Source organism: Rhyacophila brunnea, unplaced genomic scaffold (assembly GCF_057557595.1).
Source record: "Rhyacophila brunnea isolate RB1 unplaced genomic scaffold, BYU_Rbru_1.0 scaffold_9, whole genome shotgun sequence".
Lineage (NCBI taxonomy): Eukaryota > Metazoa > Arthropoda > Insecta > Trichoptera > Rhyacophilidae > Rhyacophila > Rhyacophila brunnea.
In genome coordinates, this window is record NW_028233361.1 from 1628317 (window position 1) to 1765154 (window position 136838).

A 136838-nucleotide genomic window follows, 5' to 3' on the forward strand; every position below is an offset into this window, starting at 1 on the left:
TTTCATCCCATAATCGCACTATGAAGTACCTACGTCATATTATTATCCACTATTTGCATCCATGTGGTTACTATATAGAAGAATCAATGTGTGTCACTATGCTTATTAGGATTCCACTGCTGGATGAAGGTTATTCCAAAGAAAAATCCATATTTTATAGCCAAATAAAAAAGTCAATTATGATCATTTCATCCCATAATCACACTATGAAGTACCTACATCATAATATGATGTAGGTACTTACTGCAAATAGTGGATAATATTATTAGTCATTATTTGCATTCATGTGATTACTATATAGAAGAATTAATATGTGTCACTATGCTTATTAGGATTCCATGCTGGGTGAAGGTTATTCCAATAATCCTCTTGGTCATATGAATTGCTATTTCTATCAAAATTGATGTACCTACCCATTTATATCCTCATTATCATCATGAACCAGGATCAATCCACTACTCGATGAAGCCGTCTCCAAACAAATTCCATTACTCCATTACTCTTACTCTCAAATATACATTGCTGCATTTATCAAATATTTTTATAAAATAATAATATACCTATTCATTTCATCGATATCATAATTAGACCGGATCAATACACTGCTGGGTGAAGGCTTCTCTAAGCTGATTCCACTATTTTTTGTTCTATGAATTGAACTGAACCGAATTTGTGAAATTGCGTATTACATGAAATCGGAAAAAAATTTGTCAAATTCATGAAAAATGCAAGCCCGTTGCTTTATTCATGGATTAGGAAAATTATCTGCCGAGTGCGTGAATTCAGCAGGGTATAGGATTCTTAAACTATCAACATGACAGTAGAAAAAGTAAATTTAATACGGATGGTTTTATTAGTTATAATTGGACATAATATTTATTATAATATTATTATTATTAGGTTAGGTTATGTTTGGTTTTATAATTCTGAATTCAACTAAATGTCCATTTTAAGGTTAGCTAACAACTGTCAACAAACTATCAAATTTAATCATACTATCACAAAAAACAATCGACCATTGCCTGATACCCAAGCACGAATCAAATCGCGCACACATTAGGCGTAATACATATATCTACCTACATATTTATAATGCCATTATCATAATCAGTTTGGATCAATACACTGATAGACGAAGACCTTTCCAACCTAATTACTTCCTCTCAGATCTATGAGTTTCATCTTTAATCAACATTTGTTTCGATGTGAACGCCTCGCACCGGGAAACATTATATAAAATGTTAATTCAAGATTTGATTTTTTAAATATTATTCTATACCTGCAAGCATTTTTTTAGACAATGAAACAAAATAATTTATAGTTAAAATTATTTTTTTATACGGCTAATCTTCTTCTATTACCTCAAAGGGATACGCGTGATATTAATATTAACATTAAATAATTGAATCGCAATCAAATTTCCTGCTATTCTGCTAGGTCTAACAGCATGGGATGGTGAATCCAGAATAGACTCTGCATACGACGCCAAATTTATATCGAAAGTAAGGACTTGCAAATTGTAAAAGTGAAAAATCAGCGAAATGTCAAACGGCGCCTCTCTGCATACTTCACAATTTTATTAAAATCCAATACCATACATTAGGACGCCAAGCTGTCTGCAAGACCTAGCGAGACAGACTGGCGAGAGCCAGCTGGCTCAGCTAGTATGTATTATTAGTCCAACGAAATCCAAATAATTTGCACATTTTCATCGTATCGCCCAAAGTATACCAAAACCATTATATTTTTGTTTAGATAGGGTTTAATTGATTTTTAAAAACTAACACCATCTGTAAATTGTTGTCTTAGTTCAATAAAAACAAATACGTATGACTAACAAAGTTTAATGTGGACTGATTATGGCTGATCTTAACGGTAGGCTGTTAACTACGCTACTGGTAAGCACAGCATCGTGTTAGTTGCATTGGAGTGAAACAACAATATGCAAGTATGAAAATTACTATTTACTTACAGTAGCTATTTAAATATTAGCCATTCTCAAATAAATGCATCCCATTTCGAATGAATTTAATTTCAATCCCACGACGTGGCTTTGCATGTGCTAATAATGTAAGGGTTACGAAGTTCTATATTGATACAGAAACCGCATCAAATGGCTTTATCAGACTATCGACATTTCATGCAAATCTCGAATGACATCGCTTTAGTTTACATGTCCCTGCAAACTAATATTAACTCACAAACCGCGTCAAATAGGTACATTCAAACAACGCTGCGTTTGATGCATTTTGTGCCAATATGCATAATGACATTCGCTTTGAGAAATCCTGTTTAGCATTTTGGTAATTAACATGACTATGACAGCTTTGTATCGAATTGAAACTGATGAAAGCTACCGGTCGCCTAGGGTAATTACATTTATAAAGTCATTGTATAATGAATGAATAATATTATAGATGTTACGTGTGTGTAAATGTGAATAGATATGTTTTAAACCAGTGTTACCCAACCCGACATGTTATTTATGCATCGCAATCCACCGTCTAATTCTAATATCTGAATCATAGATAGGTCGTAGGTTTGACCTTACTAAAAGGACGAACTAAAAACTTACGAAAAATTTGAGAGCTTTTTAAGCTTTTCCGATCAAAATTGAAAATTCCATCTAGAATCCGAGTCGATTTTAGCTCGTCCTGCCAAAATGTTTTTCTTCATACGATCAAATTTCCCGACCAAATTAAAGATTGATTGTTTCCTATTCCTTCCAAAAATGTTTTTTTCAGTACTTCATTCCACTCAGAAGCAAAATCGAGAACTTTTTTTTCAAAAGATACTATTTTTAAAATACAAGACAAAAAGTGAATTTTTGGGACTCAGGCAGCATTTATAAGTGCACGGGACCGCATGCTATTCTATCGTGTCGGTTTATCTCGCTCGGTCTCGTTCCCGTTGTTGCTTGTACCCAATGACGTATTAAATGGACAACTCATTTTATATCGGCGAGCACGAGAAATAGTGCACGAAACTTATTCACAGATGTATAGGTAGACATCACGTGATCATATGACGTTGCATTTCCATTATACGATATCAAGCTTCGAGAATTTAGAGTAATATAGCCTTTATTGTAACGGCGTATTAATGTCATCGCGTTAGAATTCTCGGGTTACTTACGTCTTCCGGAGATTCAGCGAAACGCTTCCAGGCATTCAGCGAAACGATTCCAGACGCAAACTGGGAATTCTGGCCTTAATTAATAACTTTAAATATTTTTGTAACTCGTTATTTATATTATTATTCTTTTTCTTGTGTGTATAATAAATACATGCCTTTTATCAATTAATAACACAGTTTTGAAGTATGAATACAGAAGAAAGTAGGTACCTATGATAATAATACAAGAGAACGGAGGTAGATAAATATAACAAAAAAAATAGTCAAACACAAATAAATTTTTATTGAACGCCATTTATTCGAGATAAAAACAAGTTATAAAAATATATTATTATTGTATGTTTGACGTATGTATCTTCGTACATTTATTTTCAAACAGGCGATACCAGTTTCATCATTACGACATTTTCAACTGAAAGTTGATCCGTGGAAAATGTTATAACAACGATACCCGTATATTATCAAATCATGGTAATGATAACAATGGTATTGTTAATTTAATTATTATGACATAAACAATGAAAACAAAAAAATATTAAGAAACAAGTTATAAAAAATACACGATAAGCAGACCAAACGTTGCTTAGGGGCGCCACATTATGAGGGGCGGCAAATTATGGAAGAAATACGAATATTACGTCGTTTTGAGAAAAGTTGTTTGTTTAAACAAAATATTCTTTGCTACGGCGCTAACAAACCATACAGTGTACAAATAAATATCAACGAATATGTAATTAGATTTTCACGTTTTGATCATATTGCTTTGCTTAAGATGTTTGAGATTAAACAATAACATATTATGATGGTTATTGAATTGCAATATAATACTTTGGTATAATTTGAAGCGGCGCTTAATAAGAATATTTTGAAACTGAAAATTGATCCGTTGAAAATGTTTTAATGACAAAACCAGTATCAGTTTATTGGAGAAAATATTATTTCAGCATGAAAATGATAACAATTCTATTACTATTTATTTAAATAGTATAGAATCACAACAAGAAATGACAATAAAATCAAGAATGAAGTTATAAAAAATACACGATTAACGTTATATTATAGGTGCATGTTTTAATAATTCAGAGAGCAAGCAAACATAGAAAACAACAGAAAGTAAATAGAAATATTCATAAAAAGTAAATGGAGCACATGATATGAGATTATTATCTTTTGTTAATCGACGAAGTCCATTCCTTGTCGTGATGAAATGTTTTCTATCAAAATGATCAGAACATATTACACATTCATCCGATGGTGTCCAACATGGATCGCATCTTAATACTCTAAGTATATATCTCCAATGTAATCGCCTTTCTGCTTTGCGAGGAACTCTAAAATTTAATGAGAGATAATAATGACAATAAAACCGCTAAATCCATTGACATAATACTACTATTCTCCCTTCTTCATTATTTCACTTTTTAATTTGTAGCGATTCAATTATAAAAATATATACTTCACAATACATTTATCGATTTCGCGACAAAAAGTATTTTAAATTAAACAAACGATGTCAAAAAATATGTTTAATTACATATAATAAATTGAAAATAATATTACCAGTCCGTTCATGCAAATCAATTAGCTGAAGTACGGTGCAAACAGTACTACCATATTTGAAAAATTGAACGAATATATACCTTACTGTCATTACAATACGGACCAAATTTATAAATCACCATTTGTGCGTTGAGCCCTTATAGGAACGGAGAAATCATCGCTGCCTGCGTAAAAATGTGACGATAGGAGGTTAGAATTTAATAACAAGTTGACGTTTCAATAAATGTGTTTCTGTTTTAGAGACTAATATGCCATTGAATTAATTTGAAGTACTGATGACACTAATTAGTTGTCAGAAAAGCGTTCCCGTGGACATTCTTCCAAACAGTGCCTAATCCACCAAATCCAACCGTTTGTTTGATTTGTTCGATTCGGTTTGAATGATACGATTACGAACCTAGTATATTAGTCAATGGGTGAGACGAAGCGCGTTCTGACACAAGCGTCAGTTTGACAATTATATTTATCATATAGTTACCCTAATAATTATGTCTGAATATGAGCCATAGAAAAATAAAAAATGAACATACAGTTTTTAAAAAATTGGGAAGAGAAATATTTATTTATTTTATATTAATTTGTTTGATTTGCGGTACAACAGTTGCTATTGGAAAATAGTGCATCGTAGAACGACATTTTACAATGGTTCATAAAAAATATGGTACTGAATATCCTACTAACAGCAGTTTAAGAAAATCTAAAGTGAAAGAATTGAAAGCCACATTAGTTGCCCAACAATCTATCTCTATATATATAAAAATCTCGTGTCACGATGTTAGTGGACGAACTCCTCCGAAATGGCTCGACCGATTTTTATGATTTTTTTTATGTATATTTGTTAGGTATGAGAATAGGTCAACAAGTATATTTTATACCGCTAGGTGATTAAGGTATCTCTATCCAGAAAAATTTTCTTTTATTTTTTTGACAATATTTTTTTTTGTATTTTTTTTATTATTTGGCATAAAAAATACCTATAACCTCAAATTTTCACTATCCTACCCCCATCCTCCCATTTTTTAATCGCGATTTTATTATTTTTGTATGAACAAATTTAACCGTCGTTCGTATTTCAAACAGAACGAAATTATTTATGTGGTTGAATGACAGATGGCACTACGTCCAAGAAGAATTCAAGAGAAGCGTCGCGTCATTTTGACATTTCATTCGGCAAATCACAACGCAGTGCGTGCAAAATTTTGTACGATTTATTTTAATTTATCTATTTTTATGTGCGTGTATTACAGTGCACAATGCCAGCAAGACGCAAGGGGGGCCATTTGGGCCGTCGAACGAATAAAGCAACAAACATGCGAAATAGTAGAGTAGAAAGAACAGACGAACAAATCCAACAAGATAAAAAAAAACGTGCGTGTAAGCATGTCGCAATTGCGTGCATCTCAATCACAAGAGGCAAGAGCTGAACGAAATCAACAACGACAATTGGAACGGAGCCAAGCGCGCCTGTTCGTAGTTAACACACGCAGAGCAAATGACCGACAACGCCAACAAGTACATCGAACATTTACATCCGCTTCGTTCCTTCGTCTCGCATTCGAGTACGAGCCAGATATTGAAAATTCCGCTCATCCAAAAGTACTGATTGGTGCTATGGACAAAGAATGTCTCCATTGTCATGCGCTCAAATTCAAACATGAGTCAGCCGGGATGTGTTGAGCATCAGGAAAAGTGCAACTACCAGAAATTGAGATACCACCAGAACCATTGAATAGCTTGCTCATTGGCACGGTTCCAGATTCAAACCTGTTCCTGAAGTCCATTCGCACATTCAATTCATGCTTCCAAATGACTTCGTCCGGAGCAACAGAAATAGTTCACAATACTGCGGCAAATGGTCAACAATTCCATTCTACGTTCAAAATCAAAGGTCAAGTATACCACAAAGTAGGCTCATTGCTGCTAATGCCAAACGAACCACATACATTTTTACAAATCTACTTCATTGGCGGTGAGGACATCAATCGTGTGGATGCACGTTGCGGCTACAATAGCCTCAATTCGCCTAATGCCAGGCGCATCGTCGGCAAACTGGACGCCCTGTTGAATGAGCACAATGAATTATTGAAATTCTTCAAAGCACACATGCACGAATTGTAAAGTGACAATCACGCTATTGTCATCAATCCTGATAAAACACCAGCTGGAGAGCACGTACGTCGATTCAATGCGACTGTTGTTGACGACATTGCTGGAATCATGGTTGGCGACCGCACATCGACGCGAGAAATCGTGATTCGAAGAAGAAACAATAATCTGGAGTTCATCGCTGACACACACCGTTCATAGGACGTTCTCCAATATCCGTTTATTTTCTGGAAGGGACAAGACGGATATTGCATAAACATTAAACAACGAGATCCTGTCACAGGTAATTCATTCATTATGAACATCATTACTCATTTTGAATTGAGAAAATGAAAGGTTGATATTTTTTTTGTTTTTATCGGTGGTCATCGTCTACAGTGCTCTATTCCTCCTTCTGTCATAGATCCCATCCCCACACACTTACGATACATTCGTTACTTTTTATTTAACAACCAAAATATTCACTAGAAATAATTTATATGGCAGAACAACGTTTGCCTGGTCAGCTAGTATTCTATATTTTTCTATCTATAAGTCAAGTCCGTAACTAAATCAAGAGCTGCTACAATTGCTTCATTTAAGATTGCACTTATACTTGCACAAACAACCCTTTAGACTTGGACCATCCGCCGCTGATTTAGCATCGGCCGTTATTTTAGATAATAATTGCAAACGGTTTTTAATTTTTCAGCCGTAATTATAACATTAAATTTTGAAAAACATTAAAACAATACACATTTTTGTACAAGTGATGATTATGTGGACTGTGAATGTGTGTATGTTACCCGCCCACAATAGCCGATTGGTAACGTGTTGGCTTATAATATCATGGGTACCGGGATCGAATACTTGGTCTGGCAAATTCACATGTTGTTTTTCAATGCGTATTTGGTCCAAGATTATGGATCTAATAGGTTGAGCAAGTGGATTACATATATTTATTGTACATACTAAATTCTGTTAATACAAGCTCTATCCTGTGGAGGTCCATATGATCCTCTTGGGATCAAACATGGCAACACAGTACCTACCTACAATTCAAATTTCAAATTTCAAATTTCTTTATTTACATATAATGAACATAACAAATTATAAATTCAACGGGTTCACGACATGACATATAAAATAAGTGTTAACATTTTTTAAATAAAAATACAGAGAAATGTGAGTTAATAATAGATACAATAAGTATCTAATAAAATAAGAAAAGAAATAAAATAAAATAACAAAAATAAAAGTAAAAGTAGATGGAAGCACACTGAGTGAACTATTGATAGACCCTATCTTAAAAACTTATAAAACAACGTCCACCTAAATTCACCCTCACGTAAGTAGAATATATCAATATTTGAAGCGATTTCATTAATACTTTGGACGCTGAAGACGCACCTGGCGCGTAATAACCAGGCGGCCGATCGATGTAATTAACGTGCATTTTAAAGGTGGTAATTAAAAAATCATTATCTAGTCAGCAGCGAGTTAAGCAAATAAAAAACAGATGAAACTTAAATAGTAGTTTATAATAAGATGACTACGTATGTAAAAATATGTATTATAAATCCATTTTATGAAAATATATGGATATTTACAAAATGTATTAACTGTTTACAAGTAAATTAAATTTCCATCTATCATATCAGTAGACAGCACTCCCTTAATTGATAACTTACTTTATACAGAGTTTTACCTAGCTATAAATATCAATTTATATTTTTTTTTGATAAACCAACCGCTTTTTGTAAATGTAATGTAATATATATTTATTGCGAAAAAAATGTATATAAACAAATGCAAATCCTGTATTTCCAGTATTTTCAAACCCAATAGGAATTTAAAAATCATGCAGGATTTCAAATCTAAGTTGTGACAGCGTTGAAATATTTTAAAAGTAAAACCACTCACGCACGCATACTTCAATTATTATTAAAAAGTAATCATTGATTTATTGTCATAACCATAATTACTTTATAAATAATTGTAAAATTATTTCGTTATAATATTTTGATTTTTGATTAATATTTTGTGATAAATAATATTTAGTTGTAGTCTCTCGAATTAACAACATTTATAATACGGCAATGAAATAAAATGTCATGTCGTAACTACAATCAACATAAAAAAGTAAAAATCAAACCAATGTGACTAAAGTGCATCTAGCGAAGAATTCATGTCTTCTTCATTTGTATATAATATGAATAAAATTATTTACCGGTAAAAACAAGAAAACAAAGAGCCATGCAAATTAGTGTGATTTTGGAAGCAGATGCTGAAAGGCTGAGAAAAAATAATTCCATCATCAGCAAACTCCAGATTCAGACTACCAAAATATGTCATCGATCTAATTTCCAATCTTATGTAACTATTTCACTACTTAGTCACTAAACTAGGAAGTGGGCTGAGAGTCTCATTTTTGTTCATTTTCCAGATAGAATTTTAAAAAAATATGATGTCTATTTACTTTTCAAGTTAACCATAGGCAAACATTCAAACTACAATTTTATCATAGCCAGATTTGTGTAGGCTTTTAAAATGCCTCGTAAATCCGTTACGAATTAAACACCTTGCCACGCCGTATCCTGTGAGCCTTCTCACTAACATTATTTGTCAATGGTGACACCAATACGGTAGTTAATAATTATGAATCAAAAACATTTTTTTTTATTATTATGACTAACAATGAAGCCATACATATTATGCAATTAAAGAAAAATATATTATTTTAAATAACCATAAAACAATGATTTAATGAGATATAATTTTAACTTATTTCTGCACAGTTAGGGACGATGGTTTTTTTTTTGTTTTCGGCCCTGAATGAGACGTAAAAAAGAGAGAAAAGTGTACGTGCAAATAAGTAGGTGGCCTTGTGAAAGTGAGGTGAGGCAAAGTTAGTGTGGGTAGCCGAACCACCAAGTGTCAGGTGTCTAGAAATTGTTGTATCACTTTTCTTTTACAGTCGCCGTACGTACCCTTTTTCCTCTTTATATAACGCTGAACGCTTAACAATGCCATTTTATTGAGATTTCGTCGTTCATCTAACACAAAGAAGTAACCCCTATCAAGTTTATGATAGTTCGCGAACAAAACATATCATTTAAAAATTATCAATTTTTGTGTTGACAGCAATTAAAAAATAAAAATGTTTTTATCAAATTGTGTGTGAAATGTGTGTCAATATGTGTGAAATTTAACCTTTCTTCTAAAATGAATACGTCATACATTTTGTTAACGTACCAACCAAAAATCAATATTCAATCTCATCAACAGATTATAATATTGAAAATATTAGAGTGATTACGCTCAGCACGTATCACATTATTTTTAACTGAAACGTTGTTTAAATAATAATATCTCAAAACAAAGATTTTATCAAATCAATAATTGTAAAATAAAAATAAATCTATATCAAAATCATTGCTTTTTTCTATTTGATGTATTTGACAATACGTTACCGGTATGACATAATTTGACATGCTTGGAAGTTTCAACTATGTAGATCAAATAATATTCTCTTTGAAAATAAATTCATAAAATCAAAACTTTTTAAAGAAACATGAAAGATTTTTGTCAGTTGTGAATAATTTTAAATGCCTATATTTTTCAATTAAAATTAAAAAAAAATACTTTTATATACTACATTGTATATATTGGAAATACTAGGAAACATATTTATTACAAAAATCATAGACCAAGTGCAGCGGCGGCTTAACGAATTTTTAGGTGGTGGGGTTCACTTTACCCATTAATTATTAATTAATATACCTACATACTTTATCATATTATACATTACATACCAAGCTACTTATATTAATATGATTTTTATTAATGGTGATTGAGGGTAATTTTATATTTTCAGAATAATTAATTTACTTATTAACAGAATGTAATTAACTTACGTCGAGGTTATTTTAATGTATCCCCAGTATGCGTTTACGAAGGACAATGCATTCGAGTAATGTGTTGAACGAGATTTGTACCGCAGCAAAGGGATTGGACAGAGTGATCACGGTAATCGAGAAATTGACCTTACTAGCTTTATTAATGTGTCATCGCGCAATGGTGCGTATTTAAATTATTTTATTTTTATAAAAATAAGAAACATAGACATATCTCTATAAAATAGCGACTTGTTAGACGTATGGAATAAATTAAGTATTTAATTTAATCACGTAATGAATATTATTTGCAATAATAAAAATATCATACTTTTATTTTTTTACATTATATGTATGTGGGGATGGTCCCGACGAACCCCTAAGGCAGAGCCGCCCCTGACCAAGTGACAAGACCTATCAAAAAACACGTTCCGGGAAAATCCGCGAAAAATCCGGAAAAGTCATATTTCGGTACATAACTGTGCAGTGGTGTTACGATTGTTTACATTTATTAATTTTTAAACGCATTTATAAAACCATTAGTATAATTTATTATGAGATAATTTTAGTAAAATATTCACGATAAAAAATTATATTGATAATCTCTGTGATCCCAAATTTGACAAGAATTAGGCATTTTATTATTCAAAAAATCGGCAAGATTAACACATTTGAAGATGATTCTAAAGATACGTATTATAAGCTATGTCTTTGACCATTCAAGTGTGATGAACATCTTATGAATAATGATTGCTTTATCAGCGCTCGGAATGGACAGGAACGCACCGGAGCGCCGTTGTGGTTCGTGGAATTCCAAAATATACCGTTCCGGCTCGTGGATTCATTTAAAATTGCGTTGCGGTTCGTTAGATTGAGATAATTATATATGAATGTATCTTTTAAAGTTTTTCTCAAAATTAAAAATTAACGAAGTAATGTTATGCCGGGCGTGCAAGGGTTAAAAATAAAAATTATGACATCCCTAAATTTCTTTCAACCTTCTTATTTTGTGTCGATATGTCCATGCCTAAATGCATTGTCTAAATAACAAGAAACAACCAGCTGCAAGCGTAAATTACTTTATTACCCAAAAAAATGTGCCTTGCTGACACTATTTGAAAACTCTTAAAAAATAAAGTATACATTGTTTAATAATTTCTAAAGGATGAAACATTTCAAATCTCAATACAATCTTGCCTTTGACTTACGCATTGTTAATTTACTTACCTACTAATTTATTATATTATTTTATTCGGAGTGACAAAAATTATTACTTCGCCATTTATTTTCGGGAGAATGAATTGTGTTTTCGATGGTTAAATTAGTACAAAAAAGTTTGATAATTTGACTCGTGCAATCCGCTATAATATTCCTATTAGTTGCCTTTTAAAATATTTTGTATTATTTAAGATATAAATACGTTTCTAAACAAAATTGTTTATATTATTAGTTTGGTGTTTTTTTGCTACATTCTAGTAAGTTTTGTGTTTTAATTTTAACTGTGTGTTTAACTTGATTTTTTAATAAAAAATTGTTCTAAAAGTTGGTCAAAAATGTCATCAGGCGAAACGTGTTAACCGAAACTATTGAAAAATATTTTGTCGCAGGTAACGTAACGCTGGCCACATACCTACACAATTTGATCATTTAAAAAATGATATTGAGTGGTTATTTATAAAAATAATGAAGGTATAATAAAGTAGTAGGTAATTCGTGTAAATCTGCTAAAACCACATTACATTACATTAGGAATTCACTCCAATAACCATTGAAGTGGCAACAGATGGTATTCATCTCAACAATTAACTTTTGTTAAAAAAAGCTTATGACGTGTCGTAAACCCCTCTTTTTACGATGTTTACATTTGTTTTGTAATTTACATTATTGTTGAATTGCGACTATAGTACAATAAATTTTGTGATATAACTACTACATTCATTCATTTATTTGCCATAGGTCATGATGAGTATACTTTTTTGTAAGTGAATTTTGTTGCTTCTGGTAAGTTTTGTGTTTTAATTTTAACTTTGTGTTGAACATATTTTTTAATAACAATTTGTTCTCTTAAGAGGGCTCGCACATCAGAACTCGCCGCATGCGTCTTACGACGAATTCGTCGATGTGACGTCATCGTAAACCAAGAAACAAACGTTATCAAATGGACCTTCGCAGATTGGCCAATGCAACTGCAACTCTGCGACCCTGCGACATTCGTCTAGTTGCAATGGCCAAAGCGTGCATGTCGATCTCGGGAATGTCGCCTCCGCGCAAGCGCACAGCTGGCGGCCATCGGTCATTTCTGTTTTTGTCTCTGTCTACAATGTCATTGCTCGCTCACGCCGCCGCGTTTGACGTTTGTTCATACAATCAACACAATAAAAATGGCAGACGAGAGACTTCTCTTTTTTCGTGTTTGACGTTTGCCGCTGGGCAGATGTGCGAGGATGTACGATGCAACATTCGTCGAAATTTTGTCAACTTTTGATTTATGGCCGTTAGGCACACAAGGCGAATTGTGATGTGCGAGCCGGCTAAAAGTTATAGGGTGTTCATCCAAAATTTTCGAATGCGATTTTACGCCAGGTATATAATACGCCCGTATAATTGCGTTCATCCAAATTTTGTATATAAGCATCTCGCCGAATCCGTACACCGAATGCCCCTCTACCATAAGTTGAGCGAACCGATTGCTAAATTTGTCAAGAGTCGATGTTTGACAGATCAACTGACAGCCCGCGTTTGTTGATAATTGTCATACCTAGGTACTTGTTTTCTTCCGTATTTCATTATGATTCAGTGAATTATTTTGATTATTGTCTAATGGTATTTTACAATTGATCCTATAATTGGTGCTTCATTTTATTCAATCATGAATGCTTTATTTATAGGTACTAAACTTTGCTTTCGTAGATGAAGCTAATCTAGCGCAGATTCATGAAAATCAAATAAATATAATACAATATTTTTAACAACACAATTCACATCATGCTGGAATCGATTTATGCATAATAATTATAGGGTAGGTAGGCATACTATCACGATAGGTAACCATTTCCTTTCATTTGTTTATATTGTAATGATTATATTTATTTTTAATAACGTTTATTCGGCATTCGGATTATCCGGCCATAATGTACATAGTATTAATCGAAAAATAAAAGAAATAATATAAAATTATGTAATAGCGACAATGACATTAATGTCATTGAATAGCGAGTTCAAAATATGTGGACTACTAGGGCTACCTAGCGGCAAAATGTGAAAAAATATCGTTTGTTTGACAGTTAAGTGCACATAGACATCAAAAACTGACCATAGAGAAAAAATATGTTTATGTTTTAATATAAGGAATACTTGTTTTACATAGACGTGCATATACAAACACCGTTATTTGAATGCAGCATACTGTGAGCATAATAGAACACCGCGGCAACCGAGTATACAAAGCCGAAGACAAGTCAGTGAACACTCGACAAGTTTTATTGCGGCAATAAACGGTTCCGGCGTAAGGTGAGACCGTCATAAACCATTCGGTTTTGCTAATTCCATGGATAGCCTAAGTTAAAATTCTCAGCAGGCGATACGAATACCTTTATATCGTCGGTGTATTGTAAAAATGGCGAATTAACCAAAATACTATTACAGGAGGAGAATTTTTAACCTTTGACATTTATTTATTAATAATTACCTGTGGATGAATACTTTCCTTATAATAGGCTTTATAATATAATATTTTAAAAAGTCTATTATGTTAAATTCGCTTTTTCTTCGTAACACTAAGTGGATAATCACCCTTACAATTATCGTTTTTAATAAGTACTTTCCTGTGGGATACAAATTCGCCATTTTTACATAATTATATTATTACATATATACCTATATACTATTGTCGCTGGTATCCAAACTGATTTAAGATAATTCTGGCCACATGCACAATTTGATAATTTTGTGGATATTTATAAAAATAATGAAGGCTTAATTACGTAGTAGGTACTTCGTGTAAATCTGCTAAAACATTAGGAATTCTTTCCGGTGGACAATAGAGTGGCAACATCTGTTCTGTGATTCAATAATTATTATCATCTCAACAACTTGACTTGTCAAAAAAAAATTTATGATAAGTCGTAAACCCCAATTTTCACAATGAATAATGAATGATTTTTTCTACAAAAATGTGTTTGGGCCATTGATGGTTTGGGCAGAAAATATTGAATAGCCTTCTGCAGAGTTTATTTATTTGGGACGTTCCTATTGTATTACAATTATTATTACATGCATTGTAGCTTGTGACTTTAAAAATAATAGAAATAATACATAGGTAGTGTGGAGAGAACTTTTACTTAATTTTTGTTTGTAAATTTGTTTAAAAAAAATATAGGAATATCCTTTAATAAAAATGTACGACTATCATAATATCTGTATTGTATGTAGGTACCTATTATCATTTCCATGGCAATAATAATGTGAGTAGGGAAGGACAAACAACATAGATTGAATCGTTTAGAATAAGTAGGTACTAACAAATTAGGTACCTATGTGTCCAGTGCGGACATCTAATTATCTTAGGTGGTGTTAGTCATAGATTATTAAATAAATACGGTGGTAGATGTATATTACAATAATGGTAACCAAAGCATCACAATTGTAACATAACATGCATACAATACAATATAAGTCCTTATAATGTTGAATATAGTAGGTACTAATTAATGACAATTTTATATTATTCTATAAGAATCGCGCTTAGCAACATGAGTTTCACCTTCCGTCATGTTTTATCTTATATAAATGAAAATGACACACCATTGGTAATTTAATTACAAATAATGCTATGTTTACGTTGTTTGGATGACTTGAAACTTTTATTAGATGTAGGTACGGCCTTATGCCCCTTATAGTGGAGAAGGTTCAAAATAAATCTTTGAGAATCCTTTAAAGCTGTGTGGATAGTGGATACTATCCATGGTTTTATCCGATTGATTTCTCAAGACGTATGCTTACATACTGTATTCTGAAAGTTAAAAAGAGAGCTAGGTATTTAGGCTACGTACTTTTTCCAACTTATATCTACCCAGTACAAATGAGAACTCTGCCATTATTGGTACTTAGTATTGATTTTATTATATATTATTTTATAACTTTCTTGATAATCTAAGTTGTTTGTTCTGCCAAGGTGCAATAATTGCTAATGATAATTGGGCAGGAAATAACTATGTTCAACCAAATCGCTTCGGATAATCGTATATTCCACCTGCGTGAGAACGAGTTTATGTGAACGCTATTTTATAAATTCTTGGTATAGGTAGGCACTTACTGTTTTTTCTAATACTATTTCTTTATTTTTTAAACACTATTTTAATACATTTTCTTGATGTTTGATATTCTGTGCTCGTATTTAAATGGAATTTGTAAAATTTTCTATAAGTACGTAAATATTTTTTTAATTTGAATCTATAAGGTACTTATGTGGATATGTTGTTTGTTATGACTAATTAGTTACAAACTTATCTATCCCAAATGAGACATTAAGTTATAATCAGTGACGAGTGGTGGTAGAGGTATCATGCACTGGTTATAGTGGTAGATAAAGTAAAAATAAAGAATAATACAATTTTTGACGGTATACTTTGTTAAAACAAGATTATTTCGCCTGCGGCGCTGACAATCCTTACCAACCTGCCCAATATAGATCCACGTAAGAAGTTTAAAGTTTATTGTTGCATTTTTATATCAAAAGTACGTACGTACGTAAAGAAAGGATTAGCATAAGTACTTAGTTTCGGAAAATTATACAGCGTTCCTGTTCGTGAAATTTTCCATTTCGAGCACTGGCTTTATAATAATTATTGACCTAAGAATAAGGTAGTGTTTTTTTGAAATACGCCATTTCTTTTGGCATTCCCCAGTGGTTAAGCTACAACATACGGCCGTAGCCATAAATTGACAAACTATAATTAAAGTAGGGAGTAAAATTATGTTAACGCGCGTGTTTGAACATGTACCTAACCGAATTTTTTTTAATTTTTTTTTAAACTGTACATGTTCAAACACGCGCGTCAATATCATTTTACTCCTTACTTTAATTATAGTTTGTCAATTTATGGCTACGGCCGTATGTTGTAGCTTAATCACTACGGAATGACAAAAGAAATGGCGTATTTCAAAAAAACACTACCTTATTCTTAGGTCAATAATTATTATAAAGCAATCATTATTCATAAGATGTTTATCACACTTGAATGGTCAAAAACATAGCTTATAATAAGTATCTTTAGAATCATCTTCAAATGTGTTAATCTTGCCGATTTTTTGAATAATAAAATGCCTAATTCTTGTCAAATTTGGGATCACAGAGATTATCAATATAATTTTTTATCGTGAATATTTTACAAAAATTATCTCATAATAAATTATACTAATGGTTTTATAAATGCGTTTAAAAATTAATAAATGTAAAAAATCGTAATACCACTGCACAGTTATGTGCCGAAATATGACTAAATTCTAAAACATTAGAGCGAGAGGTTTAAAAGAATACTATTTTATGTAACAAAAATACTTTATGCAATCATCAAATGTTTAAAATAACTATAAACGATAATAAGGCTTCAAAATTATATAAATAGATAATCGACTACGTTTAAGGAGTGTCCAGGATCATGGTTTGAAAATACGATAAAAACTCAATTTTGACCTACGACGAGCACGTGGGCCGTTAAAGTGATGTATTTCTTTAATAATCTCTTGCTTTATAATGTAATCATTTATTATTATTTACTTCTGAGTTATTTAATATAGAACATTTTTTGTTACGTCTATTTGTAATATTGATGAAAAAATTGAGAATGTAAGTACTCTAAATCTGATTCGGCTGTATTCAAAAACGATACATGGTACAACATTTGACAGTATTTAAAGGATATTGACTATTTTAGGAGCATACTTTCTTTTCAACGAGTATTTCGACTTGATGATGATTTTATAAGATAAGTATGAAAAGCAGTTCACTTAGGTATACTTTATCTTTATATTAAAATCATAGAATTTGCGTTCTGAATGTACCTATTTACTACAATATTAAGAGTTTACGTAGGTATGTTTTTTAATATCCTTATTGTTAATAAATAGGTAATTTTAGAATACAAACATATTCTTTAAAGGCTATGTGGAACTTTTTTTTTTAATTCAATTTTGACGATTTTTTTTTATTTTATATTTATTTATTTCATTTTATATCGATGTTATCAATAGTATAAAATAAATCAGTGTTCAGTTTACAATAATAATTTATTAAGAGTATATTGACATTGATGACATTATTGACGAGAAAAAAAATCCTACAATAACGATCTACATAGTTACGACATTATAGTAGAAATATATATATTATTAAATTTAGTAGTATTTTTTTTTAAATTAATGCGTCAATTACATTGAGCTACTTTGCGAGCTGTTTGTTGGCGAATTTAATAGCGGGCGATTCAGCTACTGCGACTGTGATTATGACACACAAAACTTTCCATTCGCTGAGAAGCCACAAGTCAGCGACTATTTTGACAGAACGTAGTTCGTTTTTTTACCTGGAGGTTGCTACTACGCTCTACTGCACAGACGCAGTAGGCCCACACGCCGGCGTGTAGCGTGTAAAGTTGACCGGCTTTCAACTTTTCTCGGTAGATTGCTTACAATCTGCTTGTTAGATTGTTCAATGATGATACTGGGCGACTTTACAGGCAGATTGTAAATTCGCCAACAAGCAGCTCGTAAAGTAGCTCAACGTAATTGACGCATAAGCGATCTAAAGTTGTATATCGATTTGTCCCAAACGTGCCTCCCACTCTCTCGGGCGTTACTAAAAAATATGAAACGGCAAGAAATACGTTGATTTTAAAATTATATCAATAATTTTAATATAATACATTTAAAATGCAGGGAACTTGTTCAGTAGAATCATATAACTCCGGTATCCAAGAACATCTTTGACTTTCTTCATTAAAAAAAACACATTAATAATAAGCTGTGGTATTAGATAGAGTATAAAACAATATTATTATATTGTAAGATGAATAAAATACATTGTTTTGGGGTCTTTCAATTTTCTTAATAATAATTTAAAATGAATAATTTTAAATTTAAAAAAATTACGAATTATTTTGTCGATAAAACAGCAATAACAGAATATTATATCTTATCATCATCAGCCGGGGTCAATCCACTGATGGATGAAGGCCTCCCCAAGCTTTCTCCAACTCTCTCGGTCCTGTGCCGTTTGCTGCCACGTATTTCCGCCGAACTTTACCAGTTCATCAATCCAGCGGCTTTTAGGGCGACCCTCTGGCCGTTTCGTGCCCCTTGGGTACCACTGGATGACGGCATTTGTCCAGCGGCCGTCCTTTCGGCGAGCAATGTGCCCCGCCCATCTCCATTTCAGCTGTTTGGCAACGTCTATTACATCGCGTACTCTTGTCTGCTTCCTAACCCATTCGTTTCTCTTACGGACCTTTCGCGTGATGCCTAACATACACCTCTCCATGCCTCGCTGTGTGACGCTTAGCCTTTGGACATCTCTCGTTTTGAGGGTCCACGTCTCGCAGCCATACGTGAGCACGGGTAGCACACATTGGTTGAACACCCTACGCTTAAGACATAATGGTAGGTCACTCTTGAAGATACTATTCAGACGTCCGAAAGCACTCCAGCCCAGGTAGGCTTTCGAGAAACTCATTAAATTTGTAGAATCCGTCTTTAGGCTTCTACGAATCAATACCAAAATGTTTAGCACGAGATAAATAAACCCGCATAATTTTTGAGGTGTGTTACGATAAAATGATCAATATTTTTTTTCCCAATATTCGCTATAGTAGGGTATGTAGGTACTAGTGGTGAGTTGGAAATACTGTCACTAGTTTGTGTACTCAAGTTTTGGATGAAACTACCGATACTCAGTATGTGTGGCCCAATAAACTTATTCCAAAAATGATATCATCGTGAGTCGCTGTTCTGTGCACTCGCCAGTTAGTAGACTTTCAACACTATTGACATTAAATGCGCGCGAACGAAATAGCACTTGAATATAGGTATATTTTAATTTATTAGTCTATTGCGGTCGAATGTATGAATAATAGGTCATAAATTTTGTGTCGCAGTACAGTGGTGAGATGACGCACAGGCTTAGACTTGTTATATGACCGCTCAAAACATGTTTAAAATTAAAAAAAAACACTGTTATTCATTTTTATTAACAAGAATATTGTAAACTAACAGAAAAACAACTCATAAATTTAAAATGTGTTGTGTTATAATAAATGGGACTATTCGACAAGCGGAGCTCCGCGTATTTTTAGTGATTTTATTGAAGCCGATACACAGTCTGAGTTACCTGAGCCGATACATATTTCAAATACTAATATGGAGTTGGTTTTAGTTTCAGTTAAGTATGGAACTTTTACGCACGCCAAACTCTCTATATAGTATTCCAAATAATCGTAAGTATTTTGGAACAAGTTTCTATACTAAGTATTTTTTATACTGGTAGTAAGTATACTTCGTCTTCATAATCGATAAGTTTTCCCATCTCTAGTAGGTACTGCCAACCAATGTGTTATTCTGTTAGTAATATAATTCATTAAAAGGCATACTGGTATATTATTTTTTATCCTTTTTATATTCATAATTCCGCTACATGTTTTTTTATATGTAACTGTTTCAAATTCAAAATGTATTATGCTAATATTCACTTATTTTACATAAGATTAAAAAAACATAAGAAGGTCGCAAATATTGTCATCTGCATACGATCCACTTATTTTATAGAAGATTAAAAAAAACATACGAATACTTATTCCATCTTCTGTCACTTGCATACAAACCTTATTATCTTATGTTAGAAAGTGACCTTTTTCTTTATTGATTGCTATAAATTTTAAAATCTATCGAAACAATTTGCCATATTTTATTGAAACAATTTTGGTGCCCTTAGAATTTTTTTTGATGTATTTTCTCTCTCTTACGTTTTCATTCAATTTTTTCTGAGCTTAGTTTGATCTAAGAGCTATTGCATATCTAACAAAATTGCATGTAGAGTGGGCAAGGTAAAAATCTGCTTCAAATACATTCAAAAGCAGTACATACAGCAGCATGTGATGCAAATATATTGAAGTGATTAGAGCTACATACGGGGATGTGATGATATTATTGATTCAGCAGAATAACTTGTGTGCCCTCAGATATTTTTTTGTATTTTCTTTGTTGACTTATGATACATTGTATGACTGTATAGATCTAAGAATTGCCATCAAACAAAAATGCTTGTCAAATGGGGCAAGCTGGACATTATTAATTTATTAGTAAATTATTTTTTAACAGATAACTTATATATTATAGTATTACTCTTATTACCTAGGTACTTAAGGGGGATGTCATCAAAAGTTTCGTTTTTATAGAGCCATCTATTCCCCGAATTACATAGCATATAGGTCAAAATTATATCAGAATCTAATTCCAATTACAATCCAATTTGAATGAATCTTCGAGGCATCTTATCTAGATGTCACTGTAATTATATATTAATAAAAAATCTAAAAACAGGTGATATAATTACAGTTATTATTTAAACAATGGTATATATATTTTTTGCATTTTATTTCAATCGGACTTTTTTATATTTTGTCAGATTATTATAAAAATATACGTGGACCATCGACCTGGTAGTACCTTATAATAATTACGTATGTGAGTTTAATTGGAATGGATTGGATTGTATTAGAATTTGGATTTTATAGTAATATTAAAAAAATATATACATATAATAATATTGTGTAATGATATTTATATGTGATAACAATCTGTGAATTATTGACATTCTCATAGTAATGAAGATAATTAATTAGGTATGGAATCATTAGACCATACACACGATCTCCATAAAAATGGCGTCATAGACTATTTTACAACACATTTTTAGAAAATAATGATTAGGTTACCTAAGTAAAAATATAAATATTATCAATACATTATTAGAACAATCCGAAGATGACAGCCGGTTTGGTGATTTGAAAATAATTAAATATACCCAAAACATTGACAATAATAATTTATTCTCATCATAAGAAAATATACCTAACATCTGAATAGAATAGACCGGACTCAAAACAGTACGTCGAATGTGTTGATAATTTATTTTTTCTGGCATTCACAAAACGTAGGTAATAATAATAAATGTAGTCAGGCACACTGCAGGGTTTATTTGGAAAGCATCTGTCAGTCGTGCAGGTACCTACCTAGTAATATATCAATGCTAGCTGCCATCAATGCTGGCTGAATTGGCTGGACAGGGAACTCAGAAATATTTTTTTTCTTTTCTGTGGTCTCGGACCATCGCAAAAAAGCAACGTAGCGCCAGTTTTGATTTGTGACTAGGTATAAATATGCCAGTCGAGATTATTTTTGGTAGGTAAATACTTCTGATTACTTATACAAATATTGGAAACTGGTTAAGTGAAACCAAATAACGACTGATCTAATTATTTAAATCTGAATAGGTATATCCCAAATTAAAATTTTGACATTATTTAGTTTGCAGATATTTTATAAGTAATGTTTTTTTTTTATGTAGCTACTTACAAACATTGTATCAATTTTATTTTCGATGAATATATATTAAGTAGGTATGTTAATTACTTAACACATTGACTGCTGATTAGATAATTGCTTTTTAATTACCACTTTTAAATAGTATGCTAATTATGTCGATTGGCCACCTAATCGTTACGCACTAGGTACGTCTTTAGTGTCCAAGTCGATATGCCCTGGATCGAGGGGCCCTGGCATCCCCCAAACATGAAAATTATCAGAATGATTTTAAACATTGAAATTGAAAGCCAATAAACTATACCTTTGGGCTTAGACAAATAAAAACACGGCAAAAAAATGATTTGTAATAATTCTCCAGCACCCTTTTTAGAAAAATTTCTTAGATTTTAATTTCTAACACAAAAATTTTGAAAAAAACGAAAAAAACAAACAAAATTTTAGAAACCCAATTCCTAATGAACTGTCAAAAAATTCTCGGTGTCCAACTTAATTCAGGAGTGGTGTTGGTCATGGCTGGGGAGGGCTGTCAGGGCTCTAGTCTGGGGGCCCGGGTTGTGGGGGGCCCGGCGTGTCGGGTTGACCAGATAAGTGAGATAAACACACATCATAAAGTAGCTTTAATAGTAGAAAAAGTCGCCTGCGGCACTATTACACTTCATGGCCATGAACATTTTCAATTACTTATATAATTGTGCAATATATTTTTTGATTATTACGTGTCGATACTCGACAGCTCCATTATTAAAGTAGATGTATTAAAAATCGTCAATAATTCACTGTATAAGTACCCTTAATTTGAACTAAAACACAATTTGAAAAACGTTAATGTAGTGTTTCACACTGCCTTTAATCTTAGCGGTAGGTAGGGGGCCCGCCAAATATCCTAGCCTGAGGGCCCGTTTCAGGATGTGGGGACCATGGTCTAGGTACACCGAGTGCAATAGACAAAAGACCGATAAACGATAAATTAGGCTGTGAAGAAGAAAAAGAGCCTATGGGACTAATTTACATTCTCCTCCTTTGCCCCCCCCCCAATATTAAATCCTGGGTGCGCCACTGCTTATTGGGGTAATAATTAGATTCATTTTCGAAAATTCGCGTTCACATTCACTTGAAGTAATGGTAATAGAATTCAATGCATATAATATATCAAACGCGATAGTTTTTCAGGATATGTATGTCTTTTCATATAAGATGATTCAGGAAAATTAACTTGTACCTACCTACTACGTAAGCGCGAACATTATTTCGTCTAATTGCTTTTTTATAACTGAGAATGTCTCAGGAGCAGTTACCCAAACTGAGGTTGCCATGCACTCAAGTGTGCTTTAACCGAATTTATATGACTAGTCAAGAGTGGCCATGAAAGAAAGGAACACATAAGCAAAATTAAAAAATTTGGTAGCTCATACAAAGCTGATAATTATGAATTATCTAAGGAAGTAAAAACATCTTCACGTTGACAGTATGACGCCGCAAATTTTCTAAATGCAACAAATTGGCTTTTGTATCGGGCGTTTTACTTTTTTTCTTTATTTCCTATTTTTTTATTTAAGTAGGTACTTCAAAAATTATCGTTGTTAGTGTTATTATTATATAAAATCGCTGAAATTAATAAATAGATACCTACCTTAACAATATAAGTTTTAATGAAAAATTGTATGTGTTTGTTTGTGGGGGGGGGGGGGTGTAAATTTACCACACCGGCTGACGGGTGACACCAACCCTATTTACGCCACTGCTCAAATGCGTGAATTGATGATCCGCACACACACAATAGAAAAATTAGAGGGAACGTTGCTAGCAGTGTATTGAAATTGACTGATGAATGTTTGCTTTATTTTATCAATATACAAGTAAACAAATGAGAAGACGGCTTAATATAAATGCTAACATAAATTTCTCAAATTGTTTCAGACCATTCGTAATAAAATATATTACCATGTGCATGCATACTAACCGCACGTATCTACATACGAGGTAGGTACCTATTATTCATGCGAACTAGAATCTAATACAGATGACAGTTATTTCGGTATCGCACGTTGTTGCCGCTAGAGGCAGCACGTCCTTGACGACTGTATTTAATTTGAAATTAGTAAAAAATAACATAATAAATATAAATTAAAATATTACGTTAAATATATCTAAAAAGTAAGAAAAATATATTGAACAGGCCCACGTTTTCGCTTGATGCAATTATTGAAAATTGAACATTTTTATTTTTTGTAAAAATCGATTGATTTTAGATTGAAAAAAAAAACATTAAAACTATAATTAATTGACAAGAGAGATTCACTAGTTCCAAGAAAACTTATTAAACAACATTAAATCGATAATTTTGTTTCAAGAAATTACTTGGAACAATAAATATTTATTTTAGTAAAACCCTTATTTTTAGCCTTTTTTTCAAATTTGTCGCTTTCTCTTTGAAATAAAAAAATATATTTTATTTTTCCCATTGTATTTAGATAGGTATCGATCGATTAAAATATGTTTAAAGCTTTAATTTGATAATGAATTTCTATGCCTCTCCCCCTTAAAACAATGCTGACGGGCCCTTTTAATTAATTTTGTAAACGTGTTAATTTGCATTTGAAAAGTAATTAGCAAAAACACAATTTTGTGCGGCCCGTAAGCATTGGGTTAATATTGAAACCAAACTTGAAATCTCTACTAGTATAGGTACCTATTTATCATTTGAAAACCTCACACCATATTTGCTCCTATAGGGAGCTGTTCCAGGCAGCTATTATATTAATAATTTAATTTTAGGTGGTACTAAGTTTTACCCAGTACTATTGGCAAAGAGTGTCTGCTGGATGGTATGTTTAAATAGTTAAACACACGTGTGCTAAACCCGCAATCAGTTTCTTTGAAAAAAAATGAACAAGCCCCATATTACTTAGCTATTGCATGATACGATGTCTTATGCAATTCGGCAAGGTAACATCAGACGTCAACCAGTTTTCATACATTTTAATCACAATTATTGTAATAATACATACATTTTATTTAAATAATATTAATGCCACTATTAACTCACACTGAAAGAAACCGGCGTGTGTTATTTATCGCATTAATTGAATAATATTCATATAATGAACATATTGTGTTAATAAATGCTCGTAATTACATGATTTCTTTACAATGTCAAATAATAACGATTCTTTGCCACCAGTGTACGCAATACTTAATTAATATACAATGCACAGCGTAAAAATATTTATTGTAGATTATGTGGGTAAGTTTATCAATATTGTGTTGCATATGTCTTGCCAATTATAATTAAACCGTATTTACCTTTATAGGGTATTTCAATTAATTTATTATGTATTTGACACTAGTTCCTATATAAAAAAGCTTATTAAAAACTATAGCAAGATTTTTCACAAATGTAGGAGGTACCTACCTATACCTAATTACTATTGATGGTTGATAAATAATATGTAAATTTAATAGACAGCCTGTATATCGATAGACTGTATTGAAACTTTTTATTTTCGCGTAAAGTTTAATATTTTCAATAGATAATACAAAAGTTTACATCTACATGTATAACGAAATAATGGTTTTCTACTACAGCCAATAGGGTTGAATATAACTTTTCTGGTTGTTTGTAGCAATAGTTAATATTATTTGCCGCAATTGGGTTGTTAAATAAAATCAACTACATAATATAATATGTTTACTGCTCTCAAGTAGGAGGTCTAAATCTAAATATATATTACATACGAGTATTATTATATCGCAGCGTTAGGTCGGATTACTCCGCAACTACTGTACTAATAAATTATACCTATCCATAAGTTTTACTGTTATAAAGTGTTTCTATTTATCGACAAACTGAATAATGCATGTATTATCTTCAAAATTTTATTTTAAATAGCCAACGATTTTTAGCATATTTCTTGTTAAGCCAGTAAATTTGTCAAATCCGTAAGCACTAATTATATTACTAATTACGTCGTAATTAGTGTTGATTATGTAATTTAATTTCTGTATAAATCAAATTATTATCAGGGTTTCAAAACAAATTTTAATTTTAATACGTAAATACTCAAAATATTTTTTTATGTTGTATACTTATCCGCATATAGATAATAAAAGTCCTAAAGGCTTTTATCCACAAAGCCGCGCAAATAAATTACTAGTCTTTTCTGGAAGTAAGGAATTACAAAAGCTTACAGATTTTTTATAAGCTTTCGCTTTTTGCGCCAATTTAAAATTTGTTTGTGTGCTTATAAATACTTGGCTATTGCATTGTAATCACAGTTTTATACCTAGTTTATTTATTTGATTAAAAATAATATACACAAATCGAAAGCAGTATCATATAAGTTTTAATACTATTGGATTGGATTTTTATATATTGCTGTATTATGGTTGTCACATCAATATCAAGACTACTATGGTGTGACCACAGAAATACCTAAAGGTAATCTGTAATATTTAAATAACATTAGCATTCTAATAAAGTTCTACAAAGTCACTCAATGTTCGATTAAAAATAAAATTGTCAAAAAAACTTAAGCACTTTTTAATTTATTAGAAAAGGGTTTTTATTACGGTTTTTTTATTATTATTTAGTTACATTGAAATGAAAATGTACGTGAATTATGTTTTAAGATGAGTAGTTTTAAAATAATTTATTTTTACAATGTTAATTTAAAGTACATACTTACAGTTTATTACACTAAAAATACTGCATAAGACATACACAATATGAACCGTATGGAATTTGATAGTACTCACCCGGATAGTGAAAAATGTCATTTCAAATCCCGCTCCGTCTAACGATTTTTATAATATATATATTTTTATTTTTATTATATATTATATTTTTATTATATATTATATATTAGTTTAATAGATTTGAGTAGATATAAAAATGTACAAGCTTTAATTTTCGATAATATCGAATACGGGTAGGCAACAATAGTTAGGTAGTACTAATTGCATGCTGACTTATTATTTTCTCGATGCTTGCAAGTTTTCAGCAATATTTAAAAAATGAAAACACTTTTTGATTACACTAACTTAAACATACATAATTTGAAAACATCTCATACATATACCCAATAAAAAAAACCTTTTTGGAAAAAACACGACACTACTGGATTTCAACTTGGAACCGCTGGATTCGCGCCAGTATGCTCTTCCATGTGTCGTATAATTTTCTAAAAAGATTTTTTCTAGAGCATGAGATATTTTAAAATTATGTATGTTCAATATTATATAGAACGATAGATTCTCTAATCTTGTGTCTAATTCGTTGAATAAAAGAAATAGTTTATTACACTAAATTATATGGATATTTAGAAATTTAAAGGTTTTTATGCCAAAGGGTTGTTAGTCTCTATGTAAATTATCTCAAAAATTAGATATATATATCACCTTTTTATATATAAAGACTGGACACGAGAAATCGATTGGTGAATATTACAGATCGATCGTATAATTTACAAAAAAATGAATATTATTTTATTGGGACCCTATTATTGTTGTAGCATCGAGCTTTCTCAAAATTGTCACCACATCAGCAGTCATGTACTTAATTCTTTCATAAAAAATCGATGACCTTAAAATGTAGACTATAATACACAAAATAATATCTATAGGTACCTGTGTTTAGCGGTGGCGAAGACTCCATACTAGGCGATTATTTGAAGCCTACCTTCTTAAGAAAAATATTTTTTAATTGCATATTGACTTATTTATATAATCACTTGATTATAATAATATATTCTAAAAAATAATTTATTTGGCCAACGAGAGATGCCGTATGTGTAGGAATGTATTACACAGATAATTACAAAACAATCTGCAAAGGTTTTAAAAAATGTACCACAGCGCGCCTATCTGTCTTGACGTAAATAAATGTCGGATTACGTTTGAATAATTCATTTTTTTTAATTTTTTCATATGAACTTATCGAATAATTGTATGAACTAAGGTAACCTCCGATCGCAGAGCCTAAACCCGTTTTAGGTCAAACGAGAGTGAAGACGCACCAGCTATTAGATAATTTAAAAAAATAATTTCTATGGTGTTTAATCGAATATTAATAAATATAGACTGTTTTTAAAAATAAAAATAACTTTTATCTAATGATTTTTGATGTGTATAAATGTTTTGAAAAAATACGTAATTTAAACTGATCGCTTAATTTGATGTCGTCAGTGAGTTTTTGTAGTTTCATTAAATTAGTGTATCGTTGTCATTAGTGTGTACCTATTCATTAGTAGTAATATCGTATTATCTTCATATTTCTCGTAAGTATACCTGACAAATGTGTTCTTTTTATCAGATCTCCACAGCCTACCTCTTTCCAAAAGTCACCCTTCGCTACTGGTGTTTAGATATATTAGGTAAATATTAATTGCGGAACATTGCCACTTAGCTACAGTGGCTAACATTAATTTATAATATAATATTGTATTATTGTATCACTCCAAGTGGGTATATTAATATTATGGAAAACTTAAACGTAGGCTAAACAATGAACGTCTCAATACCTTACTAATTGTACACATCACTTTAACAAACCTATTTATTCTGTACTGAAATTTGATAATTTTATATCGACAAACAGATGCTGGCCCATTAAACCGCTGTTTTTTCTGTCAAAAATGTTGTAATTTTATTAATCCTTTGAGCAGCTCTTTTACAAAAGTTTTTTGGTTTAACACGTGAATTTTCATCTTCGGTCCGACTGAGTTCTTCCAACAAAATAACTCATCCCTTCCAAATAAAAATACTGTTAAGTATATAAAATGTATCGAAAACTTTTTACAGAACCTTTAACTTATAATAAGTATCTTTAGAATCATCTTCAAATGTGTTAATCTTGCCGATTTTTTGAATAATATAATGCCTAATTCTTGTCAAATTTGGGATCACAGAGATTATCAATATAATTTTTTATCGTGAACATTTTAGAAAAATTATCTCGTAATAAATTATACTAATGGTTTTATAAATGCGTTTAAAAATTAATAAATGTAAAAAATCTTAACACCACTGCACAGTTATGTACTGAAATATGACGATATTCTAAAACATTAGAGCGAGAGGTTTAAAAGAATACTATTTTATGTAACAAAAATACTTTATGCAGTCATCAAATGTTAAATAATTATTAGGTACTTACTTAAAAATATTCCACAAAATTTTTGTATTATCTAAGTAATTAAATAATGACCAACTAAGTCTTAACGAATTCAATATAATATATCAAATTATACTTAGCAATTACTTAGTTAAACATACAGATTGTCTCTTTTTTTTAATCTAATGTAAATGAAGTTACTTCAAAATTTAACAAGGGCATTAATTAAAAAATCAAATCAATAATATTACGAAGGAAGTACCGGTTCTAAATAATTTAATAACTTATAACAGTGTTCCATTTAAGCGAATGAAATCGGTCATATTTATTAACTGCATATTGCTTTCTATTTTAATAAATACGTTTTGCACTATCATTCCATTAAAGACAGTTTCATGTTTCATGTATTTCTTCTCATTTTCACAAAACAGAATCACTTTTAAATCATATGACATCAGTAGGTTGTGAGATTATTATAGTTAATAACAAGATCACATATTTTGTTGAGAAATAAATTATTATATATTTTGTTTATATCATTTTCGTAACACATCAGAAATTTATCTATATCATAGAAAAAAATCGGTGTGTGTACTTATGTACGCGCGTTAGAAGTTATACTTCTTTGGAGTAACAATACAAAAACAAAATTTGTGATAAACTAGATTCTTTGACTAGCTCTTAATTATCTTGTTAAATTACACACTCAAGAAAAATGACCGCTTATTGGAACGCCGTCGGTTTATTTCTATACACTTTAACTTATATTGCTAAATTATATAATCGTGTCTCTTTGTTTTTATTGTTGAAGTACCAACTGTCACTCTGACGTTTAAAAGTTTGTTTACGTAAGGAATTGCAAGTGACCGACAATAATAAATTCGCTGCCTAGGCAACGGAAAAATTCTAAGCTATAATATTTCACTGTATAATTGTCACGATTGCAGTATCATACTAAAGCGTAAAGTTAGTGCTTTCGGCTGATAACCGAACAATCGGTGGTTCGAATCCAATCGAGTGCGATTTTTTTCGTGTGAAAAAATTAATTATATGTTACATGTCACACGCCAAAAATACACTCTGATCTGATTTCCCAAACGCGCCAAAAGAAGTATAACTTCAAAAATTTGCACCGAATGGTACATGCGTCTACAATCATCGCACGGTGGATGCTTTGCGAATTAAACCATCGATTCTCTCGCTAATCATCAAAAATTTATCAATAATATACAACTGCGACATTTTTTTAAATTCCGTTGAAACGGATTATTTCAAAATTTCCCCGTGTTTATGTAGTATTGGTTTTTTCTTAGGTGTGATATATAATTTGATACGATTACGATGCTCTGACGCCGCTTTTCAGACGCCGATATGATGGAATATATATACAACAATACAATGGTACCTATGCGTTTAGATACAGTCATCATACAGAATTCCCATTAGCTAAAATTACCGATAATTTGATATAATCTTTTCCAAATTATTTACCGTTTATATGGAAGATTTAGACAAAATCACTAGGAGTATAGATCCTAGATGAAGAATATTTTAAACAACTACAGCCGACATATTCTTCGACAATGTCTAATATCCAGTCACTCAACCTATTAAATATATGCTCTAGATATAAGCAACCGAGTCCTTCCATTAGAAACATATTTATTTTCCTGATGCGGGATTCAACCCCATAACCCAGCGATACTCAACCTGCGGCCCGAAATACATTTATTATCAGGAATTTCGTATATCTTGAGATTCGTTTCGACTTTGACGCACAGATAGTGACACCCGAAGAGGATTGTCATTATGGTCCACATCAAATCTGGTATAAGAGTCTTGCTATTGCACACGATTAATTTAAAAAACACGCATAATTTTTAAAATCTCAAAAATGTTTTGTAAAAAAGGGGGGGTTTCATGATTTTTTTCGTCACACCAGTAGTGATGCGGCCCGCGTTACTTTACAAATATATGTTTTTGGCCCGAAGAAAAAAAAGGTTGAGTATCATTGCCATAACCCAAGACTTTAGAGGCAGGCGTCCTGTCTCTACTCCGCTGCGAGCAGTTTATGTAGACATTATAATATCATAAAATAATCATTTTACTTTAAGCATATAAGCCTATAGTGACTTGGGAAAATGACTAACAAACATTCCTCATTAACTACAGAAAGAAGCCTGTATTATGATTCGCGTAGAATCGAACAGAGGCACTGTATACCTTCCGGGTTCGAATCCCGGGACTGGAAAAAAATGTTATTTTTCACTATGTAGGTATATAGTATGAATTACCTTGAAGTATGAACCTAATAAAAATAAACATACAACCTCCAACCTGTGGAGATCTATAATAAATGATCTCCTTAGGATTGAACATGGAAAAAAATACACGACGATGTTTGAGGGACAATTCAAATTTATACAGTCATGACGTATTGTATGTAATGAAGTAGTAACATTTTTTTATTCAAATTACATCCATTTAAAATGCTATTTTATGAATCGCTGAGTATTTGGCGTTGTCATTTGTCTTTTGATAAGTCCTTAAATTTGTTTATAGAGGTTTTTCACAACTATTTTAAAGTAGCTTTTTTTCATTTTCCTTATTTGTACTCATCAATTCACTCGCCTAACATTTTTTTACTATACTGAACCCTCTTTGACTTAATGCCGCTATAAAATTTAAAGGATTTTTTTTGTTTTACTACTTTTTAAACAGACACCAACTTGAATTTTTGTATTAGTTAAGTATTCTCTTTTCTCATTCATTGAAGTAAACGATAAAGTTTTATTTGAGAAATCGGGTCAAACTAAGGACATTTCTACAATAAATAAATAAATAAAAATAATATATAGATATATTGGTTCTAGTAGATATGGATGTAATCATTAAAAGTCGCTCCACGTAAATCAATCATAATATATTTCGATTGTCGTCAAAAATTTGACACTCGGCATCTTTACACTTACAACACAGATATATAGATTATATTATCGTGGTTCTTTCCTTGTTCCTTGCTTGGCACTACAAGACTGACCTACGCCTCACAGAACTGGTAGGTAAATTAAGAAGCGCGGGATGTGACGCTGGACTTAGGCTTAGGTACTTTCTATTTGGCAATGGATATTACAAAAAAGTTTTCTAATAATTAGTATATTTCTGATTTTTTTTCCATTTTGTGTAAATCATAGTATATACGAGTATCATACTTACACCTTCTCGCAAACAAATTATAATTATAATTATAATAATTCTTGTTTGTATGCAATACTGAACACACACAAGATTTAAGAATGTCACATTATTTATTATAGGAACTAGATCATTTTATAACAACAAAGAAACATTATAATATATACGTAATAGAAAAAATCATAGAAAGGGTTGGACCCAAGGCCTGAACAAAAACGATGCATGAGTGCGAGTGAGAAAGTATTCGGCACCCTTACGATATCTTTGACACGCGCTAGAGTAAGATAAAAGGTCTACATTTGTGTAAGCTAGTTTCCAAAAATATCGCCATCAAATCGGGGCAAAACGCTTCACACAGCGTCGATAACTTGCGAGCTCGTGTTGCTAAAATTGATATTTTTGTGTTAAACATAAAGTCAGTGGTAAATATTTTTAGTTAATTAAGTAGAAAAGATGGTTCTGTGTGTTGTCTTAAAATGTGGTAGCCGTACTGATAAGCAAGAAGATGGTATAACGTTTCATAGGTAAGTTGATACATGTTCGTGATAATTTATTTGTATTTTATTATATATTTTAATATCAGTGACCTAGTGTTTTTTTGAAATAACTTAAATTATAGATATTTTTATCTAATGGTTGCATTTTGACCGCTTAAAAATACTATATAACGTAAAAAAATAGAAAATTATATTTTAATTCTGAGCGTCTAGTGCGAGCACTTTGGGCGAGCACTAGCAAAATGGTCTATGGTATCGAACATTTGTAGACGAATGCGTTTGCTCGCTCACAAACCAAACGCAAGGTAAGCGGCTTCATTTAGCAATGCAACGGGTGGCGTCTAGATGTATCTATAGTCTAAGGTTGGACCAAATGGGACTCATCACTTTTCGACTGGCGGAGTTTGAAGTGTCTCAGATAAAACATTATTAGACATATTTTGCATGCGTCATCGACGGATAGATGTGAGTTCGATTCCCATTTAATTGTCTATTTTCTAGAATTTTTCTAGTGAGTACATATTATTATTATGTTTCCGAGGTTTTTCAAAACTATTTATTTTATAATTGTACGTATTTCTGTAAACAAAATCTAACCACGCGTGTAACATTATGAGAAAATTTAGTATTTGAGAGAAGAGTCATTTAAAAAACATGTGATTAATATGGGATAGGTACTTTAATAAAATAAATAACCACAGAACATTTTAAATCAATATTGACTCAAATATTGAATTTTCTCAGAATATTACATGTGTGGAATGGATCTTGTTTGCTGAAATATGTTCGGAGTTTGGAGAACAAACAACGGATGCCCTCGATTCTCAAGGTAATTATCAGAGACACAGAGGCCAACACCACAAAAAATGGCAGAGTTCACATTTTTTTTCAGTATTGACAATGGCATAATATGTATAATATTTTTAATTTATATGGTATGAATAAAAGTTTCTATAGTCTGTATCAGAGCTGTCCAACTGGCAGCCCGCCAAAAATTTTTTGCGAGCTGTACAGCAAATTTTTCATCAAACATTGGGGAAAGAATTACCCATCATACATTAAAATATGAAAACATTTCATTATAATACTAAATATAAAAATAATTTTTCAAATCAAATAAATATACTGCATAATTTTTCCAGCTTGAAAAAAAACATAAATTTGCCGAGGGTTATTTTCCATCAGTGATGTGCGATAAAACACAATGAATTTCATATTTGTTCGTTTATTTAAACATTCCCTAAATATGAGTGCTACTAATAAAAGAAAGATTGAAGTTGAAAATCGAGAATTAAATAACGGTGGGACTGATGAGAGATTGATTATCTATTTAATCCTAACAAAGGTAAGCGACAGTGTTTAGAATGTTAACAAAATATAGCTGTGTGAAAAGAATACAACTTAAGGCGAATTCTTTGCCTCAATTTACGATCAAATGTGACTTCAACGCCATCTAAAGGCATCTACAGGCATCTACCATGAATTTCTAAAAATGTGTTACTAAAAACTTTCGTCGATCGCAACCAGATGGCAATAAAATATAAAATAAAATATTGTGTGTCGCCACATATTAAAAATCATAAGCTTGATAAAAATGCATTTAAATTTATTATATATTTACTTACCTATGTAAAAATATTTACAATTAATATTTTCCCCATAAAATATTATATAAACATTACATGTCTATTTGATTTGATTTAAAGTGTTTATGATTTTTACATTTTGTTTACCGTAGTTTTTTTTACAGTGGCAATACAAGGGTATCCTGTCCAGTCAATGAACCAGATTTTTTTACGTTGTCAATACGAATTAATATAAATATTTTTCTACAGTAAAATTCATTTATAGTAGTAAATGAACATTTAAGTACAAATGTTTATAAGATTGAGTTTAATCTTGTACAATTGACAATTACATCGAATTTCTACTAGAGGTGGAATAAAAGAATGATATGAAATGAATAGCAAAACAAATGCCAATCGAATTATTATTAAACAAAATAAGGAATATACAGTTGTACTTAGTTATTACTAGGAAGGTTGGACCGGCTGAATGTGCTCGTTATAAGCGGTACTCGTTATATCAGAGAATAGGTATTTTTATTGTCGGCGAAACCAACAATTAGACACTTAACTAGTGTTATAAACGTAATCTGTCCCCGGCGGCATCCTGTCCGATCGGATTTTATTGCTTAGGGTCGAAATGTTTTTAAACGATCAACACATTACCAGTATTTTAGCTCGGTATATCCGATAAGTATCTCGTTATAACAGTGAATAAAAATGTACGGAGAAAATCATATACCAAATGTCAACGACTGTTTCCTCATTACATCCGAGATCTCGCTATGTCCGAGATTGTAATAACCGAGTTCGACTGTAGTTATAATTATGACATTGTCGATATTATATAGACATCCCAATTCATTTCGTTTCAACCATGTCCGATCCTAATGGGTTCATATGGGCCTCCACAGAGTGGACGGTTTGTATTAACTAACTAACTATATCTGAGATAAGAATAAAGTAAGACACGCAACGAATTGAATAAAAAAGAAGTTGGAGGTAAGAAAAAACGTAAATAAACATGCGAACAAATCTTGATAAGCAAACCCAAGGACAAAATAAGTGACAAATTAAAAAAAAAATTGTAAAACGTAAGAAAAAAATTTAGAATTTGAAGTAAGTGCACCACTGATTACATAATATTCTAAGAAAAAGACAGAACGTTATTTCTTTGAAAAAATCTAATGTCGATTTTAAAGAACAGTGCAAGATAAAATAAAAGATAGTTTTATTTATTTTACCTATAAATGTGTAAGTGAAATGGATTTGGAGATATAAAAAGAAACCTTATTGGCCCAGTGGTTTCTAGGTGTGGACTTTTGTAATTCCCTGAAGATCTCGAATAAATAATTAAAAATTATCAACACCTATACCATATTCCTAGGTATCTACTATGATTGAAAAGTAGATCTTAATTTTTTGTATTTATGATTGCTTCATAAAAAAACAATATTTACGACTTTATGATGTAGCAGATAAATGAGCAACTAAATAGTGATCCAAATATTATGAAAAGTTCAACTATCAAAGCATCACGGCATAAAATTAGTAATACCACGGTTATACACAATTTATTGTACCTACCTATTGTTATAATTTTCTTAGTTCATTTAATCGTTTTTAATTTAATTTATTTTCAAATTCACCTCTTATGTGTTCATTCACTGAATTGTTTACCCTATATTTTATGGAGACTAATAATAACTTCTATTTTCTACATACTAAATTATCAACCTCCACTTTTTGACAGGACGGCATACAGTTATATAGGCACGTAGATAATAATTTTAAGGCCGTAGACAGGAATGAACGTTTGATGGCCCAAATATAGTACAATAGTATGTATGTAATTAAAGTTAGGGTACAAGTCGGTTATCCTGGATACAGCGGCAAAGACATTTTGAAAATAGCCTATATACTAGATTATTTGTTAGGATTACCTAATCTAACTTAAACTTACCCAAACTAACAAATAATCCAGTATATCGGCTATTTTCAAAATGTGTTTGCCGCTGTATCCAGGATAAACATATAGAACAAAAGTTAGTGAAGTGGAAGTTGGTCGAGGCTGTTTTGATCGGGTTAATTTGTCTTTGAATAATATTGTGACTAGAAATTTTAACAATTCTTATTATTTTTAACATTGTATATTGTTCATAATTTTCGCGACTACCACGTGAATAGACGATTTTTTTTTACTTATAACATTTTAAACACTTAACATAAATATGGATAAATTGTACAGTTACTAGACAAAGATTAAATTTGATGTGTGTCAGAAGTATCTTAGGCATTTTCGCTCGTATGCTTTCTTTATATTATTATGAAACTATATTTATTTTAAAATCGCTTTATAAAAGGTAGGTACGTCAAAACAGTAATAAATATCTGAAATAATTACACAACACTATTTCAGAAAGTGGAGGTTGATATATGTAGTCCATTGACATATGCTCCAATATCGCAAACAAAAATTATTGACAGCAGAATTAACACAGTTTTTGTCTTCGTACCTGGCGAACCTTTATTTTCAATGTATGTGTGCGTGTATGTATTTTTTAATCTATGCAAGTACTGTTTCAAAAATAGTTCGATTTATTTCCGCGTTAGCAGCATATGTCGATAAAGTCTTGTCAAATATTCATTTTATTTACAATCGATTCGTTAATATACAAAAATACAAGATTAAATTTAAATAACTAGCCTAAAAATTATTAAATAATATTTTTAATAGAAACGCTAAGCGTTTTTTGCGATAAATTAAGTCTGAACCGAGATGTTTCGATTTTAATTGCATGCTTTCTAACCTCTAAATCGATGTTTTTTTAAATTTGAAAAAAAAGATATAAGGATATAATAAATTCCAATTAACGTTTAGCGTTTCCCTAGGTAATAGATTTACGTACATTTTTATCGTAATTTTGATAATAAATCTTATGTCATTCATTCTTACCACCCGATAGAAATGTACCGAATTTGACACGTATTTTTGGTATATAGAACTCCACGATACATCTTAATTTTTTATTTTATTTTTCTCATTACTTTTGAATATATATTTACCGATTAATAAACTTTTCTAGCTATTTTTCGATAACAACTTTACCTAGAGACATCACCTTAGCGCTATTATCAATCTATGCATGAACAAAAGTATCATTCATGCACGGGAAAAATCAGCGAAACTGTCAAACGAATTATTTTAATATTATTATTGTTTTTATAATTTCTAGTTATTTTTGATTTTTTTTTTTGGATAACAAAATAACTTTTGAATTGACATTAACTGACTTTTCATTTACCCATCCTCTTTGGCCCCGAAATGTTTGCTAAAGAAAAAATGGCCCACGGCCAGTGACGTCACGTGGGGGTAGGCAGATTGAGCGTCGCTTGGGGGCGGCAGTTACCCAAAGGGCGCAAATCGAGGATAATCATTAGGTACCTATATATAGAAATAGCTACATAAACTTAGTAAAACGGAAATATCTTTCCATTCAAAAATTCATCTCACTTGTTGGAAACAAAATGTATTAATTAGATAGGTGCTATAAAAGCCACAGGCCACGCAGCTTAAGCGTTGGACCATAACTCCGTGGGTCCCAGGTTCGAATCCTGGGTCTGACAAGTACACATATTGTTTTTCAATTTGTGTGTGTCAGGGTATGGACCTAATAGGTTGAGCAATTGGCTGACATCCATTTCTCATAAAAAAAACAAAATTTGTCAATACAAACCTCTACTCTGTGGAGGCCCATATGATCATATTTGGATCGGACATGGTCGAAAAAAAAGATAAAAGTGGAGGACGAGGTGAAAAAGGACTTTATTTTTTTGTCGGGTTCGCGATGTCTAGCTTACTTCTGTTGTCCTTGGACGTCACCTTCTTGTTGAGCAGCAATGACACGTGCATACCTAGTTTAAAATTTATCCAAATATATTTTCCAGTCACTCGCGAGTTTTGGAAGTTGTCAAATGTATTTTTAAAAGTACCTATCTGAAATCGTAGACTCGCAATATTGACTATTGAACCAGAGATGGCATTTAAATTAGATTTAGTGGTATATAATATCACGTTAGTAATGTATCCATACAACACATATCTTAGATATTGGAGTCATGAAAGGATGATAAAAAGTACCGGTATAAATAAGAATGTGGCGGCATTTTGGGACTGCCTAGGGGCGGCATTTTGTCTAGGGACGTCACTGCCCACGGCCTAGAATAAGTTGGACAGCGTTGGTCTGTATGATATTATTACTTATAAGTACAGAGTTTAAATACATTAGTTTTGTATAGGGTGGTGCAAATTTCATCAAGTGATTTGGTAAACCTTAACGTCTTTGTTGCTTGTCAGTATTTAAATCAATGATTTATTTACGTATAATTATTTATGTAGGTACATAGGATTACTCTTCAAAAGCGAATGGCGAACTATTAGCTTTATTTTTTTACATTATTTCCAGGTTTCTTATGTGGTTTTGTAAAATGTCGTACACGCATAAAAAGAAACATCAAATTATTACGATTGTATTTTAATATCACTTTAGTAAGGAGTAAATACCACATTGACGAGGAGTGGATGTAGGCTGTTAAGATACGACATAAATAGTCCACACTAAAGTTTGTCAGTCATACTTATTTTTGTCATTGAACTAATAATACAAATTGCATATTATGCTGCTGGTTAGTTTAAATCAATTAAACCCTGCATAAACCTAACAATAATAGTTTAGATACTTATGCTATGAGTGATCCGACAAAAATAGTGCACACCTTTTTAGTCATTTGTTATCTTACACAATATGGTGTTCGTTAGTTTTTTTAATTCATTAAGCCCTACCTAAACCAAATCATACTTAATAGTTAAAAAATATTCGTTCATCTATAAAATATATAAAATTATGTTATGATTTAATCAATGGTATCATTTTAGATATTATATAGACAGACGAATATTTTTTGACTATGATCTATCATGGCTTGGTTTACGCCGGATTTCATTTAATTTTAATAACCAACTAACCCTATCTGCAAATTGTAGTATTAGTTATATGAAAACAAATACGTATTACTGACAAATTTTCGTGTGCACCATTTATGTAGGATTTTAACAGCCTATCTCCACCCTTCGCCACTGGAATACCATAAAATACCTTTCTGTGAATTTATAATGATATTACCTACTAATAATTAAAAGATAGTTAAATGAGCTGTTCCTAATTTATAATCCACCTCCCCTAGTACCCGTTGGCACACCGGCCCTTATTACAAATGTTTTTTTGCGTGTAAACATAAGTTTTTCTATCGCTGGTTTAACTCAATTTATTTAAACTATTTAGAGCATCACAGTCACGCATAGACATCAAATAAATTTTAAAATATCGCATAAAGTGCCATCTGTTACAAATGTTTTCGACTATTTACGTGCCAAAACTTAAAAATTACATGTAGGTATATGCGAAAGCTAAAAGGCTAATATTATGATTATATAGATAAACAATAATGTACACTAAAATAGGCATATTATAGCATAAGTATGTAGGTATAATTCATACAAATTGCGATAAATTTAATAATGCAAAATGAACAATGGTGTTGATAATTAGCACGTCATACTGAAAAAATCTAAATGTCACTATTTTGACAAAACACATAAGATTAAGTATTATTTAAATATATATATATTCTTCTAGTATGTTTAAGATATACACATATTTCTAAAATGAGATATTATAATATGTATTACCATAGAGATAGAATTTAATATTAAATTTGTCATCAATTCAAGCAAATCAACAACTCTCTGCCTGACAAAAGAAAGAAGAGAAAAGAAAAAACAACTTTTTTTGTTCATCAAAAATTGAATCTCGAAGGGGTGAAAAACTCCGAGAGTGGGTTATACAATATTCTCGGGCAAAAACCCCTTCGCTTCCTCTTTTAAATTTAATATTAAACAGGAAGTATTGCGTATTTATAATACAGTGGAATGAGGTCGAGTTTTTTTACAATATGCGCAGATTATTTACAGCAGGGGTCGGCTACCTTTTTACCATCAAGAGCGCAATGGAAGATTTGAAAACACCTAAGACCCCGGAATTTTGACTATTTAGAAGGAGTTCTAAAGACTATTCATATTATGATAATTGGATGTAGGTATTTAGTGAACGAATCAATTATGTTAATAAACTGTATTGGTATATATTACCTAACATCGCAAAGTTAGCATTTCTGATTTTCTAACTCTAGCAATGGCCGTTATTTTTTGATATTTACTATATTCCTGCAATCTCAATATCATTTATCGTTTGTCAATGTATGGCTACGACCGTATGTTGTAGCTTAGCTACTGGGAAATGCCAATAGAAAAGGCGTATTTCAAAAAAATACTACCTTATTCTTAGGTCAATAATTATTATAAAGCAAACATTATTTGTAGAATGTTTATTACATTTAAAAGTTCAAAGACATAGCATATAATCAGTATCTTTAGAATTATTTTCAAATGTGTAAATCTTGCCCATTTTTTAAATAATAAAATGCCTAATTCTTGTCAAATTTGGGATCACAGAGATTATCAATATAATTTTTGTCACAAATATTTCACTATAATAATGTCGGCATAAATTTTACTAATGGTTTTATAAATGCTTTTAAAAATTAATAAATATAAAAAATCTTAACACCACTTCACATGGACGTACTGAAATATGACTATATTCTAAAACATTAGAGCGAGAGGTTTAAAAGAATACTATTTTATGTAATGAAAAAACTTTATGCAGTCATCATATGTTTAAAATATATATAAAGGATAATAAGGCTTCAAAATTATATAAATAGATTGATGTGAATGCATAGCGTTACATACCTAGTATACGCATACTGGGGAGCAAATCAAATAACTCCTAGGTGAATAAAAACGCTCGCTGTATGTCGTTGTTCAAAACTGATAATGGTAAGTCTACAATAATTATCATTATTATTTTTAAGCACGCATTTTAGATGTGATTAAGAAACGTTTCAGATAAAGATATTATTATTTATTTTGAAAAATTACTCATCCCCTCATTAATAAAATCATATTATTTTAAGTAGTTTGGCACATAATGTCATGGCCCCCACATCCTGAAGTGGGCCCCCAGGATAGGATCTTTGGCGGCCCCCTACCTATCGCATAGGATAAAGGCAGTATGATGCTCTACAGTAGCGTTTTTCAAATTGTGTAGATATGCGGCAAAATTAATGTGTACCTACTGGTAGGATTTAGTGTTTTTTGTAAGTATATTTTAATACATACGTGTACAGAAAGAGAAGATGTATTCATGTTGATTCAACCAGCTATTGACCCATTAAGCCATCCGACCTAGTCGCCACAAAGGTCAATTGTATTGCTTTAAAATAAATGCGGCATCTTACTCCAAGCGTGAAGATCTCTGGTCATTCAGCAGTTCTATATTAGCTTTTAATTTATACTTTATTATTTTTGTTTTAAACATTGATCGCACATTCCAGGTCACACACTTGAGAGTAAGGGATAATATCGCTTTTGGGAAACTGCTCCTGAGACATTTCCAGGCATACATTGCTAATAATATACAACTAGGTACATACCTACGCATCTTATAATATATTTCGTGGACGTGAAAATGTTATTTTTGTGTCGTACGGTGCCTCAAAATCAGTTAGTGCATCGGACCTCTACATCACTAAACGCGTCACTGTTGGTTATAATATGTAGGTATATTATTAATATTTAATATTGTACCTATATATATATATATATATAGTAAATATAAGTAAAACATAGATTTTTTTCTCACTTTTTTATTGCAGTTGGAAAATTGGAAAAATGTAATTTGTCAAAAGCACATAAGGAAATCACGTTAAAAAATCATTATGTGTTTTTAAAAATGTAGTTTTTTCAATATTCAAACCAACATTCTGACACTTCTCGATCGAATTTTCATAAACGAAAATCAAAATTCCATTAAAATAGTAGAAATCTGATATTTGGCACAAGTCGATACATTGAATTGATTGTTGAGTAATTTATTTGTGAAGCATCCAAGGCAAGGCAAGGCAAAGATCCGGAGTTTGCTCATTTTTAAAAATGCATGAACATTTTAACACAATTATTTTTCATTTTTTGAAAAGTTTTGATGCGTATTATGATGTAGGTATATACCTAATATGTTATGAAGAAAATCACTGATATATATTTTTGACCATGTTTAATTCAAGAATATGGGGCTCCACACGGTGGAGGTTTGTAATAACAATTTTTTTTACGAGAAATGGATGTTAGGCATTTGCTCAACCTATTAGGTCCATACGCTGACTCCAAACGCACATTAAAAACAATATGTGCTTACCAGGCCTAGGATTCGAACCCGGGATATATACGACATAATATTAAAAAGTAACCACCTATACCGATATATTATGATACGGTCAATTATTCCGAAAATAAGTTTTTTTTAAACATGAAAGTACCCACCTATATAAAAAATAAAGTAATGAACACAAATCGTGATAATATTAGGATCACCGTAGGTATTATAAAACATTTTATTTTACAAAGGATATTTTTTGTTATATATTATTATCTCACGATAGTCTACTTCTACTTTTTCCATACATTAAATAATAGTATATAGGTACCTAAATGTAATGTAATTAATGAATGTACTTATTACATTTTCAAAAAAATCTACGTTAAGTATATAAAATTATAAGTAATTATTTTAACATTTAGTTCATCGGATCATGTCATTTGTATATGTAAATCACCAAGATGGTGCGTATTCCCAATTTGGCATTAATTCCATTGTCTTCAGTACTAATATCAAGTGGAGTGCTACACCAGTTCAGCCAGTGCTACGGCGTAGTCATTATTTTTAAAATAGTATGTGATCTCTTAATATAAGTACGTACCAACTCCAAATCATGTAGGTATATTATGAATGTTATGATTTGTAAATACATACCATTGTAGGTATAATTTCTTAATATTTTTTTTAGCGAAATTAATTCTATTTATATCCATTAATAGTCTTTTACTCATTAGTTATTCATTTTTTAACATGTGTGTTAATGTATTAAGTTTCACGGATTTTATAGGTAGATCGCGACTAATTTCTTACGTAAAAAGTAGATCGCAATCTCAATCAAGTTGACAATTTCTGGTATAAGTATGTATGTACCTATATAATATAGTAATACAATCCAAACTTTTTCAATCAAATCCAGATTTTTTTGAATAAATCATACAAATTAATATTACTTCGTTCTAGAGAGTCTAGCTTCTAGATATATTATTTCTTGAACAAAGATTATTGTTTTCAATCGTTTATACGCCGATTGAACAGTGATTGGAATATTTCTTTTTAAAGTGATATTACATTCACTTGTAAAAGACACGAGTTCTCGCAAATTCATGTTGTCTGCGGAGTAAAATTTAAGAGATTTCGAAGAGAGAATCGTATCGAATTATGCTTAAGTGAGCAATATAGAAATTTAATATCATAAAGCAGCACAATAAGGACTATGACTGTACAATAATGCAAAGTAATACATAAGTATATTGAAAATTAGTTGACATCGTTATTTTTTGTTTACCTATAGGCATAATTATTATTCCGAGGACATATTTTTGAATTATTTCAATCTGAAAATAGAGTCAATTATGTTGAGGTTCAGCTGTTATCTTTTAAGTGATTCTGACGTTGTATTTTAACAACACCCAGATAATTCCAAACTATTTAAAAGTGTATCAAACCATATTAAAAATCATTTTATAGTGCAATTTTCTAAGATGCTATTGGATAAAATCCGACACGAAATACGCCTATCAAAATTCATTTCCATTAGTTACATATATTATTATTGTGGACGAGTCAACGAATGTTAGTCGAAGACTCCAGATGTCTATACTCTACAGATATACGAGTGCAAAAAATGCGACATTGCTATGCTCACAAATTAAACTTATTTCTATCTCAATTTATTAATTGCTTCGCAGGATGTAAGGTGTTTTCTCAATCGATTAAAATACCCTTATCAATATTCGCACATCGACAATCCAATTAATTAGTTGAAGTTTTTCCATCAAAATATCGTGATCGATTATGGCCAGTAGTGCACCTAAGGGGGGGGGGGGGCAAGGGGCCTTGGCCCCCCCCAAAAACATTGAAATTGAAAGCCAATAGATTAGACAAATAAAAACACGGCAAAAAATGATTTGAAATTCTCCAGCACCCTCTAGAAAAATTTCTTAGATTTTAATTTCTAACACAAAAATTTCGAAACACTAATGTCGGTTTTTTTAGAAACTCAATCTCTAATGGAACTGTCAAAAAATTCTCGGTGTCCACCCGAATTCCGGAGTGGTGTACTCCGAGTGCAATAGACAAAAGTCCGATAAACGAGAAATTAGGCTGTGTTCTGTTGGATAGGTTTGTGTACCTATAAGTTAAATGCAATAATACTCTTTTTCCATTTTCAATTAATATTTTGGAACTTCACTATTAAAAAACCCAAAATCGACGATAAAAAATCGGCGAAAAGTACGACTACACCCACCACCATGGGCTGACAGGGCTACAGCCTGGGGGCCCGGGCTTAAGAGGGCCCGGCGTGGCGGCTCGTCTAATTGTGAGATAAACACACACCATAAATTTGTTATATTATAAAAAAAAATCGCATGTGGCGCTATACTACTTCATCAAAATTAACATAAAAAATATGAAGTATGATGAAAATATGATATACGTAACTACATGATAATAATTCAAGTGTATCATTTTATATTACAATTATTATTTTTAGTGTTTCTAGAAAAATAAAAATGGTCATTTATCCGATATCGAAGGGTCGAATGCTACTTGGCTACTACAAGAGGGGGTCGCGACCAGTGGTTCATAGTATGATAACGATCGATAATATGATATGAGGTCCGACAATTAATCTAGAATTCAAGGGAATTATTTAACACTATAGATAAATCCACGGAATACCATTTGGGAACACTACTGTGGAACATCACATTCCCCTTAACCCTGGTGATAGGTAAGGGGGCCCGCCAAACATTCATGATGTGGGGGCCATGCCCACCACAGTCGGTGGTGGTGTAAATTAAAGGGTAAAAATTTTTCGGTGGAATTCAGCATAAATATTGTGGCTCTAGACCAGTGGTTCTGAACCGGTGCACCGCTGGCTTGTTGCAAGTGCACCGCGAAAATAATGATAAAAGCAGAAAAATCCGCGAAATAGCGAAAGCCGAAAAAAAGTCCTTCGTGAAATTATGAAAGCCGATGAAAGATCTAATGTGATTTCGATATTGCCGAATCGATCGCACGCGTCTACCGTTGGCCTCACAGGTTTTCGTTTCATAAGTGAAAACAAAATGGTGGATTAATATCTATGCTGCAAAGAACTCACCGAGCGTACGACATGACAAGATGTTTTTGATTCTATTTCTTCATATTTAGAACAATCTAAAATATCATGGAGGAATTTGTATGGATGGTGCTCCGTCAATGTTAGGCTCATTTAAAGGATTTGTTACCCTCGCAAAGACAAGAAACCCTAACATTATATCTACGCACTATTTTATTTACACAGGGAATCTATAGTTTCGAAAACATTACCGCAGTGCTAAAACATTTACTAGACCAATATGGTAAATTTCATCAAATCCAGACCTTTAAAAACAGGCATTTGTTAAAAAAACTTTGCATTTCTATGGAAGCTAAGTACGAATGTTTACTTTTTCACACTGAAGTGAGGTGGTTACAGTTGCGCACCAGGGGGGGGGTCAAGGGGCCCTGACACCCCCCAAACATGAAAATTATCAGAATGATTTTAACCATTGAAATTGAAAGCCAATAAACCTTCGGGCTTAGACAAATAAAAACACTGGCAAAAAAATGATTTGTAATTCTCCGGCACCCTTTTTAGAACAATTTCTTAGATTTTAATTTCTAACACAAAAATTTCAAAACACTAATGTCAGGTTTTTTTAGAAACCCAATCCCTAATGGAACTGTCAAAAATTCTCGGTGTCCACCCGAATTCCGGAGTGGTGTAGGTCATGGCTGGGGAGGGCTGACAGGGCTCTAGCCTGGGGGCCCGGGCTGTGGGGGGCCCGGCGTGTCGGGTTGACCAGATAAGTGAGATAAACACACATAATAAATTAGCTTTAATAGTAAAAAGAGTCGCCTGCGGCGCTATTATACTTAATGGCCATGAACATTTTCAATTACTTATATAATTGTGCAATATATTTTTTGATTATTATGTGTCGATACTCGACAGCTGCATTATTAAAGTGGATGTATTGAAAATCGCCAATAATTCACTGTATAAGTACCCTTAATTTGAACTAAAACACAATTTCAAAAACGTTAATGTAGTGTTTCACACTGCCTTTAATATAAGCAGTAGGTAGGGGGCCCTCGAAATATCCTAGCATGAGGGCCCGTTTCAGGATGTGGGAACCATGGTGTAGGTACACCGAGTGAAATAGACAACGAGAAATTAGGCTGTGAAGAAGAAAAAGAGCCTATGGGACTAATTTACATTCTCCTCCTTGCCCCCCCCCCCCCCCCAATATTAAATCCTGGGTGCGTCACTGATTATGGCAAACGTTTTCGAGAAATCATTTTACGAACAGTCAACTTGACTACCTCTATCTAGTGCTGACGACACATAATCAGTAAATACCATCAAATCTAATGGCCAACCTCATTACCATTTTCTCAATTCTCTATAGGCGACTGGCCGCAGCAACTCATTGGTCAGAAGGTAGCATTTTTAGTACTTATATATTCAGGCCAGATGTTCATCGCTTGCATCAAACTGCGGAGTATCTGGGTATGAGGAATGTATCCGAAAGTCAGTGGCATTTTTGTACATACCTATATGTATTTTTATTGTAAAAAGATTCTCCATTGGCTCTGCCCCCTGCACCGCCACTGGTAATGTTATTATCTAGTATTTATTATCAATGAAAAAAGTTGGAGACGTAGATTATTGAGGGTTTGTATATTATTTAAAATTGAATATTTCTAGATGTTTTTTATCTGTATTCCTGGGGTAAAGTTTACGTTACAGAATTTACATTTGGTTTTGAATTGAGACAATATTATTATCTTTGGTCAACCAAAAAACCTCGGATTCACGATACTCGCTCATTATATCGATATTTCTGTTATCTTTTTGCTCGTTCAATTATTCGCGGAAGGTTCGTTTTTCTACTTGAAGTTTTTATAAATGGCTTAATAAATTATTAACAACACTTGCACTGGCAATTAAAAGGTATATGTAGGACGTATATACTTGCTTAGTATATTATAAGTAGGCATATTTTTGTAGATAAGATTAGTGTAGAGAACACAATACTCAATTTCTTTAAATTCAAATTTATTAAAAAAATTCAAATTGAAATTTATTTAATTTTACATGCCTACCGTGAACATTACAAAATTAATACAGTACTTACTATAAAATAGTGTAATTAAAAATATAATATTATTATGTACTATTCGGTTGGCAGCATTGCACTATCGGGTTTAGGTACCTAATATTTATTTTCAAGTTTTCCCATGATGGTGCTGCTTAGTTTTCCCTAGAGATGGCGTAGATGGATTACAAAGGGTTTTGCACTGCGTATGAGCGAGTCCGCTTAGTTTTCCCCAGAGATGGCGTAGGTAGATGAAATACAGAGGGTTTTGCACTGCGCATGCGCGAGTCCGCTTAGTTTTCACTATAGATGACGCTATTGTATGACACATCGCTTTGCACTATCTAAGCTTTGCACCGCGCATGCGCGAGTTTGTATCGTGTACAACTGCATGTACAGACCTACACACTTATCTGGAGAATGGCCAAAAATGGAACTACGAGCTACCGTATGACGCCATATAGAAAAACGTTATTCGAATGTCAGATTTTGCCAGTTACGAGTCGTGATTGGGTGGTTTTCGATAGTGGCTCCCCTATCTCATTCTCCAGATAAGTTTATAGGTATGTACGTATGACTGCAGCGGCTAACATAATATTACCATTAACCAAAAAGGTAGATAGGTAGGTAGTATACAGTCCTACAAACTTATCTAAATAACGGTCAAAAATGGAACTACAGACTACCATATGGACGCCATTTTGAAAACGTCATTCGAATGTCAGATTCTGTCCAGTTGCGAGTCTTGATTGGGTAGTATTCGACAGTAGCTCCCCCACCCATTCTATAGATAAGTTTGTTATGCCGGCGCTCCACTGGCATTCAAGTCAGACGATTTACAGTCTTGGGACTTTTTTTTCGCGTGGAGCACCCCAGATCTGCAAACTTTCCGCAGACCAGGCTCGTTGGATTTCAAACATGTTTGATTTTTTACTCTCCGAGTTGCCAGACTTCGCCCGTCGATCACTATGCAAATTCGATTTGACATTACGCAATCATTCGGACCGAAAAAATCTGTAATTGTTTTAAACATTGTAATTGATTAATTTGTTAATTTACACATTAGAAAATGAGAGATTTATCAATTATTTTTTTTATTCATATTTATGAAATTCATAGAATAAAACGTAAAACTTGTGTTGTTTTCACTGCTATATTATTTTATGCAAGTCTACATAAATAACACAAAATTATAGGATTATCAGAAGACATTACGATAATCGCAACTTTTGACTTTTGACAGCTCGACTTTTTTATTCGTTCGTTGATCAGTAGCAGAGAAATCGGACGATTATTATTTGTCCTCGGGCTTTTGGTTTGCCAATGGAGTGCTGGCACTAGAGGTCTGGAACTCACTACCGTGTTGTCGGACTAATTACAATTTATTTTTACTAACTCTATAAAGGAGTATAATATTGATCCCATTTATTTTGTCAATATTATTTTTGTAGATATTAGTTAGGAATAATTATTACATAGGTACTCAATAATATTATTTGTAAAATTTACTTAACTTATTGTAATAATTAATGATAACTGTATAAGCTCCTAATTGTTCATTTTAAATTTTACAAATAAATATAATATATGTATACCTACCTCAATACCTATATAATTGCTTATTATTTTTGTTGTATATTGTACCTACTTATCTCATTTCAGAATATGAAAATAAATTTGATTTTGGAGAGCTTTTTAATTATCCGACATTTTTATTATCCTCAGACTTTTGGCTCGCTAATAAAGCGCCCTAATTGGCGCTGCGATATTTAAAACTTACTACCTACCTAGGTATTTTAATTTAAAACTATGGTAAATTATTAAGGGGAATATATATTCGCACAATTGAATAGACTGTTTTCACAAAGCGCTGACAACATTTAAAAAGATGTTCGTCACATCGGAAATGGATGATATTCACAAATCAACTACAACACTCAAATGATCGATTTGCACTAAGGAAAAAGTAGTCTTCACGTATCAATATACTATTGTAACCAATTAATCGTAAAAGAATACAAACACTATGAAAATTAGGTTTAATGATTTTAAACAATATTTTGGCAAAACATAAGTATGTATTAGGCACCTACTTTCAGATTCAAATAATACTATAAATACCTATTTAGAAAGTGACGTTAATTAAAACTTAGGTAATTGTGCCGCAGATGCCGTCATGAGCTTTTATGTTTTTTTTACGAAAACAGTTTATTCCAGTAGACAATTATAATAAATACCTTTTTCTGTCGGCACATAGGTTTTTCGATCCAATAATTGTTAATTTAAAATTTGAAATGCTCATAGATTTTGATACTTCATTATCACAATCTAAGATTATATTATTAGGTACCTAATATTAGGTTGGGGTAGGTTAGGTTAGGTTAGGTTAGGTTAGGTTAGGTTAGGTTAGGTTAGGTTAGGTTAGGTTAGGTTAGGTTAGGTTAGGTTAGGTTAGGTTAGGTTAGGTTAGGTTAGGTTAGGTCAGGTCAGGTTAGGTTGGGTTAGGTTAGGTTAAGTTATATTAGGTTAGGTTAGGTTTAGTTAAAAAATGATACTTATACAATCTCATGACCGCATCTGCGCCACATTTACCAAAATTTATATCGATGAACCGAAAAAGATATACCTAGGTGGTGTTATTTGGTTGTAGATTAACATCAAATAATATATGAACGATAGCAGCACGAATATACACATATTTATATTACTGCGTTAAACATTAATTATATTGACACCTAAGCATCATTTTTGCGATTGCCTTCTAATAAATTGTATTGCTGCTACAATTATTAGTTTGACATTTGTGAATTTCTACCTTTTCTTTGTGCGATATATTATTTGTCGGTGAAAACAATTTTAGAAATGTGTGCAGTTGTCAAAATTGAGTGAATTTATATTTACAATGAGTGATTTATGATTTTTGTTTTGTGAAACAAACTATTTTATGTGATTACATCTATTTATTTGTGAAATCATTTAATATATGTGAAAACTACTTTCCAAATGTTAAAGTTATTTCTTTTTTGTGAATTTTGATTATTGCATTGTGCGATTAATTCCCACCCAATTATTAATGGCTCCAAAAAGATGGCAGCACTGAGAGTAGTAGTATGATTAGTCTATGAATGAGTCAGTGTTACAGTGTTGCCATGTCTACTGAAATTTCAGTAGATCTACTGATATTTTTTGACAATATACTGAATTTTTGATTTTTTTTCGAAATTCTATAAATCTACTGATATTTGTGTTTCTCCATAATTAAAGTTTACTGATGATTATTTCATTAATAAACTTTTTTCATGTGTTACACTTCTAAATTGATGAAGAAAGCATTGTAACTCTACCCAAGAATGCCATTTTACCCATTAATATCATCATTGTTTACAATAAATTAGTATTATTAGTTATTTTGATTCTTATAAGTCTTAAATCATATCTAATATACTACATTTTCCAAAATCTACTGATATTTTATGAAATCTACTGATTTTTTTGTCAAAATCTACTGAAATTTTAAATTTTGACTTGGCAGCACTGCAGTGTTATTAGCATGTTATTAGTCTATGTCTGTCAGGCGTCAGTCCAAAATAAAATATTGTCCTATTTCTGTTGTGGTTTGGTTTGATACGATCTACGCAATGACGTATTGTCACTGGATGGACATAATGTCATTGGATCTACGATATCTGACTATCGAGAAGTAAAAATGACAACATTTGCAATGGGTATAAACCAGTGTCGTATATTTGGAACGATTGGACGAATTATATTATTTTATCGTAACGAGCGTGGCAGAAGTTATAATGTTTTATAAGTTATGCGCTTAACCAACGCCATCTTTAGATTAATCTTCAGTCGGCAATGCCTAAACCCAACCAAGGGTTGTACTTCATCTCAAAAAAACATGTAAAAAGCCCGTAAGTCACATTTTCTTATGTATAAATAAAAAGGCATGTTGCACCAATGTATACAATTATGGCTCTATATTACGACCGTACACCCTGGATAAACGTCAGATTTCTTATTTCAATACTTGAAAGCATCTAAGCGAGATTTTTGAGCTTAGACAATTATGGAAAAAGCCGCTATTATATGGCAAAAACACTATTATAAGCGTAGACAATAAGTACAAATATAAAAATCATTTACAATGTATAAAATTAAAACATTTTAAATTAATAAAATTCGCCGTTTTCAAAAATCAGTATAGATAGCATAATAGAGTTCGATGAATGCATTTCATAAAATTTAAATAATTATAAAGTAACCTAAGACATTCGTGCACACACCAAAGCGAATTATTCGCCAATCAAGCTCGTATTGGCTTACGGGAAAGAGCACGCGACGTTCAGATTTCGGAAGGGAAAGGAATTTATCTTACAAAGTTCAATATGGAGCGCTGTGATTGTTTGACGTTTCGGTATCGAGCATTCAAATAATATATCAATAATTTTATATTATCATTGATACAATTTGTCTCCGACACTCCCATCCATTCGCATTTACCCCGTCAAAATAACCCGAAAAAAGCACCCGCATCGATATGGAAGGTCCGGTCAAAAGAGTCTCAAAAAATAGCCAAATATACGACAAACTGATGGCTTTCATTGTATCTTTTGATCACCTGCGTGAATAAATGTTACGTTTTTTCATTAACAACAGGTAAGTAGGGAGCATTACAGCGGCATTGGCTTTTTTTGAGACTCTTTTGACCGGACCTTCTGTACCGATGGCAGGTGCTTTTTTCGGGATATTGTGACGGGGTACTTGGTGAATATTCGCGTTGGTTTGTGCGAGCCTTAAACCTTCGTATAAAAACACCCTAAATAGGTAGGTAGGTATGCGAAAATAAGGAATATTTTTCAAAATAACGTTATAGATAACAATATTTTATATATAAAATTGAGCTGTGTTAACTAAACGACATTGTTATAATTTCAGATAATTCCAACTCAAATTTGATCAATAAAATAAGAAATACGAGTGAAAATGGCTTGGATGGCTTTTATTTACTCTTTGATTAGTGATTGTTCTTATAAGATTGTTATATATATCAATAGTCAGTATTCCGTATTAACGCATAACCGAGAAAATTAAGATTAAAAAAAATACGAGGTTAGTTTGGTATAATATTTAATATGAAAGATAACACGCTTCATGAATATTTATGATAGGTATATTATGCCGAAAGGTAATTTTTAAGTAGGAAAAGTGGCATTTTAATGAAAACCAGTGACGTTTAATTTCAATCAGTGTGAGCAGTTTTATTGAGGCTATTTGACCGGGCCACTTGTTTGTGGAAGCGAAATGTTTTCGTGGGCTCATAAACTGGAACCTGTTTTATTTATTATACATTTAATTAAATGAATACAAAATAAATACGGAATACTGACTATGGATAAATATTATTATCTTATAAAAACAATCACTAATCAAAGAGTAAATAAAAGCCATTCAAGCCATTTTCACTCGTATTTCTTATTTTATTGATTAAATTTGAGTAGGAATTATCTGAAATAATAACAATATCGTTTAGTTAACAAGGCTAAATTTTATATAAAAAATATTGTTATCTATAACGTTATTTTGAAAAATGTTCCTTATTTTCGCATACTTACCTACCTATTTAGAGCGTTTTTATACGAAGGTTTGAGCACGTGTGTCTTTGTGTCAAATGTTACTTTATAATTATTTAAATTTTACGAAATGCATTGGCGAACTCTAATATGCTATACTGATTTTTTAAAACGGCGAATTTTATTAGGTAATTGAAAATGTTTGAATTTTATTCATTGTAAAAGATTTTTATATTTGAACTTATTGTCTACGCTTATAATAGCAATTTAGCCATATAATAGCAATTTTCAATGATTGTCTATGCTCAAAAAGTGTCGCTTAGATGCTTTCAAGTATTGAAAAAAAAAATCTGACGTTTCTCTGCGGTGTACTCTCGGTAAATTAAGCCGAGAAATGCAAACGGTATCATAATATGATAGCAAGGCTCTACACACCAAGACAACCGTTTCAGGAATATCAAAATTGTACCAACTACAAATAATTATAGGAATTATTACTAAGATACGCTTGCTGGCTGTAGTTATGGCTAGGAAAACGATTTCCTGATGAGGAATCAAACAGCAAACCATACCTACCTATAGAATAAGTCTATGTCAAATTATACTCAATATTGTGAACATTTTAATTCATTATTTTACATTTTCTAGATACTTACCGCCGAATGATGGTAAATTAACAGACTCTTTGCCAGCAATGAAGAGGGACTAACAGACCAGAGCCAGTTGAAAAGAACTGGTTTGCATACAAAATCGGCCGAATTGAACGCTAATGTATTGGGTGACCTGGGAACCGCCATAACTCCAGAAGTCGTCAGCTTCCAAATCTAAATACCTCAGGCGGGTAAATCTCTTCGAGACAAAGGTGTCACATTCCCGCCGGTCCTAAAGCAGTAGACGACCAGGCCACCAGCAGAGTTACCAAACGCCTTCATACAAAACTACCAGTCGAAACCTGTCAAAATTTACATCTAGTCGATCTTTTCTAAGATGTCAGAGAAGATTTCCCAAGGATGAAACAAAGAGGGCCTTGTACCATCGGATAGTCAAGACTTCAGGCTGATCTTCATCTGAATACACTGCAAGGTCTTACCGGAGATATAGTCGCTAGGTCAAGAAAAGTAAGTAACTGTAGGTATAGTCAAATTTAAGTAATTTTCCCATTGAATTCAGCCAAATAAATACTAGGAGATAGATGAAAGCAATCTGAATCAATCAGCCTGACACTTTTTAAATCAATAGCTATCACCCAACTCCTTTAACTAAAAATCAATATCCATAAGAGTCAGAATCCTATGCCAAAGCAACATAATCTAAGGGAGAAGGTGCAATTCCTAGAAATTATAGTATAAGGGCTAGTATAAAATATAGCCACTCCATCCTTTAGGAGACCAGTTACTTGTCGACCTTCAAACCAGACGGACCTCTCCTAAGGAGATATCCGGTGGACTAAAAACTATGTTGCATTATTTATTTATCACTTACCTTCAGACCAGATCGATTCTACTTCAGCTTTCGATTGAATATTCGTACATTGCTGCCAGTACATTCCAACGTCACCGTGATAACTACCTACCTGCTGTTGCTGTGGATTGCCGTGAAGCCGTTTGGTAGACACCAACTTGCCGCCGGCGTGTTGGTAATCCGCAAATGCTGACGCCGTGGATATCTATCTTCGCCCAACTGCAGCCTGCCGCTGTGCGAATGCTAATCATCCGGTAGATCATTGGTTCTTATGTACGGCCACCAGCGCTTTACAGAATAATATTTCAAAAAATATGAAATTGGTTTAATACACAATATGACTTGTCTTCCAAGCTCAAATGATCCATAATGTGTTTTTGTAATGAGATCATGTGTGAAATAGTCCGTTTCTGAGAATAAAGTCAATTCAAAGAATTGGCAACAACTGCTTCATTAATATTATCGATTTTTCCTACTACTGTATACTGTGGAAGATCATTCAGTGTAATACACAAAAGTAAAAAACATATATCGAAGCCAGTTGACAGATGTAGACTTAGAAGTAGAGATGCGGCTCGCATTGGAAAAAGGAGTATTGAGGAATTTCCATTTGCATTATTTTAAAATAAATAGATATGTAGTAAAATGTTCAAATTTCTTTTATTAAAAGGACTTGTCTATAGATAAATCGATACATTTTTAAAGTAAATAAAATTTAGCTTTAATTTTTTCAATTACAAAAGTGAAATTTGTTGCGGCCATCAAACGTTTCCATAGAACTCTCAATGTCATTTGTGCGGCCACAGTTAAATTTCACGTGAGAACCACTGGTGTAGATTACAGTGGCAAAGGTTGGCAAAGATCCAACATATAATAGTGCACACTAAACTTTTTCAGACATAGGTACATATTTGTTTTCTTTGAACTAAGAATGCAGATTGCAGATGATGTTAGTTAGTTTTACTAACTAGGTCTAAATGTGACCAATTGGAGAACGGGAGCTCGGGATAGAGATTCTTGGAAAATGGTTGTACAACCTCAATGGTTAGTAGCAGGCGGCTCTCGTGGTGCAGTGCGTAAGGCGCTTGCCTTCCACCCGAGAGTTTCGTTTGGGTTCGATTCCCGGTCAGGACACAATATTTATGTGTTTTTCTCAAAGCCTGGGTGTTTGTGATTGTTCAAAATTACTAACAACCACCTTGTACGAAAAAGCAAGGACATGGTTACATTATTAATAATTCTAAAAAAAAAAAAATGGTCAGTAGCACCAGCTTTAGTAATTATTATAAAATCTGTAGTTTTTATGTTTAATAAACTCTTGGTTAATTAATTTTAAGTAGGTACTAGTTCTTGAAAATCAGTATATTATAGTGCCTATTGATAAACATTGTAAATGGAACAGATTATATTATAAATTGCAAACTGGTAGATTTCGATGTTTGTATTAAAAGTTTGTAAATATGTACTTAGAAATCTTTTTGCAATTTTTAATGTTTCAGATAAATCATTTGACAGTGTTTTGGCATGTGTCACCGTTCGCCGTACTGATCGACACACTAAACGCAGGCGACGATACTCCGTGGAATGGCAATTAATATTCAAAAGCAGGTATTAATGAAATAATGTAGTTTATCGAGCATCCACAGTGGCCTTAATGCCAACGGCCACAATCAGGCACGGCTCTTGTATAGGAGCAAATGTGCACTGAACTCCCAAATTATTATGTAATAATATGTACGTTTTCAAATACCTACATATTGTAATAATTAATTATTGTAAAATATCTTTAATTTGTCTCTCGTCCTCTAAGCGCATGCACGTATATCTGGCGTATTCTTGACACAAGTTATACCTATCCCATTGGAAAATTAATGATCCATAATATTTATAAAAATGATACAGCGCGTATATGAGAATAATGTGGGATGACAAATGAGGAGTTTGCGGCTTTTTCTCAATGACACATGTCTAAAATACTTACATCCGACCATGTCCGATCCTTATAGGATCACATGGGCCTCCACATAGTGAAGGTTTGTATTAACAGATTTTATTTTTTTATGAGAAATGGATGTCAGCCATTTGCTCAACCTAGTAGGTCCATACTCTGGCTCATACACAAATTGAAAAACAATATGTGTACTTGCCAGACCCTGGATTCAAACCTGGGACCCACGACGCCAAAGGCCAAGGCTTAAGCCGCGCGGCCAATACTTACATCAGTTACGATTTATGGAAGTTAGAAGTGACAAACATATGAAGTGTAATTAGGTACAATAAAAATCGAAAAGAGTGTCTTTGCCCTTGCATCATACATTTGCATATAATTGCCTTTTGTATCATACTTATCATACCAGAGGCTTGAACTTTGTGACTTTGGCAACAAATAAATGCTGTGTCCGTGAATGTAAGCGTCGTTTAGCATACGCCTACCTCCACCACGAAGGTTATTGCCGATTTTTTTTCAATACCACGAAAAGGAAAATGCATGTCTTTATTTTCACTCCCTAATTTTATTATCACCGGCCGCCACTGGCCACAATGGTTTAAATACGAATCCGCGGCTGTTCAAAAAAATGCATATTGTTTTTCAATATGTAAGTATGTGATTTTGTGTCAAGGACCCAGCGGATTGGGATAATAGAGATATAATACGATGATAAGCCACAGTGAGCTAAAGGATTTGTTATGTAGGTTTCCATACATTTTGAGGTCAGGATTTGCTTGTTTGTAAAACATCTGTTAATATGTAGATACAACCTCCACTCTGTGGTATATAATCTATGTATCGAACATGGTACATGATTTACTTACTTTTTACTTTTTGAAGTAGATTACCTTATCAATAAAAATAAACAGTACTTACCTAAGTAAATTACAAAAAAAACATAATTATTTTTCTCAATAAAATAATTAATTTGTTGGTACCGTTCGGTTATCAGGAATACAGCGGAAAACACATTTTGAAAATAGCCAAGAAACTGGATTATTTGTTAGGTTAGGTTAGGTTAGTGACACCAACACAAATACGTTGATTTCTAGTTGGTGTTTGTAGAAGTAAAATCTCAACGACGTAACTGCATATTTCAGCCTTGTACCCTAACCAACTTCAACCTAACCTAACCTAACCTAATGACACTCCTCTCTCAGGAGTATCCGCCAAAGATGATAATCACACCGTATTGAATAGTCTTAATTGGTATGCCACACTGACGTCGCACCTATTTGAGGGTGATAACGTCTGAAGTGCGAAGGCGATCAAAGATGGCGGACCCTGATGTTCGACTAGCTCAGGTGTCGTGAGAGGAATTGGAGTAGGTGGTGGATGCACTCGTTGACGATGCTCCACTATAGGCACTTTATTAATAAAACTCGCTTTCAGTAATTTTTTTTTGTTTATTGTTTATGGCACAATGTTCGAAGTACAAAATAGTATAAAATTTATATTTAATATATTTTTAGGAACTAACTTATTTATAAAATGTTTTTGTAAATATAGCCTTTGGTTGCATTGTTCAGTTTATAGGTTAAAATTAGAAACTAATATTTATTTAATCATTTATATTTTCAGATTAACCTGTTCTATGCCAAGAGGTATTTGTATGGCCATATACGGAAGGCCGCGATTTTCTTTGAAAAAATAAACCTTAGTAAATATACTTTTTTTGGCTTTATATTAATACTATATCATATAGACTTACCAAATAATACACGATGTGTCCATTTACGCCGTTATTTATCCAAATAAATCAAAATTAATGTTTCACAAAACGTCAGGGTTGTAACAACACTTACACAGTAAAGATGAGAACGTGATAATGTATGCTTCTCATACATCAATTATAAATAAAAAAAATGTCGTCACACTTGTTTTGTAGTTCAAACATAGTTTTATCCGTTCATTTCTAAATAAATATTGATACATTATTTTTTTCTTTTATTTTATTAGTGTAAACTATCATTATTATTACTTATTATTGCTTTATACACCATTGAGAACACACGAAAAAAGTTTCAAATTTTTAAAACATATTATGTAGAATTATTTATTTAAAAAAAACTAAATCAACGATTTTTTGGCAAAAAACGCTTGGGAGTTTTCACATATGCTAGGCTAAATCACTTGGGAGTAAAAGGGTTAATCTTAAAACCATATAAAAATATAACGAATTCAAAAAAAAATTAATAGTCTTCTACCGTGTGGTATGTCTCAAAACAAGGTTCAACGCAGAGAGCCACTTTGCACTGTTTGCACTCATACCTTGATTCTCTTCGAAGTTTCCTGGATAAACACACCACACATCTTGCCATTGTTTTGACTTTTTTAGCACTTGGAGGTGATTTTTCCATAAAATGCCTCTCTGTGAGACGCGATGGCAATTCTGAATGTCTTTTTCTAACTGAAAACTTGGAAGGCACAACACGTTTATATTCATTAATTAATTGTCGAATGACCTCTAATTGTAATTGTGCCAACGGTACACGTTTTCCAGTTTTTTGGCAAAACAGTATGTGGCTGTTCAACAGTGAGAGGTCGATTAGATGGAAGAACATTTTTTTGTACCACCTCATTGTTTTGCGCGTCGAGTGTACACTTGACAAAACCATGTCTGATTTGTCAACTGCACCCATATTTTTATTGTAATCTTGGACACATTCCGGTTTTATTATCGACTCATTCCGATATGTTCTTTTGCCTGTGTCGGTGAGCTGGGCAGGATGAAGAGTCGTCAGCATGGACACTTCCCTTTTATCTTTCCAGATTTGTGCCGAAATAGTGTCTTGTGTGGTACGCTTTCATTTCTCCTTTTTTCAATTTCTCCGTATGCTTTGGCAATCCCTTTCGGTTTCTCCTTACAGTGCCGCAAGCATTCGTTTTCCGGTCATGTAGTTTTTGGAACAAAATTGGGTTAGTATACCAATTGTCTACGTACAGAGTATGTCTCCTGTCCAAATATGGTTCCATGAGAGTCAAGACTACACTTCCTGAAATACCCATGTGCACGTGTGTTACATATTCGGTGGTTTTTCCAGTGTACACAATAAAATTCAGTGCATATCCGGTGGCAGTCACATATCACAAAAAATTTAATGCCAAAACGGCTTGCATTTGATGGGATATACTGACGAAATGACAAATTGCCTTTGAAAAGTAGCAAACTTTCATCGATGCACACATTCATGTAAGGATACATGCACTCCGGAAACTTTTTTTTGAAATTATTTGTTGCGTATTGTCACAAAAGTGGAGCATGCGAAGAATGATTTGAAATCTATTGCGGGGCATCGTATCTGAGTAAATCGGAGAAAATAGTAAAATATCTGTAGACCAGTGGATCTTGTATTTTATTTCTCGAATTACAGGCCATCAAAAGACATATTGTCAAAAAGAGGTACAATTCTCCTACTGTTACGTCTACCCATTGTTTCAATCTCCAACTCAACTCATTGCAGTGATTTTTGACATATTGGTATTGTTTATTGGTTTCAATGGCAATGAAATCCATGAGCGTGCTGGTTATGAACAGCTTGAAAAACTCCGATTCTCTGCTATCAACATTTTCTACGTCCGCTCCTGACCTCGAGCTATCAAATGAATTTATTTTGGGGACAAAATCATCGGTTTCCCATTCGAAAACTGGAACAGATTCATCAGCCGGTACAGATTCATCAATTTGTGCAGTTTCATATGCACTGGGAATCGAATCATCTTGTTTCTCTTCATCAAAATCGACATCAAAATCATTATCATCCGATTCAACAGTTAGGCCAACCCTGTACATCAAATCTTCGACCTGTTCGGCATTTTCTGATGTACTTTGTGTTCCTTCCATTTTTATTAGCCTTTCTAACGCGGCAACTGACTTCAGTCAGCCTATACGCGCAAGTCATCCGCGCGTCAGCTGACTAAAGTCATTTCGATTTTCGTTTGCCTAGTACTGCTTTCGGCCAGGCGCGAAAAATTCTAATATTGATTTAATTTATTCAGAAATTATCCTTCTCTTGACATCTGTCAATGGATAGCCTAAACTTTGTTCTATCTAATTTAAATAAATATTTTTCGGGAGCGTGTCTTGGATAAAAAAATATCAGTCATCGGGCCAATTCAAACTTGCCGGGTATATAGTGTCTTATCGCTTCTTAGTGCATGTGCGCCGAAGACATTTGACTGACGCGTTTGTAGGGATACGAATTCGCGATATAATATGTTATTTTGTTTTTTAGTGATTGAAAAACTATTTGGTGCATAAACTGTTAAATAGAATATTCGAAAGTTACATTGATCAAAGTGAATTTACAAAACATTTTACAAAAGGAATGCTTTTGGAGATTGCATTCATTCGTCTATCTGCTAGTATATTATCCGAGAGTTAATAGTTTCGGAAAATAATTTGAACAAGGTGTAATTTAAATATAAGAGTCCGCGATTTAATATTTCTCTTTGTTTATTGTTGATTAACATTTTTAAATACTATTTTCTGATTATACTATTAGGTAAAACGGACAAAGGTTGTTTATTTACCTTAGTTATCAGTCATTTATAAAGAAAAGATATGTTAAGTGAATAAACATTTTCACACAATTTCTGTATCGGAAAAATTAAAAACATTTTGTGATAGCATATTGTGTGTGTTCGATATTTTGTGATTATTTTAAAATGGATATCCCTTGTAATTTGAGCGATGAAATGGGAGAAGCAATTCATGATCCTGATTCAGATTATGAGTTGAGTGAAAATGAGTACTACGATGATTCAGATACTTCCAGTGCCCCATCAGAAAGTGCTACTGCCGCCGCCTCTAATTTAAATGTAAATCGTAATGTTGACGATCTGTCTTCGTGGACTACTGGACCTTTCATACCAGTTGTTCACGAATTTGATGATTTCTTTTCTGGAGTCAGCCCGCACACAAATTTATCAGATAGCTCTAAAGAAATAGATTTTTTTGAGCATTTTTTGAATTCAAATATAATGGACAGAATCGTAATCGAAACAAATAACTATTATACAGAAGACATTAGAAGACAAGAACCATCGCCGAAATCACGAATGCATAAGTGGGTCAACACAGATGTCCCGGATTTTTTTTGCTGTAAGTATGTTGATGACTAGAAATCGTCACATCACAATAGAGGAACATTGGTCAACCGATCCACTCTTATCCAGCTAAATGTTCGGAAAAGTAATGCCAAGAGACATATATACTTTGCTTTTGAGGATGTTGCACTTTTCGGATCCCAATACTCAAATTCCTGGAGATAAATTACATAAAATTAAAATTCTGATCGACCACTGCCGAGAAATATTCAAAAAAACAATGATGCCGCACGAGAACTTATGCATTGACGAAAGCATAATTGTTTTCAAAGGTAGATTGCTGTTTAAACAGTACATTCCTTCAAAACGCCACCGTTTCGGCATAAAAATATTCGTTCTTTGCGATGTGATGACTGGTTACATATTAGGTTTCATAATATATTGCGGGGAAGGAACAGATATTGTCAATGAGCAAGGACTTGGCATTTCGGGAGCTGTGGTAACGACATTAATGAACGAATATTTCGGTAAAGGTCATACTATGTGGACTGACAACTGGTATTCAAGCCCAGACTTATTTAAACATCTTCACGATAAAAAAACAAATGCTTGCGGAACAGTCTGAAAAAATCGAAGAAGACATTTAGGAAGCTCAAGAAAGGAGAAGTGGAGTCAAAAAATAGTAGCTCGCTATTGGCTATAAAATGGCACGACCGGCGCGAAGTCCATATGTTGACCACATTGCACAATGATTCATTTACACCCACAGGAAAATTCAATAGGCAGACCGGAGAGCCTATACTGAAACCTACATGTGTTATCCAATATAACAAATGTATGGGATCTGTAGATAAAGCTGATATGATGTTAAGTACACTAAGTTGTATGCGTAAATCAATAAAATGGTACAAAAAGGTGGCTTTCCATATCATAGATCTATTTTTAATAAATTCATATATTCTGTTTAGTACTATCACAGGCAAAAAAACAGGTCTAGCTAATTTTCAGTTAAAAGTAATCAGGCAAATATTTGAAAAATATCAAGTTCCAGCCACATCCCGCGCACAGCAACCCGTCGACCATCCACTGCGCTTATCAGCTAGAGCGATGGCAAAGCATATGCCGGACATAATACCTCCCGCAAATAAACGGATAAATCCTTGCAGAGTTTGTCATCTTTGTGCGAATACAAAAAAAAACTGAAAACCAAAAAATATTCCAGATACATGTGTTCCGAGTGTAACGTGCCATTATACGTGTATCCGTGCTTTAGAGAATACCATGAAAAGGTGAACTATTAAAAAATGTAAGTGTTTCAAAAATACTAAAATGACATACCTACATTGAAATTTATATATTAATAACATTCGAAACTATGTGGATTATGTGTTCTGTTTAGTGAATAGTGTCTTGTCATGTTATCAAAATAAATCATTAATATTATCGAGTGGGGTGTAAAAAAGGATTTCTCATAATTTATTAAGTGGTCTGGGATTACGTTTGCATTAACTTAGAAGTGTTGAACATCATTCTGTCATCGACGCACTCGTCCGGAGCCGACACGTCAACAAAATGGCGACTGAAACGTAAGTCACACGCTTTTTGTATAATGCGGCTTGTTCGTCATTCTTTATCATAATCAGGGCACGAATGTTTATTTTTAAGATCGTTAAAAATATTACGACTGTTCATAATCACCGTTGAACACTTAAAATATTTTTGATGACTGTATTTGTACATGTTTGACTGACATTTATTGTGATTTATCAATACTTAAAATCATGACGCGCTCTATTGTATTAAAGCGGTATTCTTGACGCTTTGAAAGGGTTAGGAAGAAGATCAAAAGGTTTATATGTAAAAATGTTCAAATATCCCAGAAACTTGAATTATTATAAAAAGATATAATACAAAAAGTCAAATAAGTTAAACACTATGCGAATAAAATAAGTCCCGACACTAATATCTTATAAAATAAACAATTACGACACACAACACAGATTACGAAGGTTTAAAAATTACGAAACCGTACCCGTAAATTACTGAAATGAATTATAAAGTGAAAATATTCCAGCCGCGAAACCGAATTAGGTACGTCAAATACGACTTCAAATATTCAACTGGCATACATTCCAAGATGTGTCACTCCTATTGTGTAATTGTGTATATTCAGGAATCACAGTATTCCCCGTTTCTCATATGCATAAGCGAACCATAATTTCGATTGCATCTACTATAAGTAAACGGGAATCCCGGCGTTTGATTTGATAAATATCGGATCCGTGGCACAACCCTACTAGCGTCGCGTTTCGGTAACCCAAGAAAGGTTTGTTTAAAATTGATGTTTCGTTGATGATAATATAGACAATTACAAATATAAGTATTACTCCATGATCCTAAGAGATGTCGCTGTGTGGGCAATGCAATTGAATTATTCAAAACATTGACCTCGGCCGATATATTGCGTTTCAAGTGGAGCGTCTTTGCACGCGCATTTTGCATGGCTGGCCCTCTGTTCTCGGAATAGAAAAGCGTACTAAGACGCTGGCGGCACTTATCCGGCTAAGGGCCGTATGTATGACATTCCCAAATTTTTTAGCTATTTAACCGATTTTCCATCATATAGCGTATAGCACTGTTTGTGACGTAAGCAATCTGACGTCACGCGCCATTCAAAATGGCTGCTTCAGCTGTCACTTTCAAATGTCATTTTAATTTTGCATTCATTACAACAAACGTTTGCTTGAGGCCCTTGTTCATTTTGTAGACTCTGTAAAACATTTGCGAACTTTAAAAACAGTTCCTAGTCGTGCTGTTTACAAAATACGTATAATTTTGATCCCTAGTCTATAATCTAGATAGTAGGTAACTGATAAAATGCCTCGTACCTACCCATTTCGCTTGCAATATTTCTCATGGAGAGATAAGATGGACTTACGTAAGATTACGATAAAATATCTCCGCTAAACGAATTATGTACCTACTACTGTATCTGGCATTAAAATATGCAATTGAAAGCATTCTGCATTCTTCAAAATATTATGGTACCTACCTACCTAGTTAATTATTGTAAGATAACTGTAATAAACAAGGCACAACTCTCAAATACACTGGAAACATCAATAGTGTCATACGGTGATTGGTATAAATGATAATAATATACAGAGATCATTACATATTATTATCTAAATCATTTGCATTTTCTGTCATTTATTCTTATTCTGTTTTGACATCTCATAATTATTGAAGTGAAGTTAGTCATAATAATATTCAGTATTGCCACCAAATGGAAAAGTTTACTGGCAATACTTTATCCTTTTGTACAGTAGAATAATTATAAAATAAATGTGATAAAATACGAGGGTGGGTCAATAATTCCTTAGAAAAAAGCATTAAAACAGTTTTTATTTTTGTATTTTTTTTTTATTTCTCAACATAATCTCCTTGGAGCTCAATACACTTGGTTAGACGTTTCTCAATTTTTTTTAAACCGTCAGAAAAATAAGTTTTCGGAAGGTCCTCAAAATAAGCATTTGTCCGATCGATGACTTCTTCATTTGAAAAAAAACGTTGTCCACTTAGCCATTTTTTTAAGTTTGGGAAAAGGAAAAAGTCACTGGGGGCTAAATCTGGCGAATACGGTGGGTGGTCGACCAATTCGAACTTCAATTCTTCAATTTTAGCCATTGATCGTAAACATGTGTGAACAAGGGCATTGTCCTGATGAAAGAGGATTTTTTTCCTGTTTAAATGAGGCCGTTTTTCTTCAATTTTGTTTTTTAGCTGGTCCAGTAAAGATGCATAATAATCCCCTGTTATTGTTTTTCCTTTTTCCAAATAGTCAACGAAAATAATTTTACGTGCATCCCAAAATACAGTAGCCATAACCTTACCAGCTGATTTTACGGTTTTCGCCTTCTTTGGACATGGTTTGCCTTCGCAATCCACTGCTTTGACTGTTCTTTCGTCTCGGGAGTATAGTGGTGTATCCATGTTTCATCTACAGTCACAAAGTGACGAAAAAATTCATCCGGATTGCGTTGCATGAGCGACAACAGGGCTTTAGAGGCCACCACCCTATTGCGTTTATTGTCGACTGTGAGCAAACGCGGCACCCATCTTGCAGAAATATTTTTCATGCCCAATTTGTCATGTAAAATAGAAATGACGCTACCTTTTGAGATCCCTGTAACCTCAATTATCTCACTCAACTTTAATCTTCGGTCACTTAACACCATATCGTGGATTTTATTGATCATTTCTGGTGTAGTCACCTCTACAGGACGTCCTGAGCGTGGTTCATCCTTTGTTGATGTACGACCACGTTTAAATTCATTTAACCAGTTATAAATAGTTGCAAGTGAAGGAGCAGATATGCCGTGAACTAAATCCAACTCATTTTTTATTTCCTTTGCTGTTAACCCTTTTATATTAAAATGTTTAATAACAGCTCTAAACTCAATTTTCTCCATTTTCCATTTTTCCATTTTCCACAAGCAATTTTTTTTTTAAATGTACGAGAAACACACAACAACCCGACCAATCTGATTGAAACTTCGCAGCATACTGAATCGGTAGTGCCGCTGCATGAAAACAAACCGCTTACAGTACTAGTCGCGCCACCTGTTGGCTTTTCTAAGGACTTATTGACCCACTCTCGTAGCTGATAAATTATTTAAAGTTCATAATAATTATTCATGTATAATTATTAAATTTATATGGTACCGTTCGCACACTTTCAGACACATTTACAATTTAAAAATTTTAAATTAATGGTCAGGGAATGAAATTTTATAAGCTTGCAATTATTTGTACGCCATGACACATTATGACGTCATATCGTGATGCCGCTAACCAACAAATAACATTTGCACTTATGCATACAAACGAGCAGTATATAGCCTTTAACGTATTTGGGAATCTCATGCATACGTCCCTTAGCGTATATGTAGTTATAATTATAAAATAGTTATATATGTAGTTATCATTAAAGTAAACACTTAAGGGCACTATTTTAACAGCAAAAAACTGCAATTTCACTAAATTCACTATAACTTGTAAACCAATTGAGATATCTTAACCAAATTTGATTTGATGGCTTCCAGATACTTCGCCGCATAAATCAATGCCATTTGAGCAGTGGTTCTATATCTGTGGGTTGCATTTTTATGTAGTGTAATGAAAAAAACTTAAATCTACTGAAAGGTCTTTTTTTTAAATATGTAAAATCTACTTTTTCACATTGTTTTTATGTTAATATGTGTGAGAATTGAATTGGATGAACTCTTTCAATACAATTGTAGAATACAAATATTTTAGAAAATCATAAAAAAATAAATTATGGATAATAACAAATTCCACCTATCATTTATGGGTTGATTGGTAAATACACAATTGCAACTTGTGTTTACGTCATCGATAGACCTATATTGAATCTGAAGATGCCGAAAGGTGAAACCCAGATAGTTAGAATGATTTAAACCATGAAAAAGTACACTATTCTCAAGAATTTAGCTGTAAATAGATTATTTTACTTGAAATCATATATGTTTTGATGAATCGAACAAATATGATAATGTTTTATCATATTATAAATACCCAAAGTTGAAAAATCCCTGCTTCTCAAATCAATTATCCCTGTTGCAGATTCACCCCTATCCCCATGTAAGTTTGTTTCCTTATTTTTTTCAGTCATTCTGAGAAATCATAGGTTCATATTACTCTTATTAGTAGGTATTAAAGAAATCTGGGTAGTGTCTTATAAGTTTTTATACAATCTATATAAGTAAATTGTATTCAGTCTCTACTGAACTATCGGTCAAAACGTCGCGAAAATTGCTCTTCTCTTGCTAATCTTTTATGATTGTAATCTTCATATATAAATTTTATTTTTATTCACCTCAAAATGGGCGGAGGAGATGAAACATATTTAGAAAATTTTATAAACAATAATATGTGTTTGTTATGTGACCCAAAAAACTGGATGCCAAATGAGTGGTAAGTACAAATTATATTATAGTTTAAATGGACAGATTCTATCTTTACCGCGATAAAACTTACATAACCTAACAGTTATGACCCATAAATTTATATCTGCTATGTAACATAAAATAATATATTTCAAAGAAATATTTTTTTATTTGTTTCGTAAACATATGTTGAGAACCTCTGCCACTAAGTTTGAATAGGTCATACGATACTATTATCAACTTCCCTATAAACATGTCAATAATTGTTTTCGGAATGACTCGGCACCATAAAAAAATGCCATGTGGTCCGGCCTATTAATAAATCACTCCCCAAAGTGTTGCTAACCAATACTACGATGTTGTGTTAGAGGCCTCAAGGTGCACGGTATGCATATATGCATCGGAGCATCAGTGTCACGCTTGTTTTATTACGCGTGTATGTGTATCCTTGCTAAGCAGTGAACTAAACCAGCAAAATTTAAAAATACAAAAATATTATTATAAAAAGGCACACACACCATCTAGCATTATTTTTACAAAACTATTTAGTAAAAATAATATTTTATTTTTTGTTAAATAATACGTTGATGTGTACACCACCATCTCTCATCGACATTTGAAAGCAAACTCAATTATAACCCAGTATTTTTTCAATAGAATGTAATGTATGACGTAGGACGCATATACGCGTCCACAGACAGTAACCTATGTTTTTCAAGGACTTAAATACGAGTCCGCCGACGTTAAGCTGTTAATTTGAGAGGTAATAACTTGATTAGATTTAAAAGATCGTACGCGTAATCATTTAGCGTTTGTATAGAATGGCTGTTTATAAGATTAAGCACAGGTTTCGCGGCACTGAGGACGTGACGTCACCTACGTATAACGTCAGGTTATCGCGGAGGGAATCCCGTTGAAGATTACTCGCGGACGTATTTTACTGGTATCTGTTTACGAAGAGTGCGTAGCAGACCGAGGGGTCTTGCACGTGCTTCGGAGAATATCGCTGGGACGGAACTGATTTGTTTGAAGAAATTATCCTCTTTTTATAGAGGTCCAGAGGGACATCGGGAGGGAGTTTTGCCAGAGAGGAAAAACCCTCCCGTCCCTCTCTACAAGAAAGAAAAATAGTGGTTGAACGCATCAGTTACAATTCTCCGATGTGAAGGGTAGGTGATTAGGTGGAGGTTGATGGCCTGTAGGCATAGGGTGACTTCCGTATGCCTACTTCCACCCTTTCTCACAGAAAACACTAGAATACTAGGTGAAGAGTTAAGAGCATAACCCTAGATGGGAGTCAGCAATTACTCAATAATTTGCTCAGAAAAGATATACATAAGGTAGAATCGATTAATAGATAGTAAATTGGATACTTCCGAGAAAGCTAGAATAATCAGAAATAGAAGATTTCTACATTCTTAATACTCCATACAACTTATCTCTTGATGTGCGGACCAATCAGATCCGATCAGAAGGAGTGAAGAGATACGTTGCGTGGATTAACATCTTACCTCTCAAACTATTACAATTCAGATAGTAAAGTTTATAAAAACTCAAGATTAACATATTCTAACAACATAAAACAATGTTTACCTTATATCTAAGTTTATATGAATCAATAATCGCATTGCAGATGATCGATATGCAAAAGTTTTGATTAATTCGATATTTTGGGATTACGAAATTGTCCCGCTCATACGCACGAGATTTGGCTATAGAGGATGCCTTGCTAGAGTGCTCTCTTTCTTACTCACTAAGCTTTACGTTTCAAACAAAAATGTATGAGAGAATTTCGTCCCGAACGTTGACTCTGTCTAACTCAGAGTTATATAGTATCTATTAGAAAGAGAAGTCGCGGAATAGTATTCGCGCTAAATTGCAGGATAATACCTAACATTTATATGAAAAGTACAGCTTTCACATGATTCTATACATTGTTAATTGCATTTTAAATTTGATCTGCGATTTAAATTGATATCATTATGGAACATTTTAGATACATATTGTCTCGCAATGTGTGCGAGCAAGACCTACAAAAATTACTAAGTTATTCTTACGTAATACCTTTTATAATACTTACTTATACTTTATTCATGACCATTTTAGGTCGACTTTCATCATCCACTGCTCACTCTGAGTAGTCGGTAGACTGAACGTAGCGTGAACTGCGGGACTTAGTATGAGAATTTTGTATCGGTTTTGTTGTGGGGAGTTAACGTCACTTTGCTTAGGGAAAAGATTGACTACAAGGCTGAAATATGCAGTTACGTTGTTGAGATTTTACTTCTACAAACACCAACTAGAAATCAACGTATTTGTGTTGGTGTCACTAACCTAACCTAACCTAACCTAAACTAACCCAAACTAACAAATAATACAGTATATCGGGTATTTTCAAAATGTGTTTTCCGCTGTAATCCTGATAACCGAACAGTACCTTTGTTTTTACGTTAAGTATATAGATCCACTTATCTATCAATGCGTATTTTCTAGGTAATTATTCAACTAATAATCCTTTCAACCGCATTTTTCTCTGCAGTTTCAGCGAACGAGACACATAGGAGATAAGGGAGGCGTTGCAATTAAAATCTGGCAAGGGGAAGGAGTTATCTAAAGGCTGGGGATTGTATCAACAAACGAAGAATCGGCAGAGTTAAACGACACTACCCAAACAAGGTTGGGAAGTTTTTCTATGTTACCTAATGCTTAACTTTCTTGAATCCATGCCCATCCTGCAAACCAACCAAGTATATCATTGTGATAAATTTACCAATATTAAGGACTGCATTCTAGCGTCAAAAGTAGTTAGTATCTTGCTTGCAAAATATGGCGTTAAATCTAGTGTTTTTCAACACTGCTATTAAAATTCTCACAAAAAGAATATTACAACACGAATTTACTTGATACTCAACATCAGTCAAAGCACACTTGAGTGCGTTACAACCTCAGTCTTGGGTATCTGCTCCTGAGACATTTCCAGTAATTAAAACCAAGCGTGGGGCGGGCGGGTTTTCATACAGAATTGTCCACAACGCACGACGTATTTAGAGGTTTGTTTAAAATTTTTACACACAATAAGTTCAGCATACATGAACATGAAGTAGAGTGTAGTGCAGTGGTTCTCACGTGAAATTTAACTGTGGCCGCACAATTCGCCCATCCAGAACAAAACAACCATAAGTGCTAAAATTGTGATTTCCTGTTTTAAATGCAAAAATTTCCGTATGATTCACATAATTATAGTGTAAAAACACCACTACTGCTAGTCACTCCAATTCATTTTTGATGCTTAGTTTATTTAACAAATTTAAAATATTTACAATGTAAAAACAACACATGTCGCGATATGTTCTTTTTTCACTCAAGTCAATTGGTAATGTTGAGTGCAAATGAACAATAAGTGCAGTTGCGTTGTTTTTAGTGTATGAAGTAACTGTTACGCGGGAAAAATCGCGCACAATATCTAACTGTCGGTTGGTTAGCGCCAAAGAAAAATGGTGTCCTGAGGACGATACATGGTATAACTTTTGGTAAACAGCATGTAACCATTTTTGGTAAGATCATTGCAACTAAGTGTGTCAAAGGCACTTGCAATGGTAATTGTAAACTAAAGTGTTAAACTAAGTTATCACATCAATGTCAAGTTGTCATCAATACCAAGTTTTGGGAAATAAGAGAACATGTTAGACAACGTAATTTTATCGTGACTCATACTTCTGAAGTCTTACCAAAATATAGACGCATAAAGGAAGATGTGCCCAACCGAAAACCAAATTTGTCATACCAATTGACATGGGACGGTAACATGATAAAGGTATTCAAGACATTCTTTATGAAAACATTAGACATTGGTGATACTTTCATAAGATACACTCGTGACAAGGTTTTGGTTCAAACGGGAATATTGGACGCTGAAAAGCGAGGCGTTCACCAAAATCATGCAAAAAACTTCCCCCAGATATAAAATCTGCCATAAGGGAGCATATAAATTCATTTCCGCATATAGATTCTCACTACACAAGGACTAACACTTCCAAGCAATTCTTGGATGGAAGTTTAACGCTAGCAGAAATGTATAGGATGTATAAGCAAAGCGCTGAAAACCGTGTCATTGCGAAACATTGCAGTTATGCAATAATATTTAACGAGGAATTTAACGTGTCATTTTTCTTACCGAAGAAAGATCAGTGCACACTCTGTGAAGGGTTTAAAAATGCTGACACTGATAAGCAAAAGGAGTTGGAAAATGAGTATCAAACTCATTTACAAAATAAGCAAATGGCTGGTGATGAAAAATCCTTTGACATCATTGGCGCCAAGTCTGTGGATTCAATAGTACCTAGCATGCTTCTATCTACAAGCCGTACTCCAAGTTCCCTGTGCTGATGTAACGGTGTTTTACTATAAAAGAAAATTAAATTGTTTTAATTTTACAATACTTAATATAATTAACAAAAAAGGTGAATGCCATTTTTGGAATGAAGCTTTGGCTAATAGAGGTGCCAATGAAATAAGTTCTTGCGTTTGGATGTACCTAAATGAAAATAGTACTGGCAAAGACATAATTTTCTATTCTAACAATTGCACTGGTCAGAATAAGAATAAAGCAATTGCCAGCATGTATCTATATGCTGTAGGAAACTTGGACATAACGACTATTACCCACGAATACTTGGTTGTGGGTCACATACAAAACGAGGGTGATTCTATGTATTCCACTATTGAGCAACAGAAAAAGAGGCATCTGAAATGTGGTCCAATTTACATTCCGGCCCAATATACTCCTAAAAAGAATGGCAACCCATACACTGTCCATGAGCTGTCAACCTCATCATTCTTCAACTTTTTCACGATATCGACTGTTATGGGGACTAATTTTAATGTGAATACAGATGGTTATAAAGTTTTATGGAAGGATATTAAAGTGATCCAAGTGAGAAAGGAAGTACCTTTTACAATTTTTTTATAAATTAAATTATGCCGAACAAAATTTTACAGCCATCAACATACGAACGCACAGAAGTCGGCGGTCGACAATGGAGCCAATTTTAGTTGCGGCATACGATAATCCACCCAAAACTTAAAGATTTGTTGGATTTGTGCAAGTCTAACCTAATCCCAAACATGTACCATAATTATTATGATAGTCTTGCGGCAGAGCGACCAGGGAGAGAACATGATGATGATGAATAAGACTCACTTGCTAATCTGAGCTACTCCGATGCCATTTACTAATGGTGAGTCCACAGACTCACCATTACTCAGAATCACAAAATTGTTAGAGGAACTCTTTTTATTTGAATTTGTTATGTAAATTGGTTATTTACATTTAGAATATTAAAAAAATTATTGAATACATTAACATATTTTTTGTTATAGCATTTAAGTCATTCCAATGTATATTTTTTTATAAAAATAAACACAACCTCTCAGTGTAAATATTTTTCATTGCAACACAAATGCATAAAATTGTAGATCATTACGAAAATGTCTAGTGTAAAAAGACCACAAGTGCTAAAATAAGGCTTTAAAAACATATTTTCAGATTTTTTTGCTGAAAGTAGTTTCAAGCACATTATTTTACTGTGGAAACAAAAAAAAAATATCTTCATACCTGAGATAATTGATATGAAAAGAGTGTTTTAAATGGTTGAAAAACTTCAATTGCGATTTTCTCGAAACTATGAATTAGCAGTTATGGTTGTTTTGTTCTGGATGGGCGAATTGACATTGACAATTCTATGGAAACGTCTGGTGGCCACACCGAATTTCACCTTTGTTATGATTAAATTAAAGCTAAATTTTATTTACTTATGGATCAATTTATTTACTTATAGACAAGTCCATTTAATAAAAGACCTTAGAACATTTTAGTGGGTACATATCTATTTATTTAAAAATAATGCACATTAGGACTACGGAAATGGGTGGTTCATAACTGGATCAAGAAAAGCAACTACGGAATACCAAAGAAGTAATAAACAGTGTATCTGATCCTAATCATTGTAATATATCAAACCTTAATCGGCAAAACAACGTAAGCGACACTTTTTGGTAAATTGGGTTTTAAACTGAGAACTGTTCAATATCACCTAGCGCGTAAGTGACAAAAATATTACAGCGCGATCTCATTCGCGTGACATTTTTTTTCGGTTCTGTGCCTTTTAGCGTTTTAACTTGTTATCGCATTATAAAGTAGAGCAAAACATCGTAACCGACGTTATTTGATAGTGTAAGCTACGGTACGGTTTATTCGGTAGTCCTTCTGGTAGTGAGTTGTGCGTAAACCGATATGAGAGGAAAGCACGCGCCGTCCAATAAAACAGGCTAAGATAAAATAAACCTGGTAATAGAGTTTATTAAACAATAATTACCCGCCGTTCCATCTCACTGCTGTCGGAATAATCTACGAAGAATAGTATCTTCCTGTAGATTTTCTAAATGTTAAAAATATATATAAAATTTATACTGAAAATTTAGATTCTTTGAATGAATCTACTAATGTCGTGAGTCGGAATATTTTCAGAAACGTATTTAACGGCCCACGTGCTCGTCGTAGTTCAAAATTGAGTTTTTATTGTATTTTCAAACCATGATCCTGGACACTCCTTAAACGTTGTAGATAATCTATTTATATAATTTTGAAGCCTTATTATCCTTTATAGTTATTTTAAACATTTGATGACTGCATAAAGTATTTTTGTTACATAAAATAGTATTCTTTTAAACCTCTCGCTCTAATGTTTTAGAATATAGTCATATTTCGGTACATAACTGTGCAGTGGTGTTAAGATTTTTTACATTTATTAATTTTTAAACGCATTTATAAAACCATTAGTATAATTTATTATAAGATAATTTTTGTAAAATATTCACGATAAAAAATTATATTGATAATCTCTGTGATCCCAAATTTGACAAGAATTAGGCATTTTATTATTCAAAAAATCGGCAAGATTAACACATTTGAAAATGATTCTAAAGATACTTATTATAAACTATGTCTTTGATCATTCAAGTGTGATAAACATCTTATGAATAATGATTGCTTTATAATAATTATTGACCTAATAATAAGGTAGTGTTTTTTGAAATACGCCATTTCTTTTGTCATTCCCCAGTGGATAAGCTACAACATCCGGCCGTAGCCATAAATTGACAAACTATAATTGAAGTAGGGAGTAAAATGATATTGACGCGCGTGTTTGAACATGTACCGTTTAAAAAAAAATAAAAAAAAATTCGGTTAGGTACATGTTCAAACAGGCCGTATGTTGTAGCTTAACCACTAGGGAATGAAAAAAGAAATGGCGTATTTCAAAAAAACACTACCTTATTCTTAGGTCAATAATTATTATAAAGCAATCATTATTCATAAGATGTTTATCACACTTGAATGCTCAAAGACATAATTTATAATAAGTATCTTTAGAATCATCTTCAAATGTGTTAATCTTGCCCATTTTTTGAATAATAAAATGCCTAATTCTTGTCAAATTTGGGATCACAGAGATTATCAATATAATTTTTTATCGTGAATATTTTACAAAAATTATCTTATAATAAATTATACTAATGGTTTTATAAATGCGTTTAAAAATTAATAAATGTAAAAAATCTTAACACCACTGCACAGTTATGTACCGAAATATGACTATATTCTAAAACATTAGAGCGAGAGGTTTAAAAGAATACTATTTTATGTAACAAAAATACTTTATGCAGTCATCAAATGTTTAAAATAACTATAAAGGATAATAAGGCTTCAAAATTATATAAATAGATTATCTACAACGTTTAAGGAGTGTCCAGGATCATGGTTTGAAAATACAATAAAAAGTCAATTTTGACCTTCGACGAGCATGTCCCCCCTTAATAGACAGTAAGTTCAACTTGGGTTTTCATCTACCAAAAAAGATAATAGTGTTCTTTTTGCGAGAAAGTAAAAAATATGTCTGGTGATGAGAGACTTCGGCTAATTGAAACGGATACTTAGAAATGTCACCTTCCGTAAAGGATAAATGCAAGGAGATGTTCCTTAATGATCTCTCCAAAAGTAAAAATCACAATGATGTTTTGTCCGCAAGTTTTGACCTCGAGAAGGTGCTAAACACTCCCCACGGTGATGAATCCGTAAATTTATATTATAGTCGAAAATATGCATAGATACTATAATGAAAGTAGTCCACAAAAGTGGAACAAATAATGGATACTGCTTGTTTTGGGGCAAAACTGATGGTAAGCGTGGCAGTAATGAGATCTCCGCAATCATGCACAAATTTTTAGACAGGATTGACAAAGCGGGGAAAAACCAAGGATTTATTATACTGTGATTGGTCAGAATAAGAACCGGGCAACACTGGCTATGCTATCTTATTTTATGAAAAATTCAACTTTCATTGAATTGATAGAAATACATTTTCTATTACCAGGTCGTACTACAATGCCGGTCGATTCCATTCATGCGACAATAATTGAGTCAATTATATTCAAAGTAGTTTGGGCGCTATCAGAATGACCCACCATCATTTCCAACGCTAGGTCATCATGTCATATGCAGAATTCTGTAACTGGAAATCTTTCGCTGCTACTTGTATTCTTTCAAAGTTCAAAATTAAATTTTGTGAATTACGAAAGGCATAATTTAAAAAACTTACCAAATATTGTACATACTCTGGTGACAGTAGGACTAAACTGTTAGACTATCTTATTTTATGAAAAATTCAACTTTCATTGAATTAATAGAAATACATTTTCTATCACCAGGTCGTACTACGATGCCGGTCGATTCCATTCATTCGACAATAATTGAGTCATTTATATTCAGAGTAGTTTGGGCGCTATCAGAATGACTCACCATCATTTCTAACGCTAGGTCATCATGTCATATGCAGAATTTCGTAACTGGAAATCTTTCGCTGCTACTTGTATTCCTTCAAAGTTCAAAATTAAATTTTGTGAATTACGAAAGGCATAATTTAAAAAACTTACCAAATATTGTACATACTCTGGTGACAGTAGGACTAAACTGTTAGACTATCTTATTTTATGAAAAATTCAACTTTCATTGAATTAATAGAAATACATTTTCTATCACCAGGTCGTACTACGATGCCGGTCGATTCCATTCATTCGACAATAATTGAGTCATTTATATTCAGAGTAGTTTGGGCGCTATCAGAATGACTCACCATCATTTCTAACGCTAGGTCATCATGTCATATGCAGAATTTCGTAACTGGAAATCTTTCGCTGCTACTTGTATTCCTTCAAAGTTCAAAATTAAATTTTGTGAATTACGAAAGGCATAATTTAAAAAACTTACCAAATATTGTACATACTCTGGTGACAGTAGGACTAAACTGTTAGACCTAGAAAATGTCATCAGATTCCGATCAAGTGCCGTGATACTTTAAGCACAGCCACCCTTGCTGTATAGTGCTAAATCACCAATATCGGAGATCGAGTATAACGATCTTAAAAGTCTCTGTGTTAAAGGTAATATCCCTCAGAGAATGACGGATAAGCTTATGAAACTGCCACGTGGATTATCAGTGGAAGGTACTTTACCGGAATCCGAGCAGACAGATGTGAATGAGGATAATACAGCGATTACTGCTTGAAAATGTGGGACAACATTTTTTTTGTAAATCTGAATAGTTAATTACAATTTTATTTTATCATAACTAGTAGGTCCCTATATTTAATTATGTACGAGTAGATACGTACCTATTTCATTTTGAAAAATAACAGTACCTAATAATAATATAAGCGAAACCTTAAAAATACCTATCATTTATTTTTATTTTACCTATATGTGGTTAAGTACCTACAAGCAAAAATATTAATTTAAAAAGCCCAAGTATTTTTAATCTATTTAACAAAGCCCCCTTAGCCCCCTTTCGTAAAATAAATGGGTACTTATGTTATTTATTATAATACTTAATTATTAATGCCCTGTCATGATAATTAGCATCAAATTTATTTAAATAAAAACAACTATGCCAAATAGCGTAAGCGACGTGTCTGGAAAGAGTATCGCGTCATAGACATAGGCAAAACATCATTACCGCCACTATCTTGAAAACTAAAAGCACTAATGCAATTGTATTATAATTTCAGTATAGGCAGTAACCAATTATTATTAACCACATTAACAGAATTCATTTTTGGAACTAATTACGGAAGTAATTTAATAAAAACCTTCTTTAAAATTTTAAATTGTCGCTTACGGTGTTCTGCCGATTATGGCTCGATATATTCAAATGGTAATGAAAGACGAATGCATTTATCTCAATGGCTGGATCGATTGCCAAAACTGCCTTCTCATTATTGTCGGAAAGAAAGCAGCAAAATGTATTAAGAAGGCAACCTCAAATCTTTATGTGAAGTGAGTCGTGTAGTTCCTATATATGATAAGTCCACTTTGATAAAATGTTGGCAAACTAAATATTTTCATTTAATACTACTTCTTCTTATGAAAACCTATGATTGAATTTATTTTATGGTGGTTTGTTGTTTTTATACAAATATTCACAATAAAATTAATCATTTTCGTAGCAATAAAGGGGATATTAACAAAACAGTGATGGACTTATCGGCATTTGAAATTATCTGTCAAATTTATCGTATTTAGGAACCCAGTAGGTGTGACTTATCGGTCTTTGTTTCTCAACACTAGCGAAAAGTGGTTGGCAAGTATAGGGTAAATAAAAAACAATTATTATTTCAATAAATACAAAAATAATTTGTTAGAATGGTTTCAATCATTGGTGATGTGAGAATTATTGTCAGTAAAATAAAAATTGTATTTTTTTAAATTTATTTATTATCATAAAACGTAATACATTAGAACGAATCGAACATAAGTTTTGTCTTCTCTTCATCTAATAAACAAGTGATTATTAAAATTAAATCAAAAATATATTAACATGGTTAGGTAACTTTAATGTAACTTTTTTAGGTAGGTAAGTAGAAAAGATACACAAATGTAAAAAAAAGTTAATTACCGTCTTCGCTCCTAAGCAGAGCATATGAACCTCCACAGAGTGAAGGTTATATTAACAGACCCTTTTATTCGAGGAATAGTTATTAGCCATTCGCCCAACCCATTGGGACATTGCACTGGATCAAGCATACATTGAAAAAACAACATACACTTTTACACAAATGTACCTATTATGTATAAAATAATGACATTTATTTACGATCAATAATCTGATCACAATATGTTTTTTTAAATAAACGTAGGCCGAGTAATTTTTAACAGAAATTTTTTTTATAAAATAAACCTTATTAAAAAACTATTATTTAAAACGAGGGAAGTTTACAATCACACAGATTTTATTTTGTTCAGGTAGAACCATTACAAAAAAGTACGGAAATAACTAAAATGAAAACAATTGTTTAATTCGAGAGAAATTCTCAATCACCCAGTATTTCCCAACATTTAATGCAAAATAGTCGTATTTAAAATACCTTTCTCGATGATCCACGTTCTTTTTCCATAATTCCTAATTGATGACTCGTTTACTTGATGTATTTCCTTCCACTTTAGCAACATTCTGAGTAAGATCAGACATTATTTTGTTGTATTTCTACTAAAAACTTGGGACACTTTTGATAACGTGAACTGCTACAACGGCCATGTTTATTTTTGCAAATGCTCGATGATAATTGGCTGTCTACAAGGTCGCATGGACTCATCGGTCTTTGGAACAAACCGCACCGTGGACTTATCGCCGATAGGAATTCATCGTGATTTTGAAACTCTCTTTTCATCTGAATTTATCGCCGTTAAGAACTGATCAACATTTTATTATTGTGGAGCGCTGCCAGTAGAAAAAAATGTCATCATTATGACTAAAAGTGGATTTATCGTATATAGGAACTATACGACTCAAGTATATAATCTTTAGTGCTTTGAAGAAAATACTAAACCTGTAAGTGTTTCACTATTTAACAAAATATTTCATGACAATAACATTTCCATACTTATTCCACGAAAGGATCACTGTGACTTATGCTTTTCACATAAAGTTAGACAGGCCGATGAAAATGTTTACAGAACTCATATAATTGACTAGGATAGAGCTTGATCAGAGAAAGATTCTGACAAAAAAAGTGCATTAGATGATAATAGCATTGTTCTGACTATGGACATGCAAGCTGTGCATTTATGACCAAAATTACAACCAAGTCCATTATATTATTCAATGTGATTAAAATGTCACAATTTTACCATCATTAATTTGGCAACAGCTCAGTGCTCTAACTATTGTTTGGATGAAGGTGAAGGTGATGTAACAGCTCCATGTTTTGTCTCCATTATAATTTTATACTTCAAATCACACTGTATTGAGCAGAAGTTACCGATAATAATATATTCTGATGGCTGCGGTCAATGACATTAATATGGACGAAGCATCTAGAAAATAAAATGACACTCACTTTGTGTCGGGTCTGCCGGATGGCGAAATTCATATTTTAATATCGGTATCCTACGCTCAAATGAACATTCTGCTTGCAAGCGGTCTGGCGACACCGCTGGGTCTGCCCATACAAAATTTCTGACTGTCAGGTTTCGACTCCACCGTTATTATTGTGTTACAAAATGCCAATGTGCCTAGTTAAAAATTGTAAAAAAAATCTACTAAACACTCCAAGAAAGATGGGATATCACTTTTCATGTGTTAGTATTATTTATTATTTATAAAATGCCATTTTAAGATAATGTTTATTCGATGCAATTGAATGACAGAAACCATTGGACAGTCGCCTTTGATGCGCTGGGCTCACTTGCGTCTAATCTCCGAGAAGTCGTAAGTAACCGAGAATCTGTTTCTAACGCCATGAGTCATGACACTAATACGCCATTACAATAAAGGTTATATTACTATAAATTCTCGAAGCTTGTATCGCATAATGGAAATGGATATGTCATATGGTCACGTGACATCTACCTATACATCTGTGAATGACTTTCATGCACAATTTCTCGTGCGCGCCGGTATGAAGTGAGTTGTCCATTTAATATGTCATTGGCTGCGGTTATCAGAATCGCAATTCTGTTCTGTCGAACGCTCTGCTGAATTTTGCTGTGCAAAACCATATAAAAATTGAACAAAAACTTTTGATCAAAGGTCACACGCAGATGGAATGTGACAATGCTCACAGCACAATTGAAAGGAAAATAAAAAACAAAGAAGTTTACTTGCCTTCAGACTATGTCAGGTTTACAAAAGAAGTTAAGAGTGCATGCTTTTTCTTATGATTCCATTGCTAATACAAAATGATTTCTTTTACAATCATGCTGATAATAAACTTCAATTTTATGATTCAATTCGACCTGACCGATTTAAAAATGAATCAGAAGTCAAAGACCTATTATACCTAAGAGAGCACTACTTAAGAAAAGATATTGTCCAAGTTATGGTTATGCCACTTTACCAAGGAGACCAAAGCACAATCGATTTTATCTGGAAAGAAAGGTACCAAAACTATACAATGAAAAAATTGAAATTGCATTATCCAAATATAATGATTTACAGAAACCCATCACAGCACCTTACAACAAAGAAAGAAAAGTGCCATTTAAAATTACACGAAGACAGAATGATTATAATATTATTAAATTCTTTGTACCATACTGACATCTGCAACAGCATGTATCTGCATTTTTAATTATAACAATAACCAATATCTACATTTTCATATTTGCAATTACACATAAAGAGTCAGAATTGTATAAAAATATTTTATAAACAAATCTTCCAAAGAAAGAAACAAGTTTTATAATTTTTTAGAACACTCGTTTTTTGTCTCCTGTAAAATTTGCAAAATTGAAGATAAGTGTTCTTGCTGTATTGGCGATGAATTGTTGCCAATTCTTTGAATTGACTTTATTCTCAGAAAAGACTATTTCACACATGATCTCATCACAAAAACACATTATGGATGTACATTATTAAGTCATGTGTATTCAACCAATTTCGTAATTTTATAAATAAATTTTTGAAATATTATTCTGTAAAGCGCTGGTAGCCGCATGCGGCCAGGGCCACACATGAGAACCACTGGTATAGAGACATCCGGCGGTGCAATACAGTTTGGACTACGTTTACTTTCAAGTTTATGGAATCCTGTATACCGGGCATGTCTAACTTTTAAAAAGCTGTGACCTACTATCCAATATCAAAACTAGCTGTGATCTATGTCAAATTGGGATTTTTTTATCTAGACAAACTCCTAAAATGATTCATCTGGCGCGGGTGCGGGTTTTCAGAAATATTACATTTTTTCGCAGTTCATTTTCAAGAGATACCTAGTTAGCTTAATGATTAATGTTCATTTTATAACATATCAATTAATTATAGTGACTGCAATTTCATAATGTCCACATCGGATTGAATGGAAATGACATGTACAGCTAACTTTAGTTCATAGCGACCCGGCAAGTGCGAATTCGATATATTGTGATTGATTTTTAATAAAAAAAAATTTACCCCACACTGGGATAGTAAGTGCCAGGAATCGTCATAATGAGTTGAATCACATACGTACAATCAGATTATTTGAAAGTTATCGACAAATTTTATATAATAAGTGCAGACAGGCCTAGCTAGGTAAACCATGTATATACATAAATAAATTCTTTTTTACCACACAGAATAGAATTAATGTTGTTTTTTCGGTTTATTGCAAAGTTATACATAATATTACTTTTATTTTTATTTTTTTATGATTTTATCGAGGCTTTGACTACGACTCGCTGTCATATCGCCTCTTCTCATCTAGAAGAGGATCCGCCGATCAGGCCCTCACTCCATTTCTGTTAAAGAACATAAGGATTTTGCCAAGCTCTGCCGTCCTATCCACCGCCAGGACACCTTTTAATTCGTCGACATTCTGAAAGACATCCGCAATTCACAGCTGTACTCTTTGTCGTTCATATTTAGAGCATTTTACTGCTATTTGTACAATGTCTTCCAAAACATCACATTCATCGCAGAGCTGCAAATCGCTTCTTCCCATGAGGACATCAAATCTTATACCCATTGTGTGTCCTGCTTTTAGCCTCAGTATCAGCTTAAGCTCATTTCTCTTCAAAGGAGACTACATTATTTAGTTATGTTGTTGAGTTTATTAAAAAAGTGTTTTTTATACAGTCAAACTTGTTTATTACGAGGAAGATGGGACCGACAAAATTTGCTCGTTATAAGCATTACTCATTATATCATTGTATAACATTTTTTGTGCCATGTTCTATTTAAGCATAGAATATAAAAAATCTGAAAACCATCGTAAAAATCCCCGCCAGTCGCGGTGTTAGCACTAAATGAGTTAACTAGTGTCATAAACGTAATCAGATCCCGGTGGCATCGGTCTAATTAACTGCCCTGTCGGATTTTATTGCTTACGGTCGAAAATTTTGTTTTTAAATGATTGACACACAGTTTTGCTCGGTATACCCGAGAAGAAGCTCGTTATAAAAGTGAATAAATATATGGAGAAAATCGTAAACTAAAATGTCAACGAATGTTTCCTCATTACATCCGAGATCTCGCTATTTCCATGATCGTAATAACCGAGTACGACTGTATTTCAAATTGACTATGTACATATACTATATATATGACTATTTATATAATACATTGAGCATGTGGTTAACATCCATTCCTTGTAAAAACAAAAATCTGTTTTTAGGATCAAACATTGTAAAAATAAAATATATGGGGAGGGGAGACCGAGGACAATTGAAACACTATGGGTTTTAGAATTTTTTTCTCCTTACATATTTCAAACTTCAATAATTTTAAGTAAGATATTGATGTCACACAAAGAGATTGGACTCCTCCCACAGAGGTAGCACACAAATGTCAGTGTGTACTCGTTTTGTGAGAGAAAATTCTATTTCTCTGAAATTAGGTACACTTTGCTGCAAATGGGCCATACTCGGACATAAAAACGCCCCACTGAGTATTTTTTTTTATCAACACAAGCTTACAACCAATTGATGATAAACGTATTTTCATTATAAAAGTTCCCGCAATAAAAACTTTATTAGGATTCAGGGTAAGAAAGAATATTGCAAATGTAAGTAAGTATTTTATTTTTAATAACACAAAAAACACAATGTTTTGAAAAATTAAACACAAATCAGTTAATAGCTTCGTTTAGAGTTCGTTTTTGACATAGTGTGTATAAAATTATTTGTTTATATAAACCTATTAGACACAAAATATAGGTAGGTATGTTGAAAATTTGTTATATAGTTAATTACAATATTTTATCTATTTAACATAATATTATCAGTGAAGCCCTGCATATATAATATGGATTCATACAAAAAAATCCATTATTTAAAACGAAAATGTTTTTATTTGAAATATAATGTATGAAAGTCAATGTTGAGAAAATAATATTTTGAAAAGCTATTGATTCCTAAGTATAATTAATCTATTAAAATATTGTGTAATATGGTTGATTGTTTCTCTGCATTTTTTGCTAAATGATATTTCTAAATATTTTTTTGAAACTAGTTTCATTAAATTTGTAATGTGGTTTGTTAATGGCGAAGTATCATACATGTGATTATCTAATTCTCTAAAAATACAGTTGCTATTAACAAAATAGTTTAAAAGTTTATTATTTAAATATTCTAAATTAAATTTTGGATGCACACGAATGCCTCCGCTTTGGTGCAGGGCAAAATATATTTAACTCTGAAAACTATTATAAATTTATCTAAATAATGTATGTCATTAACTAGTAAGTACTAATATTTTTTACTTTGAAAAACAAATCTTATATTTTGGGATCAAAATAATATTACGAGTGCGGCCCTGGCACATGACATTGGAGAGTAAACATTTTGACGTTTGACATAATTGTTATTGTAAATGATGTTTTAGGAAAAACTATCAATGTATAATTAATAATATGCATATATTGTTCCGAAATTCTGTTACTCCTTTGTATTCTTCCATTAAAAACATTTTTTTAGCCGAATAACATCTGAAATCTTTGTAAAATACAATAACAATATCCGCCATGTTTTTTTACAACACAAAAGCAAACGATAGTGAAGTAGCAGCTTACAGTAATGCCAACAGACTTTTTTTTCTGTTTGGTATTGCTTCATACGTCTTCGTACGAAAATGACGACATGTTCACTCTCCACAGTCTAAACTCTTTGATGTCACATCCATTCTAGTTTCTGTGTTTATTTTTATATATGGTCTACAACCAAGCATCAAAGAGATATTACAAAAACAATGAAGATTGGGAACGTGTTTCAATTGTCCCCGTGCCTGGGACAATAATTGAAACATACTGGGGATGATTGAAACAGTACTTAGATTCTATGGCGTCTTTAGTGCTTGCTAATAATAAGAAAACAGATTTATTTAATTAGATTTTGCTGTAAATTAAAGTAAACATTGAAAAAATTAAAAAAATATTGTAACAACACAATGAGTAATACATATTAAAGTAAGTAGCTAGTTGGTAAGTAACAGTAACGAGGCTAAAAAGTAATAGTAAAGTATAAGTAGCAGTAAAAAATTATTCTGATAAGCAATTGTGACATGTATAGTTAAATCTTTGTTGAGTGCATGCCTCGTGTGACCAACCATGACATCGATGCACTGGACCCATCCTTCCCAGGTTGACTGGCACTGAATGATTCTAAGTAAACCAAAAATACGCAATCCTCTTTTTCGCTGTCACTTTTAACTGTCATTTTTTTGTTTTTGTGGCATTCTAAAATAAAATAAATACATACAGTATTAAAATTTAAATAAACAATAATAAAAATATGCACCGCGGGGACAATAGAAACATGTTTCTAATATCCCCACCTTAGATTGTTTCTTTTGTCCCTTTTTTTTTTTTTTTAACAGTGTGTCTGGCTTCGTACGGTTATCGATACCAATCAGTTATCTCTTTCGGCTTTTATAAAATTACCTTGATTGCACAATTCTGTGATTAAGTGTAATTATTTCGGTACTTAAGTGTATAAATAATATTTAAGACCCATAAAAATCCCTTTCATAATCAATTTTCAATAATATAATTTCAGAATTCACAGATTCTTTATATATAGGTGTACATATTATACATAATATATAATATATAATGAGTTCTCGACTTTCAACCATTCGCTCTTACGATAAACAAAAAAAATCGTAAAAAATTTTAATTAAATAAAATGCATGCATTCTTCTTCACTGCCCAAGTGTCACTATGGCAAACATCAGATGTATCTAATAATTATTGTAACCGATAACAAATATAACCTCCAATGATAACAAAGTTTGTTGGCTACATTGACTTGTTGGTTACCTGAAAATATTAAGATTTCATCAAAACATTCAATGAAACGTTGAAGTACTTCGGTTCACCAATTGTGAAAATGTCTGCCAGAATTGCTACTTCTAGCTCCACCAAGTATTTGTTTCCAATTTGGTGCAGACATTTTTGTGGGTAACAATGAAATTGTTCATTACTGTATTACTTAGATTGGTTCTTTGTGCACAAATTGCCACCAAAATTACACCGATCAGATGGCACCCTCTCGCTAGATTGTAAATTGATCAAAATTAGAGATTTGCAGTGCGATTTACTCCGCCGCCGGATGAGCTTAATGTCATAATATTATGTGTGTCGCATAAAGCCAAAGGACCTACCTATGTGATTATATTTAACTTAAACGTAATGCTTATTCTTGAAGAATATTTATTTGCCTGTTATTTTTTATACAATGCGATTCGTCATTTTGCATGAATTTCGTCAATCGGCACATCGATTGGTAATTATTATTGGTATAAATAATATTAAAAACCGAAGAAAATACGCACACATGGCTATGTCGTCATTATTTTTTAATACCAGATATATTTATTCGTAAACTTTTTTGTAAAAAAAATATATTTTAAATTAGCTTAGGTAAGTATTTTTTCTCCTTCAAAATAAAATATTTGCCTGCCATAGGTTCACCATCACCGGGATATTGTGAGCGATTATCAGATTCATCGTAGTATTCATGTATCACTTCTCCCATTTCATCACTCGAATCGATTGAAATTTAATATCTATTTTAAAAACCTAAAAAATATGTAACTATGTAATCTACCTTTATTTCATTATATTATTATTACGGCCAATAGAATTTAATGCTCCTATTATAGTCAAGTGGAAAAACTTAACCTTTGAATTGTACAGATTGAGATTGCTTCTACTGTGCACTAATTAATTTAAAAAAGTATTACATGTGCATGGATTTACTGCTCGTAAACTCACATTTGAAAGTTATAGAAGAGTTTTTTGAAACAGCCTACTTCAGTTATTTATTATTTATATGGACAAGTGTATGCACCATTTTTTTCATCAATAATCCTACTAAAATATGATGCATCCATTTATCCAATAAGATAATAAATAATTTCAGTAAGTTGTTTCAAAAAACTCTCTCAAAATTTTCAAATGTAAGTTAGAATAGTTCTGCATTCAGCTGACGTGCTGACTACATATTATTATCGCGGCCATAACAAGAAAATGCATGTGTTAACATGTACTATCGTGTAAATAGCAAGATTGCATACATGTATCAAAAATGTTCAGCAGCTTCTGAATATTCACGCGACGTTTGGAACTTATGCGGTATCTGCATCTGTGCATTAAAACGAAAAAATACAAACTACTCAAAGCATTTTGACTTTTCCAATTTTTCACAACCAGTCAAATACCATCATAAAATGACAAAAACGCGTCTCACTCACGCTTAAAGAATGAGATTGGCGAGACAGCATTTTTATGTGTGAACAGTTATTATCACGATAGTTGAATTTACACACTATTGGTGCCAGTAAATTGTTACTGTTATTATTTCCGACTGGTCTTACATGAAGCCTATTGCATCGTTTTCTCTCGCTGGGCGTCGCTCTGACTACTATTATATAATATAATATCTTCTGTCAAAACCATCAAATTTCGGCTTATGCGGTATGCTTGTGATAATGAATTTTCTCTCGAGCCTCCAAAACTACAAACTCTTTGTGTCGATCAATTCACTTAGTCAAATAATTTTGTAAATTATAATATATCTACGGTCAATTGAATGTTTTCCAATATTTTATTTAACAACTTGATTATTCAAAACAATCAATCGACAAAAAGCAATACAAGATATTATATTGCGAACTCATATAAGTATTTAAAAGTGCGTCAGTAAAATATCATCGGCGCTCACGCACTGAATAGCAACACAGAAAATATGAAACCTCTGTAATGTGTGTTTTTTGCTTATCCGAGAAACACTCCAAAAAAATATTTTTTTTATTTGGATAGAATGAAAATTTTGGCCAAGAATCAACAGATGTCACAAGAAGAATGATTTTAGAATAAAAATGTATATGTAATTACCTGGCAAATGAAATTCAAAACAAATTTCCTACAAAATAACTCCTCGTGCGTACAAGTTGAACAAAGTCAGTTTCTGCGTTCATTGGGTAAAGTGTCTCATATGTTTATTTATACACTGTAGTCTTTTTTTCAGACCTGTCTTGCTCAGATTTGTTTAATTTAATTTTATTCATTTAACCTAGCTTAAATACTTTACTAGTGTTTGCTTACCCGAGCTCATAGGATGAGGCGTAGAATAATCGGCCATCGTTCTGGCTGAAAGGAGTATTCAGCATGGTGTAATGAGACCTATCTGACGCACATTATTCCACCCTCAACGCTTGTTATTGAGTGTGTTCGATTTCTTTTTCAGGACACCTTGACTGAGGATCGCAGTGCTGACGATCTAGATGTCTCGATTGAGCCTTCTCACCGCCGAATCTTACTATCTATTGTATCTGAAGATGGCGATGGCCTTCTCCATAGTTCAGCTCCACCCCTCACGTATGACACTTAGCGATATGCAGGGATTTGGGAAAGTGAAAGACATAAAGGTACTTATACAAGGAATAACATAATTAGAATTTTAAAATCATGGAAATATTACTTCATTACATATATTCAAATTTTTTTTTTTTTTTTACATATAGTGAACTTTACAAATTATAAATTTAAGACGTTCACATGACATTTAAAAACAAAGAAATGGTATTAAAACAGTATACAGAAGAAAGAACTATATGCAGTAGGTATTATAAAAACAGTATAAATCAACACTGTTTGTGTGTCGGAATATATCAACATCCAAAGCGATACGATTGAACAGAGTTAATTCTCTCCCAATTGGCATCACCCAATGGTATGTTAGTTTTGCACCTTGGGAGAACAACCAACTGATGCTCCCTATTTCTAAGATATCAAGGACACACAGGTCAATACTACCAGGAATGGCAGAGTTCTCATTTACGCCGGTTTAAGTCGCAAAAAATATGTGGCCAAATAAACATATCTTCTAGTGCTTAAACTAAAGTGTGTAAGCATATCTAAGAGAAAGCCAGTTGGATAAAGCCACGGATAGTATCCATATTACCCTAAATAAAGGAGTGTCAAAAATTTCTTTTGAACTTACTCTACCATCAGGTCGTATTTCAACTGATGCGGGGCCCAAAAAATCGGCTCACTCTCAAGCTGGCTACTAACTAAAGAATTATAAAAGATTTTTAATACAGTAACATCCGAAAAAACCCGGGAAGTACATAAGACAAAGCCCAACATTTTGTAGCAGCTTTTTACAAATTATATCCGTATGGCCACTAAATGACAGCTTACCTTCAAACGTAATACCAAAATCCCATACAGATGGTATTTGCGAAAGACTTCTGCCATGCAACGGATATTGAAAAAATAATACTCGCGAGGTTCTAGTACAGGGGTCGGCAACGCGGCGCCAGTGCGCCCTCGGAGAATAATTGATGCGCCCTCAAGATCATCTAATAAAAAAATCATTATCACATTTCCCAAATCTTAAACAATTATTGAAAATTTGAGAGAAGAAAACTCTACTTGTACGTTATATAGGTATAAAGATTATGAATATTCTCATAGAAGAATTTTCTTTTAGATTTGAGGAATTTGTGTTATTAGAACCGTTGGTGAGATCTTGATACTGTGCTATGTGCATATTCTTGCGAGTGTCTGTTTTCTAACATGATACCTATACTTAAAATCAAAATATCGATCAAGACTCACAGACCCTCACTTGGATAATTGCTTAAGGACAGGTAATTCTAATTATGTAGGTACGTGACTATAATAATAAGTTAGCTGAAGATTTACAGTGCCAAGTGTCCATTAAATTTTTTTTCATAGCATGTAATCGTATATAAATATAAATGTTTGTACATTTAAATATAACACCCGTTTTAGAATATTAAAAATTTATTATATATTATAATTTATTATAAAATTAAAAATTATAATAATGTTGAAAATTTGAATCGAGGTTTATTGTTTAACTGTTTTAGTACCTATTTGTATTTTTTATTTCAAAGCTTGAAATATTAGTTATGTATTTTTGTCTTGATTTATGTCGATAATGTTCTCTCTTCTTATCTTCTCTTCTTTCTTTCGTGATCTTCTCATTAACAGCGCTCGAAATGGAAAAGTTTACGAACCGGAGCGCTCGACAAATTTTCTGAAGATATTTACATAGTCATCAAATCGTATGTGTATTTTATGGAAATAAGTGTGCCAGATTTTCTATTCTATGGCCTATCTAGCTCAGACGAGACGGAGCGATAATTTTACAAATTTCACGAGCCGGAACGGCGCTCCGGTGCATTCCGTTCCATTTCGAGCCCTGCTCATTAATATTAATCGATTGATTAATATTATGGTGTATCATTTATAGAACTACATACATATTATTAATAATGCACATTTCTGAGATTTTCGGGATTAAACCAAGATTTTAAGTTCGATTGGGATTTTTAATAGTTCTCAGCTTTAAAAAAAGTATATGTATATATTATGCGTCCCCGGCTATGTTCAAAATTTGTATTGCGCCCTTCGTGGCAATAAGGTTGCCGTCCCCTGCTCTAGTAAATGATTAAATATTGCATTTTTCAATATTGAAGTCCAGTTTGTTGCGCCTGCCTCAATCTAATAATTTAATATTATATTATCTATATCAAGTTGGCGTTGATAACAATCGTCCAAGGTGACAACTTCCATGAAGAGTTTCATGTCATCAGCTATACCTGTACTCCAAGAAGTCCATAAATCATGAAGAACAAATCACTGTAGTTGAATATCAAATATTTTAGTACATATTAAGATATAATTCGGACGCAATTTATGATTCATTACATATTCTTTTTAATAATACATCGAGGGATATTAATTCAACAAACACAGCCGAATCGATGTTTATCCAAAATAACATTTTGGTACATTAGTCATTACCAATTAATGTAATCCAGGCGGGAGCCATTGACATGTGCCGCTCAATTACTCAAAATTGTATACACCGGACAGGCTATACTGCCCCCATAAGCAAAAAGGCAGCTATTTGCCCAAGTCACATTTTGAGATAATGACACATTTACGTTTTTTCATAATACATTTTTAAATAATGTCGATGAATCATATATATTATGATAAAAGCAAAAACCAGTATATTTTCAATCGATGCTGTGTTTTTGCTTATGAAACTCGTTATAATGTCTTTTTGTTTAGAATAACTACCGTTTTTGTGATAAAAAAAAATTACTTTTCATTTTGATTTGATTTTTGCACATTTATTGAACTTAATTAATTTTGAGTATTCATTTTAACTTAATAAAAAACTGAATTTAATCAGCTAATAAGTTAACACAAGATTTATTGATTCTGAGGCGGTACGGAGTTCGCCGGGTCAACTAGTAATAATATATAAACTAATCCTTATAAAACTATTTACATATATCCTAGGTATACCCTAGTACAGGGTTTCCCAAACTTTTTCTGTAATGGAACACTTCGCAAACCCGGAAATTTTAACGGAACACTTAGCTTATATGATATAAACATAAAAATATGAATAAATAAAGCACTTAGGTAATGACGTTGATAATTTTGAGTGCTTGAATTGCATCTTCTTGATATCAGGCGCAATATTGGTAAGTTGTATTCTAATATCTGGTGTGGCGTCGAGCCTGTTCCTGCACTTTGACTTTGCTGCAGCATAAATAGAAAATCCCGCTTCGGATAAATAGGTAGTAGAAAACGGAAGTAAAACAATCATGCCCCCCACTTCCTGAAGTGGGCCCTCAGGCTAGGATCTTTGGTGGGCCCCCTACCTATCTCTAATGTATAAGGCAGTGTGATAATTCACATTAACATTTTTCAAATTTTGTTACAGCTCAAATTAAGGGCCCTTATTTAGTGTATTATTAACTATTTTTTTCTATTTTTAATACATCTACTTTCATCATGGAGTTGTCGAGTATCAATACACAACAATCAAAAATTACATCGTTCAATTATATAATTTAAAATTAACAAATTTTATAGTCATGGTGTATAATAGCGCCGCAGGCAAAGCAAATTTGTAATGTGTGTTTATCTTACTTATTTAATAACCCGTCACGCCAGGCCCACCCAGACCCCGTGCCCCCAGGCCAAAGCCCTGGGGGCCATGAAAACAATAATAGCTTGTTTTGAAAAATTGGGGTACTCTTCTGACAAACTCGTCCAGAAATCATTTCAAGGCTGATCTTCAAATCAAAGCCACTAATTAAATCAATAAGATTTTCATAGTCACTTGCGCTTAAGCCTACTGGTTTAACTGTCACAGAAAATGGATTCCGAACCCAGGAATCGTCCTTACTAGTTTTCAGAAAATATTGCAAAAGTGTATAAATCCTTTCCAAATTGTCGCGGAACACCTATTCAGGTTCGGCGGAACACTGGTGTTCCGCGGAACATAGTTTGGGATACCCTGCCCTAGTACATAAAATATCTCCTCCAGTCCCCTGGACATCTCAAGAGTACCCAAAACAGTAACTGCATTAGCTCTTTAAATTTATAATATGCATATTCGCTGTTTCAGATACTCAGTTGAACACCACTCACCTATCTTCTCAATCGAGCGACGACCAAGCTCAGCCACTGTCTTCCAAGCGGATGGTCCCCTGGCTTCAAATGTCCCGAAACCCAGGAGACAGACGATATAATTTGGTGACAGACAGTCATATTATTTGGCTTTGTCAGACTCAGCTAAAAGAGTTGCTGAACCTGACGATTCAACTGATTATTAGGTGAGATGTCGCAAATGTATCCACCACAGTGGCATCCCAAACCGTACATTTCCCTTCCCTCCATGAAATCAACGTGATACCATCAGGCCTGCGCCTTGCTTCACCGTTCCTGCACTGCAGGCTACTGTACAACAAGATCTTGGCTACATGTTAAAACTGCGAACTAGCAAGCTCCTCCCATTTTTAACTGCATTTCGATTGAAGCGCCTTCCGGTTAGCGACGAGTTGTCCATGTGTTAAAACTGTGAACTAACAAACTCCTCCTACTTTTAACCGCACTAGCGACTTCCGGTTATTGCCTAGATCTTCTTGTCGGACAGTATGTGATGACACACTTGTAATGACTAATTGTTGCCGTAGCATTATTTTCGAGTATGCATTACATCATTGTTGATTCTGACTTATTAAAAAACAAAGAAACAAAAATTAAAAAAATTATATTGTGTGCATGGAAATTATCAAAACACTTATCAAAAGACAAATATTTATCATAAAAACTTAATTGTTATTTTTAAAGTCTACATTAGATATCTAACACGATACTAGCTTGTCTTGCCGGATCGGTGTAATTTCAATAAGTTTTGTTATATGAATAACAACTATAACTAGAAGTGTGGCGGTGTTGATAACTTATAGTTCGTAATACACTGACAATACTCACCACGCTACACTAGCACCGAGGTCACGCCTCAAGTTATAGTTGTCGGTCTATACTCTATATCTACTAATTAATTTGTATCTTTCATTAGGAATACTTATGGACAGTGGAATATGGAGGTGAATTCTGCCGAGAATGAATTAACGAAAAAGCAAGAGCAGGTCCAGCGTTCGTGAGCTACATATATTCGCAACAACTCTTATCAGTATTCTTGCGCCTACACCGTATTTTTCGGAATTTTACCAGCATTTCGCACGGGGACATTCTGCTATTTGGTCAGCTCAAAGTCAGGGCCGCGCTAACGCTGGCTGCCGCCCAGGTGCCACCCCATATTTTCCACCTCCCATAAAATAATATAAAATGAGTAAATATAAAAACATTGTTGAAATAAATACTTTATTTTCTTAAAAATATTCATATTGAACGACAAAAATCAACAACAGTAAACATGATTAGAAGAGACTTTTTGTATTGACTAAATATATTCGAATAGATGCAAATTTATAATATTACCCAATGACTTATATTATGTATGACATTAAAAACCAATGCATATTATGACAAAATAATACAATAAATAAATTGAAACCTTCAATTTATTTTATTTATTGTATGTAATTAAATTCCTTGAATTATATAGTTCTGCCCAAAATTGATATCTGAATGATTTTCATATTTGAAAGAGATTAAATTAAGTAGGTACTTAAAGTAAGTAAAAAAAAGTAGTGAAAGAGATTAAATTAAGTAGGTACTTAGGTATTAAAATGAACATGCAAGAATTTAAATGTCAGCAATCAAATTTTTCATATGTCTGATGTCTGTTTTTAATGCTAATATAACTTTTAAAGAACTAAATGAACCAATTAAATATTAAGTAATTTATTCTTTCATTATTGATCATTACAAATAAAAACATTAAAATAAAATAATTTACTTTTATACAAAATAAAAGTTTCTCGCATTTTTATTACTTGTTTAAAACCAGTGGCGGCTCGTGGATAAGATATCTGGGGGTGCTGCGGTTGATTAAAAATAAAAAAAATGTTTATTTGGTTTATATTTTACTACCAACATCATAATTAATTATAAATTATTAATTATATTAATAAGTAATTAAAATAGAGAACTTTGCATAAATTGCTTGCAGAAATAAATTTTAACAATGTTAATAGATCATTAAAGCTATATTTCTTTCCTCTGCTGGCGCGCGTGTGCTAACATACAAACACAGAAACGCGGGATACACTGTCTGGCCTGCAGTACCGATCAAGATCCCAGCTGCGTTGCCCCGCTCCCCGCACCCCTTCTGTGCCCATTCGAGCATATTCGTTTGAAAACGGTACTGCAATACCGCAGTGTATGATAATTATTGGATATATCGGTGCGCGGGCGAGCTTAATTCACGCTTAAATAAAATTGATATTTTCATATAATATCTATACATAAATTTATGTATATTATAATATTCGATTTTTCTCAATTTGCTTGGGGGTGCTGCAGTTCCGAGTGCATATGGACGAGCCACCACTTTTTATAACATCATAAATTATATCTAAAGTCAGATTAAATTTTATTTTATTTTCATTACTAATTTATGTGTCCATGTGTTCCGGATGGCAGAATTACAAATACTATCAATAGAGTGTATACGGCGGAGCTACAGATTGCTAGGTAAGACAACTCTTAATGCGTTATACCGGCTTAATAGGTATATTAAGTATGTCAAAAGAATATCAATTTCACCATACAAATATTCTTTTTGAGCATTATGTGATAAACTAACTAGGTATTTCTTTTTTTATTCAACGAATAACACAAAGAGATTTAAGAACGTAATATTCTTTTATTGAACATACATAATTTGAAAACACTACACGGTTGATACAGAAAACACAGTACAGTGAAACCCCGATTCTACTAAAAAAAACGATAAATGCGATATATATAATAAAAAAAATTTCGGCATCTCGAATTATTTTAAGTTTTTCAGCTAGAGTTCTAGTTTTCTTCATGGGGGGCATTTTAGTTGCGACTTATAAAAATTCGTGATACGAGATACGAGGCAAAAGCAACGCGACTGAACGGTCAGGCGAAATTGAGCGCCGACCGACATGTGCAAACAAAGCGACGCGACTTAAAGGCCAGTATGTATCATAAACAATATACGAAAGCGAAATGAATAATATTCAACAAAAACGGTCAATCGGGATAATATTTGTGACAGGACCATAATAAAGACGATAGATCGAGGTAAATGATAAATCGGGGAACGTTTAATGCGGGAATATTTATTCTTATGGGTGTGTTTGGCGGGACTTTCAAAAATGAACAATCCATACGGGAAAACGATTTATGCGAGAATGGTAGATCGGGGTTCCACTGTACATTCTTAAATCTTTTTGAATTATTCAGAAAAATGATACATAGTTTATTAAAGTAAATATTAGCAAGTGCAAGTAGGTACGTTATAACAAAAATATGCAATGATTCTGACACTAGTTAACACATTCACTGCTGACCAGTTAATTACCACAACTCGGTCACTGCTAAAGACACGCCTGGCATGTAGCAATTAGCATGATAATTAAATGTGGTAATTAACTGGTCAGCAGTAAAAGTATAAGTATGGCCACACGCCAAGCGTGTCTTTAGCAGTGAAGAGTTAATAATATTTTTTTATTTTTTTTTTCGACCATGTCCGATCCTAATAGGATCATATGGGCCTCCACAGAGTAGGTTAGGAGATTAACAGATTTTGTTTTTTACGAGAAATGGATGTCAGCCACTTGCTCAACCTATTTGGTCCATACCCTGACTCACACACTAACTGAAAAACAATATGTGTACTTGCCAGACCCAGGACTCGAACCTGAGACCCACAGCGTGATAGTCCACCGCTTATGCCGCGCGGCCACCGTGGGTTAAGCTAATTATATTAACATACTTTGATTTAAAATACAAAATTAACGCAATTTAGAAAGCGCTTCATCGGGTTATTGTAAAACCATGACAAGTTTATATTGTTGCATTTAGATAAATGACGTATAGCTTAGCGGTAGTTATAACTAGAGTACATGGACGCGAATCGAATCATTTTTTTTTCAAAAAGACATTACAAATGTTCATGAGTTCAGATTTGGATATCGCTGTGTCCAAAATATGCAAATAACATTTTATTTTATAATGACGTTCTGGCAAATCAATTTCAAACAAAATAGCCAGAAATACTGAATTATTTGTTAGATTATTATTCACATGGGCAGTGATCCTCACCGGGGTTTCGCGAGCGGTGTCAGGGTTTCATGGAGAATTCGTAAACATCTTTGTGACCACTGTTAAAATAGAAGTGGCTTACAGATATAACAACAAAGATGCAAGAAAAAAAATTAAAAGGAAAAAACAAGATTTGAAATATGTACCTACACTAACTTAAACTATAATCTTAATATTGATTCATTTATTTATATAATATTTATTGTGTGTTTTGTTAGCTGATAGCTCATGCATCTGAAGGAAGATGTGTAGGCAAAAATACTAATTAGTGCTGTCCAATATGTGATTTATTATTTATTATTATTTTTTTATTGTTTGACAAGAGACTAACTGATATTTACATATAGTGAACAGGTATAACAAATTAAAATACAAGACGTTCACAACATGAAATTTATAAACAAAGAAATAGTATTAGCGTCAAACGCCTGTTTTTAACTGACATATTCACTAAAAATTAGGTTAAATATTACAATAAATAAGTATATATTATATTATATCTTGACTTCATTAATTAGAAACCTAATTACAAAATTACATTAAACTATTCCACATGGATATGCTCAGGCAGACCAGACCCACGGGCTACTGCGGACATATTACCCGCGCCTGACAATGCTGCTATTCCGTGCGTCCACTCTGGCCAAGCGCTTAGGTGCTAATTGAAATATGATGTCCCATACTTCTTACTGTCCAACAAGAACTTCTTTGCTACGTGTTAAAACTGTGAACTAACAAGCTCCTTACATTTAGTTGGCGACAGCACCTTTGGCTTGTGCCTAAATCTTGTTGGGCAGTACTCTATAGAACAAACAACAAAACATAATATTAAATTATTAACGCTTCGTACTTATAATTAAAAATGAAAATACAAAAATAAAATACTAGGTACAGTACGTTACTTAATTTACTTTTACTTATATAAAATTAACTTTTTAACTAAAACTAGCTTTTTTATTGCAAACTCATTTATAATATTGGAAACCAATTCCATTTTCAATACTAATCATTAGAGACCAGATTATATGCAACATACAAAGCTTCAAATATGCATGAAATATGCTTAAAATATGCATGAAAAGTGTCAAAATACGCATAAAAAAAATAGTAATGTTTAGCATACAATTAGTAAGTATCGACGATAATTATTAATTAACAAATATTTAACATTTTGTACTCTTATAAACGTTCACAATCAGGTACTGTTCCAAATGTTCGGTAGTAAGATTGTGTCTTCGATAACTCGAAATATTTTTATAAGCGGAAAAGGACCGGTTGCTGGGAGCAGTTTGCAGGTAGTATCAGGGTGGCTAATTGATCGTCAGGAATGATTGGTAGAGAGAGCTGTCTTGACAATAGGTACTCTGCCCATTTGTTTGCAAAGAAAAATGATTTTTTATACCTCGCATTTTGCTAATACTTATTAAAATAAAATAGTTTTAAAATGAAGTAAACGTTACTTTTATAACCATCGTGGTTTTTTAGATTATGGCTAATATTGCCTAGGTAGGTATGCGTACAAGCAACCTTTGGGTAAACGTGTATTTTCCAAGTATTGTACGAGGGTGGGTCAATAATTCCTTAGAAAAAAGCATTAAAACAGTTTTTATTTTTGTATTTTTTTTTTATTTCTCAACATAATCTCCTTGGAGCTCAATACACTTGGTTAGACGTTTCTCAATTTTTTTTAAACCGTCAGAAAAATAAGTTTTCGGAAGGTCCTCAAAATAAGCATTTGTCCGATCGATGACTTCTTCATTTGAAAAAAAACATTGTCCACTTAGCCATTTTTTTAAGTTTGGGAAAAGGAAAAAGTCACTGGGGGCTAAATCTGGCGAATACGGTGGGTGGTCGACTAATTCGAACTTCAATTCTTCAATTTTAGCAATTGATCGTAAACATGTGTGAACACGGGCATTGTCCTGATGAAAGAGGATTTTTTTCCTGTTTAAATGAGGCCGTTTTTCTTCAATTTTGTTTTTAGCTGGTCCAATGAAGATGCATAATAATCCCCTGTTATTGTTTTTCCTTTTTCCAAATAGTGAACGAAAATAATTCCACGTGCATCCCAAAATACAGTAGCCATAACCTTACCAGCTGATTTTACGGTTTTCGCCTTCTTTGGACATGGTTCGCCTTTCGCAATCCACTGCTTTGACTGTTCTTTCGTCTCGGGAGTATAGTGGTGTATTCATGTTTCATCTACAGTCACAAAGCGACGAAAAAATTCATCCGGATTGCGTTGCATGAACGACAACAGGGCTTTAGAGGCCACCACCCTATTGCGTTTATTGTCGACTGTGAGCAAACGCGGCACCCATCTTGCAGAATTTTTTTTCATGCCCAATTTGTCATGTAAAATAGAAATGACGCTACCTTTTGAGATCCCTGTAACCTCAATTATCTCACTCAACTTTAATCTTCGGTCTTTTAACACCATATCGTGGATTTTATTGATCATTTCTGGTGTAGTCACCTCTACAGGACGTCCTGAGCGTGGTTCATCCTTTGTTGATGTACGACCACGTTTAAATTCATTTAAAAAGTTATAAATAGTTGCAAGTGAAGGAGCAGATATGCCGTGAACTAAATCCAACTCATTTTTTATTTCCTTTGCTGTTAACCCTTTTATATTAAAATGTTTAATAACAGCTCTAAACTCAATTTTTTTGTAAACAAGCAAATTTTTTTTTTAAATGTACGAGAAACACACAACAACCCGACCAATCTGATTGAAACTTCGCAGCATACTGAATCGGTAGTGCCGCTGCATGAAAACAAACCGCTTACAGTACTAGTCGCGCCACCTGTTGGCTTTTCTAAGGACTTATTGACCCACCCTCGTATCTAAATATCGATCATGCTTGGAACTGGAACTTATTGTCACTTTATTTTTTACATAACATGTTATACCTACCTAGATAGCATTATTTTAGCCCTAATATTTTTGGCCTAATTATCCTAAAACAAGGAGTTGGCTAACGTAGAAAAACAAACATACCGTCAGCGCTCGAAATGGAAAAGTTTACGGGCCGGAACGCTCGACAATTTTCTGAAGATATTTACATAGTTATCAAATTTTATGTGTATTTTATATAAATAAGTGTGTTAAATTTTTTGTTTTGGTACCTATGGCCTATCTAGCTCAGACAGTCAAATTGTTTTTTCCACGAGACGGTGCGATAATTTTACCGATTCCACGATTCCTGTTCCGGTTCATGCCGAGCCCTGCATACAGTAGATGTCCAAAAGTAGGCAGAATGTATGTTACAAATATTTTACCTATTGCCACATTTCTACAAAAGAGGGCCTCAGGTATAAGCCTATAGCATTCCGGTAATAGTAAACATAGGAATATAGCTATCTGTTTTGATCTGTGAAATATATAAATCGTTGTCTAACCGAGTTTGATTATTGGACTCCATCGTAACACCAGCTAACAATACGAGTGCTTAAAGTCAGACAACGTTATCTACAAAAAAATTGTTTTTTTTTTTTTTTTTTGAGATAACGTTATTTTGTATTTACGGCTACATAATAGTCAAACAACGTTATTTCAATCTTTTCTAATTTCTTATTAAATCGTCAGTAAAGTTTAACGCTAATTACATAAGTTACCCTTGTTTTCATATTTTTTAAAAACTATCTCTATAAATTTTAACATCATCATAAGCAAGATAAATGTACAATACACAATAAATTATAAAATATTAACATTAGGTTTTAAATAAACATTTCCCTTGTAAAGTTACAAGAATCTAAAATAACGATTTTTGGCTCTCCTGTAAAGTTGCACTTTTGTAGATAGTGTTGTTTGACACTAAGCCCTCGAATAGATACAATATAATGGAGCTTAACTCGTATCAAACCACTGCATAAAAATGGTTATTACTTTGAAATTCAATATGTAGCTAAGTATATCTATTGTCTGCTGCAGCTAAACCATTCAAGTTCATCTTACATAGGTACCTACCTAATAATATCATATTTGCAAACATGTTAATCGTTGACTCATATTAAGATAAACATTATCACGTACCTAGATGCCATATTATAATTTAGCATGACTAATATTTCTAAAGCTTTTGATTGAGTTCTATATTTTCCCGGTAATTATGATTATAGAAAAATACCCGCATGAGCTTTCATAATATTTTTTTTATGAAAAAAGTTTATTCCATGTAGACAATTATATTAAGTACCCTTTTCTGTCGGCACAGATGCTTTTCGATCCAATAATTTGTTAATTTGAAATTTTCACACATTTTTACGCATCATTATCACAAACAAAGATTATATTAGGTTATATTGGGTTAGGTTAGGTTTGGTCTAAAAAGAAAGTTATAAAATCTATGCGCCATATTTACCATTTTCCTAAATATATTTTTAATTGCGACATAGCACTCAATACAATAACTTTATTGACGCCTACTATTCCATAATACCTAACATTTTTGTTTGTAATTCATGTGCGATATTACTTACTTTATCCAAAGGTTGTTGAAGTTTCGCTGTCATGTCACATGTAGATATTTTTGTTTATGGCTCAGCTAGGTATGTTTTTATCTCGATATTTTTGTGAATTACGTTTTCAATGGTATTTAGAAATATATCCATATAAGTATATGATCATTATTTCCAATCCGAAAGCAGTGATTGCAACAATTGACAACACAATTATCAGCAATCTGTGGGCGCACTGTGATTCATGTTCAACTACTGGTACTGTAACTATCTCTTGTATATTGATACCCGACGTTTCAAATGTGACTGACTACAGCTATCTCCAGCTTCTATGATATCCTGCAAACAAAATTAAAACGATTTATACATACACTCAGATTAAATGAATTGTTAAATTATTATATGATATATGCGGAGATTCGGAATAATACACAAAAACATTAAATAATGCATGAAATTCTTTCATCGTGTTTTGTTTCTCATTAAGTAGGTATGCGATAGTCAGAAATTTGATGCGCATGAAAATACATAAACTAATTTAAATCTAGCGTTTTTCAAGACATTTAAAGCTAGTTGGAGGCATTAAAAAATGCTAGTAACAACGCCACAAGCCAGATGCGTTTTTTGCAAGGTATCAACGCTAAAAGGTAAAAACGCTAGATCTGCCAACAGTAACGCTCAATTGGCAATGCTGACTAGGATATATTGGCTCGCTGAATGTGATATGTGAAATTATTATAGATGAATATTTTCCATCACAACCTCTACCCCTAGCGCTACCAGTGTCCAGTAAATCTTAAAACCATCAACTAGGTACATTGCGATTTAATTTACAAATGGATGATCCCATCGTTCAGCTGTTACTAAAATCAGACACTGCTATACAAGAGCGCTGGACATTTTTATTTCCAAAATGAAAAACCATTTGGAAGATTTTCCTTTTTTTTGTATTGAACCATCAAACATTCACGAATAAAATAACCTATATTATATCATAATGAGTGAATTTAAATTCAAATTCCATCAAGTACCTTCGGTCAATAGTATTAATACTATACTTGTATATTATATATACGAGTATATAATGATATATACATCCTGCTATCATTACTGCGTCATCTAATAGGACACTTTCATTCAATTTTGCATCCAACTGTAATAAGGCGTCCGGTATACGGCTGCAGAATTGAATTCATGTAATTTTACATTTTCTCGTCTCCCAACCGCTCATAGAGTCTAAAAACGAAAATAGCCCAGACACAGCTTTGTTACCTCATAGGAACAAAATATGTATTTGTAGTTTGCAGTTTTGTCGCTGACGGCTCTACTAGCCATGAGTATATTAATTGTGCACGTATCTTTTGTTTACAATGTGTCGCGTGTCGTACGTCCCGTGGATTGCAACGCTGTATTCCAGTGTTTTAATCTTCACCAGAACAGATGATGCAATAATACATATTCATTAATAATTATTCATTAGTATAACGTGACATTCGGGACAGTCGCGTACCTAAAAGTTATCGAAGGACTTCTTTGGGAACAAAATGAAGAAAAGTTTAAGAAATCGGAAGTGTTTTGGTACGTATGATTATTTTGAATATTATTTGATATAATTTAGTAATAAAATCGAACCAATATCAATATGATTAAATAGAATTCTTTATTTTTTGTATAAACGCAATACGAGTGTGGTAAGTATTCTACATAATATGCGAAAATAAAACTGAGACAGAAAAAATTATATTTAAAAAAAAATGTATTATTTACCGTTAAGATTTATTTAAGTATTATTTTTTTCTCATATTTTTTCAATCATCTTTTTACAGGCGAAGATACTATATCAAATATAATAAACCCTGAAGTGCCAGTGATAGAATCTGATCAGGTATGGTATATTAGTATTCTTATCGAACAATAACTGATAATTAACCACTACTACTTTATTAAAATAAATTCGGAAACATAACTTCGGTAGGTAATCTTTATTTGTCCGCAAATTACATTTAGTTTTTTGTCAAGTCTATTTTCGGAAAGACTGTAATTCGCATGATGCTAGTGTTCATTTTTTTTTACCATATCAATCGTCTTAAAAACTATTATATTGTTAAGCTACATACCTCTCACATATTAAAATATAAATGTACCGCATTTTATATCTATTTCCTCTGGAATTGCGGCAATATAATATTATAATGAAGTCAAAACCCATTGGAGACTAGTGGAGAATTGGTGCAAATTTAACGCTGAAATAATCGATCGCAGTAAATGGTAAAAAAAAATACTGTATAATATGTATTAACTAAAGATGTCTCTTGACATTGCAATTAATAATTGTATCTATCATTTAAAAGTACTGGTAATATAGGGATCGATTTATTTTTTGACTTATATTTAATTTATTTCTCTATTTTATTACTATCGATGTATAGTAATAAAATAGTGCCCTTTTTGTCAGGTTCAAGTGTCAACAAATTGTTTCGTAAAAACATCTGAAAGTCATTCACAATAAACAAAGTTTTACATATCGTCGTTGATTCTGTAATACCTGCTATGTGCACATTTTGTCAGTTTTGAGTTATTTAAATCGTTGGATAAGTTATTTTTTTCTCCATCCACCTATACTACTTGCTATGTGATTGGAATTACCAAAATATTCTAAATAAATAAAAACAAAAGCTGTCATATGTCGGTGTTAAATTCAGTGATGGTAATATCTGATATGTGATATAAGTGTACATAGCAGTAATTAACTTAAGATCACCTTTATGACATTGATCACATGGCAGATATTACTAAATGAAATAACAGTTATGTGCAATTCAAACAAACATTGATTATATTATGACTCATCACTCATCACACATTTTAATGAGTCAAGTTAATACTTTTGTCAGTCACATGACAGTAATTAGCCATTGATTTGTTGCATGGTAAGAATTATATTATTTCTTCTACTTACTATAATAAAATTATATAAATTTATTCAAGAATTAAAAGTGTTTAGTGGGTAAGGTTGAGGTAATTTTTACTATTTACTCTGTTACTTAGGTGTAAAGTTATTGTAACATCAACATCAACATGGTTGAAAACACATTTTGCCATTATTTAATTTCAATTTATTTAAAAAGATTAGAGCCGCTATAATCTACATTAAGGTTTTATCAGAATTCAGGAAGTATATTAACAACTACCACCTCAATAGCCAATATTTAAATTTTACTTTCCTATGTTTACAATAATCAAAAGTGAAACGTTTTATCTGTTTTCATTTGTGTGTTCATTGTCATTTTAATTGTTTTTTTGACATGTAATTTTCATAACATTGTTTATGTCACATCGAGGAAAAATATTCATGAATTAGCACTACACAAAAAGTATCAAGAATCTGGGGGATCTTAAGGTAATTTTACAGCTTCTGGCTCTGATACGAAGCTCCTTCAGATTTTTAATGAAGCTTCTCTATCGGATAATAGCAATGTTGGAGATATTATTTTAACTCCCGTAGATGGTCATAAATTTAAATGAATTCACAAATTCAAATGCAGATACCTTTGAATTTCTAGACTATATTACATTGCTACCCCCTGACGACGGATATACTCATATTTTAAATGGAACATTCCGTTCAGGTGAACAACATAATATTATACACATAAATAATGATCCTTCTACGGTCGTCAATGAAAAATGTATCCGTGTCTTCAGATATTATATAACAAGCCGAGTTGTTGGAACCTTCGGTTAAAACTCTTCGAAAAAACTCTTATAGGGCTGCAAAAATGCTTCAAAAAAGAGTGCAAGTTCTGAAAAACTGGTATTGACAATGGATCTCTAAAGTGTACTTTTGTGCCCCAAAACAGATCCTTCTGCCATGTATTACAAGCAAAAACTCTAAGTTCATAACTTCATCATATATGAATTAAATAATAAAGAAGTGTCATTGTACGTATGGCATGAAGCAAATGGGGGTGTATCAAGTATGCATTATGGATTACTTAGAAAATCTACCCCTAGCTATAAAGAAGTGGTACTTATATCTGATGGATGTAATTACCAGAATCGCATTAAGGTGTTAGCCAGTGCTCTTAGCGATACGGCTAAGAAAAAATCAATAACAATATTAATTTATCAACATATTTTAGAAAAGGGTCACACTATGATGGAGGCCGACAGTGTTCATGCGACGCTGGAACATTATTTCAAACCATCAATAAATTCACCATCGGATTACATAGCACGGATGAGATTAGCACGACAAAAGCAACAATATAAGGTGAAAGTACTAAATTTTAATTTTTTTTTCACAATATGATCAGTTACAAACAAACCTCACATTACTCAGACCAGGCAAGAGAGCCGGAGACCCTACTGTCGATGATATTCGTCAATTAAAATATTTACCGAATGGTGATATCAACTATTGTTTGAGCTATTCATGTGAATGGCTACCTCTTTTGCAACGAAGAAAATCAGGCAATAATATTGTCTAAAAATGTATTTCGAGGATATACCCATTTTTGCATCCAAATATCGTCACCTTCAAGAGCTGAAAAACGATAGGTATTGAAAAGGATCATCACATTCCATGATAATTTGCGGTTTACGTCAAATTCCAAGAACTAATTAAAATATCATAGCAAAATATTATAAAAATAATTTTGATTGTCATGTTAGTATGTTCTTTATTTGATTAATTTTATTTTCTATAAACTTGATTATAAAATACTATGTATAATATTTTTTCATGGATGTTTGCATTTTTCTAAAATTGATTATGAAAATTTGTTCACAACAAATACCTGTTATGTAATCAAAAAGATGCTGACAATATCTGTCATGTGCTAATAAAGAGAATAATCAAGGTTTATTGTTTATTTCCTTCCTTTTTAATGTTTTTTTTATTATTCAATCAATGTAAAACTATTAATGTCATCAAATTGTATAGTCAACTGACTTGAAACATATTTACCTATTTTTTAAAACAGTTTTTTTTGTCTCCTGAACAATTTGGTTTTGTACTCATATAGCAGGTATTGTAGAATCAACGACAAATTATATGGAATATTGAGGAAAATTCATACAAAATTGCATTGCTACTAATAGTAATAATATAATTTTGGTTTTTTGATTTACTTGCATATTTTAAAATTAATTTTGGAACTTCTTTGTCACATTGCTTTGAAAACTTTTTATGACATTTTAAATAGGTAATTTAATTTTACATGCTTCACAAAACGATATTTTATATAAATTCTTATTTAAAATGCAATCACAGTATTGAATGATTAAACAATATTTGAAAATTATGAATTAGACTCCGGCAACACAGAACAAAATTAACTTACCCACACGTAAAATTTGAGAAATGAGTCTAATGATGACAAAATGATATTATTGAACGCATCTTTGTCGCTTGTATGTCCTCGCAATTCTGAGCCCATAGTTTCATCAGCCAAGACAGAAATCAGCATTTCAAATGATACAACTATACGAAGCCATCCAGCTAAAAAGGAGCCGTCAATGCGGTTAGTACTTTATTATAAATATGAAATTATGCGTACGTACATTATTAATACTTTTATACCAAGATATTTTTTTTTTTCAGAATAAAATGAAAGCTGCACCAAAAAGAAAAAGATCAAATTACTTCTGTAATCGACCTTTATCACCAGTATTACCCATAAACCCTAATTTGGATTTCGAAATGAGTACGATGATTTTGAAGCTGAAATCAGGGACAATTCCAAGCATAATCCCAGATGACACAGAACTACCCACTACACAGAAAACCGTAACGGAAACAAAGGGACCGATACCAGACGATACGGAAGGACCGAGCTATTTTTCTCATGATGAGGTGACTTTCAATATTAACATAAACTTTTTGTCTTTCAATGAGTATTTTCCAGATATCAATGAAACAGATGTAAGTATTTATTATTATACTTTAACTGTGACAGATCTGCATAGGCTAGGTGCTTCCCACCTTCTTCTTTTCAATCACTTTTCTCTCACCAAAAATGTGATACTACGTGATTTAAAAAAATACTTTCAAAAATTCTTATCTGTATATGAGAAAACCGGAAGAACAGTGGAATGGTCTGGTTCAGTTCCCCATAATTTCCACGTTATATTTTTAAATGAATCACTATCTAATAGAGTAACAATATTTTTTTTAGGATGAGCCATTGCTTCCAGAAGATGAACATTGCAGTAATGACAGCATGATGGGAATTGCTACACACTACAATGAGAGATCACCACAAGAAATGTCTAGTACGGAGCTCTCCGTATTTGACCAAGTTATGGCGACACCGCCAAACCACAACATTGCTTCTTCTTCTGTGTCCAGAAAATCAAAGGATTTCGCCAAAAAGATTTTTGCTACTTTTGCGAAAATTTTGTGCTAAACTTTGCAAGGCATCTTAATAGAAACCACTCCTCAGAAACAGAAGTTATGAAAATTTCTTCAAAACCTGTAAAAAGCAAAGAAAGGAAAGAACTCATAAAATTACTAAGGGAAAAGGGAAACTGCTTGACAAATTTCGAAAATTGCATTAAGTCTATGAAAAAAACAAAATATATACCATTGTCTCCAGAAAAATATTTACCTTGTATTCACTGCCTTGGCTTCTATTCTTCCAAACAACTATGGAGGCACAGAAAAATATGTACATCAAACCCCAATACTACATCATCTAAATCTCAGAGTGAAGCCCATAATTTCTTGTTTCGACACTTGAAAATTGACCAACAATTAAAAGAAAAGGTATTTCCTCACATGCGCGCCGATAAAATTTCTGTGGTGGCTAAAAAAGACACACTTATCTGTGCTTTTGGTGCACGTTACTTAAAAATCTACCGGGAAAAATACTACATGAATGTTACATCAAGGAAAATGCGCGAATTATCAAAGTTATTGATACAGATTAAAATAATGGATCCATGTATAAAAAATCTGTTTCAAGCACTGACTCCTAAAAATTTTGATTTATTTGACGAAGCGACAAAAGTTGTCACCCAATATGACTCTAATAAAGACGCATTTTTAAGTCCAACATATGCGATGAATATCGCAACATCGCTAAAACAATGTTGTGATATCGCCATTATTTATGCGTTAAAAAAAAGATTATTTTGCTAATATTCAATCTGCCGATGCTGAATTACATCAAATTGGAGATTGGAAATTTCAAGCCAGGCGGCAGATGATTTAAATGTACAGAAGTGGAATAAAGTAACTCTGGTACCACTTGCAAGTGATTTAAAATTGTTAAAAGACTATTTAATAAACAGAGCAAGTAATGCTGCCTCTAGGCTTATTTCTAATAATAACGACAAAATTGCCTATACCGATTTACTAGAAGTGGTGTTTTGCCAAGCTCTTCTGCTAAACCGAAAACGCCCAGGAGAACTTCAGAGACTACCGTTACATATTTATGAAACGTCAGAGTTAGACTACCAAAAAAACTACGAACCAACCGAAAAAATACTAATGCAAAAATTTAAACGCGTGGTGATCAGAGGGAAAAGAAGCCGAGGTGTCTCTGTTTTGTTTAGTTAAGACGTCCAAGAAAATCTTAAATTGCTCTTGAAAGTCAGAAATAATTTCACGGGAATTGAAAACCATTATTTATTCGGACGACCACATCTAAATACCCCAATATGTGGATACAAAATTTTACAAAAGCATGTAATACTAGAAACCCTCACTCCATCACATCGACCAAGCTAAGGAAACACGCTAAAAAGCTACGATATCTCAGATTTTTAACCTGACAGAAAATGATATTAAGCAGTTGGCCAATTTTATGGGCCATACTAGTGGAGTTCATAGACAATCGTATAGGCTACCTGACGACGTTTATCAAAGTGCAAAAATATCGAAATTATTATTGTTGATGGAGAAAGGCACGGCTGCGCAATACAAAGGGAAAACTTTGGAAGAAATTGAGATTGATTTAGAAGAAAATTTATTAATTGAGAGCCCTAATGACCTTCAACTAGATGAAGACAGAGTTGATGATTGCGAAAACGAAATTAATGATGAAATTAATGAAAACCTGGCAAGTAATTGTACTCCGTCTAGTTCTAAAAATATTAATAGCATCGATATTGAAAATCCAACAAAAAAAAAAAGATTTCTCGTACCATGGACGGAGTCACAGAAAAATGTGGTAATATCGTTTTTCAAAACTCACATTGCCAAAAATAAGCCCCCAAAATGCAATGAGTGTGAAACACTCATCGCAAAACACCCACAGTTACATAGTAATAAATCGTGGTTGAAAATAAAGGTTTTTGTCCAAAATAAATACACAAAAAAATAAATAAAATGTGCACCAGTGGGTCTATTTTATACTTATCGACCGCTTAGGTTATAAAGATAAAGTGATAAATATTATCAAACTTAGGGTAGGTTTGTATCAACGTATTAGTACTTATTGCAACAATTACAATGAGTTGGTTGTATTTGTTGCAATATGTGCTATATTTTAACAGAACCTCTTGCTGCTGTTAAAATATAGCAAATATTGCAGTAATTAAAATCAACTTATTGTAATTGTTACAATAAGCGCTAATAATTTGATACAAATTTACCGTAAGTTTGATAATATGTATTACTTTATCACTTTAGCGTTCGATAAGCATAGAATAGACCCACGACCTATTATGAATTGTTCATAGTTGCTTTAATTTGTTTTGTTGGTTTAAAAATATTTTATTGGTCTTATAATAATTATGTAAAACATGTTTAATGTCATGCCTTCATGTAAATTTTATAGATCATACATATTTTGTGTAGTTCATATTATTATCTTTCATGAGATTGTCGGAATTTTTGTTATTTTTAAAGTTATTTGTAAGATTTTGTTTTAAGCGTTTATATTTTAATGTACAGTGAATTTGGCGTATCTTACCAATATTATTTTAAAAGTGTTATGTTAAATTTATTAATTATATAATATGTTAGATTAAGAATTTATTTTTAATTTCATTTGATATAATAATCGTTCGTTTTTAGTATTATTTCTCGTATACACGGACAGGTCCGTTCATCAACGAGTTTTATTTTACCATCGCAATCCAGTTACTGTTTCGGATACTGTTTTGAAGTTTTTGTAACCTACTAAGTATTAGGTTTTATACAGTATTCTATATCTTTATTTTTATTGTTGGTAGGAAAAGCCACTTTATTGAGTTTAGCATTTTTTTGCCTAAGCTTATTACCAGCTATTGTATTGATACCTACTTGTATGTTTTTATCAACCATCCACCTTAACTTTATTTTGGTATTGGTAATTTTTGTTAAACTATTTTCCATTATACTTTGGGTAACCTTTTTCCTATGCAATGTCAAAATTGTGTTTCTACGAAAAACCTAACTTTATTTAGGTATAGTTCATGTTTTTTTTTAATTATTATATTGTGTAACTATTCAGAAGTACGTATTTTTTGCCTATTATTTTTATCCACTAATGTTTCTACTAACTACCTAACTTTATTTAGGTATAGTTCTTTTTTATTATTAATTTGTATAATTGTAAGATTTTATCAACTACCTTAACTTTATTAAGATAATACTTTTTATGTGTATCACTCCACCCAATTATTATAGATGAAAAATAAATAATATTTCATTATAATACTAACAACACCCCCTCAACGATACGCCACTGCGCAATTCGTTGATGTATTTTAGCTCAGTCGGTGAGGGGTTATTAATAAAAATAAAGACGATATTTCTTTTCTCTTGAGAGTGTGCTTATAACTCTGTTTATTTTCTTTTTCCAATGTACACGTTCCGTTTATATTTCTGGTACAATATTCGTACGATGCAGGTGAGGCGACAGACACGTTTACTGCGGGTGAATACGCGAGAAACTTACTCACCCGTAAGTTAACGGGATGAAACTATTCCACCGGGTAGTACTTCAGCGTTCAAGAGTTCGACCGTGAGGGATATTTCCCACCCGTAAGTAAACGGGATGCGAAAATCTCACCGGGTAGTACTTCAGCGTTCAAGAATGCGAAGAGATGCGCGGCGAGACTGATGAGACTGGTCCAGAGTGTTTGAAGAGAGGCTGCTAGTAGAGAAGATGTTGTTCCCGAGGGATGATCCGGTAGACTGATCAAAATCTCTCGGATGCGTCCTCTTTTATAGCAGCATCCCTTATTCTAATTGGTCCAAAGAGATAATGAGAAGGGGTGACCAAAGATTCTACTATTATCGTTAGCTCGTACTACATGTTACCTCTTGTTTATTTAATAAGAATTTACTGGATTGTCAGAAGGACCAAGTATCAAGAGATAATATATTCTGTGCACGTGGATGGATATATTGACGTTATAAAATATCGTCTATCTAATTCTATGGATTTTATATGAATTTATCTAGAGCATTTAAATAGCTATCTCCGGCATAAACTCGCGGTTTTTGTCTTATGCCAGGAGTAAACACACGATTTGATTAGCGTTTAAATTACATGCATTTACAACTACTTACTAGGTACCTATTGACATAATAATAGGCCCTGTAATTATCATCCATCGACCCTCACATAAATATTTGTGATTTTACGACGTAAACCTGTCTGTTGCCTTTACCTTTAACAATTTTACATTTATAATAATAACAATTTGGTCTTAAAACTACGTCTTATATAGTAATATGAAATAATATTTTACTATTTCCAAAAAATAGCAAGATACTACCTCTCGCAAAGGAAATTCGGTGCCAATGTGCAAGAGTATATCGATCAGCGATATTTTCCCCGCATTGCCTTATTTTTAGCCGCTGTTTTTACACCGCACAGCTGCATAAAGGTCGTGTTTTTAATCCATTTGATCAGAAATTGGCGAAGCCCACGCCGGTTGCTACCAGAATTTATTTTCATTTTAATGCGAATTTCCTCATGCTTTATATTACAGACGATAAATATACTAATTCTGAACACAAAAATCGAACAATATTTCATAAAAATTAAATTCAAAAGGCTCTAATGAAGTTATTAGTTTTTTTTTTCTTTTCGCGCGCAAAAAAATTTTGCGTATGCACGCCGATGCATATACCTATTAATGCACCGGCTGGCCGTTTGGCTGTTGTTATGCCGTAATTGCAAGTATGATCATTCGCAGCATTCTCACATACTTACACCGACGCGCACACATACCCACGCGTTGGCTGGTGTTGCCATGTTATAATTTTAAGTATGGCCATTCGCAGCATTCTCACATACTTACACCGACGCGCACACATACCCGCGCGTTGGCTGGTGTTGCCATGTTATACATTGATTCTATAATTATTAGTTTACTATTAACGAGTTTACGGATTGAAATATTATTCGATTAGTGTGTTCCACAAGACATATTAATTATTTACATACACTTTTAGTACTAATCACTCGCTACCGCGTTCTTCTTCTTTATGTTAGCAGTTATTCTTCTTCTTTCCTACTATTACATAATATATTAATTATATTTTATGCTCTTATAATAATCTCTCGCTACTGCATTCGTCTCTTTATATTTTGACAATCATTCTTCCCCATTTATACTAATATACCATTACATAATAAACTTATATCTAACATTTTATATTACATAATCACAGGTTTTATCTTATGGAACAAGGCAAATTTACATTCATCATTCTTGCATACTATATTACCTTGTTCGTAGCTATCGACGCCCCGTTCGATATGTTTACATACCGAACGGGTAATACAAAACCTGTGAACAGACAAACAATTATATATGATTAGACAAGGAAGCGTTTTAGGCGTTTTACTAAGCCGTATAGTTAGAGATCAGGTTTACATGTCGGCTTATTACTACCTAATTTATAATGCGGATACGCCTACCTACAGGTAGGTGGTGACAATACCCGTGTTTTTTTTTGTTTCATTACATTTTATGCTTTCCCTTTAAGATAAGGTAGTGGCATAGCTAGGGCGTTTGCCGTCCAAGACAGTCCTTGAGTTTGCCACCCTCTAATTTTCTCTTAAAAATTATAATTTAAAAGCTAAAATAGTAGACAGTAGATTGGGATATTTTATTAAATACCCGCTAATTCTATTTTTAACTAATTTTGTATCTTATACTTTCACAAAGTTTAAATGGGTTATTAAAAGACAATAATATGCCACAGAAACATTGTTCTGATATATGAGCATTTTAATGTTTACAAAAATTATAAGAAGTAACTATAATACTTTAGCCGTTTTGCGTCCCATGTTGATTTGCGTATACTATTGTTATTCTACACATCACAAGGAAAAACATATAATTTATCCATTGGCTATTAAAATATCAATGTATTGAAAATAATTTTGTGGCTTATGACTATTTTTCTTTCACCCAGCATCGGATAAATCCTGGAAAATGGTAACGACATTATATAAACTAAATAAATATCTAGTTTTTTTGTGTTTATTCAAATGTACATATATAAGTGTTATGCTATTAATTTTATATTAAACAATCTCTTTGCTTATACAATTGTATGGATTCGCAAAGTATAGTTTCACTTATCACAGTAAAGGGAATCAGAGAATAACTGTGAAACTTAATTACCACCTACCAGTAGCGAAGGATGGAGGTAGGTTGTAAAGATCAGCCATAAATAGTGCACGCTAAATTTTGTCAGGCATATTATGTATTTGTTTTCATTGAAATAAGACTAAAATTTACAGACGTAGTTGGTTAGTTTTTAAAATGCAATGAAACCCTGCGAAACCAAGCCATAATAAATAACCGTCAAAAGACACACATCTATCTATAAAATATCTAAATTTATGCAATTAAATCAACTATAACTTTAGACATCTTATTGTTGTTTAGGATGTTTATTGAATTAAAAAAAAATGAACCAACAATATTTTTAATAATAAACGTACTTATTCTTAATCCAATGAAAACTAATAAGAATGAATGAAAAAGTGTGCACAATTTTGTAGTATCGCCCATAGTATACCAAAACTATTATGGTTTGGTTAGGCAGGGTTTAATTGATTTTTTAAAACTAAACAGCACCATCTGTAAATTATTGTAGCCTTATTTCAATAAAAACAAATACGTATGACTAACAAAAAACTATTTATGGCGGATCTTAACAGCCTACCTCCACCCTTCGCTACTGCCACCTAAATAATAAATCCGAAATACTCATAATAACCCGCGAATTCTTTAACATTCAATAACAACAACTTATCATTAAACTTATATATTATTTAAATTATATATATATATTATATATAATTAAAATTATATATATTTATATGGAGGTATATAAAAAACATTGTTTTTTAATATTCGCTGTGTACCAATCATTGGTACCTTGATTCAAACCACAAAATTTAAAAGCCGATTGCCAAAATTAACGTAATTAGTAAGACGATGTATGAATACTAGCTATTTTCATCGCAATTAGGTAGGACGCAGGTTGCCAGTTGGCAAGATTCAATATAATCAGGCCGCGGCATGAAATTATGAATTTCGATTGTAATATTAGTTATTACTCATACTTCGAATACAATGTGGTAGACTGTTAACAATTGGGATTCTTTCGTATTTAAATAAATGCTAATATTTTTATTAATGTGGATGAAATATTTGAAATCTTAATTTACTGCTAATAGGATACCGCGTTGCATTCGATGGTAATCAATCAAACACTACCACAGTAACTGGCAATTCAGTGGCCTGAGTATATACGGCCTTCGTTCGACTGGTAAATGACACTAACCCGCATCCCATCCGACGTCTTATTTTTTTTTTTTAATATTTTTTCTAGTACCTACATGTGCATAATGTGTGTATCAGAGGTATGTCTGTGTACCTTGTAAATTATTCGTTGATTAAAAAATATATTTATTTAAATCTAGTTCTAAAATTATATTTAACGTTAAATCTACTTGTCGGTCGGGTAACAAATCCAAGGTCAAAGAGCTTGGCAGCAAATCCACCGTGGCCTGTCAAAAATTGACTGGTGTGATGGTCAGGAGTCAACATGGTTATCTCCAATCACCATTTAATATCCGGTACTATTCAATTACCTGAACACGGTATGGTGATAGTCCATACTATGTTCCATCCGGATTACGTAGGTAATTAATTCACACTATTATGAATGGGCATTGAAGAATAAATTAAAAGCCAGACTAACGCGCTTCTCAGTCTCTCTGAGGCTCAAGGTCGACAGACCTTGGCGATGACTAGGATGCGGGTAGAAGGGGTGCGTGCCTACATTCAAACGTTGACGAATAACCTAGATTCTACTGTTATCCATCTCATTGATTATAAAAATCAGTTTATTTATTCATGTTATATGATATCTGTCCATATTTATTGTTATTAAAATATAAAGTGGAAAGGTAAAGAAGATAAAAATGTCAACAATACAAAAGCTTAGCTTACAAAAAATATGCGAATTATGGATTGTCCATAGATGAGGTGTATGATATGAAATAGATTACAGAAATAAAATAAATACAGACGAGGGTATTGTGCAAAAAATGTGAAGTAGGTTAGAACAAGAAGACCATAGCCACAAATCATGATTGACACTTCAAATCACGATCAAATTCAGTGACAATTTTATATTATTTTGACCAGGGGTTCACAAAGTGTGACCTGCGTGATTTGTTGATGTGTCCCGCGAGATTTATGTTAAATCTGTTTTATTTTTTATTCTTCATATCGAATATTTAAAATTAAATATCTTCTGGCAAGAATGCATGGTCAGACACTTTGATATTATTTGTGTATATGTGCGAAGTGGGGGCTTCAGAGTGAATAAATCGACTTATTCAACAACAATTCGATGTTGGAAATATTTGTCATTTGGAAGCATGTCAGACTCTTTTGAATGAATCTACCTCTAAGGTCTAAGCTTCCAGTATTCTGGATTATCAAGAGAAAGTGTAAGCAAGAGCATCTTATCGCTATTAGAATTTAATTGAATTCTACAAAGGACTTTCACTTGAGGTATATCTAAATATAGTTAAACATGCTCATCAAATGGGTTCTTTATTTGGAGACAACTGTAACGCATCTGTTTTGCGTATTCACACCACACAATTTGAGCCTAGATTGCAGGGTTTAGTTTCAAACAAACAATTGCATAAATCGAATGGTGAAAAAATTTAAATATTATTTGTTAGTACCTATATTATACTACCCTCCACGTAACCTTGCAATTTGGAATAGATTTTTTTGAATTATTTGATGAAATCAGCCAATCAGGCGCTTGACATTTACTAATACACTAATACGGAGTGCGTATTACACACAATTAATCTTGTGATTGTGTACAATTGCAAAGTTACGTGGAGGATACTATAATAAGAGTAATAATAAAGTATATTTAGTTAAAAATATAAGTTTACACAATGCAATAGGTATTTTTTTGCCTTATATGTTTTTTTAAAAACAGAACATATTTATAAAAGAAAGGGCAGCATGCCAAATATTTTTAATTTCAAAATTGTCCCTTTGCCGCAAAAGTTTGTGAACCCCTGACTTAAACAGATATCAAAGAAAACATATCATACATATCTTATGTCTTATTCGTTGAATAAAAGAAATAGCTTAAGAATAAAATTATTAGCAACTCTAAGTACGTTATAAAAATTAAATAATGGAGTGATCCGTGACGTCGGTTATTAATCGAGGAATGGATTCCTATAGCATAAATGAAAAAGCCCTGGCGCGAATTCAGCGGTTACAGATTCGAGTCCCGTTGGGTGTCGTATTTTTTTCTAAAAAGTTTTTTCTAGTGTATAAATATTAAGTAAATAGGTACACCTGCGTTCGGTTACCATTAATAAATTTAAATAATACTTACGAATTAAATAAGATGTACGCCCCCCTAAAACTGAACGCAAAATTCAAGGGTCCCCGGTTTTTTTGTTAGTATAAAAACATATCACTATTTTTTTATATACATCAATGCTTCTCAAACTGGGGACGCAGACCCTAATACTGGCAATAAAACTTTTATAATTTTATTGTCATCGCATTTTCTTTAATATTTTGGAAAGCGAAATGTGCCATAATTTACTAATATTTTTCTGAAAAACGTTTGTCAATCTGTACTTTATGGTTGCAAAAGGTGGGGTAGAAGATTTTTTTTCCTGCTGGTAATGAGTGAGAAAAAACGAGTTTGCCAATTCGGATGACTTAGGCACAACTTTTGGCGGGCAAAAAACCGCAAAATTATGGGATTTTTTTGGTTTTTCGCTTATATCTCAAAAAACGGTGGGTCATAACAAAAATATTGTTATATACAATTTTAAAGCCTATTAGATTTCCTAAAATTTTTATTTAATATGTTTTTTTCTATCTCTGACCGTTTATGAGATATTTGCTGTTGAAAACAGTTCAGTAAATAATTCAAACAGTGGTACTCGTATTTTGTAAATTTACAATATTTAGACACTCCATACACAAAAATACATATTTTTACAGTTTACGATAATATTTGTCGTATCTTTATCCCATGTCAATTTATTTGTTAGCGGTTTATAATAATTGAAGACGATAATAATTATTATGTTTCATCACAAAAGCCAATAGGCTATGTTTTACTTTTGATTTCAAATAAATTATTATTGTTAATGAATATAGTTGTACAGGCATCTGTTTAAGCAAAGATGGTCGAAATAGCGGTTTGCTAAATTTTTCAAACACAGGTTTTGAGATTTTTTTCTCCCAAAGTAGGTACATTCTGCAATAATATTTTGTTTTGTTATTTTTTGTTTTGTTACGCCAAAGAAGTATAATTTCTAATGCGCGTACATAAGTACACACACAGATTAAAATTAAGTATACTTATTAATAAATAATTAAAAACTGCAAATGTCGAAATACAATTACTTAAAACACATTCCAATTATTTGGAGGTAAACATCTTTGCAACTAGCTTTTGGATGTACCTAAATCAGGCATGGAAATGACAGAACGCATGATTCCCATTTCAATGTTACAGTAAAAGACATACTTAATATTTATTTGAAATTATGGATAAATTTATTGTCAAAATTAAATAATCATGACGTTTGTATACTTGCAGATTTATTATGAGTAGGTAACTGAATATAGTTGAATTCAAGATACAATTTTAATGGGTAAGTAAATCGATACAAGTATTTAAAAACTAATCTAATGTGCAAAAGACTGGCATATAAAATCGTCTCATGATTTTTTAATTAATCATTTAATTTAATATTATACTTGTATATAAATCTACATAAACTACCTTTGATACGATGTAGGCAGTGTCTACATATTATTATTATTAAATTGAAAATTGCAATTTTTCATAAAAAACGATAAATATCACATTATTACTGCTACCACTGCCCACTTTCCGTACTCAATGAGAAAAAGCTTTTCGTTACTTATATCATTTTGGTAACTAGTTTGTGTAGTTGTAGTGTAGTGTAGTGTAATATAGCTTGAAATAGTTTTTAAAGGGAATAAATAATAAAAAAATAATTTCAATTAGAAAGAAGATACGAGTATGATTACGATTTTGAGGGTAACATTTTCTTGCTTGCCGTTATGGAAAAATCCACTTTCTTCTTTTCGTATTTTTATTCTCACTAGGGCTCATTTCGAAAGAAAGCGAATAATTCCGTTTCCATGATTAACTTATATATTATTATATTATACATCGAGAAGTTTCTAATCTTGTTTAAAACCTTGATTATAAAATACAGCAAAAAATTATCAACGTTGTTCGCACCCTGACGAAATTACCGACTTCAAAACTAACCTCTGAATACTGTTTTTAAAACAAAAGGTACTAGAAGGCACTTTACGGGGTAGGCTTTAAATTCGCCAGTCAAGTGACATACTATAATATATATGAACAACAATACTCTATAATGGAATAAAAATAGTATATTATTTGATAATAAAATATTAATTTATAAATGAGAAAAACAGAAAATTTTAATGAGCTACCTGCATCTTTCCAACATAGTCTATAGATTATACCCTATTTGCTCTCAAAGGTACTGAGAAGTCTTAATTTTTAACATTTTATTCACACTTAAAGTATTTGGTTGGAAATACTCTGGTTTGATTTTTTTCTAGTAATAATTTATTATTTTTATTTTTTATTATTCTGTAAAATTTGGAAACTTTATTAGTTCACATAATAATATATGTCTTTGCGCCAAAGGTAACCTCTCGAGATATTCGTAAAACAACAATGTTATTAAGTATGTGCATTAAATTTAATAATATGAAACAGTTAGGTACTTACGTTTCGCTGATCCATTTTTATTATTTAATTATTTTGCACGTAAGAAGAACTATATTTCTATTCACTTAGATGAATACCACAATCGTTCAATTTTCGTCGAATACTGGCTAATAAAAATCTGTTATTCACTTCTTATATGACGTGTTTGTTACCATAGAAACGATAACAAACGACGAGCAACTTCCTAAAATCCTACACACTTTCATAGCCAATGAATGCTACGTAAGAGTAAGAGTAAGCCACCGAGTGTCTTCAAGAGTGGCGTAATTTGAAAACTTCAGCGAAGTGCCTCTGCACTTTGTTTTTCAGTGAAATTACTCTTAAAAATGTGTGTAACTAAACAAAATCATATTATTCATTGACCTAGTTTAGTTCAAATCAAATGGTTATTGTACCCATTTTTATTTAGAAATATCTCCGTCAAGAACCTATTGATATTTTTTATATGCCACCTTCAGCGAAATTAATGTTTTCGTACTTGCATAATTATCAATTTATGTACCAATTTAAGTTGTTAATTTATTAAACAGTGGTACATAAATACAGCATGTTTGCAGTCATCATAATAAGTATTTTTAGAAGAAATTTAAAGAATTACTTAAAGAATTTTGAATATCGAGATGTCGCTACTTTCTTCCCACAGTAGGTAACTACCTGAACAGTTTTTTTACATTTTGTGACTTATCGTACGATATTATTCAGCCGAATAATAAATTATTTTAACTATCAAACGCTTTATTTGGCATCAATTATTACCATGCATACACACACACATGCATAAAAATATTATATCATCATCATCAGTAGCCGGAATTGATCCATTGTTAGACGAAGGCCTCCCCTAACTCCTTCCACTCTTCTCGGTTCCCAGTTATTCGCAGCCGCGTCACCCATCGATTTTTTTGGCCATGTCCAATCCTAATTAGATCATAATATTAATAAAATGGACTTCCACAGAGTGGAGGTTTGTATTGACAGATTTTTTCTATTTTTTACGAGAAGTGGACGTTAGCCACTTGCTCAATCTATTGGGTCCATGCTCTGGATTCAAACACACATTGAAAAACAGAATGTGAATTTTGACAGACCCGGAATTTGAACCCGAGTTCCTAGACTTACTAAGTGGATACTTTACCACTCGGCCATCGTGGGCGCTTTTTATAATGTTTATAAAATATTTTTCAATTATTGATTTTTAAGCATTGTTGTCCGGTTATAATACTTACTTAAAAATTCAATGTTTTCCATGTATCAGAAGAATTATATGATTGACAAACAAAAATCGGGAAACTCCGTTTTTTTTAGTTTTATATGGTCTACATTTTAAAAACATTTATTTTGCTACTTAGATTACCACGATCTCTTTGGGAATTTTAAAAACAAAGAAGAAATAATTCAAACAATAAAAATTATGCCTTTGGATAGAATCACGGTAACAAAAACAGTCAATATAATATAATGAACACCAACAAATCGTTATCTACGCTAATGGTTTCTAAACTTTATGTTATTACGCCTTCCTTTTAAAAAAATCTAATCTTGGTGCCTCCCCCTCTTTATTTCATTAAATATTCAGGCGACTTGACTAAGAAGGAAGTGGAATCGCTATTAAGGACAAATAACACAATCACGTGCTTTGAAGACGATATTGTTGTCTTTGCGAATGAGCCAGAAGACCTTCAGAACAGGATACAGGTGCTTGTGCAGGCTAAATGAAAGCCGAAAATATCTCGAAGACAAAATAAATGTAATGATAAACTGGTTTGCTGAACCAAGAGTGGTGCTCATCAATGGCTCACAAATGAGCTGGTCAACTACTACATCTAGCTTGAACAACGGATACCAATTGGCGGTGGTAAGTATGACGAGATTTCTCGAAAAATAAAACTGGCATGGAGCGCATTGGGTGTCTGAATCGTGTCTTCAAAAATGACAACCAAGCCTTTGGATTGCGATATTATTAAAACTAGCGTTTATAGCCAGTTTTGCTTGAGGGGATCACTTGGTGTTTGTGTATTTTTACTTTTTCATATTACTTTGCGAACAACAAAATAATGTATCGTTAATTCTCTTATCCAGAGTGTCAAGTCTTTATACGTTCTGATTATTTCATTTCCTTTGTTAGATTCCATCCTTTTCCCCAAAGATAGTCTTAAGTACGACCTTTGACACCGACAATCTTGTTTGGAAATTATTCTTATCTGCCGATAAGTAGGTTTTTGGTTCGTGAAATCCCCGAGATTATCACTCCGTCTCGTGGAAAAATTAATACTTATTATAATATATATATTATAAAGTAGCTAAATTTATTTACTTGTACCGATATATTATTTGTTTATTTTTGAATAATATACATAAAATTACACCGGTTAATACAATTTTTCACTTCGAGCACTGGACTCATTCGAAATGAAAGTTCGGTCTTCTTATTTGTTGTGATATAATCTAATCAGATTAAAGTTAAATAGATTGATCGTGATCAACAAAAACTTTCCAATGAAGAAATCATACGGTGGCGGAAATCATAGATTTTAAAAAATAATTTCAACTCGATTACGTGCGGTTTTGCGGTGCAAAATATGATATGGACAGTGACGTCCCGGGGTGGTAGGCAGATTAAGCGTCGCTTGGGGGCGGCAGTTATTTGAAGGGCGGCAAATCGAGGAGAATCAATAAATATATATAGGAATAGGTACCTAAACTTAGTAATAACGGAAATATCTTTCCATTAAAAAATCCAGCTCACAGGTTGGAAACAAAATGCACCTATTAATTAGCATAAACGGTTTAACAGGACTGTATTTTTTTTCCGTCGAGTTAGCGATGTCTAGTTTACTTCCGTTGTCCTTGGACATCACTTCTTGATGACCAGCAATGACACATGCAGATTTGCGAATTATATTTGAACTATAGGTAGGTACATACCTACGTACATAATTAATTAATCCAAATATTTTTGTCAGTCATTCGCGAGTTTTGAAAGTTGTCAGGTGTATTTTTAAACGTATCTGAAACAGTGGACTCGCAAATTGTCTATTGAAGTAGAGATGACATTTAAATTCAATTTTGTGGTATATATTTTGTTAATAATGTATTTCTTAGATATTGGTCATGAAAGGATAATAAAACATACTGTGTAATGGGGTGGTATTTTGACGCTGCCCAGGGGCAGCATTTTGACTAGGGACCTCACTGGATATGGAAATATTTTCTAATTTAATTATGATTAGTATTAAAAATGGAATTGGTGCTGACTTAGATATTTTGTTTACAGTAAATAAAGCTAGTTTTTGTTTAAAAGTTAATTTTATATTAAAATAAATTAAGTAGGTACCTAACCGATTTTTTTAAAACGGTACATTTTCAAACACGCGCGTTAACATCATTTTACTCCCTACTTCAATTATAGTTTGTCAATTTATGGCTACGGCCGTATGTTGTAGCTGAATCACTGGGGAATGCCAAAAGAAATGGCGTATTTAAAAAAAAACACTACCTTATTCTTAGGTCAATAATTATTATAAAGCAATCATTATTCGTAGGATGTTTATCACACTTGAATGGACAAAGACATAGCTTATAATGAGTATCTTTAGAATTATCTTCAAATGTGTTAATCTTGCCCATTTTTTTGAATAATAAAATGCCCAATTCTTGTCAAATTTGGGATCACAGATATTATCAATATATTTTTTTATCGTAAATATTTCACTATGATAATGTCGATATAAATTATACTGATGGTTTTATAAATGCGTTTAAAAATTATTAAATGTAAAAAATCTTAACACCACTGCACATTTATGTACTGAAATATGTCTATATTCTAAAATATTAGAGCGAGAGGTTTAAAAGAATACTATTTTATGTAATAAAAATACTTTATGCAGTCATCAAATGTTTAAAATAAATATAAAGGATAATAAGGCTATCTACAACGTTTAATGTATGTCCAGGATCATGCTTTGAAAATAGAACAAAAGCTCCATTTTGACGTAAGCTGAGCATGTCCCCCCCTTAATACTTTGGACGCGGAAGACGCGCACCGCGCGTAATGGCCAAGCGGCCGATCGATGTAATTAACGTGCATTTTAAAGGGGGCAATTAAAATCTCATTATCTCTTCAGCAGCGAAAGCGTTAATTCTTTCCCAGTTTTCCGGAACTATTTTTCTTTTCCGACATTACAATGATGGTTCGTCTTCTGTGTGTTCATTATCTTCATTGGTATTAACAGTGATTGAAGTAATATTATTTTAATTCTGGGATGTGATGTTCTTCTCTTCATCATCAGATGACGAATTAGTATTACCTTCAGGAACCGATGTGACATCATTAATATTATCTGCACCAGATGAGTCTGATAATAAAACGTCTCATCTACGCGAATGTCAGATGACAGATACCGACGCGGTACGTACCTCACCACCATCTCACCACTATGGAAGGGTAAATACGGTGGTATAACGTTGGCACAATAATTAATATTGTACCAAATATGATTTTTTTTAGACAAGAGGGCCCCATGTAATATAGTTCTAAATATGTTTTTAAAAATAAAATAACCATATGGACACAATTGTGTAGGAGACCATTGATTCCAAGTAGCAGTTAATGCCATATAGCACTAAAAAAATATTTTTCTATCGAACTGCATTCATTAGTCACCATTGGATTTTCGCAGATGTGGCCTTATAGTTCTCACTGTGCGAAATGAATTATTTCTAATAATATTTTCACTTAAAAAATATTGAAAATTTAGCTAATTAATAGTTAATAATTGAAGGATATTATAGATACATTGTTTTTGACACTATTTGTCAATAATGTTTGCCAAAAATTGCTTATAATATAATTATGTTACCTTATAAATACCTATAACCCAGTGGCGAAGGGTGGAGGTAGGCTGTTAAGATCCACCATAAATATTGCACACTAAACTTTGTCAGTCATACATACTTGTTTTCATTGAAATAAGACTACATTTTACAGATGGTGTTGGTTAGTTTTTTAAATTCAATTAAACCCTGCGAAAACCGAGCCATAATAGATAATAGTAAAAAAAATACTCGTATATCTATAAAATATTTAAAATTATGCAATTAAATCATACATAAATTTGGATATTTTATAGATAGAATAATAATTTTTATCTATTATAGTTTGGTTGAGGCAGGGCTTAATGAATTTAAAAAATGAACCAACAATATGTGTCATACGTATTCTTAATCCAACGAAAACAAATAAGTAAGAATGTAAAAATGTGCACAATTTTGTCATATCGCTTAAAATATACCAATACTATTTTGGTTTGGTTAAGACAGGGTTTAATTGATTTTTGAAACTCAACCAATACCATCTGTAAATTGTAGTCTTATTTCAATAAAAACATATACATTTGACTAAAAAAGGTTAATGTGCACTATTTATGGCGGATCTTAACAGCCTACCTCCACCCTTCGCCTTCGCCTGCCACTATAACCAATTAAGATAATTTAAGAACATAGTATCTTAATGTTTCTCTTTCAATCTAGGTGCATATTTTTTTAAGCTTAGGTAATCTTCAGCAATTTCACAGCTCTACTTAAATAAAAGTATAAATGAATTAACCCAACATATTCATATTATATACACAAACTATATTAATATGCTGTATTGAAGAGTAGGCATTTATTTTTATCGACAATATACATAGTTTATGCCAGTAAATATTGTTAATAAAATAATAAAATAACTTTAAAGTAAGTAAATTCCTTATTGAAGAGAGTATTTTTATTTTATTTATTACAGATTACTCCTTTTATGGATACAGACCATGGCTGACAACTGATAGATGTGGTCGTGTAATTTTATTGTAACCTAATACGTAACCATGCACCTTTTTTTGCAAGAATAATCAATTAATTATTACATGTTTTTCTGATTTTCACAAGTATATTTTTGTAAGAAATGCTTAAGTTCTGTTTAGACACGGCGGATACCGTGCGCAACACAAAAACAGGAGTGGTCAAGAGAAATTGGGAAAAATCAAACAATAATTATTTCCGGGTAGTACATAATTGTAAGTGTATTATTTAAACTATTTTTCACAATAGTATTGCATACAGTCTCGAATGTTCCTAACCTGTAATGATGATCTATTATTTTCTCTTCATCTTGTTGTATGTGTTTTTGGCCTTTATTTTCTTGGCCTCGATCGGTTTGTGAAGAATTCTCCAATAGAGCATAGTACTTCCTGGCTCTAGATACCGTTCATTGAAAATGTCTCGACTCTCATTTATAACTGTGTGTGCAACAGATACTTTTAATGCATAAGAATATGCCTGATCGCCAATCAATACCATAGGCATAATCAAATTCGACGATCCTGGTAGTTGAGAAAAATTGAACTTATTACTTTCCAGTAATCTATTTATCAAAGAATATTGAAAGGTCGCTTTGTTTTTCTTTCTCGCAAATTTCAATGCTTAAAAATCTTTTGTGGGTATCAGCAACTACTTGAAGGACTATAAAAAAGAATTTTCAATATTTATGGTATTCAGAGCTAAATTTTGGTGGTATTTTTATCTTTTAATGTTTGCCATCGATAAATGCTATACAATTTAGGAAATTGCCATTTCTCATAAGGTATATTCTTTAGCTATTAATATAGTTTTTCACATATAATAATAATATTATGTTTATCAACTTATTCCAAATTTCAGTACAGGTTTCATAAATGATTTTTGCTATGGTTGTTTTACCCATACGAAATGAAAACTCTAGAAAACGAAAAGCGATTCCCGTAGACAAAAATCGGGATCAAAAAATAAGTTATTTTTTCAATCGAAGAATTCAAGGGAAAAAATTAAAACACAACTACCGGAAAGAACGTGAAAAAAATCTCACAAACGTTCCGGTGATGCTGGAGGAGTGTAGCTGTCGCAGTGGAGATACCTTACTATCATTGAATTTTTGAGGGAGCAATTAGTAATTCCGTATACAAATGAAACCAACATCATAGATGTTGTATGTATAATATTGTTATATGACCATTCTAACTCAAACGGTAAAATTATTTTTTCCACGGGATAGAACGACAATGTTACCAATTTTACGATCCGGAATAGTGCTCCGGTACATTTCGAGCCCTGGCTTCATCCATCTGTGTACCTAACTTCAGATTCGAATTCAATATGTCCTTCTAATATCAAAATGTGACGTTTATAACATGAAAACGCGGTTTCATTTGTAATTTATCTACCTGAGACAATAGGTGACCGGGAAATTTATGTTTCCAGTCGCAGATGGTGATCATGCATCCCACTAACCATCGTCCACCTAACTTGACGCTACATGTTCTTACTTCCACTAGGCTACTTTGGTTCAGTAGCTTAAATAAGCTACTTAGACCGGGTGATGAGACACAGTGTTTTACGCATTGGACTTCGAAGACTAATTCGAGCCAGAATTTGAACAGTATATCAAATGTTATAATAATAATATACCAGTGTTTTGTTACACACATTTATAAAAATGCTAGAAATAAAAAAAATGTTGAAAATTAGTAATTTACCAAAATAAGCCTAGGAAATTATCATCTAGTAGATATATAGATGAATATTTTTGTAATACATATTTCCAAAACATATGGGAAATTGATAACTTATATTTTTTGTAATAATGAACAACAATAAAATTAAACCTAGGTACCTACTTACTTGCGGAGCCAGCTCGTAACGGCGCTGTCTCGCTAGCCGGTAAACGCCGATGACTCAATATAGCAACGCAATTCATTGATAGAAAGAACCAATATGAATATTAGCTTGGAGAAGCTTACATCTAGATCTAGCATCTAGAGGATGAATTCAGATTAATCACGACGATGACTATATAAATAGGTAGGTAAGTATATAAAATCACTAGTTTTGATAGATGTAGCAATGCATATAACTGATAGGAAAGGAATCAGCTTGGATAGGCCTTCGTCGAGCAGTGACTATATTAACTTTGGCTGATAATTCAAATTCAAATTATAAATTCAAGATGTCAAATAGCTTTAGGTAATTAAAATTTGTTTATTTTTTTTCAAAAAAATCAGTGGATTGTGATTAAAAATAATCAATTTCAAACTATACATATTACATAATATGAGTATGAAGTATTTTTTTTTTTCTAGATGCCTTCATGGATACCTCGCATTTACTATCGAGAAGTATGAAGTATTAGTATAGTATAGCTATAAATAGATCTATTAAATATATATATATATATATCTAATAGGTTGAGCAAGTAGGTATCTACCTAGCTTAGCTAGCGAAAATTTTCCGTTCAAAATGACAGTCGATAGCCTTGTCCAGTGCTCGAAATGGAAAATTTTACGAACAGGAACGCTCAATAATTTTTCAAAAATGTGCAATATTAGATATAATATCTGTAATATAAAAAAATATCTTAGTTTTACATAATGTACTTTATAGAACATTTTCATCATCACCTTCGCCCGAATCAGTTGTTTGTAACATAAAAAATATATCATAATATAAGTTTACGAAATCGTTTACTAAAAAATACATCATTCATAATAATAATAATTATACAAATATATATGCCTAAATGTGAGTATATGAATCTAATTGGAGTAGGAAACATAAAAATATATGAAATAATGGACAAACCAATACAATTGTCCATTTGTTTCGTCAAAAAATTTCGTTCATAAAAACATGTAATTAAGTGTAAATGGAAACATGAGTGAAGATACCTTATCATTATTGATTTTTGGGTTTTCACTACGTGTACTTCTTTCCTCGATATCAGATAATATCTATTGATAATGGCCTCTGCAACAAGCCCGAAACGTCGAACAAAGAATGAAGAGTTACACACGGTGAAACCCCAAAAATCAATTACGATGACAAACAACCGTGAAAGTCTCAAACAGAAGATAAGTACATTGGTTAAACCAAGTTACATGCTACTTTATTTAAAGCGAGTACCTAAATTGAAAATATTTTGATTAAACTATTTTTTAATCACATCAAAATCCATCATGTACGAAAAAGCAGGAGCATGGTTTATTATAAATTAATTTAATAAAATTAGGTACTTAAATGTAGCATTCGTTATTAAATATGCATAATTTTAAACAACCTCAGACTAGTAGATATTAGAAAAAAATATTAAAATATTTACACCATGGCATGTGGGATAATTTATTCTAATAGGTTTCTGATGTTGTTGAAACTATTAATTATTATGTAAGTAAATTCCCATTGGATTCCTCTATGATTTTATTTAAATGTATGCTACCTCTTTTATTATAACATCTATCGCGTGAGTTTTCGCAATGTATTATTTGCTCAATGCAATCTATATGTTATGTATTATATAATATATGGGTGCATATGAGGGTGAGAAGAAACACGTCACACAGTGATGTTCCTAAACAAAATGCCACGTCAATTTTTCTACAGTATTTTAAATCTCCCTATGATGACTCAAATACCTCTGTTATAAGGAATCTGTTCTATGAATATATAACAAAAAATACCTTTGCGATAATAGGTATATGAAATTAATAACTTATACATACTATTTATTCGCTTTTTATGTTACTAGGTATAATATAGAGTTTAGACACTTACCCAAATCACCGGAGTGTAAGGTCCTATTCGATACCCAACTTCTATAGGGAACAACTCAAAATACATTGTTCTAAGATTTCGTCGTTACCACTTGGCAATATCTACACAGTTTTGTTATGTTTACTCATTTGTACTCTGCTATTATTGTACAATAGGTAACTATGTAAAAATCCTTAGTACTATCATAGTACTACTATGTTTGTGGTTTGCATAGTATGCGACAAGTTTCTCCAATCACAAGACAAACAATAATTCAAAACACCAACAAAAACTCACAATCAAGACACAATAATTATTATAGTACCTACTTGATTTAGGTGGGTATGTACTTTTTTACAATTATTATGGTTTTATAAATAAATTCGACGACAATGTAAACGACCACGACCTCTTGATAGTCGAGGATTGCAGTTTAAACTAATATATTGTAAGAAAATTTATTCTTTCAAAGCCCTCAAATCAAATATTACATGTGCTATTAGTTATTGTTTATAAAACCTTTTTTTGAGACAAAAAAATCTCTTCCTTACGTAACATTTCTGTGGATTTAAGAGCAATAAATCTTCACCGACAATATTTTTTTCAATGCACAATAGGTAGGATTCATTGTATTATTATTGAATAGTAAACAGTTTTGCTACGTAGAAGTTTTGTGAAACAAAAAATATGAACTAAGTAGGTACCTAACTATATTGATTTATTTCAAAGGACCGTATTACATACTATGGTTATTTTAATATCCTCAACAATATATTTTTTCCATAAGCTCTATTTTCTGTATAACATGAAGGATAGGTAAAGAGTTTAGGTAGGTACCTACCTACGAGTATTTTTTTCACTGCGAAGTATTTCTGCCGAACTAAAACCGAAATAAAAAATAAGAGTAGCTCAGCATGATATGGGTAAATACTATGAACGTTTAAATTTGTTCGTTACCTCTGATGAAGATGCCCATACACGTAAAAATTGTACAGAGACCACTGATATTTTAATTTACTTGCACATTTTTCTGTAATCTAAGCTTGCACAATAGCGATATTAAACCTCCTCGGATGTATATTGCTCCATACCGATGGGAAGACACCTCGTTGGTTGCATATCATTTAATATCAACTGGTCGACTAATGAACGGCCTCGATTGTGTTATGAATCAAAACTATGCCTACCTATGTAAAGTTAGCTATCCTATGTTATTCTATAGTTTACGCAATCGTCAATCGGACAGTTATGGTTTTGTTTCTCCCATTCATTTCTCTCCCGTTTCATTCCATAAAATATTGTGACTTCCACTCCCGTATTGATTACAAATGTACTCAATATCATAACTGTTTGGGAACCCGCGTTTTACACTCTTACCCAAGTCAACTAAGCTCTGTGATTCATACCAAAGGGTCGAAAATCCAAGCCTTGGTAAGATACCTACACGCAGGTAGTTTATTTATTCATAAAACATTAATTAACAAATGAATTATTTTTCACAATATGTAGATATTTCATGTGTTTTAATTGAAAATCAAATAATAGAAAATCAAAAACAGGTAAGTAATAATTTAACCTTATTATCGTTATTAGTAGTAGGATACCCTAAATAAATGATGTATTTTGAGATTTTGTCTGCAAGCAAAAAAAAACTTGTTGAATAGCACTAAGAATAATATACTATTATCTCATATTGTCTTAAAAAACGGAAGAGAGCAATAAATGTAAGGGTGCTTTCTTCAATAAAAACTGTATTTTTTATTATCAGACACATGGGTTGTCTAGAAATGCATTGTTAGGAAAACAATATACCTAAATTCATTTCTAAGAAAAATATTTGCTTACTGTGGCATCTATTTGTATCGACATGTACGAATTATTAACAATCAGGGGTAGTCAACAAGTAAAATCATTGTTTAATAGAAAGATTTTTTTAAATATATTTATATACTAATTCATATTCCTCAATTTTAACACATTATGAACCGGAACGCCATAATAAATATTCTGATGAGGCTCGAGAATTTTACAAGACATCTCGCTATCAGGATTCCACGAGAAGGAACGGTAGATTCGAGGATTCCACGAGACGGAACGGAATTGTCGAGAAATTCACGAACCGGAACGGCGCTCCGGGGCGTTCTGCTCCATTCCGAGCGCTGGTTTTGTCACTATTTCTGGGCTTTTAAAAAGAATAATTTCTTTTTCGGATCGCAATTCAACGCTTTCTTTTCGAAACGATAGTATTTTTGGCGAACTATAAATATTCGTGCATAGTAATTGTATGCAATTGTGTAGTGTTAATTGAATTTGTTCATATATTAAAAGATACGTTGGCTAATTATTCTGTATTCCTTGTGGCCAAATAATAATACACCGGTTTTATTAAGACTTTCATTGAATGAGTAAGATAATGCCCAAAAATGACTATGTTGTTGTAATCTTACAGAAGATTCTGATTTCAACATATTTAACTGAATGTGATAGTGCCACTGTTACATAAATATATCGGGAAAATATCAGATACGCATACCTACTAGAAAAAATCTTAGAATTACATCTTGCAACAAATGGTAATTGAACTTCTCGTCTTTCATGTAGGTACTGGGCAAGGGCTCTAACCAGTAAGCGATCACCGATCTCTCTCGCAGATATTTGATTAATATCCACGATAACTGAGGACATATTATTATTCAAATGGCTAGGTCCCGCATTTAAATTAAATCGAGGTAGGTAATAATTATTGCAAAATTTCAAACGCAGTAAGTGTCTGGATTACTCAAACTGATAGTGAGATAAATACTTACAAGTACTATTCAAATTTTATTATTTTTATATAAATCAAGTATTTATATAGGCGGGCTTTATTTTTAAATGTTACTTGGAAAAAGCTCATTAAACAGAGGCACATTTAAATTACAAAACCTTAAGAATGGTACCGTTTTATTTTACCATACATAGTAATTCATGGGAAACGAGACTACTTAGTCCTCAAAATTCCTTGGACTAACCGGGTGACAATTAATGTTGAAGTTCTCAAGCGAATGGGAAAGTACCGAGAAGTTCTGCGTAGTACTACAATGAGAAAGCTACTGTATCTTGGCCACATTATGAGAAGACAAAAATACAGCATTTTCCAACTTGTCATCCAAGAAAAGATCAATGGGAAGCGTAGCAGAGGACGACTCCACAGCTCCACTGATTTGTTCCGGGTAGTAGATGATAAGGCTAAGATTGCCACGACGGTGGCCGCTAGGGAATGGTACGAAAGAAGAAGTGGTTTTTGACATATATGGACGGCCGATATAATATGATACCAGTGAAACCGCAATGCGAAATAATTTGCAGTTATTTTAATTCATACACCATGAGTCATTTTTTCACCTTAATACTCATACCGCTGTGTAGAGAATGTTTATTCATCGCCTTCACGTCTACTTATAGTATTTAATTTACTATAAACTGAGGGTGAGACAAACCAACGCGTAGTACTTAGGTAAAAGGTGGTCAATGAACAATTAAAACTGTTTTGTACTCGTATAGTGATAATATATCCCATACATTTAAACATTTCTAACTGGAATAGTTTGTATAATATCTGGGATCGACATGTCGTGGAAAAAGTAGATGTAAAACATAAATAAGGCGCACACAGATTACGAAAAATTCGATTTGTCGTCTAACCACTAAAAGGAATTTTAATTGGCATGGAAACGATGCTTGTGCAAACAAGTCCCATTATACCCTGATTAACATGGTTTGGTGGAGTCATTGATTTAATAATTATGCAAACGTAAGTGTTCTATTATATTGTTGTACGGTGTCGAATCAAGGAATTGGAAGACAATCAACGACTTCGAAGTGTGGTGTCGGCACTTAATGCTACGCAGCGCTCGGAATGGACAGGAACGCACCGGAGCGCCGTTGTGGTTCGTGGAATTCTAAAATATACCGTTCCGGCTCTTGGATTAATTTAAAATTGCGTTGCGGTTCGTTAGATTAAGATAATTATATATGAATGTATCTTTTAAAGTTTTTCTCAAAATTAAAAATTAACGAAGTAATGTTATGCCGGGCGTGCAAGGGTTAAAAATAAAATTTATGACATTCCTAAATTTCTTTCAATTTTCTTTTTTGTGTCGATACATCCGTGCCTAAATGCATTGTCTAAACACTCCAAATAATTGCATACTTACATGAAAAAAGTAACCGTACAAAAAACAAGTAAGCTACAAAAAAATTGTGCCTTTGCTGACATTGTTTGAAAACCTTTTGTACTTAAATAACTTAAATTCAATGAAAAATAAAGTAGGCACCTACATATTTGTATAATAATTTCTAAAGTATGAAACATCTCAGTACAGTCTCGCTTTTACCTTTAACTGATATGCATTGCGAATTTACTTACCTACTAATTTATTACTTATATTTTATTGTGAGTGATAAAACTTATTTATTTTCATCGCCATCTAATCGCCGTGTTAATTTTATACCCTACGTATATTATTGCGGGCAAATGAATTGAGTTTTCGGTGGTAAAATTAATATGATAAAATTTGGTAATTTAAATCGTAAAATTCCGCTACAATATACTTATTAGTGATAATCGCTTGTTTTTTAAAACATTTTGTATTATTTAAATTTGTTCTCTTAAAATTTGGTTAAACATCTCAGTAGGCGATATCTTTCTATATATTATATATATATATATTGTCGTTATTATCCAAACTGATTTCTGTTGGCCAGTGGCCACAATCAGAATTTTATCGTTTTGAGAATGATAAATATGAGTGAATATTTATAAATTTAATGAAGGCTTAATTAAGTAGTAGGTACTTCTTGTAAATCTGCTAAAACATTAAGAATTCACTCCGATAAGCATTTAAAATCGACAATACAGTGGAAACAGGGTTTTCTGATTCAATATCATTTCAACAACATTGACTCGTGTTAAAAAATATTTATGACGTGTCGGAAACCCTTATTTTTACAATGAATAATGATTGCCATTATGCCATTTTCCTACAAAAATGTTTTTGGTATGAAACTATTGAATAGCCTACCGTAATTAGTTTATTTTGAAGGGACGTTTCTATTGTGTTATAATTACATACGTTGTAACTTGCTACTTTAAAAATAATAGAAATAATACATACCTACTATGTAGAGAACTTTTAGTTACTTTTTGTTTGTAAATTTGTTTTAAAAAAATAGGAATATCCTCCAATAAAATTTTATTACTCTCATAATAATAAATTATTGTTCTGTATTATCATCATTCATCACCGTGGCAATAATAATGAGTAAGGACAAACATCATAGATTGAGTCGTTTAGTTTAAAATACACTCACAAATTAGGTAGGTACGTCTTCAGTGCGGACATCTAATAATTTTAGATGGTAGTCATAGATTAAATAAATACGGTGGTAAGTTCTTTAATCTGAGGTGGTAAGTGTAGGTATATTACAATAATGGTAACCAAAGCATCATCATTGTAACATATAGGTCATGGCCCCCACAAAGGGGGGACTGAGAGGGCTCTAGCCTGGAGGCCCGGGCTCAGGAGGGGCCCGGCGAGGCGAATCGACCAGATAAGTGAGATAAACACACATCACAAATTTGCTTTAATAGTAAAAAAAAGTCAATAAAAAAAATAATATTATTTAAAGTTATGTGGTTATACGATACCATTTTTAATTGTGTATCAATACTCGACATCTCCATAATTCCTATGGATGTATTAAAATATACAATAAAACACTAAATATACAGATTATTGTTACCGCGTACATACTGCCTTTATTCTTAGCGATAGGAAGGGGGCTCCACCAAAGATCCTAGCCTGGGGGCCTGCTTCACGATTTGGGGCCCATGATATAGGTACATCCTACATACACTACAATATCAGTCCTTATAATGTTGAATATAGGTAGGTACCTACTGATTAATGACAATTTCATATTATTCAATAGGAATCGTGTTTAGCAACTCGAGTTGCACCTTTCGTCATGTTTTATCTTATATAATTAATGATACTTCTTCTTCTTCTTCCACCCTGTCACGTCCCAACATTGGGGCATAGGGCAAGCACAAGTTGGCGCCACTTCCCTCGGTCCATCGCCATCCCCTGCGCCTTCCGCCATGTCAGACCTGCAGCACATAGGTCGCTATTGTAGCACCGCTGCAGGGTGAGGGAGGGGCGGCCACGATGACGGAACCCTTGAGGCTGTGCCACAAGGGTACGAAGTGCCGCACTCTTTGGCGGCATCCGAAATATGTGTCCCAGCCACGTAAATCGTCTCTTCGTGATAACTTCAATCACCGAAGGCTGTTGTATCTGCTCACGAACTCGGGTGTTTGTAACGTGGTCGTACCAATGTACCCCTAAAATTTGGCGGAGACATCGATTCTCAAAGCTCAAAAGCCGATAATTAATGATACACCATTGGTAATTTAAAATGCTATAATTACGTTGTTTGGTGATGATGGCTTGAAACTTTTCTTAGAAGTAGGTATGGCCTAATAGCCCTTATGGTGGAGAAGGTTCAAAAGAAATCTTTGAGGATCCTTTGTTTGAAGCTGTGTGGATACCATCCATGGCTTTATCCGATTGATTTATCTTAAGTATGCTTACATACTGTACTGCAGAACTAATCTGCAATTGCTAATAATGATTGGGCAGGAAATAACTGTGTTCAACCAAATCGCTTCGGATATTGGTATATTCCACTTGCGTGAGAACGAGTTTATGTGAACGGTTTATAAATTCTTAGTTTTATAACTTCTTAAATAATTAAATGGCGTAGTTAGCTCTATCGGTGTACAGATATGTACTGTATAAATTTTGTATTTGCTCGTCTCTGTATAGGTACTTACTATTTTTTCTAATAGTTGCTGCATCTATTTCTTTATTTTTTAAACACTATTTTAATACTATTTCTTTGATTTTTTTAAATATTCTGTGCTCGTCTTGAATTTATAATCTGTAAAATTTGCTATATTTAAATTAATTTTTAATTTGAATCTTTATGGTAGGTATGTGGATATGTTGTTTTTTAAGTCTAATTAATTAGCAAAGTGAACTGTCCCAAATGAGACAGTAATATAAGTTATAAGCAGTGACGAGTGGTGGTAGAAGTATCATGCATGCTGATATGGGTGGTAGATAAAGTAAGAATAAAGAATAATACAATTTTTGACAGTATACTTTGTTG

The 136838-nt window shown here is 32.5% G+C and overlaps 1 protein-coding gene and 1 long non-coding RNA gene across 4 annotated transcripts; both read left to right on the plus strand.

Annotated features, from left to right (window-relative positions):
* Nucleotides 1–51707: 51707 nt before the first annotated feature.
* LOC147063159 (uncharacterized) lies at nucleotides 51708–94601 on the plus strand. 3 transcript variants are annotated; one of them, XR_015072066.1, is made up of 7 exons: nucleotides 51708–52018; nucleotides 54326–54795; nucleotides 56638–56746; nucleotides 70686–70822; nucleotides 88923–89103; nucleotides 93141–93348; nucleotides 94098–94601. It is a non-coding gene; the product is annotated as an uncharacterized LOC147063159 (long non-coding RNA). The 3 variants fall into 3 exon arrangements; XR_015072065.1 differs by lacking the exon at nucleotides 51708–52018 and adding an exon at nucleotides 54003–54142; XR_015072067.1 differs by lacking the exon at nucleotides 51708–52018 and adding an exon at nucleotides 54003–54054.
* Nucleotides 94602–107320: 12719 nt separating this feature from the next.
* LOC147063160 (uncharacterized) lies at nucleotides 107321–110044 on the plus strand. Its single transcript, XM_085959508.1, has 2 exons — nucleotides 107321–107600; nucleotides 107923–110044. The coding sequence occupies exons 1-2, from the start codon at nucleotides 107355–107357 to the stop codon at nucleotides 108151–108153; spliced, it is 477 nt and encodes a 158-aa protein (XP_085815634.1). The 5' UTR covers nucleotides 107321–107354; the 3' UTR covers nucleotides 108154–110044.
* Nucleotides 110045–136838: the final 26794 nt, after the last annotated feature.

Bases quoted from the DNA above. Each gene is read 5' to 3' on its own strand.
- LOC147063160 (XM_085959508.1), top strand. From the start codon at position 107,355: ATGAAAGCTGCACCAAAAAGAAAAAGATCAAATTACTTCTGTAATCGA. The intron at 107,601-107,922 runs GTGACTTTCAAT...TATTTTTTTTAG, and splicing joins GCTATTTTTCTCATGATGAG to GATGAGCCATTGCTTCCAGA.